We start from the raw sequence: 143,277 nt of genomic DNA, 5'->3' as shown, positions 1-143,277 counted from the left end.
ATGAACTCTACATGGCATGAGAATTTGCATGACACTTATTTATGATATTATGTGCGACGTATGTATGAATTTGTGAAGTGTTGACATGATTATTACGTGTATGCTCGGATTAGAGCTTATGAACTTTATAGTATGACATATGTTTTTTATTATGCCTTAAGCTTTTATGACGGTCCCTTAGAGTCAAAACTATGAACTAATGAACCTATGATATTGCTTTAGAGTTAAAAGAGTCAAGCCAAATAGGTTGGTTTCAAAAAAATGCACCACTCAAGCGGTACGCCAATTAGGACACCCATATTGCTTAATGCCCTAAGTCACTCTAGACCTCCCAATACATGGTACATCATGATCATATGTTTTCCGCATTTTAGTGAGATGCCTTTTCTAGATACCTTTCAGGATGTCATAACCCAAAATATGTCACGGGGACGTAGAGGAATCAAGAAGCAACCATGGGCCAAATCTAGATTTCAAATCGAAGACATAGGTATATGCTTAGGTTCATATTGTTTACCGACCATGTGACCTAGTAGGTTTTTTAGGGGAGTGTTTTAGGAATAGGACTAGTGTTATTTATTATGTATGGAGTGGAATCGCCTTAAACTCGTCCAAGGATAAGGGATTGTACAAGTGCATAAGCTAGAGCTAGGCACTAGACTGACCAAACCTTACAAACTCAAAACTCATGATCTAGGACCAGGGTCTTTAGAACATAAAAAATGTTATATCTTTGATAGGTTAAAAGTATAATACCCTATGGACACGATCAATAGCCTACAAGTAAACTACTTACTGAATTTCTAGTTTTTACATGTTTTTTAGGTAATGACTAGATGTTGTTCGAGGAGGGGAGGATCTAGAACATGTGTCATAGAGAAAAACCTAGGGCGAGAGCCTCCACTAGTTTTGTATCCGCTTAGTCTCAATTGTATTATATACTCCATTCCTTTTTTGTGCATTTAAACTTAAACACTATTTTGGATATTATAAATATATATGTATGTACTTACCGTTCTTAAATTTTTTTTATACTTTTATCTTAAAAATAAAAAATTTACCATATTTTTACACCTTTGAGTTAACCCACATCACGATCCGTCTTTCAAACAATTCAAAAATTAGGCTATGACATCTCCCATCATAGTAGCTACTCTCAAGGTAGTAACATATTTACTAGGTGTTAGGATTACAACAACACCTCGGACCCCTTCATTGAGGCTCATAATAAATCTCTTTGCCTTCTTGGCTTATGTATCTGTTAGGATCGCTCAACAACACACACTCGATCAAGATGAACACAAAGAACAGGAGAGATAAAATTCAAGGAAAAATATTGACTAAAGGTTTTATTGATGATTTCAAGTATGTACAACAAGAGAGAATACAGGGAAGGAAGAAAAGTTCATTTTGTAAGCGCGGCCTAATGGGGTATATATATGGTTTCAATTTTCTAAATAGCTTTCAAAGATTTAAACCTATGAGATATTATCTACCAAATATATTTCTATCAAATCTTTACCAAATATCTACCATATATATCTCTATCAGATCTTTACGAAATATCTTCTAAATATATCTCTACCAGATCTAGATATTAAGCTCCATATCCCAACAATCTTCCACTTGGAGACTGATCCAATCAACCAATAATTTCATTCTCAATCTACATCATACCAATTGAGGCTTTGCACAACTTCAACTTTCCAACATCAACACATTTTGTCAACATGTATGCTGGATTATTTGCACCATCTATCTTCTTCAAACACATATCACCTTCTTCCACTAACCTGCGAGTGAAATGATATTGTCTTTTGATGTGTTTTGTCTTTGAATGATAAACTAGGTTTCTCACCAATTGTATGGCACTTTGACTATCTGTATAGAGAATCTTCTCGTGCTGCTTTTTGCACAATTCTTCTAGGTAGTCTGTCATCCATATCATCTCCTTTCCAGCTTCAACTATTGCCACGTACTCAGTCTCAATAGATGAAAGAGCAACGCATTTCTGAAGCCTAGACATTCAACTCATTGTTGTTCTATCTATAGTGTAGATATATCTAGATGTGCTCTTGCTAGACTCTACATCTCCACTCAAATCAGCATCCACAAAACATTGCATAACTACTTTGTCATTGCCATAACAAAGTGAAGTATTGGATGTACCTCTCAAATATCTGAGAAGCCATTTCACAGCTTCCCAATGTTCTTTCCCTGGGTTTGCCATGTACTTGCTAACAACTCCCACGACATGTGTTATATCAGGTCTAGTGCATATCATAGCATACATCAAGCTCCAAACTGCAGAAGCTTACGGAACTGGTGCCATGTGCTCACGTTCCTCAACTGTCTTGGGAGATTGTCCCTTTGACAATTTAATATGACTGGTCAAAAGGTACTCTTGGGTTTAGTATCATTCATCCTAAATTGGACAACACCTTCTCAATGTACTACTCTTGAGATAGATTTAATGTGCCAACAGATCTATCTCGAGAAATCCTCATCCCAAGAATCTGTTTCACTACACCTAAATCTTTCATCTCAAATACTGAAGACATGCTTGCCTTCAGGTGGTTTATCTCTCTCATACTGGATCCAACAGTCAGTATATCATCCACGTACAGGAGTAGAAACACATAAGAATCAATTTATTTCTTAAGGTAACAACACATATCCTTTTCATTCCTATGGAAATCATTCTTGTACATAAAAGAGCCAAACTTCTTGTACCACTGTCTCGGTGCTTGTTTTAGTCCATACAAGCTCTTGTTGAGCTTACACACCATGTGCTCCTTGCCTGGAGCTGCAAACCCTTCTGGTTGTTGCATAAGATCTTCATATAAAAACGTTATTTTTACATCTATTTGCTTAAGGTGCAAATTCTCTGCTGCAACAATACTCAGCAGAATTCGGATAGTAGTTAATTTCACAATAGGAGAAAAGATCTCAGCATAATCAATGTCTTTCCTTTGTGAATATCCTTTAACTACTAATCGAGCCTTGTACCTCCTTTTGCCATCTGGTTTAGCCTTGATTCTGAACACCCATGTGTTCAACAGAGCTCTCTTTCTTGTAGGTAACTCAGTCAGCACCCACGTATTATTCTTTTCAAGTGAGCTCATCTCATCATCCATGGCTTGCTCCCACTTGGTTGAATCTTTCAGTTGTAGGGCCTCATCAAAGAACTCTAGTTCTTCTTCGTCAGTCAGCAACAAATAATGCAATGAAGGTGAATATCTATCTGGTTCTCTGATAGTTTTGGATGATCTCCTCAACACCTGCTCAGGTGTCACTTGTTCCACGTCTAGTTCTTTAGCAATGGTCTCAGGAGTTTCTTGAGCTTCTGTTGTAACATCACTGAGTGAGTTTGCCTGCGACTCAAGTTCAACTCCCACTTACTTCGTAGTCTCAGAGTTTATCTTCTCTTTGTCCTTGTACATGACTTTTTGATCAAAGGTTACGTCACAATGTCTTAGGATTTTTCTATTCTTGTCATTCTAAAACATATACCCGAACAAGTCTGAGTCATAGCCTATGAAGTAGCACTTCATAACCTTAGCATCAAGTTTGTCTCTTTTCTCTGGATTGACGTGAACCTACACAGTACAGCCAAAAGTTCAAGTGATAGTACTTGAATTCTTTTCCTGCCCATACTTCTTCTGGCACTTTGAACTCCAAGGCTACTGACGGCCCTCTATTGATCAAATAAGCTGCTATGCTCATAGGATCAACCCAGAATGTCTTTGGTAGGCCAAAATAAATCCTCATGCTTCTTGACAACTCATTTAATGTTCTGTTCATCCTTTCTGCAATGCCATCTTGTCTTGCCTTATTAGGAACTGTCCTCATTAATCTAATTTCCTCAGCTGCACAAAATGTTTTAAAATCTGACTTGTCGTACTCTCCTCCATTGTCAGACCTCAGACATTTAATCTCCAAGCAGATCTGATTTTCAACTTCACCTTTCCACTTCTTGAAGGTAGCAAACACGTCTAACTTGTGTTTCAGGAAATAAACCCCTACCTTCCTGCTGAAATCATCAATGAAGATGACGTAGAACTTTGATCTGCCAAGTGATGAAACTGGAGATGGTCCCTAAACGTCTGTATGGATCATTTCCAGTCGTACTTTCTTTGGTTCTCTGGCAACCTTTGTGAAGCTAACTCGTTTCTGTTTGCTCATAACGCAGCTCTCACAAAGACCCATATCAACAGATTTTAGGTCTTCTAAAACTCCTCTCGCAGCCAACATCTTCATTCCTTTGACGCTCATATGTCCAAGCCTATTATGTCAGGCTTGAATCGGAAGCACTCTCAGCAACAACAGTCATGTTTATATGCCCTACAGTGGTGTATAGGGTTCTAGATTTTATACCACGTGCTACCACCATAGCACCCTTCACAATCTTCCACGAACTCTTTCCAAACTCGGCTGCATAACCTGTGCTATCCAATTGACAAATAGAAATCAGGAATATATCTGACATCCTTTGATGTCCACTAATTCCCATTGGAGTTTGTATGCAAACATCTCCCTTTCCTTCAATCTCCAAGGTTTTGTTGTCGGCAAGATACACCTTTCCAAAATTTCATAATTTGAGATTTTGAAACAATTCCTGATTTGGAGATAAATGAAACGATGCACCTCAATCCAAAATCCATGATTCAAGCGGGTGGTCCACACTAAGAATTAGAGCATCCTTAGTATCTTCATATTTGTGATTCTTCTTTTCCTGCATCAAATACACCTTATTCATAGCCGACGGTTTCTCGTACATATTCGATAGCGCTTTCAACAGATCTGATGTTGTCTTCTCTTTGATGATATTGAACGTTACGTTTCTGGTCAACCGGATCAACCCTAAGGCCTGACGATCCTAGAGCTTCCACTACTCTGCAGCCATAGTATCCGACTTCACCCCCAACAGGGGTTCGTGAAGACCTTTCTGGTACAGACAATCTTCAATCTGCATCTTCCAGAAACTGAAATCGGATCCATCAAACTTTTTAATTCTAATCTTGGAAATTTTCATCTTCACAGATCGTGGTGAATTTCGCCGTGCTCTGATACCAGTTGTTAGAATCGCTCAACAACGCACACACTCGATCAAGATGAACACAAAGAACATGAGAGATAAAATTCAAGGAGGAATATTGGCTAAAGATTTTATTGATGACTTCAGGTATGTACAACAAGAGAGAATACAGAGAATGAAGAAAAGTTCATTTTGTAAGCACTACCTAATGGGATATATATATGGTTTCAATTTACTAAATAGCTTTGAAAGATTTAAACCTACGAGATATAATCTACCATATATATCTCTATCAAATCTTTACCAAATATCTACCATATATATCTCTATCAGATCTTTACGAAATATCTTCCATATATATCTCTACTAGATCTAGGCATCAGACTTCATATCCCAACAATATCAACAGATTCTTGAGCAAATCTCATCAACCTTGTGAACCTACAACTTGAATGAAGCACATGATACTTTTTCGTCCTCAATCCATTAATTGAAATATCGTCTACATCAATAATAGCCACAATACTGCAACTGTCCGATCTTCGAAGGTCCTATTAAAGACATGAGGATAGTATATCCTGAAATTTCATAAGTATCTCGCCCCTTATCACACTCAGGTTAAAAGCCGCATGCACCTAGTGGTTGTTAAATAAAAGTCATGTTCCTTATTTAGTTAGGTTGTTTTGACTCTTAAAACTTCTGAATTCACGCCAATGGAAGAGCGTAATTCTAGCTGCCATTTTTTGGCCAACTTGGGAGAAGTCTTCGCCCACTTTTCTATTTTTGTGTAATTAGTTTTTCTATTTTTGTAATTAGATTTGTTATTTAAACAATTCAACTGAAGAAAAACAAAACATCGAGTCTTCAGCAAATCTCAGCGAATCTCTCTCCCTCTCTCCTTTTACTTCCGCTATTTTTTCTTTCGAAGAAACCTTCGGCCAGTTTTTCGTCGACATTTTCCTCCAAATTGCTAGAGTCAACAGTGGTTCTGTGATGTCTCATCTTGGTTGGGGAGGAGAACAAACCACCATTTATAAGGGTGTGGAAACCTTCCCCTAGTAGACGCGTTTTAAAGCCTTGAGGGGAAGCCCGAAAGGGTAAAGCCCAAAGAGAACAATATCTGCTAGCGGTAAATCTAAGCCATTACAAATGGTATCAGAGCCAGACACCAGACGATGTGCCAGCCTTCTCGCTGTTCCCTGAAGGGGGGTAGACACGAGGCGGTGTGCCAGTAAGGACACTGGGCCCCAAAGGAGGGTGGATTTGGGGCGGTCCCACATCGATTGGAGGAAGGAAAGAGTGCCAGCGAGGATGCTGGGCCCCGAAGGGGGGTGAATTGTGATGTCCCATATTGGTTGGGGAGGAGAACAAACCACCATTTATAAGGGTGTGGAGACTTTCCCCTAGCAAACGCGTTATAAAGCCTTGAGGGGAAGTCCAAAAGGGAAAAGCTCAAAAAGGATAATATCTGCTAGTGGTGGATCTAGGCCGTTACAGGTTCACTGTCATAGTCTGCATCATTGCATGAAAAGTATCCTACATCATGGCAACTTTGGACCGGATTAGAACCTACCAGGGGCATTATGAGTGCCATTAGTGGTTCCTCAACCCGTGACTCACCAATGCTTCGCGAGCCAAACTTCTTCTACCTCTATTTCGTCCTTGGAAAGTGGTCATCCTCTTATACGTTTATGAGACAACATGATATATTATCCGTACACAAGAAACTAAGTCTATGATCCTTAGCATAGGATTCAATCATACATAACAATCACGATACATGCATAGTAAAACATAACATAACATAACAACATCATTTCTCCGACATAACTTTATAAGCAAAGGGTTTCATCGATTTTCTTAAAAGAAGAATTTGCATCTTTTTAATTTTGAATCCCTAGGGTTGACCATTCAAATGTGAGAGCAAGCCATGAAAGGACATAAATATTGGATTATTGGGAGTGGTAATAAAGTCGTAATGCATTTGAATTGTTGGTAAGTCCAAGAGATAAGTAGGAGATTTAATAACCCCACGTGTAGCCAAATAGGGTAGAGAGATGGGTCATTGTCTTTTGTAATAATAATGATTGTTGAAAGAAAAGGAACAACACACAGCAAAAATAAATAATGCAAGGAGAAAAGCCTCAATATTCGTGCATTGCGTGTGGAAAACCCTCCTTTTTTTATTCTATCTCAGACACCATACTTGCAATATAAGCCAAACCATTCATCAATTCTCCCTTTCTCTCACTTCAATTTCCAATGCCCTAATTCCCTTTATCAACCTACCCTTAACCCTTCCTTTTAGCCCTTTAAAAATGTCCTACAACTCAAGGGTAGGGTGAGAATAGTGAAATCCCCCACATTTGAAGGCATAGTGATACCCAAATCACTAATATTAGTATTAGTCAAGTTTGATTGATGGAACAAATGCTTGAAGATCGAATGGTTCAAGTGAAACTTAATTTATTATTACAAATTTACGATAGAGGTTAATTTAGATTTATGGTGTTTCTTTAATATATTTCGAGATTTATTTACATAGTAGATAATCATGGTCATAACGTATGAAAGTTACGAACTTTTCCCTTCGTCTCGGGTTGTCTCGTCATCCCTTCTACATCTTGGTCCGCAGCAGTACCTTGACCAACCCTAGTTCCAACAGAAGCAACCCTGACGGCCAGCAGAAATCAGTAGATTCATAATAACTCTGAGGATGTCTCATATAAAAGTTATGGATTTTCATTTTGAGACTATATAAAATCACGTATGCTATATTGTAAAATAAACTTGAAAAATGGAATAAAATGAGTTTTCTTCTAGCCAATGACTAAGTTTCTCTATAATTCGACGTAGTTTAAGTTGCACGACGAACGATTCCTTATCACTCACCCTACTCACCTTAAAAGGTAATTTCATCTTTTAGTTTTCTATTTTTGAAATTTAAATTTGTTTAACGTCTTTCTTAGTTTTCATTTTAAAAAAATATTTAAATTCTTTTCAAATTATTAAAATTTATTTTTTTAAATATAAAAAAAAAAAAACTAAAAATCAAACAATTACATAGGAATAGGAGATGTGGGTAATACTTTATGATAGTTTTGGGGATAATAAATTAAAAAAAAAAATTAAAAATCTCAAAATATATATATATATAAAGAGAGAGAGAGAGAAGAATCCCCCACATTTTAAGGCAAAGTAAAAGGATGACTTGGGGTTTAAGCAAGGTAAATGTGTGTGTGAGAGAGGTAATATTTTAGACTGTCAAAAAAATTCACCTGGATCAGAAACCATATCAACCATTTCATTTGTTTACGCCATCTTTCTCTCTGACATAATCTTCTATTTATGTCTCTGCCTTATCCTCTCTCTCCCTCTATTACATTACATCACTTATTATTATTACTTTTTCATTCATTTTTACTTGATTTTGAGTTTCTTTTAAATAACTTTCGATACTCGCTATTACAAGCTTGCACGATAGCAAATTCATCGTTCATTTTCGAATCAAGTTGGCAAAACGTAATCAAATAATGATAATATATGAAGAACGAGTGCTTACGACCCTAAACAAGACTCTATTCAATCGCCATCTTCATGTTCTCGCTAAACGTGTAAAGTAGCCTCACTTCAAGGGCCAAAGACTACATCCATACTTATAACTTACACTTAATACAAACTATTTATATACCAACAAATTTACCTTGATTATCGACTATAGTATTTAGGACTATCAACTTATCTAACATTAACCCAAAAGAATCACACAAACGACTCCTTACGTGTAAGAATTCGAATTCTTGTTAGTTTGTTTTCATCGAAACTATCGATGTAGATCAGAATGAGCGTGAGTCTAGTCGAGCCAATGAGCCATGCCTGCAAGCTTGTAGGAACCACGGTGCTAAGGTTGCACATGACTCGAATACTTATTTATTTCATAAACATTACAAATAATTTATGATTTTCAGATGAGGGTCTTCATAGAACATTATTTGTAAGCCATTTACATACATTCCAAATATAAATAATTCATCCTTTTTGTAATTTTTGAAACATACAAAATAAAATTACAATATTTAAACAAAATCCAGTATCTCCTCCATGATCTTGAAAGCCAAGCTTGTTGTTTACCCTGCATGGAGATTATGAACTAATTAAGATTAAAAAATAAATAAATAAAAGAGAAGAAGGTGAAGAAGAGATTTTGGTGATGGTTGTGTGTGTGTTGATAGAGCATAAGAGCGAGAGAGGCATGTTGGAGAAAGGGAGCACGTGCAGAGGGAAAGGGAAAGGGAAGGGCCTTGCACGTGCCCTGCTTCTCCAGCAGGAGTCTCTCGCCCAGGCGGCCGCCATTGATGAGGAAAGTGAAGGTTTTGGTGTGTAAGGTGAAGAAGAAGAAGAAGAAGAAGAAGGTGTTTAAATAGGGAATTTAGAGGGAGAGGGAGAGGGAGAGAGAGAAGAAAAGATTGAGTATGAAAATGGGTATTCTTTAAAGAATGCATACAGATAATGGCTTCTTTTCGTGTGACAACCAAATTTTTTTATGATCCTCCAGAAGCTATGTCTTTATTGTTGCTTATTATTAATGCATCCATCTTTTTCTTTTCTCATTGAAAACAGTGTTACCCAACAAAAAAGGGGCCTTTTTTCTATGTTTTTTCTCATTGGAATTTCATCATAGTGCCTCAAATTTTGACTTACATGATTATGAAACACAAAATCAGATCTTGAACAACATGATATCAACCCGTCTCGTCAATTTTATTCGTTAAAACTTAAATTAGTATCAAGTTCGAGTCTAGTTTAAGCTTTCTCCTAATAAGCTATATGCGAGCTAACATCTAGAGACGCTTTCTCTAGATAATTAAGCTATAGGGTAGATATTGATTCATCCCATAATTAGAGATGTTCATTTACCACGCGAGATTGGAATTCTGTAGACCTACTTTGAATGGGATGGAGAATCCTGATTTAAATAGAAAGTGAGGGAAGGAGCGCAAAAAGATTTCTTTGTTGGATGAAAGTCCCACGTGGGCTAATTTAAGGAATGATCATGGGTTTAGAATCAAAGAATACTCTCTCCATTGGAATGAGGTCTTTTGGGGAAGCCTAAAGCAAAGCCATGAGAGCTTATGCTCAAAATGGACAATATCATATCATTGTGGAGAGTCATGTTCATCTAACATGGTATCAGAGCTATGTCTGGCTCTAAACTTAGCCATGTCAATAGAATCCTCAAGTGTCGAACAAAGGACTCCAAAAGCAAAAGGAGTCGAGCCTCGATTAAGGGGAGACGCTCTTTGTTCGAGGGGAGGTGTTAGGATGAAAGTCTCACATTGGCTAATTTAGGGAATGATCATAAGTTTATAATCAAATAAATACTCTCTCCATTGGACGGAGGATTGAGGATTGAGCAACATGCATACATATATTATTTCTCTCCCCGATCCTTGTAAAGGTAAATGAATAAATTCATGGAGATGAGAAATAAAAAAGAGGGCAAAGGTGGGACGGAAAAGGTTTTCTTAGCCCCTCCTCGCCTCATAAACATCTATGTATGATACAAATTTAATGACGTAAATGATACTAAATATATGTTATGAATTTTTATATGATCAAGCACATTATATAAATTTTATTAATCTTTCCATAAATATATATAAATATATATATAGATGGAATTTTGAGCAAAGATTTTGTTGAAGGCAAAAGATTGTTGATGTTTTTGTTTCATTTTTCTGTTACTGTTAACGAACAAGCCCTCATCCAATCTTTTTCCCAGATTCTAGTATCAATGACGTACTCAAACCTAAATTATTGTCCTTCTTTCTCATTTTCCTCATCCATAACTATAAATAAATCAATCATAGGTTTATGAACTTAAAATAAGAAACCAACATCACCAAGACATCCATTCAATTACGTGACACTAATCGTAACATAATACAATTTTGGCACATGATGAACCCGACATTTCCTTACGCTATGGGCCCACAAACTAACACGGGTCCTTTCCTGTGCATACGTTGTCCTTACTCACATGCTTTCTAAAAAAATTTAGGAAATAACCCAACATAGAAGTTTTCCAAACAAAGCACGCCTAATTTCGGAGTTCCGATGTGTGAGATCATGTTGACTAGGAGAACAAAACATTATTTAGAAAAGTGAAAGTTTCTCCCTACCTTGAGGGGAAGGTCGAAGGGAAAGTCCAAAGATGACAATATCTTCTAACAGTGCACTTGGAATGTTACAAATGGTATTAGAGCCCAACACCGAACGATGTGCCAGCGAGAAGGCTAAGCCCTAAAGGGTGGTGGACACGAGACGATGTGCCAACAAGGACGAGTGCAAGCAAGGCCGCTGAGCCGCTTCGAAAGGGAGTGGAATATGAGATTCCACATCAGTTGGAGAAGATAACGAAACATTCTTTATAAAGGGTGTGGAACCCTAGAGGGTTTTTCCGTTCTTTATAAAGGGTGTGGAACCGTGGAGCGTAATTCCGAACGGAAAAACCCAAAGATGACGTTGATTACGTAGGAGAGAGGGGGAGAGAGAGATGAATAAAGTGTTGGTGCCGCCAAATGTGAGGGTTTGTTGTTTTGCTTAGAGAAGGCAGACAAGCAGCAGAGGCATCGTATCATGCATCCAGCTTTACCTTCTTTCAAATCAAAACCTATTTTGATTCTAAAATTTGAGTTTAAAGCAATAAGATTTGAGGTTTATTATTATTTGGAGAGGGGGTTGGTGGGAGCTGGACGATAGTGGGAAAGTGTTGGTGTTGGTGAGAGGGGACAGCAGGCACACAGAATTGCAGACCAGACCAAACACACTGCACCTTGCCCCTTGCGTGTTCTTCAAACAACCTTCTTTTTTTCCCTTTCTTTTTTCATTGCTTTGCTCTCCCATTATCCATTATCCTCACCTGTTTTTCCAACTTCCAAGGCCACAAAAGATCATATTTATGTTCATCAATTTTGTTGCCTAATCTCCTATGCATTTAATACTCACTTTCATGTATGTTTGAACTTGGTTCATCTTTAAGTTGATTTTATGACAAGAATTATAGATAAACTTGAAATAGAGATGTTCTTGTAGATTTTGTGAAAATCTTAGAGGCTATGTTTTAAATATTTGAATAGTTGTAATCGTTCGATTTATGTTTTAAAGAATATCGTTGTTATTACGTAAGAGAGAATTGAGTCTATAGGGTAGGATTTGTCAACAACATAGAAGTATGAATTATTTCAACTATTAATGAATGACAATGTCACGACTTAATTCTCGAGGCCTCCAGGGCACAATCATGATTCGTAAAAGTATGATGAAATTTTTTTTGTAAAATAAAAACGAGACATGTAAAATAGAGTTCGTACAAACATAGTTTTAGACATAAAATAAGGAACAAACTCAAAAACATTTAAAAGAAAAAAATGGAGGTATTGTGGTTGATTTATGGCTCTCGCTTCAAAGTCTACTCTCGTCCTTGAGGAGTTCCTAATTACCTGGAAAATATGGAAACACATGGAGTGAGTACAAAGACTCAGTAAGTAGCTGACTTTTAAGCTCTGTGACCTTAAGCTAGGGTGCGATAACTCCTTGAGTATCTCATACATATAGCTTAGTTTGGTTCATGACATGTAATCGACCTAGAAGGTACCCCTAAATGGTCTTAGAATCGTTCTGCATGACAGATCTACATGGTCACATAATTGGTGCAAAACATGATCATGACGTCGAGCTAGTAATACATGACGCATGACATTTCAACTAGGTGAGGAAAACATGAGACCTATCTGACATCTTTCCCATGAGACATGGTGCAGATCATCCCACCTAGAACAGGAATTAGAGGCCTCATAGCACAACATATTATGGGAGGTTATGGTCATTTAAGGTATAGTAGTAGCATGGTACCTTGAAAACTTAGTGTAGTAAATTTAAGGTGGGGAGGTGTAGGAGTAGTCTTGCATGGTCCTACGGTATGCTTTTAGTACATGGTTCATTAATAGTCCTAGGTTTACTTGAAATTTATGTCATACCCTATGCATGGCTTGTTGAGATTTCTAACTTAAAAGGCTCGTAAAATTATCCAATATATAAAAAATCTAAAGTTATTATTGTAATCTTGAACAATACGTGGTTGACATACAATAGAATCATGTTCAAGTAATAACATAAAGGGTCTATGGTATATGGTATATCCGGGTAACACTATTATTAATACAACCCACTTCGTAATTGTTACAATTACTTGATTCAAATCATTTATGTGGATACATGTAAGTGGGGTATCATATACAATGAGTTTGTATAAGACTGGATCACGAAATATTTAATCTCTCTTTATAAATCCATTAATTGAGAAGATTAATATTTTACAAATGATTATGTGTGACTCGATCTTAATCTTGAGTGAGTTACGAACTCTTACTCTAGGGTTTGTCATTTGATTTGTATGATTGAGAACGACTTTTGTAACAAATTCAATATGTCTACTATTTTGGGAAGTTGACAACATGGGAAGCTAGGAACATAATTTCACAGGATGGAACTCAATCCTTCCCGTATACGTTAATAGATGAGTAGATTCCTTAAATGCTGATTTCGGACTTGAGCAATGGAGTCTCACCTTCTCACTGGCCTCAGAGGAACTTAGGGCTCAACTGTATTTATAAACAACTCTTGAAAGATCTACTTGCTTGTAATAATTATATCAATAGACATAATGACAATTTTCCATAACATACATATAATACATACTCATTAAAAAAACGTCATTCTCAAGTCTTTAACATGCAATTTATAATCACCTAAGGTAAGGAATGCTTGCATGCTAGCTTATCCTAGCGATTCCTCTCAGTATTACTTTGCCTAAAGTCTGTGTAGTTACTTACTTGGATGACATGGGTTAAAAGATCCAAAGTTTCTGAAATTTCTCTAATAGGTCATAATTCAAGTAAAAATAGGGTTAATATCTATATCGGAGGAGCAAAAAACAGTCAAACGAAAGTCAAATAGGCCAAAAAGAGGAACTCACGTGCCTCATGTGGAGAGTGGAGATGGAGATACACATGTTTACACGTGCGCAACAAGTGTACTTGTGGGTCGCACAGAACTGGTTCAGGTCACTAGTCAGATTGTTTGAAGAGCATAACCCCTGACGAGTGGCCCACTCTTCTTGCAACACATGTCAATTCCTCGTCCAAATGCGCGACCCTCTCTTTGTGATGCGTGTCCCTCAGGTATTTGCTTCCAACACAATTTTCCAAAAACTGATGAATTTTCTTTGTTCATCCTATTTTCTTCACATTTTTATAACTTTGGAAATGAAAGTAGGCGATAAGGTAGGTAACTAGCGCTTACTTCTTATCCGGATTAGGTTGGTTGGTGTATACATAGGTATTTTTCTCGTAATTTATTATCAACTACAAACTAAAATAAACACGTCCAAAGATTGTCGAAAACTAAAAACTTACCGATCTTGCGTTTCTTGACAATCGTCGGAATGTCGACTTCCGATTTGAATCAACTCCATCTTCCTTCATGAATCTTGTGCAAAATCCCTCCAATATCAACATATTAAAAATCCATAACTTATTTCCAAGAAAAGCTCTCAAATTTAAAGAAACCCGAAATCAAGAATCTAAAACGCTTTCCTTCTATTCTTTCTCGATTATTGATAGATTTAAACAAATCAAAAGCCTAAATGATTCTCCCAAAGCTAACGAGCATTTATTGCGAAGAAAGTCGAGTGAAATTCTGACTCCAAACGGCCACTTGGGAGCTAATTTCCACTTGCTCTCTAAAAACCCTAGAGTCACCCACCTTTTCTCCCTCTTTTCCTTTTTCTTCCCTCTTTCTTTTTTTCTTCCTCATTTGAATTATGATTAAAGCCCTAATTTTTTACCTCATTTTGACTTTGACCGTTTTTCTTATTTTTTCTCTATTTTATTTTATATTTTTCTTTGAGTTACTAGGTTTTTTGTAATCCGTTTTTTCTTCTATATCATCTTCAAATTTGGCCTCTAAAACTTTCAATAAAATTTTTGAAGTTTGACTTTAAATAAAAAAATCAAACATTTTATACCTCGTTGGAACTTGAGTGTTACAAATTCTCCTCTCCTTAAAAATATTTGTCATTGAAAGTTACTTTGCCTGATTCTTATGGTAGGACATCCTCTTGTCTAATTTCCTTACCCAAGTTGCTATGTTGTCTCGACGGTAACTCTACTGAACCATGACTATGGACTTTTACACTCAACACACCCACTTGCGCATGGTGAAGTTGTAACAAACTACACAGTTCTCTTGGAAACATTTCCTCGGGTTCCCTGTCCATGAAAATGTTTCTAACTCTTGAAGTGCTCCTAGAGCTACCCTACTCCTTGCACGAGATGTTTTACCTTTCGGGATTAAAAGGTCACTACTAGGGCATTACTATCTATCACGACGTGCTCACAATCACATTGACTCCATAGGCTCTAATCCAACTGCGCATATCTATCTTTCTAGCATCGCATATTGCTTCCACATAAATTGAGGAAGCCTGAGCTACTTCAAGCCCTAGATCTTGTCCCTGAAACCAGTGATGAAGTGGTCCATCTTTATCAACGTTGTCTAACCAACTCTGGCACAAATCTTGCTAGTATGCTCGACACTAGGTTGTACTCTTGTATCGTTTTCTCACCTAGATCTCATATCCCATTAATTAGATTTTTGTTAGCATTTTAAGTTATAGGAAATAAGGTTAGAATCAATAAAATTTTAGTTGGCAGATCTATAAATCTGTTAGATCGTAGCCAAACAATCGATTAAAATTGGCCACTAATATTTGTTCACATAATTGAAAATGTTTACAGAATTGAAAATCTACTTACATAGTGAAAATAATTACACAGAGGGAGGAAGGAAGATTGAGGAAAGACTTGTTTAACAAGAATTTAAAATAAAACAGGAACTCCATTGAATTTTGACCCGTTGAAAATACCATTATATATATATATATATATATATATATATATATATATATATATATATATATATATATATATGACTTTTAATAATGACCAATGTAAATTAGAGAAATAATTTTATAGAGTTCAAACTTGAAACTGATGTCATGCACTCACATAGGTTGATTTGAATTTCAAATAACATAATCGAACTTTCATTAAGGATATATTCGTGACAACGACTTAAGCTAGCCAGGTAAGTGACCTACTATCGGCATGGTTATATTTGATATTGACACGTGCCCCGTGGTTCTGCACGTGTCATATATATTGATATGTGTGAATTGTTTGTGAATCGATATGCTTCTTATATGTTATGTATATGTTATAATATGTGAATTGCATGATAATAATTATGGTACGATGTGTTCAATGATATGTTTGACATAGGACACGAGTGTTGGGTTTTATGTCCTAAAACTCATAGTTTGTAAACAAAAACATATTCTATTTTCAGTAAAGTTATTATTGTTGTTTATTCAGTAAAGATTGTTATTGAATAAAATGAACTTTACGACCATTAATCTAAATCCAATAAACTAAGAACACTCTGGCTATAGTATGATTACTTGAACTACATGTAGAGACATAAGAGTGGATCAAGTTCAAGTATATAGTCAAAATGATCTATAGTATAAGGATAAGGCTGAGTACCTTATTCTAGGGACACTATGGATGCGGCCCACTTTTGTATATGATATAAACAATGTGATCACTAAAGTGTACATGTGGAGACATGTGAGTGGGGGCGTCCTATGCAATGAGTATTGCATAAGATCGGACCATGAAGAAAACCACTCTCACTTTATAATGTCGTTTACTGTTGAGACTGGTTTTCTTTTCATTCGATAACCTAGGTAACTTGATTTTAATCCTGAGCTAACAATGAACTCCTGTTTATTCGGAATTATCCCTAGATTTGCATGGGTGAGAGTGGCTCTAGTTCGCCGACTCAATAGGCCTCCCATTTCAGGGGTAAGACTGGGTGAATGGCTGGGGACGTGAGGTGCAAGATGAAATTCACTCCTACCCACTTTTAGGGATAGAAGAGAGGTAGTTCCCTTGAGCACTGACTCCAGGTCTTGAACAAGGGGCCCCACCCTCTCATTTGCCAGAGAGGGATTCGGTTTACTGGTTGGACCACAAACCAATTGTTCATTAGAGGATCAGTGAGATATAAGGAACAAGAAGTAACTTCAGGGGTAAAACGGTAAATTGACCCAGCTCTAGTTACGAACAACCAAGGATCGACTTACTAATCATGGTTATATCAAATGGACAGAAATATATCTATAGTGAGGGGAGTGCAACTACTAGGCTATAGTGGAGTGTCCTAGTAGTTAACGAATGTTGGTTAACAAGGTTAATGAGTTTAACAGGTTAATCTTAGATCGTTGGAGTCCATGATCTATAGGTCCATTAGGTCCCTCTACTAGCTCATATCGGACTAAACTATAGAACAGTGTGACGAGTGAACTCGAAGTGTTCGAATTCAAATTAGAGAATATGCGCTACATATATACGATATATTTAAACGCATTTTTGTTTTATTTACGAATTAAACAAAAAGAGAGAATATGAGATATTTAAATATATCTTAATCAATTATGGTTGGAATTTATTGGGATTGGCATTTGAATTGATATTAAATATTAATTAAATAGTTTAATTAATCATTTAATATTACTCTAATTTGAAATTGATCGTTCAAATTAATTGTTGAATAAAAAATGAAGAAAGTGAAAATGTTGACTTCGGAAAAATCCATATTAGTGGAATTTTGAGGTGTCAAAATTTGGTTTAACGAAACTTGCATGCTTGCCAAATAAACCCCACAAATTTGAGTGGAATTTTGAGTGTCAAAATTTGGTTAACTCAAACATGCATGCTTGCCACGTAATCCCAAACATTTGAGTGAAATTTTGAGTATCAAAATTGGGTGATCTCAAATTTGCATGAATATGCAAATATGACTCTTTAAATAGAGTGATAATAGTACATGGAAGGTCTTCTTCTCGGAGGAAAAAACCTCTCACTAACACTCTCTTGATATATACACAATCCCTCCCAAGTTTAGTCACTCACCGGATTCCACAATCCCGTTCTAAGGCTGCAGGATAGTGGAGAAGACACTAGTGGTGGTTCGAAACCAGTTTGGGAGGAAAAAGAAATTTGAACTACAAAAGGTTAGTATTCAAACTCATTAAGTTTAAATACTTATGAACATGCTAGTTATTTACTATCATTGATGTTCTAAAAGTGCCTAAGATCCAAATTGCTTCCGCATGTGTTATATTAACACCATCAACGAGAAGGATGCATAAAACGAAATGTAACAATAGGAATAAAATACATTCATGAAACGTTAAGGTTAGGTTGCATACCGAAGTGATATGGATAAGAGAGATTGATGAAAGAATACGGTTAGGTTACGGGTAGAAAGGGATAGGTTTGTGATAGATTGATAGAACGATAGCATTAGGATACGTTCTTGTGATGATATGACTAAGGCACGTTCACGTAACGATATGTCTTTGATAGGTATAAGAACATTAAGGCTATGATAAGTTAGGGAACGATATGACTACGAAGTGTTTACATTATGACTTGTTTATGATATGATACATTGTGATGCAATATGTCATGGTATGGTATGTATATGATGAAATGTTACGTTAAAAGCATAGAACGTTATGTTAGGTCTCTTAAATTGTGTGTATACAGCATGATACGAATGACATGAAATCACAATAAATGGCATGAAATATAACCCCGTTAGAATTATGTATGATATGAGAACTGAAGAATGAGAAACGATATGATATGAATGATGAACGATATCTGAAACGATATGAAAAATGATATGATATGTACATAATGCTAGCGGGGTTGTATTAAATGATAACGAATATGGAAAAATGTTGGGACCTCATGCATTATGTGTGCTCATGCATTGGGGGATACCCCTATTCCATCACGAGGGTACGGACACATACATCCATTAGACAGGCGAAGTATCGTTATGTTTTACATAATGCTATCGTGACGGTTACTAATTTTAATGGGTGTCCGGCAAAAGTTGAGCTACTAGAGAAGGCTCGCTCGACAAGAAAAGGGGCCAAGCAGTGTGCGAACTAACTGGTGAGTCATACTCGCATGTATGGGCTGTGTGTAGGGTAGTATATGGTACACATCCAAGCTGCCCAATTAGAATTGTGCCGTAGGAGAAATAGACTGATATGATAGGTCCCGTCATTGCATTCGCATGTTCTTGCATTTAACCCCCAATAGTGGGGTCACTTACTGAGTATTTCTTTAAATACTCAAGCCATGTGCTATTACATTTTTCAGGTTAAGGCAAGGCATTCCTGTACGGCTAACGACGGCATCGCAACTCGAGGTCATGGCACATGCATAGGATAGTGGTATTTAGTTTCTTAGACTTAGGCTAGAATAAGATGGTTTTAACTTAAACGCTTATTTATTTTATTTCGGGTCTTTTGTTGTATCGTTTTAAAGATGTTTTCGAAACACGTAAGTCCATGGCTGTGTTTTAAGATAAAGGATATGTTTTACGGAATTTAAATGAAGAGTTTAGCATTCAATGTTTAGGATATGTATATAGTAGCGACCTTAAATTAAGTATAAAAATTTGGGTCGTTACATTTAAGGCGCTCTCGTACTAAAATCTGCCATGCCTCTCAACAAGTACATGACATAGTGTACTTGATACCATATAGGTTAAATATTGCACGGCCAGTTCTATAGCCTCCAATCACGCTTCTGTTGCACCTCTAATCCTCTAACTCGATACCACGTGACTAGGAAAATCCACTACTAACAATCATAACTCATCCGTATGAGAACTTGGTGTACAACTTGTAAGCTCATAACACAATCAATACTCCCATCGGTGTCTCCTCTAAACTAACTCTATCTTGGTGTATACTGGTATATCGTCAAAGACTTTAATAATGATAATATCAAGAAAGTCTTACGAACACTCGATTAGTCTAGTCCTTAAACTCTACAAGATATTGATCAGGTAATAGGACATAATGAAAATCTCTTAATACTCATAACAGTTCATGAAAGCAAATAACTTGTAAGCTCATAGCATCATTACATCTCCCATCGGTGTCTCCTATGAACTAATTCTATCTTGGTGTACACAGGTATATCGGCAAAGAATCTAAATTACTCTAAATTTTAATCCACCCAAAATTGGTAACAATGAAACGTCATTCTTCTTTGATGTGGCATGAATTGAAATATCTTTTGATAATGTCAACAGTATTTTCTTCACATCTTCATTAGAGTATATTGTATGATTGATGTCTCTTGGTTCATATCACGCTATCTGGAACATATTTTATAAATGATTTAGAATGGACACGGAGGGTCCAATGCTTCAATAGAACCAAGATAGATAGATGTCTGGGATGTCCTGATGAGATGAATGATACGTGGCTCAGTTTCAATTGATATGTCTGAGCAAGCCAAGATGGACAAGCTATCTCGAGAAGTTGGACGACATCACGATGTATGGATCTTTTATTGGGAAACTAGATGATGATGATGTTGGATGTAACCCATGATCGAAATATGTCAAAACAAACAAAGGAAGAACAACTTGAGGGGAGAGAGCTTCTTAAAAGAGGAAGCAGCACTTATGCTTTTCAATTCTGTTTGTTATTGTGAAAAGAGCATACATTTAATGAGTATTTATAAAGAAAATATTTGATTAGTTTCCAAAACTTTCCGTCAAGTTAAAAACCAAAAAGAATCTTCATAAGCGCTAAACTTGGTCCACAATTTGTCAACTACTAACAATTCTCCAATAGTTGCTGTTAGCAATCGTATTTTCTACATCTACTAACAATTTCCCTTAGCAACTTATTTTCTACATCTACTAACAATTTCCCTAAATTTACTCCATACGTAAGTAACTTATTCTACTCAATAAAGTTTGTTAGCTCACAATCTCCCTCATAAACTTAACTTTGTTCGAGATTCTTCACTCCCAGTACCTCCCCCATCTCTACAAACTTAACCCTTCCTAGGGTCTTGGTTAGAATATTTGCACGTTACTCTCTAGTGCATATGAACTCTATAATAATTTGTCTCTTCTCGGCACACTCACGAATAAAGTGGAAGCGAGTGTCAACGTGTTTTCTACGTCCGTAAAATACCAGATTCTTCCTCAGTGCAATCGTAAATTTATTTTCGACATAGAGAGTTATCGGCTTTAGTTCAGTTCTAATCACTTCACTCAACAAATTTCTTAGCCACAATGCTTGGCACGATGTCGCAGTTGCTGCCATGAACTCGGTCTCACAGAAAGATAGTGCCACAGTTTGCTGCTTCTGAGATTGCCAAGAGATCAAATTTTCATTGAGATAAGACGTCATTCCTTCAATGCTTTTTATGTCGTCAATGCCTCTAGCTAAATCACTATCGGTAAAATCGACTAGTTCTTCAAGACCTCGCCCTCTTTGATACTTCAATCCGTAACTTGTTGTTCGATTCACATAGCGGATAATGTTGATATCTTTTGGCTGAGCAAATCGTCGTGGGAGGAAATGTTTGACGGAGGAGAAATTGCGTTGGAAGAAAAAACACAGAAAGCACAAGAAAATAACAGAAATAGGAAAAAAACGAAACTTGAGATTTGACTTTGCTGAAGAACAGAGTACAAATGTTTCTCATTTAATTAGACTATTTAAAACAAACTAAATTCTAAAAATGGCGGAAGTGGCCAACAAATCTTGAGCCTCAAGATTCCGACATGGCCAGCTAAAAATGTGCTCTTCCACTCTACCTGTGTGCCTCAATTCAGATTACCTAAAAACAAGATTCAACTCACTAATTTTAAAAAGAACGTGAATAACCTAAATAAAGAAAATAAATGTGTTTAATCGCTTGATAATGCATCATAGTAGGCTTTTCCATGTATGTCACCATTCCAACAACATATGTAAGGTCTGGACGAGTATGAGTCAAGTACCTCAGATCTCCAATGACGAGCCTATACTCAGTAGAATTCACAAATCTTCCTTCAACATCTCTCTAGAGCTAATAACTTTACTGCCATAGAATACTTGGTAGGGTTACACTCAATCATCTTAAATTGCTACAACAACTTCTTAGCATAGGCCGATTGCTTTAGCATAATGCAATCTTTCCTTTGTTATGCTTCAATATCGAAGTAGCACCTGAGTAAATTGAGATCAGTCATCTCAAATTCTTTCATCATTTGCTGCTTGAACTCTTTGACGCCTTCCACACTTGTACTAGTGACGATCAGGACATCAACGTACACACCAACTATGAGTGCTTCAACTCCATTGTTTGTTGTATACATTGCTTGTTCTTGCGAGCACTTCATGTATACATTGCTTATTTCAACTCCATTATTCTTGTCGGGGTATACACGGTCAACATATACACTAGCAGTTCTACTTCTACTCTTGCGTGTTTTACAAAGTTAGTAGAGATAAAGGAGTGGGTGACCCAGAATCAAACAAGACTCATGCATAGTGCCCAAGAATAGATAGCGTACCTGTGACCACCGTGCTGGAGTTTTTCGCCTCCTATCGAGTGCTAGAATATATTCAGCCCAATTATAGAGTCGACTTCAGGTAAGGTCGGTTGGTTGCTAGTGGGTCTATTAGTGCCACCTGTTATTCTTTCTTGGGTGCAATGCACGACAACGTGGCCTTCTTGGTAACAGTTTAAGCATACTTGCTTCTTAAACCTTCACTGTTCTGAGTGACGTCTCTCACAGCTCGTGCAACGTTGTCTATCACATGGTCTGCTCTATGGGTGAGCCAGTGGTTGCTTACGCTCTTGGTTCGAATTCGTCTTAGCCTGGTGTTGTGGTACCTTTGAGGAGGTAGGTGACGTCTACTCCCTCTTTCTCTTTTGGTCAACAATCGTATCTAGGTGGGCTTGTGTGTCTTCAGTCGGATACTCCCAATCTTCGAGTGTCTTGGCCTTGAATATCGGACCGCAAGCCCATAATAAAGCACTTTACCTTCTACTCCTCTGTCACGACTAGTCTTGAGGCGAAGCGGGAGAGGTGGTTGAAATCTCGTTCATACTCCTCCACTGACCCGTTTCCTTGCTCTATGCTTAGGAATTCACGCTGCTTCCTGTATCAAACCACTAGTTTGAAATATTTTCGAAGGAATGCTTCTCTAAATTGAGTCCAAATGATCTCATCTTCGTTTGCGGTAATCGCCCGGGAGACTGGTTGCCACCAAAGTTAAGCATTACTACGTAGCAGGTAAGTGGTGCAACTCAGTCCCTGTTCTTTCAGATACTTTATGCGTCGAAAAACCTCGTCAACAGAAGACAACCACAATTTAGCTACCACTAGATCCTTGGACATTTCATCAAATACTTCAGGGCCCCAACATTTGAAAGCGATGAAATACTTGTTTTCTTTTGTCGTGTCAGCGTTTCTCTAGTTGTGTTGGATCATCTGTTTGGTATTTTGCACTAAAGTCGGGACCAATTATGCCATTTGCCCAACTGTCTGTGCCAAAGATTGCATCACTCTCATCATTGAGGCCCTATTAGATACTCTCGGAGCATCATGGTTTGCTCCTAGTGGACCTGGTGGGGGAACTCCTACGGCTGGGTTTGGGTCTACACTTACTAATTCCTCCTGAGGTGAGGCTTCTAAAAGTGAGTCCTCTTGTACCCTTGCAGGCTCGCTTCAAGTATGTGTTCTCCCCCCACCCCCGCCATTTTCTTCACTGCGGTGTCAACATTTTCCTTGTTCAATTCCTACTATTCAATTAATCACTTCATAAAATTCTAATTTACAGTCGGGTTTATGTAGCATGCATTATCCATTATCTTTGACTTACAAATATATGTAAAATCACATATGATAATCAATCAAAATAACAATATTCAACAATTTTGACAATGCATAATCATATCGTCTATGGCCAAGCATACTTGGAAGTGACGAGGGTTTACCATTCAATCATGAGCAACCCAAAGCTTACAATGTAAGTAGTCTACAGAATCAAAAAACTGGGCTATGACACCAAATGTAACAGCCCGACTTTTCTTACAGCGGTCATGGCCGTTGCAAAGAAAAGTAATTTTACAGTTTTAAAATAAACGAAAAATATCCAAAAAGAGTAATTTATTAAAATCATGCGCTGCGTACCCTTTAAAGAAAGTTCTGAATACATGCAACCTAAATAAAATTATTCACACCATAAAAACTTAAAACCAAAATTAAATCAATTTGACTCTAATCCCCATAAACTAGGTGTCCTCTATCATATGCGACTGGATTTTGATCCTGATTGCGTTATGAACTCAAGCCTGTGAGACTCGTCCTTTAATTCGCATTGATGAGAATGGCTCTCCTAGGTGATTCGATATGTCTACCATTTTGGGGACTTAAACAAATAGGGAGTTGGGAACATAATATCATGAGATGGAATCCACACCTTTCCATATATGGAAAGTAGATCAGTTATTATCTTAAGCACTGATTTCGAGACTTGAACAATAAAGCTCCACCCTCTCATTGGCCGAAGAGGGACTTGATTTATGATTGGATCATAAACAAATTGTTCATTAGAGAATAAGTGGTACTTAAGGTGAAAGAGGTAACACGGACTTTTAACCCATCTGTAATTATGAACAACTCATGAATATTGACTTACTTATAATGATTATATCAATGGACATAACTTATCTTACAGTACACAAAAGTGCAACTCTAAGTCTACATGGACTGACTTATAGTTAATGAATAAAAATTGGTTAATTAAAGAGTTTAATTAATTAATTCTGTATCATTGGAGTTTATAATCTCTAGGTCCACAAGAGCTCTTGCTAGCTCATACAAACACTAAGAGGTTCAATTAATTGAAACGAAAAAAATTGAGGTGTTCAAATTAATATTTAATATATTATATATATTAAATATAAATGCAGAAAAATATATTAAAGAATCAAAAATAATATTTAATATATTAGATATATAAAAATGGAAAAATATATTTATTGCATTTGATATATTAAATATTAATTAATGCATATTAATACATTAAATAAAAATATATTTGAAATTTAAATGAGATTCAAATTAGTTAAATATAAATTAGGATATCTTATAACATTTAAATATGATTTGAATAAGATACTATAATTCAGATATATTATTTGAGTCCCTATAGATAGGACCTTAGGTTACTCAAGAGTAAATTGATCTCTCACACTTTTTGTGTAGAATGAAACTCTTTCTTCTAGAGAATTCTCTTCAAACTCTCCTCCTCCAATTTCTTTGTGATTTTATTTCAAAAGGCTCCGACAAGCCTTAGCCTTGTATTTGAGTCATAGCAACAAGATCTTGTGAAATGTGAAGATCTTCTCCAATACTTCATGGAATCTTGCAAGCTAGGGTTTCTACAAATGTAGAATTCTTGCTTTCGTATTTATTGCTTTATTTTAATTCTTAATAAAAATCAAACGATTCCCAATGCTTCCCCTATATGGATGAAGAGTTCATTCCCTTCAGATTGTTCATGATTAATTATCTTTCTTATCGGGACATCCCAAACATCCATCCATATAAGTTATCATCAGGGCAAGAGCTTTTCTGGATCCATGCCATGTCATTTACAGACTTCGTACAAGATAATGGATGCATATACCAACCTCCAATACATGGGCTCGAGCGCAATCGTGGCACACCCGTGTCGTCCGACATTGTCCTTGAAATACCCATTTCAAAGGAAGACATGTGTTTGTCATGCTTGCCCACATTTTATAAACATATGTGCCACAGGGTAGCTCACTTAGGCCACAAGACCCGAGGATGGTGGAGATAATAATGGGATATGGAGCCTGATGCATATTTATAGTAAAAGATCTGGAAAGATATATATAGTAGATATTTCGTAAAGATCTTATATATATATATATATATATATTAGATATTTCGTAAATATTTGGTAGAAATATATTTGGTAGATTATATTTGGTACGTAGTTAAATCTGTGATAGCTATATTTAGTAAACGGAAACTATATATATATACACTATTAGACAGTGTTTTCTTTGTTCTCTATATTCTCTCTCATGTACTTGAAATCATCAATAAAACCTTTAGCTCATATTCCTCCTTGAATAATTTCTCTCTCTTGTTTTTTGTGTTCATCTTAATCGAGTGTACGTTGTTGTGCAATCCTAACAACTAGTATCAGAGCGAGGCGAGATTCACCATGATCTCTGAAGATGGAAAGTTCAAATACTGGAATTGAAAATTGTGATAGATCCGATTTCGGTTTCTAGAAGATGCAAATTGAAGATTATCTATACCAGAAAGATCTTCACAAACCCTGTTGGGGGTGAAGCTAGAAACCGTGACCACGGAGCAGTGGAAGCTCAATAATCGTCAGGCCTTAGGGTTGCTCCGATTGACGCTGTCCAGAAATAAAGCATTCAACATCATCAAGGAGAAGACAACATCAGATCTGTGGAAGGTGCTATTGAATATGTACGAAAAATCGTCGGCTATCAACAAGGTGTATTGGCTGTGGAGATTGTTTAATCTAGAAATATCTTAAGGTGGATCTATTGCTGAACATATAAACAAATACAATATGATTGTAAGTCAACTAAGTTCGGTGGACATTAATTTCGAAGACGAAATTAAAGCATTGATTTTGATATCATCTTTACCCGAGTCGTGGGATACTATTGTTGTCACGATCAGCAGTTCCCGAGGATTTGAGAAACTGAAGTTTGATGAAATCTGAGATGTAGTTCTCAACGAAAGTATTCACAAACGAGAAATTGGAGATTTATCTGATGATGCTCTCAGTGTTGACCAAAGGAGAAGAAGTAAATCGAAATGCCCAAATAAAGGTCGATCAAAATGAAAGAACTGTACAAATTTTCCAAATAGACCAAACATATCGTGTGGAGTTGTAGAGAAAAAGGTCATTTTTGGACATAATGTACAAGACCAAAGAAGAAGCAGAATCACAAATCAGAAGATGATTCTACAAATTCCCCAAAAGACATTGAGGATGCTTTAATCCTCAGTATGGACAATCCAACTGAATCCTGGATTTTGGATTCAGGTGCATCTATTCATTCATCTCCAAATAAAGAGTTGTTTCAAAATTTCAAGGTGTATCTTGCCGACAACAAAGATTTGGAGACCGAAGAAAAAAGGGACTTTTGCATAAAAAACTCTGATAGAAAATCAATGAAAATTAAAGGATGTCAGATATATTCCTAATCTCAAGAAGAACCTGATCCCTATTGGTCGGCTGGATAGCATAGGTTATGCAACAGAGTTTGGGAAGAGTTCGTGGAGATTGTGAAGGGTGCTATGGTGATAGCATGTGGCACAAAATCTGGAACCCTATACACCATTGCAGGGTGTATGAACATAGCTACTGTTGCTGAGAATGCTTCAAATTCAAGTTTATGGCGTAATAGACTTGAACATATGAGCGTCAAATGAATGAAAATGCTGGCTACGAAATGAAATTTAGAAGGTCTGAAATCTGTTGATACGAGTCCTTGTGAGAACTGCGTTATGAGCAAATAGAAACAAGTTAGCTTCACAAGGACTGCCGGAGAATTGAAGAAAGTGTGGTCTAAAATGGTTCATACAAACGTTTGGGAACCATCTCCAATCCCAGCACTTGACAGATCAAAGTTTTACGTCACCTTCATCGATGATTTCAACAGAATATTATGGATTTATTTCTTGAAAGACAAGTCAGATGTGTTTGCCACATTCAAGAAGTAGAAAGTTAAAGTTGAAAATTAAACCAGTTTGAAGATTAAATGCCTGAGATCTGACAATGGAGGAGAGTACAACAAGTCAGAATTCAAAACATTTTGTGCAGCTAAGAGAATTCGATTAACGAGGACAGTTCCAGGTAAAGCAAGACAAAATGATGTTATTGAAAGGATGAACAAACATTGAATAAGCGAGCAAAGAGTATGAGGATTCATTTTGGATTGCAAAAGACATTATGGGTCAATGCTGTAAATACAGCAGATTACTTGATTAATAGAGGTTCATCTGTACCCTTGGAGTTCAAGTTGCCATAAGAAGTATGAACAAGAAAATAACTCAAGTACTCTCACTTAAGAACTTTTGGTTGCACTGCTTATGTCGTGTTGATCCAAAGAAGAGTTACAAGTTTAACACTGAGCCTGTAGAGTGCTACCTCATAGGCTATGATTCTGACATGTTCAGGTACAAATTTTAGGATGTTAATGTTAGGATCGCACAACAACGCACAAACTCGATCTAGATGAACACAAAGAATAGGATAGAGAAAATGCAAGGAGAATATTGGCTAAAAATTTTGTATTGGTGACTACAGATATGTACAGTAATAGAGAATACAGAGAATATATAAAGTACATTTCCAAAGCTTTGTCTTAGGGGATATATATATGGTTTAGCTTACTCTATATAGCTTTACCAGATTTAACCATCTACTATATATTTATCTACATATATAGCTTTACGAGATATAGCATTTTACTATACATAGCTATTTACAATGTATGACATTTTATTTTATATGTCATTTGCCAAATACAGCTTTACTATGTATAACCGTTGACTAACCTATAAATAAGCAGTACGCTCCATAACCTAAAAATTCTCCCACTTGAAGACTGATCTAGTCCACCAAGAATTTCATTCTCAAACGACTATGAGTATCTTCATGGCACCATGTAATGACCCAAAATTTTTTACTTAATTTAAGGTCGCTACTGTATACGTACCATAAACATTGAATGCGGAAGACTTCATTTAAATTCCATAAAACATAACCTTTAACTTAAAACACAGTCATGGACTTACGTGTTTCGAAAACATCTTTAAAACGACATAACAAAAGACCAAAATAAAATAAATAAGCGTTTAAGTTTAAAACATCCTATTCTATCCTAAGTCTAAGAAAATAAATACCACTATCCTATGCATGTGCTATGATCTCGAGTTGCAATGCTGTCGTCAGCCGTATAGGAATGCCTTGCCTTAACCTGAAAAATGTAGTAGCACATGGCTTGAGTATTTAAAGAAATACTCAGTAAGTGACCCTACTATTGGGGTTAAATGCAACAATCACATGCAATGAAATGATGGGACCTATCTTTCGTTTCGTTTCATTTTCCCTACGGTGTAATCCTAACAGGTAATCGTGGACATGTACCATATACTCTACACGCAGCCCATACGTGCGAGTATGGACTCACCAGCTAGTTCGCACACCGCTGGGCCACTGTCCCTAGCCGGTGGGCATGCTCTGGGAGCCCTTATACTGGGAATCGTTAAAACTAGAACCGTCACGGTAGCACTATGCAAAGCATAACGATCGTTGTCCTGCCATTGGATGTACGCGTCCGTACCCTCGTGATGGGATAGAGGTATCCCCCCAAATGCATGAGCACACAATATGCATGAGGTCCCACTAGTCCTACAGTTATCATTAATGAACATAATCCCCTGTCACGTTTTCATGCTTACATGTCATTCTCATTCTCATTTCTTTACATATCATACATATTCCTAACGGGGTTATGTTTCATGTAATTTACCGTAATTCATGTCATACAATTCATGCAGTTACATTCAAATATTCATACAAACAAGTCATAATCGTTCAAGGACCACACATCGTTACATGCATTACACATCACATTAGGCTAAAAGCATACATTCACGTTCACATAACTACGTACTTAAGCACAATAATCTAGCATACAATGCATCATATCATAAACAAGTCATAACGTAAACACTTATAGTCATATCGTTCTCTAACTTACCATAGTTCTATCAGCACCTATCCATAGCACTCCGGTATGTAACCTAACCTTAACGTTTCATGAATGTATTTTACTCCTATCGTTACATTTCGTTTTGTGCATCCTTCTCGCATCCTATCTCAAACATCTCCTAGAGCACATCGTACCATAATTATTATCATACAATCCACATATTATAACATAACATAACATATAGGAAGCATATCGATCCACAGACAATTCGCACATATCAATATATATGACACGTGCAGAACCACATGGTACGTGTCAACATCAAAAATAACCATGTCGATAGTAAGGTCACTTACCTGGCTCGCTTAAGTCATTGTCACAAATATATCTTTAATGAAAGTTCGATTCTGTCCTTTGAAATCCGAGTCAACCTATATGAGCTCATGACATCAATTTCAAGTTTCAACTCTATAAAATTATTTCCCTAATTTACATGGGTCATCTTAAAATTCTGATCTTTTCTGTTAGACAAAATTTCACTACCCTCTGATAAAATTTCTGATTTAGACAAAATTTAAAGGAGCTCACTGTCCTCTGATGTTTCCTTTTATTGTTAAATACCGTTTAACAAATCTTTCCTCAATCTCCCTCACTCTCTCTCTCTCTCATTTTTTTTCATTCTGTAAATAGGTTTTTCAAAATTGTGTAAACAGATATTACTGGCCAATTTTAAGTACACGCTACGATCTTTTAGTTTATAGATCTGCCACTTAAAATTTTATTGAATCTAACCTTATAACCTTATTTCGTATAACTAAAATGCTAACAAAAATCTAATAATTGTATATGGGATCTGATTATTACAGACCGTAAGATAGGAAAGAAGATTTGATCTAAATTAATTTCTTATAACCATAACTATAAAGGAAAAGGAAATCTGAGATAGGATTTTACCATAATAACTGACAAACTCTGACTCTGCAATATGTTGAAAGTCATTTTACTCCTCAAATCTGTCCATGGTTGTTTTTCTGTTTCTTTCTTTCTTTTTTTTTTTTTTTTTGCAGTTGGCGTAAGATGGGTCGAGGAGAGATAATTGTGGGAAGGGAAGAGAGGTTAGTGGGGAGAGAGGTGGGGAAAGATTTTTTTTTTTAATTTTAATTAATTTAATAATTTATTGTTATTATTATTATTTTAACTATTTTTTTTTATAATTTTTTTTTATTTGTTTATCTTTGCACAACCTCAATATTCCAACACATTTTTAATAATTTATTGTTATTATTATTATTTTAACTGGATGATCTTTTCAACACCGGTTTAGGTGTCGCTTGCTCTACTGTTGGTTCCTCTACAACAACCTCAGGAGTTTGTTGAGTATCTGCTACAAGATCACTAGGTGATTTTCTCCGCAACTCAACCTCAACTCCCACTTGCTTCGTTGTCTTGGAACCTTGCTCCACATCTGGTTCCTCAACAATAGTTTCAGGAGTTTCATGAGTATCTGCTACAACATCACTAGGTGAGTTTCCCTGCAACTCAAGCTCAACTCCCACTTGCTTTGTGGTCTTGGAACCTTGCTTCACATATGGTTCCTCAACAGTAATCTCAGGAATTTCATGAGTATCTGCTACAACATCACTTGGTGAGTTTCCCTGCAACTCAAGCTCAACTCCCACTTGCTTCGTGGTCTTTGAACCTTGCTCCACATCTGGTTCCTCAACAGTAGTCTTAGGAGTTTCATGAGTATCTGCTACAACATCACTAGATCAGTTTCCCTGCAACTCAAGCTCAACTCCCACTTGCTTCGTGGTCTTGGAACCATGCTCCACATCTGGTTCCTCAGCAGTAGTCTCAAGAGTTTCATGTATATCTGCTACAACATCACTAGGTGAGTTTCCCTGCAACTCAAGCTCAACTCTCACTTGCTTCGTAGTCTCGGAACCTTGCTCCACATCTGATTCCATTTCCAATAGCACTTTCTTCAATTTTCTAGCAAACCTTGTGAAACTAACTCATTTCTGCTTGCTCATAACGCAGTTCTCACAAGGACCCACATCAACAAATTTCAGACCTTCTAAAACTTCTTTCGCAGCCAGCATCTTCATTCCTTTCACGTCATATGTCCAAGTCTATTGTGCCATAGACTTGAATTTGAAGCACTCTCAGCAACAGCAGCTATGTTCATACACCCTGCAGTGGTGTATAAGGTTCCAGATTTTGTAACACGTGCTACCACTATAGCACCCTTCATAATCTTCCACGAACTCTTCCCTAACTCTATTGCATGACATGTGTTGTCCAACTAACCAATAGAGATCAGGTTCTTCTTGAGACCAGGAATATATCTGACATCCTTTAATGTCCACTGATCTCCTATCAGAGTTTTTATGCAGTCATCCTCTTTTTCTTTAATCTCCAAATCTTTGTTTTCGGCAAGATACACCTTCTGAAATATTCAGACTTGAAATTCTGGAACAACTCTTTATTTGGAGATGAATAAAAAGATGCACCTGAATCCAAAATCCAGGATTCAATCGAACTGTGCACGCTGAGAATTAGAGCATCCCCAATGTCTTCTCCTGAATTAATAGAATCATCATCACCTCAAAATCTGTGTTCTCCTTCCTCTTTAGTCTTGTACAATCTATCCGAAAGTGACCTTTTACTCCGCAACTCCAACACTTTACATTTGGTTTGTTTGGAGATTTTCCTCGGTTACTTGATTTTGATCGCCCATTGTTTGGGCCCTTTGATTTACCTCTTCCCCTTCGATCAACACTGAGAGCATTGCCCGATGAATCTCCGATTTCCCGTTTGCGAATACATTCGCTAAGAACTACATCTCAAATTTCATTGAACTTCAGTTTACTAGATCCTCGTGAACTGCTGATTGCGGCAACAACAATATCCCATGAATCAGGTAAAGATGATATCAAAATCAATGCTTTAATTTTATCCTCGAAATTAATTTCCACTGAACTCAGTTGACTTACAATCATATTGAATTCATTTATATGATCAACAACAGATCCACCTTCAGACATCTGTAGATTGAACAATCTCCGCATCAAATACACCTTGTTCATAGCCGACGGTTTTTCGTACATATTCGACAGCGCCTTCAACAGATCTGACGTTGTATTCTCCTTGATGATGTTGAATGTCACGTTTCTGGATAGCGTCAACCGGATCAACCCTAAGGCTTGTCGATCCTTGAGCTTCCACTGTTCCGTGGTCATGGTATCCGGCTTCACCCACAACAGGGGTTCGTGAAGATCTTTCTAGTACAGATAATCTTCAATCTGCATTTTTCAGAAACCGAAATCGGATCCATCAAATTTCTCAATTCCAATCTTTGAACTTTCCATCTTCACAAATCGTGGTGACTTCCCCATAACTCTGAAACCAGTTGTTAGGATCGCACAACAACGCACACACTCGATCTAGATGAACACAAAAAACAGGTACAAATAATCTTCAATCTGCATCTTTCAGAAACCGAAATCGGATCCATCGAACTTCTCAATTCCAATCTTTGAACTTTCCATCTTCACAAATCGTGGTGACTTCCCCTTAGCTCTGATACCAGTTGTTAGGATCGCACAACAACGCACACACTCGATCTAGATGAACACAAAAAACAGGATAGAGAAAATTCAACGAGAATATTGGCTAAAGGTTTTGTATTGATGACTACAGATGTGTACAGTAAGAGAGAATACAGAGAATATAGAAAGTACATTTTCAAAGCTCTACCTTGGGATATATATATGGTTTAGCTTACTATGTATAGCTTTACGAGATATAACCATATACTATACATAGCTATTTACTATTTATTTCATTTTACCAGATATAACCATCTACCATATATAGTTTTACCAGATATAGCTTTTTACTATACATAGCTATTTACTATTTATGACATTTTACTTTATATGTCATTTACCAAATATAGCTTTACTATGCATCACCGTTGACTAAGCTATAAATAAGCAGTAGGCTCTATAACCTAACAGTTAAGAATAAGAGAATCCTAAGACACTGTGACATGACTTTTGATGAAAATGTCTTGTAAAGGAGAAAGAGAAGAAATGTTCCAGGATAACGAAACAAGTGAGAGTTGAGGTTGAGTTGCAGAACAATTCACAGGATGATGTTGTTGCAGATACTCAAGAAACTTCTAAGACTGTTGTTAAGGAACTAGAGGTGGAGTAAGTGACATCAGAGCAGGTGTTGAGTGATCATCCAGAACTATCAAAGTACCAGATAGGTATGTACCTCCATTACGCTATTTGTTGCTGACTGATGGAGGGGAACTAGAGCCCTTTGATGAGACCCTACAGTTGGAGAATACAACTAAGTGGGAGCAAACCATGGATGATAGGATGTCTAGGCTTCAGAAATGCTTTGCTCTTTTATCTACTGAGGCCGAGTATGTGGCAATAGCTGAAGCTGGAAAGGAAATGATATGGATGAAAGACTATCTAGAAGAATTAGGCAATAAGCAGCGCGAGAAGATTCTTCATGTAGATAGTCAAAAGTGTCATGCAGTTGGTGAGGAACCCGATCTATCATTCAAAGACAAAACACAAAAGGCGATACCATTTCACTCGCAGGTTAGTGGAAGATGGTGACGTGTTTGGAGGAGATAGAGGGTGCAAAGAATCCAACAAACATGTTGACAAAATGTGTTGATGTTGCAACATTGAGGTTGTGCAAAGCCTCAATTGGTATGGTGCAATGAAGATTGAGAATGAAATTTTTGATTGACGGATCCATCTCCAAGTGGAGATTGTTGGAATATGGAGCCTGATGCCTATTCATAGTAAAAGATCTGGTACATATATATAATAGATATTTCGTAAAGATTTGGTAGAGATATATATAGTAGATATTTTGTAAAGATTTGGTAGAGATATATTTGGTAGGTGGTTAAATTTGTTAAAACTATATTGAGTAAACGGAAACTATATATATATATATATATATATATATATATATATATATATATATATATATATATATATATATATCCCATTAGGCAGCGCTCTCAAAATATACTTTCTTCATTCTCTATATTCTCTCTTGTGTGCATACTTGAAGTCATCAATAAAACCTTTAGCTAATATTCCTCCTTGAATTTTCTCTCTCCTGTTTTTTATGTTCATCTTGATCGAGTGTGTTGATTGTTGTTCAATCTGAATAGATATTACACCATGTCTCCCCCTATAATATGTTTTGAGGCATTTTTAATCATTTTGGAGTAACCTCATTTTGCGAGTGTTCGTGAATATCCGATCGAAAGAAAATTTGGTGAGCTTTCATATTTCATATGAGATTTAACTCCCGAGTCGCATTGCAAAAACTCATATTGAAACTCTGACTTCTAAGGTTATGGCTTGGGGCCTTACCTAGCCCTCTCCAAGCTTGTCTTCGATACTCGTGTCGCCTCGTTCTCTCCAAACTTACTTACGCCTAAGTTTGACTTTAATGCACACTCTTTTTAGTGTGTTGGATGATGCAATTTCCTCCTTGATCGCATCATGGCACTTGTCTGTCTCGTCCCTCATGTGGCCAGACGGGTGCTACTATAGGATCACTACCTTTTCTGTCCGTGTGTGTGTTGGATTTCGATAATCAGCCAGGGAAATCCTTTCTTTTCAGTGAGAGGAAATAGTCGACGGGAGGTTGTTGGAAGAAAAATAAAATGCGTAACATAACAAAGAGAGAGAATGGCTGAAATTTTGACTGCGCTCAAAATCAGGGTGTTTGATATTCTGAACAGATTTCCTATTTAAATATAAATTATCCTAAAAATGGCTTGAGAGTGGCCAATTAAATCTGTGCCACTCCCTACAAAATTGTCGTCTAAAACTTTGGTGATCCATTCGACGTGTTTGTCAAATGGTCAAACGGAGGTATTCTGAAATCGTGTGAATCTAAATAAGGAAAAACTGAAAAACTCAGGTTTTATCTAACAGTGTGGATGTCACAACCTACTTTCTTCATTGTGAGGTTGTAAATTCTCCCTCACTTAAACTAATCATCATCCTTGATGAGTTACTCGAGGGTACCATCCCATCATAGATTGTGACACTCTCACCTATATAATCTTGACATTGTCTCGATGATAATTTGAACATCAGACTGGCTGCTCCAGAATGAATACAAAATCTTACACACTACATATGGGTTATCACACTGATGGACCTCCTCTCGACCTTTGAGACTCGCAGCATAAGCATGGCAAAACAAAACTTACCTAATGGTTGTGGTCTATCCCACCAGGGACCTAACTCGCCAACTTCTCAAACTCGACTCAGGACTCCCCAGACAAATTATGGCAAAACTAACATTGTCATTCCTCACTTGAGCTAGGGAGAGTGCACCTCAAACGTGGCCACTTTGTCCTCAACCATCATATTCTCTAAGTCGCACATAGATCTATATAATGACATTCTCTTGTCATGGCCACAACCCTTTACAGTAGCAACATGGACTTGTGTATCACGACGATATTTTCTCATCATGGCCACAACCCTTTTCGGAAGCAAGGTCTAGAAGCTTGTAACACCGCTCCATGTTGGCATTACGCTTCAACCAAATTCTCAACTAACCACCTTTAAATTGCAAACTTTGCACTGATACTTTTCTAGTCTTACTACAGCTTCATGCACTATGTCGCTCATTTCGAGCCTGATGCTCTCTTTTTTTAGCGAATGTTGGTATTGTAAATTCTTGTGAAGCCATCCACTTTAGGCACGATGTGATGGCTCAAGGAACATATCTGTGCTCATTTCTTGGAGCACTTCTTGGGGGTGAGCAACCCATTCTCTTGGGCTCTCCACCGCTTAACTCAGCTATCTCATTTGCAGTGACATCATCCACCCATATGGACTTACATTGTGCACATTTTTCCACTTGACCAGCACATGTCTCATACGACCCCCAACTGCTTTGCTTACAACCATTGGCAATATTCCTATGATGTGAATGACTCTTTCGAAGACACCTACTTCATACACCTTCTAGATATCAGTTGCTACGTTTTAGATCTATCAAGCCATTGGCAAATGAACCTGGTTTGTGCTTCTTTGATGGGTAAGACTCCATCTCAGAGAGTTTGGCTTCAACCCAAAAAACTATTCATGATTCTTACCCACAATTATCCTACCTTATCTAACATTCGTAACACACTTGGACTGAAGTCTTTATTCAACCTTTGGGTTCATATTTCAAATTGTCTTGTCCAACTTAGATACACAAATTGTGGCTCTTATACCAACTGTCATGGTAGTACATCTTCAACCGTGCGGCATTATGATCTTGACACGTTCATGACAAGCCTTAAGGGGAATTCAAGCCCTATTTCCATTTTTTGCCCAACTTTATGACTTCATCGAACCTTAGGTCAGGTTCACCTTCGCCAACCAAATACAACATGTGTAGAATTTAAGTTTGTTTGGCCACACACACCGCCCATACGTGCATATTCAATCATCTGCGTCTCTAGCCGACTTGCCGCTACATTAAGCCAAGTCATCTGGCTCGACCTTACCTCTTCTCTAGGTCAAGGTCTCTCATGTGCAACGTCGCACCTCAATCACCATCTTGGTTCCCAACAACAAAACCCATGTATCATGATGTCATCCCATGTCTCGGGACACCTCAACCATCTTGGCTTCGGACTTGTCTATCGCGATCGATCCATGTGTCACTCATCTCATTGGAATATCCCGAACATCCATCCATCTGGGTTCTCATCGAGGCATGAACTCTCTCTTGTCCATGTCATGTCGTTCGACACTGCCCTTGAAAAACTCATTTCAAAGGAAGGCGCTCGAGATGCTCGTCTTGCAAAGCTCACCCATGCTGTGACATAGGGTATAGCTCGCTTAGACCATAAGGCCCAGAGGTGGATCATGTCTCCCCATATAGTACATTTTGAGACATTTCCAATTCATTTGGACTAGATGTCACTTTGGCGAGCAATTACATGGCCCCATGGAGCGTCCGCACAATCGACACCAAATTTGGTAACTTTTATATAGACAAAGAGCCACATGTTGAAACTCATATCCACCCTAATTTTGGGGCCCTACTCCACCCTCTCCCCGTTTGTCTTCAACATTCGTGTCACCTCATTCTCTCCAACCTTACTTATGTCTCAACTTGGCTTTAATGCAAACTCTTCTTAGTGCGTTGATGATGCAACATCCTCCTCAGTCTCATCATGGTACTTGTCTATCTCAGTCATCACATGGTATAGATGGACGCTACATGAGAGTTGTCACCTTTGTATAAACTTGCTTCATAGTGAGGAAACAAACCTTGAGCTGCCTACTCGGTAGGTCCCGATAAAGCTCATTCCAGTCACGTATCGACCAATGTTTGTGCTGCAGAATAGCCTCAACTAGGAGCAAGCCACTCAGGGCATCTCCCACAGCTTGATTGATCAATTTGCTGACTGCCAGTAATCTGAAGGCTGCCTTTTCCGATTCCGAACCTGAAACATACAATAAATTAACTCCTACACGCGAAAACTGTAATAACTTCACGAGAGGGCCATCTCTTTCCCACATAAATATTACCATTAGATACATTGGACAGCTCCAAATGAATGGGATATAACATTGAAATACAGTAATCTGAGAACAAGACAGTCCCATGACCATTTGCTTCAAAATAGATGCCAATTTCAAATTCAGCAGCTTTCTCATGCAAGTACTTTGAATACTACTTCCAGTCCCAACTCTTTAAGATACCGAGTCGAGGCTCCATTTGCATAAGCAGTTTGGACGACACCAAGGCGGGGCTGAAAATCAATTTTGGTGGCTTCACTCCTTGCTGCCAAAATCGTTAACTGTTCTTTGATGAATATGGCAAATAAAGATAATATTTTGTCCCCATCAACAAGATTGATCTTATTGGTAATTCCCGATGGCACGGTAAAATATACGAGTCGGTCAGCATCTCCATTGAAACTAGCACACCTTAAAGCTAGAAGCATCCAAGCATTCAATACTACCTCCGATTAAGAAAACATTTTATCATTCTCAATCATAAAAGATATATCAATAAAAAAATGGTTCCCCTAATTTAAAAGACTTGCTCCAACCAAAGCTTTAAAACGCTAACAACTCTAACAACTCTAAGCGCTAGCAGATATTATCTTCTTTGGACTTTTCCTTCTAAGCTTCCCCTCAAAGTTTTAAAACGCGTCTGGTACAAGAAGTTTCCACACCTTTATAAAGAATGTTTTATTCCCCTCTCCAACCGATGTGGGATCTCACAATCCATCCCTCAAAACAGGGCCTAACGTCCTCGCTGACACTCGTTCCCCTATCCAATCGACATGGGATCTCGCAGTCCACCTCCCTTTAGAGCCCAGCGTCCTCGCTAGCACTCGTTTCTCTCTCAAATCGTTGTGGGACTTCATAGTCAGGCCCCCAAGGAGGGTGGATTATGAGATCCCACGTTGGTTGGAGAGGAGAAATAAGCATTCCTTCTCAGGGGTGTGGAAACCTAGCGCATTTAAAAACTTTGAGAGAAAGCCGAAAGAGAGGATAATATCTGTTAGCAGTGAGTTTGGGCTTGGGCTGTTACAATGATCGTTGGTTTTTTGGCCTTTGATCTCACTTTAATTAATTTCAATTAATTAATTGATGTTTTGATGATAACAAACCTACTTTTTAATTATTAACTATTTTCAGTATTTTGAACTGTCCACAGTATAAGGTCGGGAATAACGATTTCAACGACCTTTCAATTACTCAAATCAGAGCTAAAACGAAGAAATTACAATCGAGACAATATACCCGACGTGATGATGTGTCAGCAAAATCAAAATGATGGACAAATCAAAATATATCAAAGTATGACATTTATAATTTTGGGAGAGTAACAAATGGTGGAGTTTTTTTTTTCTTATTATTATATTTTTAAATAAAGTTATTTTTACAAAATATAAATTTGAATCTAATCGTTACTCACATCGATTTTTATTATTACTATATTATATTATTATATTTTAAAATTTTGGTAGTTACTCGTATAATTTTTATTATTATATTATTATATTTATAATAAATTTTGAATTTCATTTGACGGTTACCACATAACTTTATATTATTATTATATTATATTACTATTATATTAAAATTTTGAAATAAATGAATTTAGAAAATTTTCTTATTTATTTACTTTTAATCTCCACCTTTCATTATTCCTAACACAATCCAATTGTCAATATTCAATCCTACATTTATTATTCTTAACACAATCCAATTGTCAATATTCAATCCTACATTTTGCCACTTTTCTCTTCTATATAAACTCATCTTCCCCACATTTTAAAACAAAAACTTACCTACATTCTCCAATCCTCATTTGTTCAAAGTCTCCATTGTTTGTTGCACTCTCCAAGCTTAAAGTTTATTTTTTTTCATCTTATTCTTGAGAGGGATTATTATTGTAGTGTGAGGAAATAGTTGTGAGTATCCCAAATTGTAAATCTACTCTTTGAGAGTATCCCAAATTGTAAATCTACTCTTTGAGAAAGTTGTGGTGTGTTATTATCAAACTCAAATACTTGTATCGGTTTGATCCTGCGCCGTGGAAAGGATTGAGTTTGCTCTTGAACTCGTAAAAAGAGCGGTGTAGCGGTTTGGCTCAGATCCGTGGAAAGAGTCGAGAAAGTTTTTTATTCACATTCCCAAGAGGCGCTTGGGAAGTGGAGTATGTCGAGTTTGACCGAACCACTATAAAACTACGGTGTCATTTTCTCTAACTCTTTCCTATTTAATTTCAAAATTATTATTGTGATTTATTGCATGTTCTACTCGATTATTGTTTTGACTTGAATTACTTTTGTTAGAGTAATTATCATCTTCTACTTATTTGTAAAAAGTTTCATCATTAGAATAAAACCCTATTCACCCCTCCTCTAGGATTGTCATATGGATCTAACATACGGATCCAACAATAATGTATAACACAACACAATGCTAAAGAGCAAGATGTCAATTATGTGGAGTGTGAATGACATTACATAACATGTAATACACTATATGGTATGGTGGGGGAAAGGGTATTGTTGCGGAGAAATGAAAGAACTGATGATGAGAGCGCGATTTATATGATCTGAAGCTTCAATCTAACAGGAAAGAATACATATGGGGTGTTAAAAAAAAGTTATAAATTATTTAAATTAATTAGGGTTCAAATAAATAAAAAAATTTAAATGTGACAAATCACATCTCATACTTTCAAGGTGGTTTAAGGAATTGTTGTCACGATGGAACCTCTTTAGTTTTATTATGATCCTGGTGGTGTGATAAGCAGAAGGAATAACTACACGATCGGATAGTGAGTGACCTCGTGGGAATCGGCCTCAAGGGTCATGGCTAACCCTCATGCGGGTTGGAGGGTCGCCCACGTGGTCCTTGGTTGACCAATGCTCCTAGTGGTCGACCTCTCAAGCTCAATTGACTTTCTTTAGATTTACTTCATATCTTTTGAAATTTTACTCTTTGTGGGCTTTTGGTTTGATCGGTAATTTCACTCATGATAGCTACCTCAACTCTCGAACCTGACGTTGTAGGATATGCATAGTTTAGAGTCGATAGCACGACTTTCATAGTTGATCTATATCTCGACCATTTGACCAAGTCGGTTGTAGACCTCTTCTTAAGGATTGGTCACAATCACCCTTCTTTTGAGAATCGGTTTTGAGTTGACATCTTTTTGGTGGTAAACCTTTGGTAATTCATATGATTTTTCCTCATCTTAGGTGGATTGACATCCCTTCGTGGGTGAGTTGATCAAATCTAAGACTCCTACGAGGAAGGAGGACTGAAAGCAACCTATCCTAGCCTAAGGGCCTAGGAAACCCTTCTTTGAGTTTTGCCTGTTTTTTATCGTCTCGACTTTCGAAATTGGCTTGACACCAACCAAGAGGGGAGAACAGGGTCTTATCGTCTAGCCGTTGGAAGGTTTGGGATCGTCAGGGAGCCGTACATCTCGAAAATCTTTGAGAAAGGAGGCATCCTGGTAGGAAGGCTGACCACTACATGTTTTTGGCATAACTTACATTATAATAATCATACCATAGCACACGTCAAATATTTATAAAACATGACATGTCTAGGAGCCATAGAGCACACGTCATTCATACATCAGATTTAGAGTCCACTTAGGAACGAGTTTTATTCCTCCATCTTCAATCTTTGGATTCTCACCGTTATCCTCTATATCATTTATGCATGCATGCATCATTAATACATTTAAAAAAATTAGAATAAAATATGGATGTAAACATATATGTATACCATATGTCATTTATGCATACATCATTATTAATCCATCTAATATAAGAAATTGGTTAATTGTATTGAAGGAGTAAAATGCGTTGACTTTAAAATAATCGATCATTTAAAATATTAAAGCGAGTAAATTTCAAATGTGACATTTTACTTTTTTTTCCAATACGAAAGCAACCTTGTAATATAATATAAATAATTGATTAAGTAATAATAACAATAATAATTTAAATTTATTATCTAATTATAAATTAATAATAATCGCCGCATTATAATTTATGGAAAATAAATAAAATAAAATAAAGCATTTTCAATGTGTGGGCGTTGAACAAATCAAGAGGTCAACTATGTACAACATGTTCCGTTTGAATAAAGTCAAATGCACCTTCTTTTAAAATACAAGCTCAATATTATTACTTGTGTAAAAATGTATAATTAACCTTAGTGTTGGATTAATTTAGCCCGAACAAGTTGAACGGGGTGAATCAACTCCACGTTATCTCAGACATGCAAGATAAGTATGACGTGTTTTTGTGTCATATTCTCTCTAATGATTAAGTTAGTATTGTGTACCTTTAATGTAGGACGAGTGCCTTTATTTATAGGTTTCCTTTCCAACAGTAGTGTCAGGATCGTATGTTTACCCGTTTAGGATCTTATTGAAAAATAATTTCTGCCTCACTTAATAAGTGACACCCCTCGAATTTATTCAAAATAATGTAACAACTTAAACTCACCGCTAACAAATATTATTCTCTTCCAAACTTTCTTAAAAGATTTTAAAACACTCTACTAACAGAGATGTCTTCCACGTACCTAAACTTAACCTCTACCATTTATTTATTTATTTACCCAAAATAAAGGTAAAAGTTAATGGATAAAAATAATATATATATATATATATCAGTTCCACAATTTCCACCTAGGACTACAAAATAAAATTAATAATCTAATTTTTAAATAAAAAAATACTTACGTTAGAGACTCGAACAACTTAAATAGAGTTCAGAACCCAACTCTCTACTTTTGTTGGGTTGTCGGGTTGTCTTATTTTTTTTCAGATTTAAAATTTTTATTTATTTTATATTAATTTAAAAAGTAAGTTCGATTGTAACACTATATTTGGGTTGGTCGGTGGTCCAAGTAGTCAGAGTTGAACTTTTTATAATTTATTCCCAAAAGATTATTAAGGGGCAGAACATTGAATGTAACGAATACATACCCATAAAATATTTTGTTGGTTGGCATTTTAAAACAACATTATTTAATAGCTTTTCAAAAAAGAAAAAAAAAGGACTATTTTATTTATTTATTTTTTTTTTTAATTTTTTTTGTATACGTTGAGCTACGAGGTTTTCGTCCCCCCGCCCACCGCCCACAGAATTTGGGGCGTTCCACAATTTCGCCTCTTCTTCCTTTCTCCTATAAATTTCCCGATGTGAAAACTGCCATTTCTCCATATCCGTAAGCTCTGCTGCATTTTCTCTCCCTTTTCCTTTGCCGATCTCTGTTCCTGTTATCCATGGCGGAATCCAAGGGCAAACTCGAATCTCTTAGGGAGTGGGTTTCTGAGCACAAGCTTCGTACCGTCGGTAAATCTACGTTTTCAATCCTCCGTCTATTGTATTTTCCTGATTTCCGATTGCTTGTTATGTTTCGATTTTGTGTTCTGATTGCATGTTGTTTTTGTTTGGGGTGAAGGTTCTCTGTGGCTTAGCGGGATTGCGGGTTCTATTGCCTACAATTGGTCTCAACCTAATATGAAGACCAGCGTGAAGATCATCCATGCTAGGTGCGTTTCTGGCCTTTTGTGTTTTTTTTTTTTTTCTTAATCCTGGATTTTGGCTTTTGCTCTAGTGCTGCCTATTTATGAAGTTTTTATTCTGGAATAAATCGGCGGATTAACGTTATTGGATGAAAGTCTGTAAAAACCATCCCTCTTTTAGGGATTTGGCTGGAGTTTTGAGATCTTGAGGATGTTCTAGAGTTAATTCTGATAAAACAGAGATTATTTTCCCCTAAATTTGTTTGAAGCGATGTTTTGGGATGGCTTGGAAAGCTTAATTTTGTTGTGTTCTTGATTATTAAGTCCATGAATTTTTTAGTAGAACAACTTTAATCTCTCTTATATAAAAGCAAAAGAACAAACGGAGCTGCATGATCATGTTTTTCCTTAAATTTTCGTTCTAGACTCTGAAAACTGTCCTATGATTGAGTGCTTCGTTTTCCTGATGAACGCCAAAACATTCTTAGCTTCTGTGCTCTTGTGACCTTCCTGTTAGGAATCGACTCTCTACAATGGCATGATATTGTCCACTATGAGCACAAGCTTTGCTTTGGGCTTCCCCAAAAGGCCTCATACCAATGGACATGTATTCCTTACTTATAAACCCATGATCATTCCCTAAACTAGCCAATGTACAGTTCATAGCCTCGAATTGGAATGGCCTACCCAAGATTTCTTGGTAAATTGTTACCATTCTACGTATACCATCATCTTAGATTAGAGGGCATTTTTTTAAGGATTCATTGTCCCTTAGGCTGTTCTGTGGTCATCTTTGAACATTTATTTTCATCATATTTGGGTATATGATCATATGTTACTAATCAACTTTGGTCTATTCAGTCTTTTAAATGTCATGTCTAATTATCTATCCATCTATATACTTCCTTTCTTTCTTTGTTTGTGTTCAATAATTCTGACATCTTGCTCAAGGGTTATACTACGCTTATGTTGATGTTTCATTATCTATATATAATCTCTGATTAAAATTTGCACGGAATTTAGTGGAAGTTTGACAATTACTATCGAGATATTGAACATAGATGATAAAAAATTGAAAGCGGATAAAAGTTCATCAAAATGAGAAACTTGACAGATGTTTGAGGACCAAAATCGGATCTAAACCAAATGTTTTATGTTTTACCTTCGATACTTTTTCTCGGTCGCATTCAAAAAGGCTTATATATAGGGTGAATGTTCTTGTGTATGAGGTCTGATGTTGCTGTGTTGGGTTGTTGAAAATGGCTATCAGGTTGCACGCACAGGCTTTGACCCTGGCTGCTCTAGCAGGCGCTGCCGTGGTGGAATATTATGAACACAAATCAGGAGCAAAGGCAGAGAGATATGCCAAATTCCTTCCAATTGATAACTACTCAAGGAAGGACTAAGTTTTGTTTTGTGTGTTTGTGTACGTACACAGGAGGGAAGGGGTAATAAACTAGTTTCATTCTCATTCTGAGGCTTAGAAATCAATGTTACTTGTCCATTCTTTGTAGTATGCAAATATGATTAATATAAGCAATTTGTTTGTGAACCTTCTTGGAGGTGAATGAATGAATGAATGAATGAATGGTGTTTGTATTATGAACCAAATGTTGGTGGGTTTGTGAGAAGCTCTGCCCTGTTTGATCTTTCCCTTCCATCAGGACCTAATATGGTGATTTTGTAAGCCCCAAAGCAAGAATGAATAATCTCTTTTACCTCTCTCCATATATATATATATATATATATATATATATATATATATATGAATAATTTACGTTTAGAACTAATTATGTTAGCTCATTCATTAATATATCATAATTTTAAAACATGATTCATTTATTGAAATCAAATCCACTGTAATTAATAATTATATATAATGATTTTTAAAAATTCGTTTTTATTATTTAATTAATGATTTATCATGATTATATAAAATTTATAAATATTATCCATTTAAAATAATTTTGGTATTTGATTTTTGAAATATAACCCATAGTTCTTCAATTTTATTATTTTATTGATTATTACAATTAAAAGTATATAATTTTATAATTTTGTTAAACAAAATTATTAAGATTGATTGCTAAATAAGCTCGAAACCCTACCATTTAAGATATATTATTCAATAATATACTTATTAATGAATAAAAATTTAATTAGCTAAAATTATTTTAATAATTTGACGTAATAAAAATGAAGTAGTGTAAAAAGATTGTTGAATATCCACTGTAAAAAATTATTTCAATCAACAAAGGTTGTCACTTACAATAAATCGAACAAGAAGAGCGTTGAACAAAAGTTTTTCACTCACGTTGACTACTTTTTTGCTTTCGATGTGAGCGTATACCCTAATTTCGGCCTAAATATTCTTCTCCTTCCATTATCGAACTAAATTTGGAAACTCTAATATTTTCTCCTTTCACTTTCCGTCATCGATTTACAACGACCTACTACGAACACTGTGTCCAATTTCTCCACTAATCGAACCATTGTTCTTGAAAATACAAGTCCTATTGTTATGCTAAATGGGCTCTAAAGTTATATGAGAAAATATTGATGTCATATCTCCCTTGATACAATGTGCGTATGGATTGAGTTGGAAAAATCTTTTAAATGAATCTGAAAATTTAAATTGGTTGGATGGGTGACTCGAGCAACTTGAATATAATCCACAACCCAGTAACACATGTTATATTAGGTTGGGTTGTCGAATGGTTTTTTTTATTAAAAAAAATCATATTTATCTATTAACAACTTAAAATATACTTAATATTTTTATAAGTAGGGTTGCGCTGAGTTGAATTGTAACCCTATTTTCGAGTTGATTGGATTGACCCGACCAAAAAATGATAACACTCAAATCGAACTGAACTTTTTGATTTTTTAAAAATTTAATCCAAATCGAATGGAGAAAAATTTAATCCAATTTAATATTCATAATTTGAACGGAATAATTTGAGTTGATCGAATTATCCAGACTAGTCGACATTTAACTCCTCGAGCTAGCTAGCCAAGTGGGGTGTAGTGTGTGGGTTAAGAGAACAAACCCATTGGAAGTCCATGTCCATCGGCGGCCCAATCTGGTTACTATATATGATAAACCTAGCTCGTCTAGGGCTTCACTTGGCGGCCGTTGGTATCTGTGTTCTCAAATTCTCTGCAGCACCCGGTAATTCTCTCTTCCTCTCTGTTATGTTGCTACCAATGATCTTAATCTAGTCGTTTTTAGGCATCAATACATTGGATTTTCTTCTGATTGCAGAGATTTTTAACTAAATCGAAAATGAGTCGAGGAGGTGCAGCCGGTCCCAAGGGGAAGAAGAAGGGAGTAACCTTCACAATCGACTGTTCGAAGCCGGTGGAAGATAAGATTATGGACATTGCTTCTCTGGAAAAGTTTCTTTTGGAGAGGATTAAAGTCGGAGGCAAGGCTGGAGCTCTTGGCGATGCCGTCTCTGTTACTCGTGAGAAGAGTAAAATTACCGTCACTTCTGACAGTAATTTCTCCAAGAGGTATACGTTTTTTTTTTTTTTTTCCTTTCATTTGAATCATTAGTTTGTTATGAATCAATGTTGAGACCAGTTTTATTTCAGAAGTTGTATTTTGGATGTAGTTTTGTACATAAAGGAGTGGCTAGGTTGAATATTTCTTACTTGATAGTGTTTTGAATGTTACAAATATGTGCTATTGTTCTAAAGCTATATTTTAGATTTGTTATAGTGAGGGGGAACTTAGGCTTGTTATGTTTGATATTTGTTTGTATGATGAACATGATTGAATGTACTTTACTCCAATGGAGAATTCTGAGATTCGACACGAGGGCAGAATAATTGATTCTAAAATAAGGGTTGTTTCGTTTGAATTTTGTTCTTATAAAGTTATTGATTGAATGTGTATTGAAAATCCATTTGTAGAATTCTGAGAGTCAGACATTTTGAATACCATTACAGCATTTTGAGGCCTCTGATTATATATATAGTTTCTTAACGGGTTTTGGTTCTTCTATTTTTGAAGTTTGGGATATAGAATAGGCTGTTCATATTGGAAAGTTGATTGGCAGTTTCCTTGTGTAACTATTTAGAGTGTAACCTAAACATGGTGAACTTGTTATGTTTACTTGATGTGCTGGTTGCGTTGGTTTGTTTGTGAATCTGTAGAAATAGAACACTGTGCTGTTTGATGTGCTAATTATTTGTTCTTTTGAATCTATTATTCCTGTAAATTTGCTCATTTTTTGTCGAAGTATTCATGTGGGCACATAGTTCTAGTGATTTGTGATTTGTGATTGGTTTTGTTATTTAGCTTATTCCCTCCCTTGTTCCTTTCCCCAACGTAGCAATGTGGTCTTCCAATAAGTTCATTTTATCATATTATTGAGGTGGTTCTTGGAGTTGATTGATGTCAATTGACTTATGTATTTGCGTCTAGGTTTCTGCATTTAATTGTGTCTTCATTCCTACACTTGAAGATATAGGAATAGGAACCGAGAGGGATAGAATAGATCACAAATCGCTCGGCCTATTTACTCATTGGTGATGTGTTGCTAAGCAATATCTTAGGCAGTTGTAGAAACTCAATATCTAAATTGCATTAGTCTCTCCGTTTGTTCTTCTGACACGTAGCAATTTGGCCTCGAGAACTCTGGTGTGTATAAAACAAAAATGCTTGTATATGTAAGGAACATGAACTATGACTGATTTTATCTTATATCTGTCTGTTGTAGATATTTGAAGTACTTGACCAAGAAGTACCTGAAGAAACACAATGTGCGAGATTGGCTACGAGTGATCGCTGCGAACAAAGATAGGAACGTTTACGAACTCAGGTACTTCAACATTGCCGAGAATGAGGGAGAGGAAGAGGATTAAATTTATGAATTTGACATTGCATTTAAGGAACAAATTATGTCGCAGCAATCTCTCACTGTTTTTGTTACTACTGTTGCTTGTGTGATCCTTTATTTTTTTCATTCGAACTAATGCAGTTTAGCAATTTTGTTTTCTTCGACAGTCTTAGATTGCTGTTGTTTTTGTGTCATATTTGAGAAACACCAACAATTTTTCACTCACAACCAGCAATGTTTCACTTATCTTAATACATATTTTTTAGATATGATTAATTATATACTAGTAAAACTTGATATTTCTTTTGAGTGTAACATTTTGCATAAGAATGTAAGTTAATAGATTAGTGTTCATTATAATATTGGTCATATATTTAATTACATAATCAATTATCTTATACTAACATAAAATCATCAACGCCAGAGGAGGAACTTAAATAGAAGTGTGAAAATATGCCGAAAAAAAAGAGAAACGTCTCACCATAATGAACATTTGTGAAATAGGTGTGAAACTAAGCTATCCAACACAATGCAACCATCTAGTTGTGCGCAGCATGTCGCAATCCACTACGAGGACAGTAGGTTGTGATCCCCACACATGGACAATCAAAGGTGGCAACCCTCATGTAGCGTCCATCGGACAGTCAAAGGTGGCAACTCTCATGTAGCGTCCATCTAAACCATCTGATGATTGAGATAGAGAAGTACCAACACAATGCAATCATCTAGTTACGCGTAGAATTTCGCAATCCACGATGCGATTGTGCTCTCGAGTAGTGACAACCTCACTATGAAGACAATAGGTTGTGACCCCCGCATGCGGAGAGACAAAGGTGGCAACCCTCATGTAGCGTCCATCTAAACTATGTGATGATTGAGATAGAGAAGTACCAACACAATGCAACCATCTAGCTACGCGCAGAATGTCGCAATCCACGATGCGATTGTGCTCTCAAGTAGTGACAACCTCACTAGAAGACAGTAGGAATTGTAATTTACAGTTCTTGTTCATTTTGCTATTGTTTGTGGCAATAACACTATCAATTCAATTACTGTAGTAGGCCAGATTGTAAGACTGTGGGAGCATGCATGTTCTTTGTGGCTTCCGTATGTGTGAGATTCCATATCGATTGAGGAGGAGAACGAAACATTTTTTACAAGGGTGTGGAAACCTCTCTCTAATAGAGACACGTTTTAAAATACTTGAGGGGAAGCCCGAAAGGGAAAGCCCAAAGAGGACAATGTCTGTTAGCGGTGGATTTGGGCCGTTACAAATGGTATCAACGCCAGACATTGGGCGATCTGCCAGCGAGGAGGTTGAGCCCCGAAGGGGCCGGACACGAGGTGGTGTGCCAGCAAGGACGTTGTGCCCTGAAAGGGGTGGATTCAGGTCCCACATCGATTGGAAAAGGGAAACGAGTGCCAGCGAGGAGGTTGAGCCCGGGGTTGACACAAGGCGGTGTGCCAACAAGGACGCTGGGCCTCGAAAGGGGTGGATTAGGGGGTCCTACATCGATTGGGGAGGGGAACGAGTGCCAGCGAGGAGGTTGAGCCCCGAAGGGGGTGGACACGAGGCGGTGTGCTAGCAAGGATGCTGAGCCCCCAAAAGGGGTGGATTGGAGAGTCCCACATCGATTGGAGAAGGGAACGAGTGCCAGCGAGGACGTTGGGCCTCGAAGGGGGGTGGATTGTAAGATCCCACATCGGTTGGGGAAGAGAACGAAACATTCTTTATAAGGGTGCGGAAACCTCACCCTAACAAACACGTTTTAAAAATCTTGAGAGTAAGTCGTTGATAGAACAGCGGTTGAAACAACTAATGCAGAAACTGAGGTTGTAAAGCCACCTGGGTTACAAGAAGCAATCAATGTGGAAACAGGTAACGACAACTCTGAAATCTATATTTGCTTAGCTAATAAGTTGTATGTTTCATATTTTTCAGTAAGATCTATTTCTTATACTTCATTTCAGCTCAACTAGATTGATTGTTTCCCTTAGATATGCGATCCTTTTCTCGGTTCAGATTACGACAACTGATATCCCTCTGATCTCTATATTCTCGTAATCTTTCATTTTCTGTTGCAGCAAAATATCCTCAAGGACGTTGTTTCGTAAGGCCATCAGGAACCGAGGACGTTATTCGTGTCTATGCAGAGGCATCCACACAGGAAGCAGCAGATAATCTTACAAACTTGGTACCAAAACTAGTGGACCAATTCCTTGGGGTTGGCAGCTCGAAACAAGCAGATAAGGAACGACCAAGGTACACATAATGGTTCGACATAAACTTAAATCTTTATACACCTGACTCGATAACATTAGCTTCTCGTTCTCGTTTTTATTTATACTTAACAACCTCAAGCTTAACATAATGTTGCCGGTAGTGATTCTTTAACATTGGTCTGAAATTGAGAAAATTATATGTATCTGCATGATTTTGTTCTTGGGAGCTGTTTAGAAAAGTTTTTGGGATGATTTATACTTCAATCATCTTCTTCTTGTTCGTCCTCAAGGAGGGAGGTGGTTCGTCGTCTCCCTCGTGTTCATGATGACCATAAGACTTATCATGTTATCAAACTGCATTGATATCAGTAGCACTCTGTAAGGTTGCCTTGGCTTTGGCTTTAGACTCATGAAGATAATTATGATAAACATAGGAAACAAATCCCCAAAGAGCCAAAACCAAAGCCATGGCCTTCATCCCATTCATTTTGTCATGGAAAAACATCACTGCTAGAATTGGCACAACAGGCAAAGCCAATGTGCTAATCACATTAGAGAATAACGAAGACACCTCAAAAATCAACCCCAACAAACCAATGGAGGAGACCTGCCAAGCCACTGCAGTCCAAACCAAAGTCATCACATAAGAAACTCTCCCTTCTCCATATCCCCTCATCTCATCTCCCAAACCTCTCCATTCACCACTTCCGAAAAGACCGACCACACAACCGCAGCTTGCCACGAATGAAGGATATATCTGCATATCCAACACCGTGGCAAACGTTTCTCCCTTGAAAACCTTCTCAAAACACACCTGGAGAAGACAAAGATACAAAGAATAAGCCGCAGATGCACCGAGTGTGCAAATGAACCCGATTATGTACTTCCCTTTACTTGAATGAGTCGTGGGATCGGCCTCGGAGTTGAGAGCTAGAAGGGAAGCGGAGACAGTGAGGAGGACGAGAGAGTTGAGTATATAAGGAGAGAGCTTTTGAGCATTGAGGAAGAAGCTGAAAAGTGCATTGAAAGCCAATTGGGTTGCACAAAGAAGTGAGTAAGTAGAGACAGGAAGATAGAGAAGGCCATAAGAATACATCAAATTGTCTCCTGTCAAAAGAACACCAAAAGCAAAGCAAATGAAGGCAAATGTGAGGAAATTTGGCTGTTTGGGGGAAGATTTGGTGGGTTGGGTGAAAAAACAAAGGAGGGGAAGGAGAATTGGGAAGCCAGCAGATTGAACCAATGTAGCCATCCATTTGCTATTCCCTCCTTTATCATAATAGAGTCTTCCCAAGAGAGTTGCAGCCGATTGGCCACACACGAGAAAAAGGGCATAGAACCCGATGCGAATCCACCGCGTGTATCCTTCTAGCTTTCGGGTTTTGTTTGAATTCTGGTCTCTATGGTTACCTGATCAAAATCCACGAGCTCAAAATATCATTACGTTTCTATCTTCGTCCTATAAAAACTGAAAAATATTGTACCTGTAGTGTGAAGTTCAACTTCTTCGGTCACCTCCATGAGGATTTTGAGGCTTTAGGACGAACAAAGGAATCGGATTTTCCTTGGAAAAGTGAAGGAGAACGGAAATTTATGAACTTGGGAACCGACAACAACTTCTTGGAAGAGGATTGGTTTGACTGAAATTGCAGACATGAAACCAAAAGTCAAACTTTGAAGTGCTTTTATTGGCTGTGGGATAGAAAGTCAACTAGACAAGTCTGAAACTTTGAAAGATCTTTTTGAGTTGGCCAAGTTTTTGAAACTCTCATGAAATGATCCTATTTGATTTATATCACTAGGAGTTGTCTATTGTCTGTTCCAATGAATACCTTTCTATGACTTCCTTTCGTGTTAAGCAGTATTTATTATTTTATTATTATTATTTGAAACTCTCGTTAACGATCCTAATGTCAACTTACTTCAAACTGGTGTGCTAGAAGATGTGACTAATTGTCAATTCTCCGTACCTAGGTTATATGGTATCAATGTCGTTATTGTTCCTTATTACTTGTTGGTTTATAACATTGTTGTCTCAAATTGATTTCCAAACGTTTTTTAAAACTTTCTCTGACCCCGCTTTTTAAAGTCGTTTTTCAAGAGTGAGGCTAATGATTTAAGCATAGGTCATTTGAACTAATAGCGACCCAAGTTTTAGTTTGCTAACTTACTCTAGAGGGTCTAGAGGGAGAGTAAGTGTTCCACAGTCACACTACAAGTCTTAAAAGAGTGCAATTATGACACATACTAGGTGCCTCGAGTTAAAATGGTCAAGGGTCAAGTATGTGTCATCGAGGATTTTAGGTAAAGATGTCAAGGGCGCGAACGCACAATTTGAAGCCTCAAGTAGGTCAAGAACCAAACGTTGAGCACCATATAGAATATTTAAACCCTAGAAAAAAAAATGGTTAGGTCGATGTATCTGGAATGAACCAGTTGCTGAATGTGAGTGCATGTCGGCGATCATGATATATGGATTACTTTCATGTTATGTATGCCTAGCTCGTTGTGAAAAGCATAATTATTATAAAAGCATGTGGTACGTGATAATACTAATGAAGAATCCGTTATATTTAAAGTGAAAGGTGTAATTATGAATATGTGATACTTAAAATGAAAGGTATAATTACAAGAGTAAAATAAAAATTTGACTTAGTTGTAATTTCTAATAACTCGTAAATGATTACAGTGATTAATGAACACAACGTGTTTTACCATGCATAAGAGTACTAGAATGACCTAAATAGTTGATGAATGAAAATTGATTAATTAAAAAGTTTAATTAATTAATTATTTATTTATCATTGGTGCTTAAAATTGATATGTTAACAAGAATGACATTCATGGAAACGCTAAAAAATTAATTTAGTTAAAAAGAAAAAAAATTGTAAGGGTTGACATTAATCATTAATATTTAATATATTAAATATGAATTAAAAAATGTATTTAATTTGAAGGGTTAATATTAAATATTAATATAAAAGTGAAAAATTATATTTAGTGTATTGATACATTAAAATATTAAAAAAGGTAATGTATATTATATATGTTAAATAAAAATTATATATTGAAATTTGAATGAGATGATATTTTAAGTTATTTAAATATAGTTTAGATAAAATATTATATTTTAATATATTAGATATTAAAATATATTATTGTGAACTTGACGTTTGGATTGAGCCAAATAACATCTTAGGATTGAGCCAAATAACATCTCATACTAAGTGGAGAATTCTCTATATAGGCTCCACTCTTTCGTCGTTTTATAGATTCCCGTCAGTCTTGACCTTATTTTTAAATCAAACCCGTCATTGCTTTTCCATATTTCTTTAATGTGCATTTGTTTAAATCTAAACAAAATTAAAGTAAATTCGAATGTTTTCAGAGTAGACCCAACTTTAATTATTAACAACTCGTGAATGATTGACTTGCTGAAATGATTATAACTATATAAGATGTATCCACATACAATATCCATCTCCACACTAAAAAATGAAAATTTTTCACTAGAGATTTCTCGAAGTCTCCCACAAGCTTTGACCTTATTATGTGTATTTGATCTCGTTGTGTTTGAGTCATCATAACTAGAATTTATTTTTTTTGGGGTAGAAATATAGGAGATTCAACCTTAAACGACTGGAAAGATTAAAATTCCGTCCATTTAATTATTAATTTTTTTTGTTTCATTTAGATAATTAAAAGAATTGTAAGATGAATGCAACATTTGGGGAACTTATATCATTAATTTATTAATAATAAATTAAAATAAAAGTCATGATAATTATTTTTAATTAAACAAATATTTAACTTTTAAAGTATTTAAAAAGTTTAAAAATAAAAATGGAACATACATCTATTTTTCGTGCAATCGTTATTAATTATTTACTTTTTATACGATTTTAATAAGTAAACACGTGGCGACGTTTTGAACAGATAGGCATGTTCTAGACGGAAGGGTAAAAGAGTAAAGAAGCCCTAAAATGAAAGCATGGTGCTGAAAGCAGAGGATTGTAGCCCATACTTCATGTTGCATTATAAAAGGAAAACCTGGCTTTGGCATCGCACTTTAGATCTTTCCAGAACTCCATAAATCTTCGAGGATCTGCTTCTCCATTTTCTTTCTAGCCCTAAAATCACCAGGTATAGATTTCTCTCTTCTAATTTTCATTTTCTTTTCGAATTGTTGATTTTGATTCTTGATTCTTGATTGAAGAAAGAACAAGAAAGAAAGCAAAAAGATCTCGTAATTTCGCGTGTTGATTTTCTTTTTCATTTCGATTTTATGTTAATTTTGATAGCCATGGTGATGATTGATGACTATGGTTATGGCTCAATAGGTTATTCTCCTCCATCCTTCTTTTAATCTATGCGATGTTGTTTCATTTTATGATGCAATTTTTATTAACATTTATTCTTATCCTTTTCAAGATTTTGTTTTTATTGTACACGAGAAACGAGACAATGAGCAGCAGAAATAGCCGCACCATCTATGTTGGTAACCTTCCTGGAGATATTCGTTTGAGAGAAGTAGAAGATCTGTTCTACAAGGTTTGATTTCCTCAAATAATTATCTTTATATAATCCTACTTGTTTGGGTGAATTTTTTTTTTTTTTTTTAATGTTTTGCTCAGCTTTTCCCGACTAATTCTAGTTTGATTGCAGTATGGACCCATTGTCGACATTGATTTGAAGATTCCCCCACGCCCACCGGGCTATGCTTTTGTGGAGGTGAGGTTAAATCTTGACGCTTTTGGAACCCCGTCTCTCTGGCAGGAACATTTTTCATCGGAGTCCCTTCAAATTGGTGTCTTATCGTTTTGGGTGTTTAACGAATTTAAATAGCTGTACTGAGCTGTCGGTGATCCTTAATGGAAAACCTTTATTGCCTTCTTATTTTTTCAGTTTGAAGATGTTCGTGATGCTGAAGATGCAATTTATGGCCGAGATGGATACAAGTTTGATGGATGTCGTTTACGGGTAATTTGCAACACACACCTGCTGAAATTATTCTCCAATGATGTCTTATCCACGTATCGAAATATGATGTTGCGATGCTTGTTTTGTAGGTGGAATTCGCGCATGGTGGAAGGGGACATTCTTCTTCAATAGATCATTATAGTCGTAGTGGGAGTAGCCGTGGTGGTGTTTCTCGGCGAACTGACTATCGTGGTATGTATTTTATTTACTTTTACTTTCAAAATGTGATGATACTGTTGTCATGATATTTTGTTTGTACAGTTTTGGTCACTGGATTACCTCCTTCTGCTTCATGGCAAGACCTGAAGGTAAGCACAATTTTTCTATTTCAGGAAATAACCTACTATTATGCTAAGTTCTCCATTTCTTTGTTCGATCATATCCACCTTGTTAAATAGAAGCAAAATACATGGCTTCACTCTCTTCTACTAATTGGTAGTTTGTTTTTTGAATTTAGGATCACATGCGTCGTGCTGGTGATGTCTGCTTTTCTGAAGTTTTCCGTGATCGTGGTGGTATGTCATGTTGACTTACTTGTCCTCCTATTCTCTCTAACATATGGCCCTGTGCAAGTTTCATTTGAACTCGCGGTATTATTATTATTTTTCTTTTGCTGGAATGGAATGCACGTTTAACCTTTAGAAATCCTCATGGGTTGATAATAGTATTCCAATAGCAACCTTCATTTTTTCCTTCTCAAGAAAAGATCATTCTTATTTCTAAACACCTTCCAGTCTTGATTAAGATGAGGTCAGTACGGGGTGTCCTGATTGGTTCTATCTCAAAAAAAAAAAAAAAAAAAAAAAAAAAAAAAAAAAAAAAAAAAGAAAAGAAAAGAAAAGAATAGAGAAAAGAAAAAAGCAATAAAGGAAAAAGAAAAAAAGGAAGTGAAATCTAGAATAACCACTCCATGACTAGTTTAGTTGTAAGGTCGATTGATCTGAATTCCACGACTCTCTGAAGTACATGGGGCCACAACTAAAAGCTCTTTTTTTTCATACAGTTACTCAAATCTCGTGGTCAAATCTGGATTCTCTTGAAACTGCTTTAGTATTTTGGCCATTCCATCAAGTTACTGATATCCAATTTTTATTTTTACCTCCTGCTATTGAGATGGTCAAAATAGAAATTGGACAACAATGACTTGATGGATGGCGTAACATTTATTTTTACTTCCTGCTATTGAGATGGTAGATCCTTTTTTCATTATTTATTTATTTTTATCAGTTATATTTAATGAGGTCTATAATTGTGTTTTGTTAAAAAAAAAAAGTCTTCAACACTTCATAAGGGATTTGTTTCTTGAAATATGTGCAGGGATGGCAGGAATAGTAGATTATACAAACTATGATGACATGAAATATGCTGTAAGTTGCTTTTTAGACGGTTTTACTTGTAATGTCTTTTCTGGAAGATTTGCTTCATGTTTAATGGTGTCAGTCTTTGTTTTATATTCTGCGTTTGTGTGGTAATATATGTTATTTATGTTTGTCATTTGTAATCTGGCTTATTTCTGCAGATACGGAAACTTGATGATTCTGAATTTCGAAATGCCTTTTCTCGTGCGTATGTACGGGTATGTGGATTGGATGCTTATTTATTGTGCTAAATTCTGTTTTGTTACTAATAATTTGTGTAACAATACGCACAGGTGAAGGAGTATGACTCTAGGCGTAGCTATTCCAGAAGTCCTTCCCGTGATTCTAGACGAAGTGATTATTCTAGAAGTCCTAGTCGTAGTCCTTATGGGGAAAGAGGTCGGAGCCGGAGTCGAAGTAGAAGTCAATCTCGAAGCCTTAGACGTAGTCATAGCCATAGTCATAGTGGCAGGAGCACAAGGTATGTTTTGGTTTGCTTGCAAAGTAAAGATTAAAATGATGAATCATGAAAAATTAAAATGGCACAATATTTTGTTTTGTAGTCTTTCTCCAAGGCTGAAGCACTCTCGTCGGTCGCCGTCAATTTCTGAACAATCCCAGTCAAAGTCTCTTTCAAGGTTTGCGGAATTCCCTTATCCTTATGATTTAATCTTCCTTTCCTAAGAACAGTATCTGAATTCACTGTTGCTTTGGTGCTGCTATTCTTTTATAAAATGGATGTCTAGTCTAGGCTTGTGTTTTCCCAGTGCTGGTTCCCATATCTCTTTAATCTGGACAGCTTTATATGTTGACATCTCTACAAATATGTTAAAGTTGTGCTTGCTTACTGCCTGTTAAGGGCATTTGTTGTTTCTTGTTGGAAAATGTGTGGTGGCACTTTCTGTTTTTTATTTTTTTCTTGAAATGTTCTCACAATCAGAAATAATAAGTGTTCTTAAGTCACTTAAGTCAGCTCTTCTTGAGTAAATAAGTGGGAAAAGGAAATAAGAAATGGAAGGAACACATAAAAGCAAAGATAGGTGGCAACCAATGGGGTTCAGGAGAATCTGCTTGTAGACATTGTTTTGATGATGCAAGGATTCTTGAATTTCATACACTTCATTTGCAATTTTCCTGATTTATGGTCGCTATTTTTAACCCAAAACCTTTTTCCTCTTTTTTTTTTTTTTTGTTTTTTAAAGAAATGTTTTTACTTTTCCTTTGGGTATGCTCGGGGTTAACAAAACAGAAGCTTATTGGTTTGGGCAGTCATCATTGTTTGTTTATGTTTTTTGCTAGATATGGGCTTTTGCGGAATAATTGAGACTTGTTAGGGGCTTGAGGGATGTGGTGCTCAATGTGCTTCTTTCAACTCTTTGGTTGTTGAGGTAATACAGTTTTGTTGATGAGCACCCAGACACATCCTCAATGATAATGATTCTTTCCCTTCCCTTATATGCATGTTTTCCCAGTTACTGCCAACACAATGGAAAAGCTCGTTGAGTTGCAATACTATTGTGTGCTCCGTTGAGAATTAGTTCTCTGTACATCGATTCTACATTAGTGTATGGGTTATAGTTTGAATCTTCTTCCCTCTCACTGTTTTGCTGCCTGTGTTTATTTGCTTTCATTCTTACTTAGAATCAACTCTTGATGGGCTGGGATGAAAGAATTGAGCTTGGAAACCAGTCTTCTATGTATTTATTGTTGTTGAGCTTGGAAACAAATTCTCTTTGGATACTCTTATGATTCTTTTGGTTATTGATTCCAGGTCAAGGTCGAGATCCAGATCAGGATCACCAGTTTCCTCTGTAAGCAGCCTTCCCCTTTCCTGGATTTCCTTGTGTGTATGGATAAGGTTTCACTTCTGGTTCTCATTATTTCATTTATTGCTGCAGCATCGTGACAGGAAAATTCAGAATCGGAGCAGATCTCGTTCCAAGTCCAGAAGCCTGTCCCGATCTCTTTCACCTGATGTAATATCCTGATTCAGAACATGCATATTTCTCTAAACTCAGATAGCATCTGTTCCCGAAGTTTTGTATTCATGATTTGATTTTTGACTTGAACAGGGGAGATCTGATCGAAGCCGAAGTCGAAGCCAATCTGTTGATTCCAGGGATCGATATTCAGAATAGATCATATTGTTATTGAGATGGGATTGTAAAGCGTAGAAGAGAGATTGGCGTTGGGTATATTTGGAGGGCTGGATTTAATGTGTGTTATGGGTGACTAGTATTTCAGTGTATTTTGACCCTACCCATGTTTCAGTGTATTTTGTACGTTGGTACTTGCTTGGTTATATTTCACTTCAGAATTACCAAATGAATTTCTCGGGTCAAAATTTTAATAAACAATTTACTTTCTTATCGTCCTTTTTTAAGTTTAGGAAGAAGTCCCAATTTCTTCCTCAAATGAATGGATCATCTTTGGGACCTTCCAATGAACGGTCCATACTTCATGGCCCTATTACGCTAATAAGATCAATGCATCAGCTGCATTGCATGGACAGTCTTAGATACATTCATTCAATTGATCTGGGTTCTAGGGCTGAAAAAGCTCGTTGATTTATTATATTAATCGCTCTTTTGGTCTCTCTTTGCTTATTGCTTCCTCCAAACTAATATTGTTAGTCTCCACCCCACAATGCTAGTAGGCTTCCAGATGTGGGTTTTTGTTAGTGATTCTCGTAGGTACTGGTTTATCACATGAGTTTGAATTTCAAACTCATATTTTTATACGTGGAAAGAAGAATAAATATCTTCATATACCTGTTTTTTTGTTTTTGTTATTTTTTTATTGATATTATCAATATCATGATTGGTGTTATTTATAAGTTATGTAACTTACCAAATATTGGGCAGGTCTGTTTAAATTCATGACAATCTTGAATCAAATCAATATCAATAGAAGAACGGGACATGAAATTAATTAAATGATAGGATCCGAATCTTTCAGATATATATATATATATATTATGAACACTCTCATGAAGTCAAAAACCAAAAGCTGACCTGTCCTGTTCTGCTCATACATTACTGAAACCACCACGTTTCATTGTTTACAAATAAACACTGAATATTTTCAACTATCACTGCAAGAATACAATTTACCAAATTCACTAATCTGGCCCTCCCGAGCTACCCCAAGTTACTCCAACATCCTTATGAATTGGATGGGACATGGACACGAACACGAACACAAACAGGAAAAGGATGTTACCCACAAATCTTAGTTTTCCCATCCGATTCATAACGTTATTCTATAACCTCCAGGGTAGACAATCTCAAGGAAGCCAAGTCCATCACCACACTAACCATATCGGTAACTCGTAGCGAGCTTGTTTTTTTTCTTATCGGCTGCTCTCACAGCATATAGAGTCTAGCGGCACATCAAAGACTCGGCCATTACATATCATCCCAATCATTAAATAAATTTCAGTTTCAAGTCATCATAGTGATAGTTTTAGCCTCACCGGGAATCGGTAAGTAAATGATGGTTGGTCTACGACCAATTTTGCGACGATGCCCTCTCGGGACCATGCCTTTGACGAAAGCTGCTGGACCTGATGCTTGGATCAGAAACACTGGCGGCGCCCTGATGAATCTCTCCCCAACCTGGATCTCTTTCCATCTGGTTCAAACCGAAAGAAGGCAAGTGATCTCTGTCCCATGGGTGAAAACGATTTGGCACAGTGTTTTCCAGTTGGAAATTACGACCCGATGATGCGGATGAGTAGAAATAGAAGCCATTGGGTTGATCAGATGATGAGGCCATGGGTGCTTGTGACAGCCCTCTGTGACTACTTGATCTTCTGGCACCAGAAATTGCAGGTGCGCGAATGCTTCCTGTAGTGCTAGGTTGTTGATAATATGCTTGGAGAGCTTGAACTCGGTCACGAGCACGTGCATTGCTGCCAGGATATGGAGGAATCATTGAGGAAGCAACCGAACTCCCAACCCTTGCACTGGAACTGTAAATCAAAAGAAGATATTGTTCAAATTAAAGGGCTTCTCTCTGTTTGAGAAAAGAGAAAAGGGCTGTTTCTCATGATGCTTGAGATAACCAAATATAAGTAAAAGGCTGTATTATGTCTTATAGAAGATTTAGGTCCTACTACAACAGGCAAACAATTAAGTGGTACACACGGCTATAAACCAGTGTCGGAGTTAAGGAAACTGCCTCCACAACAAGACAGCCTGTAACAGTGGACTTAGGCTGCTACAAATGGTATCAGAGCCAGACACCGGGCAATATGTCAGCGAGGAGACTGAAACCCGAAGGGAGGTGTACACGAGACGGTGTGATAGCAAGAACGCTAGGCCCCGAAGGAGGGTAGATTGTGAGATCCCACATTGGTTGGGAAGGAGAACGAAGTACTCTTTATAAGGGTGTGGAAACCTCACCCTAGCAGACACGTTTTAAGAACCTTGAGAAAACGTCCAAAAGGGAAAGTTCAAAGAGGACAATATCTGCTAGCGGTGGGCCTGTGTAGCACATAGGCAATGCTGCATTGTATTTCTGTAACGTTAAGACTAAGAAGTTCAACTGGTTATATCCAATTATGTTAAGACATACCTATGACCAACAAGGAAAGGATGCATTCCGGATCTTGGTAGTTCAGTACCGACTCTAGTAGCAGATCTTTGGGCAACGGATGCAACTGTCGGCTGATCAGCACCAGCAACACGATTGTTTGTTGTGGAAAAGGGCAGTGAATGATGCTCCCAATTTTGATAATGAAGATCCACTGCAGGAAATGCATAGGAAGATGGTACTTCACTGGGTACTGATGGGGGGCCATTCCAGTGACCACTGAAATTCGAAGCTTCAGAAGCACTTGAACTCGACGAAGAGGGATGAATAGGTCCAAAGTAAGCAATATATGGGCAAGGATGAGTTGCAGAAGATACTGCGGTATGTTCGGCGAAAACTGCATGTTGTCCCAAAAGGTCATGATCTGCATCACAACATTATCAACCCGGTCAAATTTGGTTGCTTCCTCAAACTGCAGCTAAAAAATGGATCAACAATTTCTGTGGGGGAGAGAAATCTTACAGGCAGTTGACGAAAAGTCGCCATCCCTGAAAAAGTTAAACATGAGAACGATTCAAGACATCAGGATGGAAGATTCTGTATTTACACAATAATTGCAACAAAGATCTGTCTAAATTTCTGTTTGGCTAGCAGCATAGAACAGCCCATACATATATAGAATCTGAAAATTTATAAAATTATTCATATGAATCTCATCATTCTCAGAAGCTGTCGTTGTTGATGAGAACGAGACCACTATTGAAAGGGAACGGATCGTCTTCCCTAACGCGTTGTAAAGTAGGCAAAGAAAATTTCATTATTCAATGAAAATTTTCAAGTGGTGCATAGCAAGACAACCAAATAGGCCATTAGAAATGGCATAAGTGCACCTACCAATAAAGAGCTACTAAAGAAGGAAGACCGGCAAGTGATTCCCTCTCGTTCCAGTAACGTTCTTTCAAGTAAAGTCATTTTTACTACTTATTCTACAACAATCCAAGAAGCAGCTTTATGACTCAGGGAAACAGTTGATTTTTGAGGCATTCATTCTCCCTTCTTGGTTGGTATTGCAAAGTTCACCCTTTCTTGGCCCCTCTTTATAAGAATGGCTGAAGAAGAGCAGAAGCTCCAGAATGTCCGTCCTAGACTCCTGAATTCATTCTCATCTTGATCAGCCACGGAACTTCTGAAATCTAAAGAGTGCAAGGAGGCTAAAATTTTGACGGTCAACCGAGCATAACATGCTAGTATTACATGGTTACTGTACTTTTTACCCGAACACGTCACTTGCAAGAATTCTGGGGGAGTCATCCTCAAATGATTAGACCAAGAAACTCTACCATACATTGTGCAACCTTTTATTGTTCTTGCAAAGCCTATTCATAGGTTCATACAGTATTGTATGAGATGGGTAATACCTTTTGTATTTCTATAAGAACATCTATGGCACCCCAACCACAATGAAGATCCCCAATATCAACTATGGATAAACAAAGAGAGATTGAACAAATAAAAGAAAGGCAACTCAAAAAAATAAAAAAGAAATCCTTCCTTTCTTCAAATCGAAGGTAGATCAGGCAACCTTGTTAATTATACCCAATTAATCAAAATGAAAATTTCCAAATCAACACATTTGTTTGAGGGCCTTCATGGCAAGCTCTCTCTTTGTAGGCTTTACGTGGTGCTGGTGATCTCTCTAAAGCTATCTTCCAAGCTTCAACTGGAAAGAAAGACATGAAGAAGGAAAGGTATTTGAATGGATTATTATTCTTAAAGGCAGAGGTCTTGACACTAATGATTAAGTCCAAAGTACGAATCGTTTCCCTCCAACCGAAGCATACTCGATTATAATTTGTAAGAGAGGAGATCAGCTTTATTAAAGTTTCCCTTGCTCCATGTTCAATGAAAACTGCTTCAAACCTTCAATATGAATCTCTCCCCAACTCAGTGCACCATAGAAATCACTCTTGGTTCCATTGCTCCTTGTTAAAAAAGTAAGCCAATGTCTTATAATCAAATGCCATTAGAGCCACATTTTGGAACATTTTGATGAAGAGATTTTGAGATTGAATGGAAACATGGGATGCTATTGTTTGGGGTACTTCCTTATTGAGCTCTCCAACTAGAGAATTTAGTGGTTACTCTCCATCTATTTTTTCTTCCAATTGGTATGCCTGTTCTGTATTTCCTTGGAAATTTTTCCTTCATTCTCATCAATGAAATTATATTAGAAGAAGAAGAAACGTAATGCTGAGATGGTAGTTCTGAACAGAATTTATCGGGGAACAATAAAGACATCACCCACATCAAAGGCAGAAAAATAGCAATTCAGTGTCCATCCACATACTTACATTTAATTCTATTAACTAAAATCATGTGACGATTCAAGCTCTAAGATTTCTCGATGAGATTTGTTACTTTCCTTGAATCTTTTATTGAAAAGGATGTATTTAAGTTTTCAAAACTCAAGTTGATATCTCAGCATTTAGAAGGAAACAACATATTCTCTCCCACCTTACACTGCAAAAAAATGCCTTTAGTTTCCAAATCCAAGCTGTAAAGTTTTAGATAGGAATCAGTTACCAACTAATAAGTATCAACGCATCATATATAACCAATTTAGAGAACAGGAACAGAACCAAGAAAGAAGACATCAACATAAAAACCGGAGCGTCAATTATCCTTATATCATTAATGAACAAATCAAAACTTACTCAAATGAAGGAGGAAGTCGAGCTAAGTTGCCAAAAGGACACCATTGAACTCCAAAGGCCTGCAACAAATCAAATTCCAGCTAAAATTTGGTGGAAAGAACTTAATACAATGAGTAAACAAGCAGGTCATTGACCCATTTAGAATATGAACTCATGCAAGATAAATCTATAAACACGATTTATAACACCCAAGTATTTAAACGTGAATGCACATGGAATTTAGGCATGTCGTTTCTGAGCATCAGCCTCAAGCACATTTCAAATCAATTCACACAATGAACTATTTTAAATGATAAAACTTGCTGTCACCAAAGATACAGAACTACCTAAGAAGGCCACAAAAACATCGGTCAACCTAACAAATGTCAGACCATAAAAGATAAAAATTACAACAGAAGTAATTAAAAATAAACGAAAAATAATCAGTGATTAAAAAAGGAGCCACAATTTTTGGTAATAATTATTGAGAGGGAACTAGTTCGTTCGCCTTTTAAACAGCGAGGACTTCAAATGATTCCAAGTATCAACCATCTCCCTATGGGACACCGCTTTTGACTATGCAGATTAAAATCTAGAACAGTTGAAGAACATTTCCCAAAGTGAAAGGAAAAGTTTGCATCACAATTATCAGTTCCCGGTTAATTTAACTTCTTGTTCTTGTTCACATGGTGCCCTGATGATTGAAAATTTCCATGGATACCCACAACGTAACGTACATGAGTGAATCAATGAAAGACAATCGCTTACCATTTCTGAGTAGCTTAGATCATAGAGATCCTCTTCGTGGGTCCAATCATCCATACTAAAATCTGGAAACGACCTACAGCCATTAGCATAAAGCCATTGACCTTTTTCAATCTTCCGACAATTGGGGCATTGCATTGCCCCTTTAATGTTGAATGCCGAACCAATGCAATCTAAGAAAACAAAAGAAGTACAATAAAAGAATCAACCAAAAAAGAAAATATGTATCTAATCTAAACCATTTCCTTTTCTGACAAAAACAATTGAAACAACAAAAACACAAACTTAAGAGTTGTAATTTCAGCAAAAGAAAAGAAGAAACAGATCTAAAATCACAAGGACCCTAAATCCATATTACGCCCAAAATACACAAGTTTCAACAAGAGGGAACAAAAAAGAGGGCAATTCATTAAAAAAACTCACCAAGATGAAATTGATGGCCACATTGAAGCTTAGCCCAAGATCTATCTCCAGAATCGTCAACAACATCGAGACAGATCGAACACGGGACAGAACCAAAGGACTTTCCACAACCGGCACCACATCCTCCGTCGCCATAATCGCCATCTTCCGCCACCGCTTCGTCATCGTTACCCAACCCCATGTAAGAACCAAAAATCTAAAACCCCTAAGCCACCAATCGAAGAACAAAAAGAAAAAAAAAAAAAAAAAAAAAAGAACAACAAAAGAAACCAAACAAATCGTTGAACAAAAATACAAATCGAGATTCTAGTGAAGGAGGGGAATTCGTAAAAGAATCGAAGTGGAAAAGGGGAAAAAGAAGAGGTGTTCCTTAAATCAAAAGACAGGGGTGAACGAACAGACGAGAGAGAATTTCTGAAAGAACAGAGATGTAAGGAGAAAGAAGAAGATGTTTTTTCTTTTTTTTTTTTTTCGATTTTTTTGTTGGTTCAGACAAAATATACATAAAAAAAAATAAAAAAAAAATAAAAAAAAAAATAAAAAAAAAAAAAGAAGGATTTGGCCACTGTTATTTTATCTCAAATTTGAATAGTTGGATTTATTCTTTTTTTTTTCTTTTTAATTAATTTTGGTAATTACAAATTTATTAAATAAAAAAAATGAAAATTTAGACAAATTTAAAAATTTCAAGATTTATTATAAACTTTTCAATATTCAAAAATATGAATTACAAAATTAACCTTCTATAACTAATCAACTCAAGGAATGCTCGGGTACCAAATGACAAGAAATCAACCCAATTGGAAAGCTCTGATATCAAATGATATGAAATCACTACAAGTGCCTAGTTGATTGAATATCTGAAGACAAAAACTGATACGAACCACGACCAAGGAATTTCCATACCTCAAGGTTCAATTACAAGGACGAGAGCCAAGAAGCTACAACAAACCTTATACAGTTATATTCAAGCTATGGTGAGCTCATCAAAGGAAATTCTAGAAGACGTTGGAGACCTTCTTTATATGTTATGCAAAGTTGAACTTCAAGAAAGAGATGAATTAAATGCACTTTTAAGTTGTATTTAATGAACTACGTTGAATTTATGAAACTAGTCCAAGGATGACTAATAAGCACATTTTATTAATTGCATTATTTAATTATAGTTTACATATTTAAGATAGTTTTAAATATAGGAGTTAAGGATATATGGTAACTATATTCCACCATTAACTAACGATTTTAATATGGAGGTTATAGGTATTTCTCATTTACTAGCCCATTTAATTTGGGGGTTAGACATCAAATTTTGGAATTAAGAATATATTCTATTTTAGCTTTGTTGAGAGCTAAACTTTCTTTGCACATTCTTGTGTTTAGAACTTGCATGCTAGAGTCATTCAAGTGGTATTGATCAAACCTCTTGTGGAGTGATTCGAATCACGAGTTTAGAAACGAGTTTTCTTTACTTTGATCTTGATCATCAAGGTAATCCGTTCCATACTTTCCCTTGGGTTGATTTCCATATCAAAAAATACTTGTTTGAGATTCAAATCACTCTATAAGCAAGATCGATTGTGTCAAGCTTGAATGATTCTGCATGTAATCTAGCCTATTAGAATTGGCTAAAGAAAATCACAAAGGTTCCTTTTACTACATGTTTCAAGTCTCTAATAGCATATGGCTTTACATAGCGTTAAAATTAAAATCTTTAACCTTCCATTTAGCACAATAGTAACTTTTATACTTTACGACCATAATTAGCTACTATGTAAATAAGTCTTAAATTTATTAAAGAAACATGGTAACTCTAAATTATTATCTATCATAAATTTGTAACCATTGTATCTTGAAGGCTTTATTGCATAAATGAAACTTGATTCTTGATTGAGATGTGTTAAAGAACGAGAAACATAAGTGAGATTAAAAGTAGGATCTTCATTAATGTTCCGAGAAAATATACTCGGAGACAACTTCTAAAAATAACTAGAAAATATACTTCCAACCAACTCTACGAACAAAGTACCAACCAACTCTACAAACAAGAGAAAAAAAAAAAAAAAATTAATGGACTTCTAGCCAATTGTATTTTGGTCGAAACATAATATGGTTTGATGATTCTAGCTTGTACGTTTTTCCGAACTATATGACAATCTATTTCAATATGCTTCGTACCTTCGTGAAAAATTGGATTGACTGATATATGCAATGCTACTGGATTATCACAATACAACAATGCTGGTTCAGACAGTGGAACTTTCAAGTCTTAAAGAATGTATCTTAGTCAAGTTAACTCTAAACAAGAATTTGTCATAGCTTGATACTCGACTTCTGATGATATGGACACATTGGTTTGCTTTCCAGACTTACAAGAAATAATTGAATTTTCCAAAAATATGCCGAACCCAGAAATAGACTGTCTGATAGTTCGACAACCATCCCAATCAGAATTGCAATATGCTTGTAATCTCAAGTCTTTGATGTATCTCCGAACTCGAAAAGCTGTCTCTTCTTGGTTCATGCATAAATTGAATAAGCATATGAACTGAATACACTATGTTAGGCCGGGTAACAGTTAAATATATTAATCTGCCAGTTAACCATTGGTATTTGCTTGAATCATTCAACTTCTCTCCTTTATGTTAAAGAAACCTTCCGATTTTGCTACATAGGAAATTTTTCTAGACGTGTTTTTGTAAGACCTATGTTTTGAAGAATGTCTAAAACATATTTTCTTTGAGACATAAAAATTTCTTTTTTTAAATCGAGAAACTTCAATGCCTAGGAAATATTTCAAATTCTCTAAATCTTTGATAAGGAATTTCTCGAGTAAATAAGTCTTGAGATGTTGAATTTCTTTAAGATGATTGTCTATCAACAGAATATCATCAACATAGATGAGAACAGCAGTGAAAGAGTGATCAGCTTTTGACAGAGTGTAGCCTGCATTTTGTATAGTAATAGAGAATATGGAGAACCAATTGCGAGAAGACTGTTTTAACCTATAAAGAGACTTATGTAGCCGACATACTGTATTCTCCCCTTGTTGGCGAAGACATGTAGACTTCATCGTTTAGATTACCATGGAGAAAAACATTTTGAACATCCAACTGATGAGTGAACCATTTTCGAACAGCAACAATAGTGAGTAAGCAACAAAGTGTAGTAAGTTTCGTTGTAGAAGAAAATGTCTCTTTATGTAATCAATACTTTCAACCTGAGTGTATCCCTTTGCTACCAGCCGAGTTTTATAACATTCAACAGAACCATTAGAGTTGTATTTAATCTTGTACACCCAACGATAGCCAATAGCTTTATGGCCAGGTGGTAGAGGAACGAGATGCCAAGTATGATTATGTTCCAAAGCTGTAATTTCAGCATTCATAGCCTGCTGTTATACTGGGTTGCCAACTACCTCATTATAGGTTTTAAGTTCTGTTTGGACTGTAATAAGAGCTAGAAAAGTACGTTGAGTAGGAGAAAAATGAGAGAATTAAAGGTAGATGAAGGGGATACTAGTGATGAGACTTGAGCTAGAGGTTAAATGATTGGTTGCCGAAGACATATCATAATCATTAAGCCAAGCTGAAGGCTGTTTGGTACGAGTAGAAGGGTGTCTTATCAGATAACAATGGTGATGATGTTCTATTTATAAGATAGACAATAGTTAAAATGCATTCTCCCAAAAAAATTAAGTGGAACGTCTGACTGAAAGAGAAGAGACCTAGCTACATTTAGGATATGACGATGCTTATATTCTACGACTCCATTTTGTTGTGGAGTATAGACGTGAAATTTAATGCCACGAGAAGTAAAAAATGGTTGTAAAAATAGGAACTGAGTCTCATTGTCTATGAATTTACTTTTCACTGTCAAATTCTATGTTTGGTATGGAGGGATATTTTTGTCATTTCACCCTAAACTTAACACCGAAGATAAAAAGTTTCGAGTTTTGGTTTATCAGATCTGATAAAATTATATAAAATTAGATCCTATAATTTAAGTACGTTGTTCTATGGATAATTTTTCACAACTTTTTTGAAGGAATATTGAGGCAAAACGCACTAGAAGATGGAATTCCAACGAGCCTCAAGAACGATTAGTTTCTAGTTTCGTTGGAAAATGGGTAGAAAACTCTTCAACTTTGATGAAGAAACCAAGCTGAATCGAGTTACTTACAAGTTGCACTATCATGAATCCCGACTCTAGTAGGTTCCTATCTCCTTACCACTCTCGAGAAGAAGATTTAGGTTCATATCCAATTTATTCCGAACATCTCATTTTTCCGCGGATTCCGCCCGAATCAACATCAATGCTAAACCTGATACTACCTTTATCTTGGTCGGCCAAACAAAAGATGGCAACAAAAAAACGGTGCAACACTTAAGATCAAAGAAAGTTTTCAAGGAATTATATGCATATAACGGTCTTAAATTTTTATAATTATATCGCTATAATATTTCAAATTACTTAGATCGTTGTGAAGGTGGTAAAATCTCGATTTGTATATACGAGAAATAGCATACAATTATAGTACCTCCGTACGTAATCGTCGTGTACGTATTATTACTTATCGCTTAAGTTATAATTCATATTTGACTTATTGTTAGGTTTGGTTTATATTTATTTTTCTCTGTAATTTAATAGAAAAAAGTTCATATACATATGAAGTAATTTAGTGGAAGATTTGTGTATCTATTTGTCGATTTGTTAATTTTGTACATTTGACTTAATTTACTATATTTAGTTTTTGTCTTGTTGGTAGAGTAAAAGTATTGTTTATGAATATAGGTACGTACACGTGTGGTATCGTGATATTGACACGCTCATGATAAGTCTTAAGGAGAACTTAAGTCCCGTTTCTATTTTTTTGTTTAGCTTTGTAGCTTTATCGAACCTTAGATGAGGTTTTTCTTTGCCAACCGAACACAACTCATGCAGAATCTAAGTTTATTTGGCAACACATGTCACTCTGCATGTTCAATTGTCTGCGACTTTAGCTGACTCGCGTCATCTCAAGATCAAGTCCACTCTAGGTCAAGGTCTCTCATATGCAATGTTGCATCTCGTCCCGTCATCATCTTGCCATCTAGGTTTTCAACAACATGGCCCACGTATCGTGATGACATTCCAATCTCGAGATGTTATTGACCCTTATTGCTCGTTCAAACACGATTATCAAGAACCGACCTCATAAGTCAACGATATCGTCAGGACATCTCAACATCCATCCGTCTGAGTTCTATTGAGGCATGAATCCTCTTATGATCATTTTGAGTCATTTATAGATACTGTATTGAATTGCGCGTACATATATTAACCTCGACACATGGGTTGGGGCGTAATGTAGGCATTGCCCATGTCGCCTGATATTGTTCTTGAAAATTTTATTTTCAAAGAAAGACGCCCATAAGATAGCTCAATTGGGCCACAAGGCCGATAGGTGGTATAGAGCTAACAACATATCTCTCCCTATAGTACATTTTTATAATGACCCGGAATTTTCTACTTAATTTAAGGTCGCTACTGTATATGTGCATCAACATTGAATGCGGAAGACTTTATTTAAATTCCATAAAGCATAACCTTTATCTTAAAACACAACCATGGACTTACGTGTTTCGAAAACATCTTTAAAACCACACAACAAAAGACTAAATAAAATAAATAAGCGTTTAAGTTAAAAACATCATATTCTAGCCTAAGTCTAAGAAAATAAATACCACTATCCTATGCATGTGCCCGGGTCTCGAGTTGCGATGCCGTCGTCAGCCGTACAGGAATGCCTTGCCTTAACCTGAAAAATGTAGTAGCATATGGCTTGAGTATTTAAAGAAATACTCAGTAAGTGAGCTCAACTATTGGAGTTAAATGCAAGAACATACGTGCGGGTATGAGCTCACCAGTCAGTTCGCACACTGCTGGGTCACCTTACTTGTCGGGCGAGCATACACTGGGACGCTCCCTAGGCCGGACACCCGTTATAACTAGTAACCGTCACGACAACACTATGCAAAACATAACGATCATTTTCCTATCATTGGATATACGCGTCCGTACCCTCGTGATGGAATAGGGGAATCCCCCTAAATGCATGAGCACACATAATGCATGAGGTCCCCAACATTTCTACTTTTATCATTAATGAATATAACATCGCTATCATCTTTCATACTTAACATGTCATTTCTCATTTTTCAGTCTACGTATCATACATAATCCTAACGGGGTTACATTTCATTTCATTTATCGTGATATCATGTCATTCATAACATGTTGTATACATACAATTTAGAAAACATAACATAACGCTCCATGCTTTTAACATGTCGTTTCATAACATGCAATTCATACAACAATTACCTCAATGATCACATAAAACAATCTAAAAATAACGTATCACATCACAATATATCACTTCGTGGTCATATCGTTCCCTAATTTATCATAGCCTTAACGTTCTTATACCTATCACAGTTATATCGTTACGTGAACGTACCTTAGTCATATCATCACATGAACGTATCTTGACGCTATCGTTCTATCAATCTATCACAAACCTATCCCTTTCTACCCATATCCTAACCATATTGTTTCATTAATCTCCCCTGTCCATGGCACTCCGGTATGTAACCTAACCTTAATGTTTCATGAACGTATCTTACTCCTATCGTTACATTTCGTTTTGTGCATCCTTCTCGTATCCTATCTCAAACATATCCTTGAACACATTGTACCATAATTATTATCATACAATTCACATATTATAACATAACATAAACATAATATAAGCATACCGATTCACAAATAATTCACACATATAAGTATATATGACACGTGCAGAACCACAGGCACGTGTCAACATCAAATACTACAAAATTATTTCTCTAATTTACTTGGGTCATTGTTAAAAGTGTTGAAATGTTATATATATATATATATATATATATATATATATATATATATATATATATATATATATATATATATATATATATATCCACATCCACGAAGTTCCTTCCCTAAGATATTTCCTATTTTATTTTTGAATTATGTTCAACAAATCTTTCTTCAATCTCCCTTCCCCTCCTTATAATTATTGTCATTGTGTAAATAGATTTTCAATCCTGTAAACAGATGTTACTGACCAATTTTAATCAATTGTTTGGCTACCATATTTATAGATCTGCCAACTAAAATTTTATTGATTTTAATCTTATTTCAAAAATCTAATTAATTGGATATGAGATCTGATTAAAATATGAAAGAAGATTTGATCCTAAATTAATTTCTTATAACGATAACTACTATAAAGAAAAAAGAAATCTGAGATAGAATTTTACAGTAATAACAACCAAGTCCAAGTAAATCTGCCTCATATCTTCGGTTAAAAAGTTATTTTACTTTTTCTCAAATCTTACCTTTCACATTTTTGTTTGTTTTTTTGGGCGAACCGTGATATTGTGGGTGGTGAGGAAAGAGTATGGGGTTAGAGGTTAGTAGAGAGAAGTGGGTAAATTTTATTTTATTTATTTTATTTTTATTTTTAAATAATCCTTTTTTAGTTATTTATTTATGAATTATTATTATTATTATTTTGACCTATATATATTTTTTTATAATTATTTTATTTATTATTATTATTATTATTATTATTATTATTATTATTATTTTTGGCTATTACAACTTTGAAGCATTTTTTTATTCGGCAAAAGTAGATTTGATTTCGCAGCGATCTTACAGCCTCGTGGAATGTTTATCGAGTGACCCTATTAACACCAAATTTTGTGAGCTTTCATCTTTCGTATAGATAGACTTAACTCTAGAGTCGCATGTCGAAACTCATACTAGAACCTCGACTTTTGAGTTGAAGGCCCAATCTCTAATTGATCTTTCTTCAAGCCTATCTTTGACACTTTTGTCTATCTTTTGTTTTTGTCTTCCTTAAGCCTCAATTGGGCTTCATTGCACACTTCTCTTGGTGCGTTGGACAATGCACTGTCCTCCTTGGTTACATCATAGCACGTGTCTATCTTGACCCTCATGTGATGATGCCACTTGAGGGTCGTCACCTTATCTGTTTATATGTGAAGATCACAATCTATACTCTTTTTTTAGTATAGTTATGACACCCGTCACACACTTTTATGCCGGCCATCGGAATCTTACATGGGCAACCACACACACTTACACCTTGGCAATAACTTGTATATATACATATACAGTTAAAAAGCTACAAATTTATTCTCTTAACCTAAAAAGTGATTTAATATGTTTTTAAATTTTTAATTTTGTGTTTACCATTTTTTAAATTAATAGATTTATAAGATAAAGAAATTAAATTTTGTGTCGTGAAAATCTATCCGTCAAAATTTTAAATATATATTAGACATAAAATTAGAAGTCGAAGAACATATAAACGTTAAAAATTTATAGAACTATTATATAAAAATATAAAAATTAATAAATCTATTAGACATTTTTAAGATATATATATAAAATAAGGGTGTGGAAACCTTCCTGTAGCAGATGTGTTTTAAAGCCTTGAGGGGAAGCTCGACAGGGAAAGCCGAAAGAGGACAATATCTGCAAGCGGTGGATATGAGACGTTATATATATATAAATAAAGGATAAGGTCAAATCATATGCTTGGTCAAGAGTAGAGACAAGTCGGCTAACACTGCAACAAGTGAACATGTACACACGAGTGGTGTATGGTTAAACAAGCATAGTTTCTGCATGTTCGGTCGATAAAGAAGAACCTCACATAAAGTTCAATGAAGGCGCAAAGCGGCTCGAAAAATTATTACGAAACTTGAATTCTCTTCAAACTTGTGATGTATGTATGCATGTATGTGTGTGTATATAACAAAGGTAAAGATAACTTGGTCTGGAGCAGAGACAAGTTAGCTAGTATTGCACTAAGTGAACATGATTAAACAAACTTAGTTTCCACATAAGCTGTGTTCGGTTTGCAATAAAGAATCTCGCATGAGGTCGACAATGTGGTTTGAGTTTCACCTGTTACGAGCGTGTCAAGATCATTGGGTCGTATGATTAAAAAATGCAGATACATAATTAAAAATAGATTTTTGGGAGTAAGGAATTCGAACCATTTAAAAAAAAAAAAAAAATTAAATTAAATTTCCTTTATTTTAAGAAGTAGAGAGAGAAAGAGAGAGAGAGAGAGAGAGAGAGAGAGAGAGAGTTGTTATTTGTGCCGCCAATAGCAACGGTCATAGAAATTTGCCTGAAATTCACTTCACGTCCATAACTAACTAATTGACCCGAAAAGCATCCATGTTTCTTTGTTTTGCCCTACAATGGCGGCCATCTTTCCTCCAAATTTGGGGCTCACAACCTCCCTCCAGATCTCTCTCTTCTTCCTCCTCCTCCCTATCTTTCCCTTCTTAATTCTACCTCCCTCTCCCTCTCTTGACCTAATGGACGCCATCTTCACCTCCCGTCCACCTTGAATTCCACCTCTTTTTTCTTCTCTAAGGCTTTTCTAGGGCATTCCATATCTCTCATCTTTCCAACTCTTTAACAGCTCGGGATTGGGTGCCCTAGAACTGTCTGCTCTTCGTTGTCGTCTGGGGAGCTTATGATCATCATCTAATCCTGGTAATGCCTTGTTTTTATCCCTCCTTTTTTGTGCTTTCTGGTTTCTTTGTGCCTCTGTTTTGTATGGATTTGTAATGTAGTCGAACGCCTCACTGAAAATTGTGGAAATCAAGCAAATGGTTTGTTAATGTTAACGGAAAAAAGAAATTTGCGATTGCTAACTTTGCATAATGGATCAAGGAAGGTAAATCCATTTTTCTCAAGTAGAGCAAGTTTTGTTTCATTGTTCGAGATCTCGATTTACTTTCCTAAGAACCTCATCCTCCAAATGCTAACTTGCAGCCATTCAATTCGTCATTCAACTGTAGAACGTGCAAATTGTCACTTCATGAATCATCATTAGTGTGAAAAGATTGAAACTAACACTAGTGTCTTTTATCCGAAAGTAGCAATTGGTGCATGTATGCTATCTTGGACTAATTGCTTTCTCCATTGGTAGCTCTACCATATATGAGGAGGAACCTGTCACAGTGATCAAATGGGGGCTAAATTTTCAAAGCCGAGTCAGGCGAAGGACTCGGCAAAGGTGGAAAACCTTAGTCTGCAACACCATCTCATCAATTATCTATCAAAAAGCTTTTACATCCGTAACTTGGTATCCAAGCAAAGGAGGCGCATGCTTGTCGCCGGCTATGATCTTGACATGTCATACATCACAGATCATGTTCTGGCAATGTCATTCCCTGCCGAACGTATGCGTGCAATGTATCGTAACCCCCTATGGCAGGTAAAGTCCGTATTGGACATGAGGCATCAAGGACACTACAAGGTATCATTCTGACTGCTTAATTATAAATCATTCAATCTATCATATCTTTTACTAAACTTGTAGAAGTTATTACTTCTATACAAAACCCTTTTTCATGGAAACTGATTATAACCAGAAGTTTTATGTTAAAATTGCAGTATGTAATGTAAACATGTCCTAATGGTAATGGAATTTTGAGATAGCATGAATTTAGAAACGATTCATGATAATATTTTTTTGTTATAGCGGTCTTTATGATTGCTATACTTTTAAGAGCTTATCACTTCCTGTTATGTGCCCTGGAAAACCTCCATGACTCGTATGCATCTTGATATTTCTGTTGGGACAATGCAGATCTATAATCTTTGCATTGAAGAATCATATGATCCATCACATTTTCATGGGCGTGTGGAGTCATTTCCTTTCGATGATAATCATGTTCCACCTCTACAGATGATCAAACTTTTCTGTGAAAATGTCTCTTCATGGCTATCATCCCACCCAAAGAATATTGCAGTTATACATTGCATGGTAATTGAGACCTCCTAGACAAGTCTAAAATGGTTGTTCTAGTAGATTTTCCCCAACCCTTTCAATTTCTTCATTTCCTCCTACCTGTTCAATGCTATAAATTGCATGGTAATTTAGTATATCTAGTATGATTATAATATATTGTCAGTTGAAATAATTTCAAGGAAGATTTTGCTTTTATGCATACAAGATAATGTATCTGATAGCTTTGCTCAATCCAAACAAATTGAGCTATTATCATGAGACAAGCCTACCCTCTCAGTTTCTGGTTGAGTGGTTGTTTTATTGCTGCTATTTTTGTTTTGATTTTTTCCACGGATAAAAAATGGTTACTGTTTACAGGGTTAATTTATTTTGCATCTAAATAGATTTACGTTGGTTCCTAGTTTTAGTAAGAGTCATCAGATATAATTCCTTTAGTACTTGGTGTATCATTGAAAGCCATCACACAGCTACCAAACTATTGATTTAAAGCCAGGGGAAGAGCATGACTGTTGTTTGAAAGAAAAACTCTGGAACAAGAAATATAAGAAAAACATTTTCATGTCTTTATCTTACTTATTTTTTTGCTCACTTCATTTTTAGTTTCAAACTACCTGTAACTACGTTTCAGGCTGGAAAAGGTCGAACTGGATTGATGGTATGTGCCTACTTGGTTTACTGTGGCATGTCACCAGAGGATGCACTTCAGCTGTATGCTCAGAGGCGGACAACCAATAATGAAGGAGTAAGTCATGTTAGGTACTAGAATTTAATGGTTGTGTGGCATCGTAAGATGGTTAGATTTAGTAGTATAAAACTTTGATTTGAAAATTCAGTTCTCTTTTGTTATTAATAATGGACTACTATCTAAATTTAGCAATCATAGGTTGTGAGAGCGGTAAAACATTGACCTTGCCATGTGCTAGATTACTATTTAACTCGAATAATGAAGTATTTTAACCATAAGTTTGATTTTATTACATTCTTACTATCTTTTCAGTTATTTTCACGATATTAACACATGGATTCTTGATATGAACTAGAACTAGAATAAATCTCATCATTTAATATGATCTTAACAAGAATAGGAAGATGGAGTTTCCATGTCTTAAATCTAATGAAGAGGGATAAAGACTATAACCTATCATATGAAATGAAGAAAAGACAAGGCAAGTAGTTCAAGGTATACTGTGAAGATTAAAAGTTTGGTTAAGGGAGATAAATCAGCCCAGCTCAATGAAACAGTTTGTTTTGTATTTTGTCACCATATCTTTTCTAATGTATATATGTGTAAGTTTAATATAAAAATCTTAAAGTGTGGTGCTTGGTTATTCACATTGATATTTTCTTCTAATTTTAACAGGTATCAATTCCAAGCCAACGACGGTATGTGGGATACTGGGCAAAGTGTCTTTCCTTTCCCAAGGGAGTTTATAATGGACCACCTGAGGTGAAGTTGCCCGAACCGTGTAGGAGAGAGTTGCAGAGAATTCGTCTTTATGACACAGTTAACACTGAATCAATTTTCTTTGTTGTCTCAGAATTGCAGGAGGTAATTTCTATTTCAATTACTTCTCACACTATCCTTCATATGTTGATAATCTCATTGCTTTCATTGCGAACCTTAATTTACTAACTAATGAAAGGAACAAAACACTATATCATCTTCTTTTTGCTTACATCAAGACTTCATGCGTTAATGTTTGTAGATTCCTTCTCAGCTGTACCGTCCATCTATGGAACTTACCAGGAATCGTTGCAGACAATTCAAGAAAGGTTATGAGAGATATGACAGTCCTCGTTACTTTTTATCTTTTGTTGAAGGCAAAAACGAAGAGAATGAACCAGAACTCGAACCCCATCTTGTTGTTCAAATGGACACCGAGTGTTCTGCACTGTACCACAAAACCTGCCTTGACTACAATTTTGAGAAGCCTCTACCAGTAAGTCACAAGAAGGCTGCTCTTTCTACCATTACTTTTAACAATCATTTGAACATCCTTTATTTCTGATGCACACAATGTACAGATTACTTGGAAAAAACTAATTTTTTACATCAAATTTGCTACATTTCTTTTGGCAACAATTCAGTAGGCCTTGCTTTGGGAACACGTTGATTGAGTTCTACAAGACTCATAGAAGATTCAAAAGTGCTCTTAGCTAGCTAACATTAAATTCTACAGTGTTTTATTTTGTTCACTTAAAATGCGCTTCAAAGTACCTTTGTCTGTCCTTTCTTTTGTTAAGTTATGTAATTTGACTGTAACAGCTAACTGGAGATGTGCGCATCATATTCTACGCAAAGATGTTCGGAGGGCGTCTCTTCTATGCTTGCTTCAACACAGCTTTCATTAAAAACAGCTTGCTACAGGTACTTCTTTGACTCTGATTTTCGACTGCTTCTAAATCCTTGCTCTGCTCTTGAAAATTATGATGTCATACAACATGGGAGCAACTCTTTGTCTTGAAGGCTTGAACTTGCACTAAATACTGTGATAGAATTCTCACATTTAAGGTCACATTTAGTTCTTATGGCTTGTGTTGGCTTCAATTAGCCCTATGGTTGAGATGATTTTGTCAAATCTCTTAAAATGTACCTAAAGTGACCAAATATATGTAGTTTTCTCATGTGACAAAGAAAGAATTATATATTTATAGGGTGAAGAGAGACAATAAGCTAACATCCAAAGAAAATGGGGCGGGTAAGAGAACCATCAACATTTAGTCAATTATGGAAGTTTTGATAGATTTAACTAAACAACTCATAAAACTAAAAGAACCAAACTGAAACCAAACACAAATTATAGGATTAGGCAAAGTGAGACTCTTCTGATTCACCCTTTGATTGATGCATATAACAGCTGAGGTTGCCGGATTTGGACAAAGTTGGGAAAAAGGGAAGGTCAATTTGTGGTCCTTCCTTCTGCTTGGAGTTGGTATTTGGTCCTGCAAATGCAAGACACTCATTTTTTACTTCATCGGATGATGAAAAGTGATGATATGTCTTAAAATCTCAATGTTCTTCATCCAGACAGATCGGAAGTGAAATGCTAGTGATGATATGTCTTAAAATCTCAATGTTCTTCATCCAGACAGATCGGAAGTGAACAGTTTGAAATCACATTATCTCCTGTAATCAATCATCTTCTCAGTGAGCGAACAAAGATCTTCTCAGTGAGCGAACAATTCTCTTAAAATCATCTTTGTATCCATTGGACTTTTCTATTGGTGGAAGGCATTAGGAGGAATGAGCACGAAGTTTTGTATGTTTAGACTATGAAATTTTGCAGGAAAGGAAAAGTTCAATGAAAAAAATCAGTTTTGTATATACTTCTAAGGTGACCATGATTCAACTTTTATGAACCTACTCTTGTGCCTATTCCAAGTGTGTTTCAACATTTTTCCATTAAGTTCCTTCAATGGGGGAATAACTGAACAATTCGTTCTTTTAAATGTTCGAATTAACATTTTCATATGCAGCAAAATTTGGTTTCTTTTTTTTCAATTAATTAAAAACGCTGGTAAGAAATTGAAAGAATAACATAACATTTTCCCATTAAATTCCTTCAATCAATGGGGGAATAACAGAACATTTAATTGTTCGAGTTAACATTTTCATATGCACCAAAATTTCATTACAAATTTTAGTTTCTTTTTTTTCAATGGTAAGAAATTGAAAGAATAACGGAACATTTTTCCATTAAGTTCCTTCAATGGGGGAATAACATAACAGTTAATTGTTCGTTCTTTTAAATGTTCGAGTTAACATTTTCATATGCATCAAAATTTCATTACAAAATTTGGTTTCTTTTTTTTCAATTAATTAAAAACGCCCGTAAGAAATTGAAAGAATATCTCAAACATGTCATTAAATCTGTTGGATTCAAAATCCATTTTAAGTTTCATAATTGGAAATGCTGGACACTTTTTAAGTTTCATAGTATAGTTAAAAGTTCTGTGGTGAGAATGAAACCTTCTAATATTTTATATACTAAATTATGTTCAACATTGATAGTGTCGGATAATCTATTTACGAATTAAACTATGGAGTGTGACACTCTAAACCAAAAATGATGTATAGAATAATAATTCAAACTAAATTGAGATTAGAATACGATAATTTATTATGTTAGAAGGCAAAATTTATGCAATATTTTCAACTCTGAGATTTATTTCATGTTTCATGTTTACCTTAAACTTTATCTCATTTATAACACCATTTATGTAAATTAATGTGGCAACCAATGTGTAAAAATTGATTTTGTAGTTAATGAAGCATACAGATATTACTTTCACCAATAGACTTTCTTTTTACCTATGTTTATCAAAAACATTTTTGTTCGGGTAAGAATTCAAATGTTTTCTTTTCTTTTTTTTTTTTTATAGGAAAAAGAATGAAACAGACATCGAGTTTTCTTGATTTGGTATCTACTTTTTACCCATGTTTTACAAAACTTGGATAAATTTTGAGAAGTGAAGTTATTTTTTGTTTTTAGAATTTAGTAAAAAAGTTACAAAGGTTTTGAAAGAAAGTCAAAATACACGATGAGAAAAGCAAACACATATTTCAAGAACTCAAAAAAAAAAAAAAAAATCAAAAGCTTATGTAATTGTAATTACATATGATCAAAATTTTAGTTTATACTATGGAGAAAAAAAATTACATAAATACGAGTCACATTGAGACTTTCCTTTCACAGTGAATTGAGAGGTCGTGGTAATTTTACCTTTTAGCGTCATTATTAGATATAGCTAACGCATCCCCTTTGCTAATAGAACTAACAAAACCATCTTCACTCTGCAATGCACAAAATAATTTTTTAATAAACTCATCGAGTGGAACAAGATAACAATAATAAATTGTTGCAGACTTTTTCTTGAAGTTACCACTCGACCAACTTATGATCTATTTTCATACCTCCTAGACGTAGAAGTAGAGTATTGGAATATAAAACTCTATAAACAATGATTAAGGACACTTATGCATTTCTCATTAAACAATACTACCAGCACATACACGACACGAAGTTGATAGAACAAGTATCAAAATAATTTCTTGTGAGTTTATAGTGGTTGATTTTGACAACATACTAGTTTAATTAGATCCCAAGGAGGAACAGCTAGAACATGTGCATGGCGCAATCCTAGTAGGAATCTAAATAAGTCAACTCAAGTAGAGAACATATAAATAGAAGTTAATGCATTTGCTCAACGACATGGGGGGTGTCAATCTAACGGGGACAACCTGCAAGAATTTGTTCCATCCATCTCCTCTTAGAAACACTCTAACATGACTTAAGCAGGTTTGTTGACTAGGCTCAGTTTTTGTGGGATTTTAGAAACTCTTTTGTGATGTGTTTGGCTTTTAGTTTGACATTCATGGAAGTTGCAGGAAGATAATCAAGGAGTTCCTTCTCCATCTCTCTCTTTTTTTTTTTTTTTTTGTAGAGAAGGGAGAGTCTTGTGAAATGTAAGAGCCCAGGCCCACCCACCGCTAACAAATATTGTACTCTTTGGGTTTTCCCTTTCGGGCTTCCCCTCAAGGTTTTTAAAACACATCTACTAAGAAGAGGTTTCCACACCCTTACAAAGAATACTTCACTCTCCTCTCCAACCAATGTGGGATCTCACATGAAAAGTGAGAGTTTGTCCGTAGGTGGGGCAAGAGAAATAGTAGAAATTTTAGATATTGTTCACTAGGCGGCTAAATATATGAAATTGTTGAGCAATAAGCCAAGTTAAGAAAGGCTGTAACAGGAAGAATACTACAAAGGCAAACCATTAGAAAGAAAAGGAATGCAGCAGGTCCCACTAAGAGAAAATAAACAAAGCCAACTAAAGTGATCCCAAAGAAGGTGAAGGTTCAAGAACTACGTTTGCCTCCATTGTGCCGCGCACTGCTTCAGTAAAATCTCCTACTTATTCTTTGTGTAGCTGCAGCACTTTCCTTTAGAAACAAAGTGGAGCTTTTTCCCTTAGTCTTGTTTCTATTTCGTAATTCTCTTAACCAAAAAGTAAAAATAAATAAACAAATGAAGATGGCAAGACTGCAGAGGGATATCCAAAATAGCCACCTTCGATAATGATGTGAAGTTTCAATTCCATTTTTGGAGGACATGGAAAGTTAAAAATGTGGATTCAGTTGTAGTACAAGCCACCAACAGACAGATGCAGACTGAAAACGCTTATTACAGTCTAGAGAATATGATAAGATACTTTTGTGGATCTAAGCCTTTGCTTTGAAACGAGATTCATGCCATTGGAGTTGATAATTCTTTTAATCAAATGTAGAACAAGACTGAGTATATCTTGTTTTTAGATTCAACATGTCAAACTTTCATGCAAAACAATTGATTTAATCACACTTTGCCTCAATCCATAGACGTTAGCTAAAAGGCAACAGACAATTGATTTATGGTATGTCTTTCATTCTGGTGTAGTCATTATTTTTCTTGTAATTTTGCGAGTGTATGACTCCCCGCCACTTTTGATATCTACGTCTACCAAAGGAAATTTCTTCAAAATGTACTATAGGAGGATATGACTAGCTGCCGAATCTTCCTACCCCATTTATATGCTATTAATGTTATTATGGTCCCTTATTGCTTGCTAGCTTATAACATTTGCTCTCTAAAATTGCTTCAAAAAGTTTTTCAAAACCTTCTCTAACCCCGTTTCTAAAATCATTTGCTCTCTAAGTCATAGGCTTTTTGTGCCACCCGCTACCCTAGTTTTAGTTGGCTGACTTTCTCAAAGGTGAAAGTAAGTGTTACACAATCGCTTTGTGAGTCCCAAAAGAGTGCGATTGTGACAATTGGAACAGAACTACGTCAATTCCTTTAGTGAAATTAGTAAACATTTCGACAACTAAGCAGTTGGGCAAGTCTCATGTCAACTAATTGGTCGAGATCAAAGAGCAGATGTTCTATCTACAGGAAGTCCCTGACAATAATTGGTTTTTGGATTCTCATCTAGATGAGATTTCCACCAAAACCGACAAAATTAACGCAGTAGCTGGCCGCCTAGATGAGATGCCCATGTTCAAGGTTGAGACCTTAAAAGACAAAATCACACAGTTGATTGCTTCGGGCATGGGGATAGGTCGATAGGCTCTGTTATCCACATGGACAAGCGTGTCAAAGGTTTAGAAAACTAGGGGGGTACAATCCAGTTTAACAAACTAAAGGTTCTAGAGCCTAAATCCTTCAGTGGGATTCAAGATGCAATCCAGTTTAACAAACTAAAGGTTCTAGAGACTAAGTCCTTCAGTGGGATTCAAGATGCCAAGAATCTAGCATGATCTTGAATAGTACTTTTAAACCATAAATACTACGGCAGAGGAAGCAAATGTTACGTTAGCAATAACGCATCTTCCTCTGTTACGTTAGCAATAATGCATCTAGCTGATGTGGTGGAGATCCAGGTATGTGAATATTCCAGACCGTTGATGACAGCATACACTTGGGAGAGATAAAAGTAAAAACTTGATTCACAATTCTTCCCTGAGAATGTCAAGACATTAATAAGACGAAAATTTAGGGAATTGAAATACATTGGAAATATCCGAGACTACGTCAAGCAGTTTTCTAAGTTAATGGAAGATAACTATGATTTGTGCGAAAAAAAACAAAATTTTGCCTAAGGACTGGTGATAGACTTGGAACTAGAGGAGGAGACTATAAACCCTTTCAACAAAGAGGTCGAAATTAAGCTGAGACTGCACAACCAAAATAATTACAATTGGGCCCTCGTCCTTCTCCATACATAAGGGGGCCCATCGAGTATCCAAGTGCTCAAATTGAGCGGCCCTCCAAGTCTTCCAAGCAACATTTAAAACGACTTCAAAAGTCAAATCTAAAACGGCAAAATTTGAAGTACCATCAATCGGAATCATCGACAACCCCCACATGGGGCCCCTGAAGTTCTTATCTGTTCTTCGGAGAAAATTGGAGGGAGATGAAAGAGTTAGTGGACGGGGTCTTATGTATGTTGAGACCTGAGTTAACCATGGATCAACCAAGAGCACTATGGTCGACTCTAAAACCATTCACAACTTCGTGACAGAGACCGAAGCAAAGTTCTTGAACATACTCTGGCACAGTGATACAAGGAAGACGAAGGTCGTCAATTTGGTAACCCTACCCAATTTGGGAATTGCAAAGAGAATTACAATCAAGATGGCGACTTGGAATGTACATGATGATTTTGTGATTGTCAAGATGTACGATTTCAGCATCATGTTAAGGAAGGAGTTCCTATTCAAACACAAAGACATTCCCATACCCCTAGCAAAATGCTTAGTGATGGGATCCAACCCCACCATCTTTTAAACTAGTGTCAAACATTCAAAAAGGGGTGAAGATGATATCAACGCAACAATTGAAATGAGGCCCCACCCACGACGAACCCACTAGTAGACTAGTTCTTATAAAGATCCAAGGGCTGCTAGAAAAACACCAAGATGTAATTCTAGAAAGGCTAACACTAAAGTTTTATCGCCACGTAGAGGGTTAGATCATGAAACTGAGTTACTATCGGAGGCGAGACTGCATGCCAAAAATACATACCGTAGGGCTCCACCCAAATTAGCAAACTTTGAAAATAGCTAGACAACTTGTTGAATGTCAAGTTTATTAGGCCCGCAAAGGCTCATGTCATTGACCATCCATATGCTGGAAAGAGTCTCCAAGACTACAATTTCACCAAAGCGTAAAGATGAACCTCTAAAGTAGCTCATGATTACTTAGAGAAAACATCTAGGCGGCGGATGAAGAAATGGGTGGATCTGAAACACAAGCCACTGGAATTCCAAGTCAGAGACAAAAGTTTTGATCAAGTTAAAACCAAAACAGTTTCGATCTAGAAGCAACAAGGATCAGTGACTAGTGCGAAAATAGGAAGAACTAGTCGAAGTCATTAGAAGGTCAGAAAGGCATCATACAAGACTCAATTTCCTTCATGGATAAAGATTCACTCAGTTATCCAGGTAAGTAACTTGAAACTCTACCATTCTGATTTAGAGAACAACGACCACAACGAGGTGACACGACCTCCCCTCGCAATGAAGAATAATGTCAAAAAAAAGTAGAAGAGATCCTAGCTAAGAGAATAGGACGAATAGGCAAGCCAAAAAGAGATGTGCACAAGTTCCTTGTATAGTGAAGGGACTCCTTTATGCAATAGAGAATGCATTGAAGACCTAAAGTCAGTTGCTATTCACATTGATGAGTTTGAGTAGATTCAGTTAACAAGGACATCATCCAATTAAGTGGGAGAGGATGTCCCGGTCATGCATGTCTAAGACATATTACCCATGGTTGCATGCCCATTCCAGATCCTTTTACCTTGCTTTTATTATATGTCTTTCATTCTAATGTAGTAATTTATTTTTCTTGTAATTTTGTGAGTGTATTGCTCTTCGCCACTTTTGATATCTCCACTTGCCAAATGCAATTTACCTCCAAATGTAATTTACCTCAAAATGTAGTGGATACAACTAGTCGTCAAATCTTCCTACCCAGGTTACATGCTATCAATGTTATTGATGTTGTGGCTTATTGCTTGCTAGCTTATCAAATCTGCATTCAAAACGTTTTCCAAAACTTTCTCTAACACCATTTTTCAAGAATGTGGCGGAGGTTAAATCATAGGCCTATTGTGCCACCGGCAACCTAAGTTTCAGTTGGTTGGCTGACTTGAGGACAAGAGTAAGTGTCGCACAGTCGCTTCGTGAGTCGCAAAGAGTGCGATTGTGACACCAAGCTCCTTCCCATAAATCTCTAGCCAATCATTGAACATCATATTCCTTTACAGCCATATATATTCCACACAAAAAAACATATTAATTGGTAGTTCCCTTAATGAAAGTACAACTTAACATATCTCTGGTCAACTTGACATTTATTGCAGATGATCTATATGTCTTCTACCCACTATAAACCTTTCTGTGGTTGTTTAAACGGGAGATGAATTTAATCATAGTTAAGGGTGACTGGGGTTCATAGGATGCTATCATTGTGCTTTAATATTTTATACTGTTTCAGTGTACATTGTAGTCCTTAGTAACTAACTGGTTAGCCTGGCCTGGAAGTTATTAGAGACCTAGTCTAGTCATAGGTAGAGTTAATGGCAACTGACAACCTTGCACTACCAGCCTAACTCTCGAAGGAACCCGCTGTTACAAGCTTTAAGCTATTTATTCCATCCAATCAAGTTCCCAAGGTAGATCAGAATTAAGTCAGATTTATTAAGAATTTGACATCTTTGAGCACATTAAAAGAACACATCCAAAGTATAATTATGTGCAATTTGGATATCACAACCTTCTTTGTTAGACCATGAGCTGACATTATTTCATAAAACTTGCGCATGAGCATTTCTTCTTCCACCTGCAAATATTAGAATTGCAATTACAAGCACTAGTAATAGAACCAACAACCTTCCAGTAGTAACCCAAAATTTTCTCTCAAAAAGCAAAGTTTCATCTCAAGAGCAAATATAACAGACTAATACAACAAAACAACATTAAGTTGATTTTGAATTTTTAACTGCATTAATATCTTTTGAAAGTAGACTGAAATATTGTTTGGCAACCTCCCTCCCAGTCTTTCTCTATTGATAGTAAGTTATCATAAAAAAAAAAAAAAATCCAAATCGATGAAATCCTGTAGGACTAAAAAATCTAAAATAGCATTGTACTCGTAGTTACTTCAAAGGACTATATTCTGCAATCAGAACATAAGCCAGAGCCCTAGAGGCTTAAGAACTTAAAATGAAAGCCAAATAAAATAAAATAAAAAATCTCTAACTGAATCAGATATCCACGGATGCCAATCAGGTTAATACATAAAGACAGGCGTATAGAATCATATATGTACTAATATGTCAGATTTTTTTCTAACTCCTTCTAAAAGGTAAAAACTTAGAAAGGTGGACAATACAGCTCAAAACAATATGAAATCGATAATGCAAGTTCATCAAACAAATCAGAAAATCAAGAGCAAAAGAAAAGAAACCTGAAGTTTATGTAATTCATGGGACATTAATCTATAAGCATCCATAAGAAGCTCATCCTGCTTGTCCAAATGCCTGCACAACAAATTTAGAAGTTAATGATCAGTATCCCTATCCAAAGATACTAAAGGAATTTCAATACTGAATTCGTTGAAAAGAACTTACTTCAAAGTCTCTCCCGTGTGTTTGGGATCCATTCCTAGAGCTTTAGACTTCAACACGTTCTAAAACTAAGATTTCCATTTTTAAAAAAAGTACCCTAAATCAGTGATATTATAAATGTTTGGAGAAAACTTAATGGGGCTTATATATTTAGATTGGTTGGATTGGATAAGTTTCAAGAAATATGATCCAGCAAGAAAACATCAAGCAATTTGAGGTAACAGATTCCCGTTCGAGACATCCCCAATTAAAAACTGAATTCTTCAAAATATATACATCTTCAACAATAATTTTACTGATACAAAAGAACCCTAGAAATAAAGGAAAACACAAGTACTCGAAATTACTTTCAAAACCAAAATTGCTGTCCTACATTCAGATAGATGAGAACAAGGAATAGAGTATTAACAATTGCTTCTAATTACAATTAAGAAGTCGTTATTTCATTCACATAATCAATCAATTAACTGACGGAAATTGGAATAAATAAGGAAATTGCATGAAAGGGCGAGATAGGCTACACTCAATTATCTCCTCTATCAATTGCTTAATGGTTAAGTGAAAGAGAATGAGTAGGCGGAAGCACAAAGCGTTAAGAACAAAAATAAACTCAGTACTGTCGCCTCTCAACAGGTTTGCTTCTCAAATCTCGGCGACGGCGACGGCGACGGAGACGGTGACGGCAAGAATGAGAGCAACGACAGAGGAGCAAAGAAAGGGAGAGGTGAGATCACAGGTGGGGTGAGAGGAGGATGGGCCCTCAGTTTCCGTCTTCAATTTCCTTAAATTCTCTATTTATTTTTATTAAATTATTCTAAATTTGAGAAATAATTGTTTTTTTTTCTATATACCATTTCTATTTTTTTAATATAATTCCTATAAAATAAAATAATATAATTTTTAAAAATTCAAATTTCGTAATTTTTTTATTTATTAACTATATGATACATACATCAAAACTAGCTTGAGATAAGACGAGAATTAGGGCAGAGTAAGGATGTAGCCGAGAATGTAATCTTCGTTTGTGGACCCGAAAAAATTTATTTATATTCTCTCTCTTATTCCTTATTTAAATAGAAAATTCATATTCCGTTCGAGACAAGTCCTTAGTCCAGTTTAATATTATTAGGACATCTCTATGGTTCAGCTCGAAAACATATGTTGTCACGACGAAGTATGCAGTTTGAACTTGTAAAGTAAAACATAAAGGGTTATAAGTCTTGAATGAACACTATGCATGATATTGGTTTACATAACAAAGATTTTTAAAAAAGATGTCATCCTAAGGCGGTGAAGTGTGAATGTTACAACGTTTATACATGAAGATGAGGCCAATAAGGGTTATGGAAGCAACATATTGGCCTTAGAAAGATTTATAGATGATGCCCGAGAGAGCTAGACGTTCAACCCAGATTTGGGTTTGAGATCTTGTAACGTATGGTAACCAATCAGGACATACCCATACCCAGCCTTTGATGACCATTACTCTAAAAGCCAAACAAGTCTCCATGCAGATCATGTAGCAGGCTCAGACATATCAATTCACTTAGGCTATGGCAACCACTAAAAGAATTATGCACCCTATGAGCAGACCATTACCAATTAGAAGTTTCAGTTACTATGGGAATCATGGCTACAATGGTTCTAGATAGAGTTTACAGAGACTACATTCATGTATAAGGGCTTCTAGGTGCACAACAGGCGCATTATGCTACTTATGAGACATGGAATGAAGGACATTTCTAGTGGAGGATCGTTCAATAGACGATAGATTTATTATGAACCTCAAATGAGAGATCCAAACTTAGTAGCAGCACATGGTTATCAAGATTATATGACCGTGCTTAGAGTCGTCCATAGGATTCGATATGCATGCTCACTAAGTTAAGGCTATGGAATCGACATAGGCAACTAGTGAAGCTTTGAAATGAGGACAACAATAAAAAGCTTGAGCTAAGGCCGACATTACCATCGTCCGAAGAAAGGATGGACCCCGACGTCGTAATGATACCTACCCTCATTTAGGTCACCTGGTTTATAGTATGATTGGAACCAAGTTTCACACACACATATGCGTATGGATTATTAGTGAAGCATGCACAAATAGTGATAGAACCTAGAAACCATGATTGAAGTATCTATCTTGGTGGTAGCAATACTAGCGGCTAGAAATAGGTTAAGACTAGCAACAACGTAGTCAGGTTGCAGGAGATGTAAGGAATTTTGAAGTCATCATGTGCCTAATATGGTTGATTTGAACCAAGGCATCAATCATGCAAGATAAAATTCAAGGAAGATGTGAAGAAAATGTTGTTCAAATTATCACAATATGTTGTAGTTCATATCACATTAAAGAAGAATCAGGCTTCATTTATTCTTGAATGGTTACAAATTTTGGGTGGATGATAATCTGGAGCTATGGTGTTTCTTGACGTATTTTAAGCTTTTATTTACTTACATTTACATAGTGACTAATTATGATCATAAAATATGAAACTTTGTGCTTTCTTTCAGCTAATGGTTAAGTTTATTTGCAATTCTATGTAGTTTAGATTGTATGTTTAGAATCATTCAAGTCTGACATGATTAAACTTTGCTTGTGAAGTGATTCTAATTTCAAAGAAGTGTTCTTGTCTTGAGATATTTGATCAACAAGATAATTTGAATCTTACTTTTACTTGGGTAACATCAAATCAATTCGTGAACTAGGGGTTTGCATATCCAGACGCGTATGAGAGTTCTTAGATTCAACTGGCTAGAGTTTTCTTATCAATGGTTTCTGAATCTTGATCAGAATCCTAGGCATTGAGCATTATACTTACATGTAAAGGAAACATCTTAGAGCTTAAAGAAAAGCTAGCCACCACATTAATACCTATAGAGTTCTCTAGGATCCCGTATAGAAACTCTAGGGTTGAGGTTCTTAGATGTTACAGTGATGATATGTCACGTCTAACCATGAGAAATTGTGGGAGCTAGCCTAGGTGAACACCATGAGACTCATTAAAGAATTAATGACTCCCAAGAAGCCTGAAAAAAACTCAAATGAGTAACAGTTATCACGTGTTACGACATGATATAGGCCTGATTTGGCCACATGCGAGGAACTATGGGCTAACTTTAGTGAAACAACAAGGACAACCAAGACCATGATAAGGTCAAGTTACCCTTCGTTGAGGATTAAAGAGAAGGACATATCAAAGGTTTGCACATAGAAGTCATTATGGATGAGATTACCATTATGTCATTCGGTCTTACTAATGCTCCTACAATGTTTATGGAACTGATGAATCGAGTGTTCAAGAATTTTCTCAATTTCTTCGTCATTGTCTTCATTGACGACATAATAATGTACTCCAAGATGGAGGAGGATCATGAGGATCATTTAAGGAGAGTCTTATTAGTGTTTCTGTGAATGTTTGATTAATCCACCCCACCTAAATGGTGTGAAAGTTATCTTATTTATAATCAAATAAATGACAAGGATATGAAAATAGTAATAAATGGAAATAACAATACAGGGAAAGATACCTATGGTAATAAGGCCAATATTATATATTTGTCTTATAATAAAACATCAAATATAATATATATGTAAACTATAATTTATTACTAAATATCCTTAACACCCCACCGCAAGCTGAGCGTCGGATTTGAACGAACGTGAAGCTTGGATCTAAAAAATTCAAAGAGGTTGAGAAACACTTTTCGTGAAGATGTCAACAACCTGGTTCAGAGGAGGCGTAGAGAAACACTTTCTTGGCCATCGAAAATTGCAGAGGGATCGCCGCTCAGCGGCGATGCTGCCTTGGCTTCGGCGAGAATATGTCTAACCCAACTTAGCGACGATGATGCCTTGGCTCTGGTGAGAATATGTCTAACCCCAAGAAGTAGAAGGGGAAACCTAGAGCAAGGGACAAAGACAATGTTGAAGCCGGAAGAGTCGCCACATTGGGCGAAGGAGCCAATTTTGGCGAGAAGGGCGGCGACAACTTGGTTGGCGAAGAGGCCAGTGCGGCACCCAGATTCCAAAGGTAAATCTCTGCATAAGATCGATGGGCTTATCGAGATTCTGTATATTTCCGAAGAAAGCGCTGATGAAGATCCTAAGATTAGGGTTTCTGTGAAGGATGAACGGAAAATTGGGAAGAAAATGAAAGAGACTATGTTTGGAAAAGGTGAGATTGTATGTACAGAGTATGGCTAAGGGTGATTTGGAGGTCAAAAGAGCGGAGCCGAAGAGTAATCAATCGGCTCTACCTGCGGTAGCTATAGAGACTGTGCCTGGAGCATCAAAGCCAGCAGGGGTGGTGGAGAAGAAGATGAGCAGGGGATTCATAAGCCATTGAAAATAAAGGATCGGGGTTGCTAAACCGAAAGGGCTCTGATACCATGTGAATGTTTGATTAATCTACCACACCTTGAAAGTTATCTTATTTATAATAAATAAATTACAATGATATGGAAATAGTAATAAATAGAAATAACAATAAATGGAAAGATACCTATGGTAATAAGGCAAATATTATATATTTGCCTTATAATAAAACATCAAATATAATATATACGTAAACTATAATTTATTACTAAATATCTTAACAGTTTCATACCAGCTATATATCAAGTTCTCAAAGTTTGAGTTTTGACTTCAAGAGGTGGCTTTTTGAGGACATGCTGTATTGATTACAGCGATTATAGTAGACTCTACTAAGATAGAGGCAGTCTTGATATGTTTAAAATCAACCTCAATCACTAGAGCGAGAAGTTTTCTGAGTTTGGCAGACTACTATAAGAGATTTGTTCAAAACTTCTCCAGAATTCAACAACGTTGCCATCTCTTTCTAATGGACAACGTGTGAGCAAAGTTAAGAGCTTGTGGACAAGTTAGTGATTGCACATAACTCACAATGGCAGATGGATCAAGTAATCTCATAATGAACAACAATACCTATAAAAAAAAAGCTCGGGTTGCATGTTGATATAGAAAGGCAAAGTGATTTCCTATGGCTCCCAACAACGTAAGAAATATGAATGCAACTATCCTGCCCTTGATCAAGAGTTGGCAGCTATGGTGTTCACATTTAAGATATGACAATATTACTTGTATGGAAAGAAGATACATGTATTCACCAACTATAAGAGTCTCGAGTATTTGTTTACATAGAAAGAGTTGAACATGAGACAAATGAGGTGGTTGGAGTTAGTGAAGAACTATGATAATGCGATCCTCTGTCACCCAGGTAAAGTTAATGTTATGGCCGTTGCAGAATGAGATTCATATAGCTAGGATTGAGATCATGGTTAAGAGTGTCACTACACAACTAGCTTAGTTAATAGTCCAACTCACACTTTGAAAGTGTACCACCGATGCTCCGATATGTACCTTAGCAAGATCTAGCAATAATAGGAGATTGATAGGCCCGAGAGGTTTAAAGTCTAATCAAATGATGGTTTGTTGTAGCAAGATCCTTTACGTGTACCACAAGATGAAGATATTTTGAAGAAGATCATGACTCAAGTCCATGATATATCTTGTAGTTTCATCTGTGAAGTACGAAGATGTATCAAGAATTGAAAACTTGCTACTTGTAACCAGGAAAGGACATATGTAAGACAAATAAAAAAAACACAAAAGCCTACACTCGAGACCAAAGAGAAGGAAAGGAGATTGGGTCGAAGTCCAATCCATCTTCTCAACCTCAACAATGAGATAAGGCTCGGCCTCAGCAAGAGGTTAAGGTCATGTTCAACCTTCTAATAAGGCATGCACCATACTTCCCTAACTGATGGTATCGACGTTTGGTTCGATTCAGTTCACTTTTAACCTAATTCATATAGAAAACGTGAAATACTATAATGGTTTTTCATATAAGTTCAACCTAGGTACGGTAACCTATTTTTATACCTAAAAACTAGATACACCCAAATTTTTCTAGGTAACTTAAGCATCAAAGCTAGTGTGATGTTTAGCTTCTTCTTATGTTGACGACATTCTTCCCTCTTCATACAAATTGACTGTCGTTGTCCGACCGAGTACAAAGTAACAACCAAATTTATAATGGCTCCAATTACTTTGATGCTCATCTTTGTTGTTCGTAGATTCAAACTCATACTTATATCATCATTAGCAGTTCCAAGTCTTGAAACATTGACAGCTCCGACTTTGTACAAATAAATTCAAATGTTCAGCAGTAACAATGGACTAGGAGACACGTTTATAACATCGATATAGGTTGATAATATTGAAGCAATTTAACTATTAGAACGGTTCATTAGTATCGATGTATAGTACTACTCATTTCTTGATGTTAGAAAGCTAAGATGAACTATAATCAGTATTGCATCTATTTACATATATAGCTCTGCGCATATAACCTGTTGAGATCACCTTTGAACTTCATATTTAGTTGCTAAAGAAAATGTTGTTCATAATAAGTTTCAGAATTTGTTTATGTTCATTGTTAGAGAAACTCAACCTTACTAGCCAGCAGAAGAAGCCTGATAAGTTACAGATCTTTATTTTCAAATATTACAACCTATGAGGTCAGACAGCCTAGGCATTAAATACTGCCCAAACAAAATAATCTTAATTGTCTTTACATTGTATCAAATTTAAATATCTTCAGAAAATATTTCATTCCCAAACGAATAACATAACAACCTATTTAACTTACTTATCAATTTTAATCAATCAACATTTCTCCGCTTGTGGGTTGGATCGTCGCCTTGCTGCTCTGCATCGCAACCCCTCCGTCCGGTTGCCTCTTCAATTTTTTTGACATGATGAACTCTTTGATCCTTGCTTTCAGTTCTTCGTTTGGTATTAGCATGTCCGAAGTCAGATGAGACCGGTTGAACGGGTCGGTCTGCAAATCGTGTAGAGTTTAGCAGGGGAAATCGAACACTTTGTTCTGATAGATAAATGTACTTGGAAGGGAAAAGCAAATCTTACGCTATCGCTAAGGAGATGTCTTTGAATGACGGGTCTGTCGACCGTGATCCTTGAAGAAGGTAAGATCACAGGATCCTTCATTAAAGTATACTGCATAACCGGTTTAAGACACAAACATAATATCAGTTTGATCATTTGAAGCTTCAAATATGTCTGAGCAAAACCATTCCATTCTGAAGGCACAACTCAAAAACTTCTTATGCGCAGTGATCATGCATAATGAAATCAATAACTCAGCTACCTAAAGAGCAACTGAAACCCATCGATTTAAGCGTACTATAAGTGGAGCGAAACGTACTTGGATCGGGTCAAGGAATTCATCCGGTATATCTCCTAGAGTAGCCTCAGCATCCATGGCCTCTGAAGCTGCATCCTTTGCCTTGTTACCAAGAGCAATAAATTCCTGTATTATCCTACCATCTTCTCCAATTCGTCTAAGTACAACTGCTGCAGCATTGAACAACTGGAGAACGCTCCAAAATTCAGGCAGAGAAAGATGCCAAGAACATATCCTCAATGATAAAATGCATTTCTTTAACAAAAATAACTGTTGATAAATGCATTCGAGTTTTACTTATACTGGTAGTTTTTTTTTTTTTTTTTAGTTCGATGGAATTATCTTCTCGAGGGTCTTATCATAAGGTTAGATAAATAAATAACCTGCTCGTTATACGATCTTCCGTCCTTCGAAATGGCAGCTGGGAAAATATTCTCCTTATCACCTCTCGCCAGATGAACATATATGTGAACAATCTTTACAACCAAAAAAAAAAAATAACAGAAGTCAATATCTAACTAAAATGTGTTTCTAAGTCAGCTAAATACATAAGCTCCTAGCAGGGAAGCACATCACATCATTTCATTACAGCAGAGATAGCATAGAAAACAAAAGGGATCAAGAGAGTGAATATGGAGAATGTAGATGCATGACCTATATTCCCACTATGGTGAAACATTAGAATAGCCAATCTTAGCAGTGATAATAAATTCAATATTAATTGAATTACTTTTTCCCCACATGAAATAAATTAATCCAATCATGTGACTACTTCCACAAGTTACATACATAAGTTACTTTGTTTCCTAGAAAAAGAAAGTACATATACAAATTACAAGGCAGAACATTCAAATCTATTCAAGCTAATGTCACATTAGAAGATGGAATTATCTCTACCTATTATTAAAAAAAGAGAAAAAGTAGTCTATTATAGTAGAAATTAGAATCTAACTTGTACATACCTGCTTAAGCAACTCTTTTGGACGGAATTCGTACTTTTCAGGGTCTTTCAGACTAAGAGATCTTCGCTGAGGACCAACAAGTTGCAGGAGGAAATAATTAAGCATGCTGGCTACCCGTTCGACCTGTAAGTAAAAATTGGAATGGAAAGTTACCAAATGAGATAAAATTAAGCGGAAAATGTAACGAGATCGTATTGAAAGTATGCATTGTGATGAAAACAAAAGGTTTCTAGTTTCATTAGGGAAAAAAATGGAAAAAAGTAATCTTTGTGCACAACAGTGGGAGAGTACCATCTCTGGAAGTAGGAAAGGAGCTGTGATTTGCTCTGTTGTAAATGCGAGCATACTCACATCCTCATTTGCTAATTTCATGTCAATCCGGATGATCTGAGAATATCAAATAATGTCAGATTAACCATATACTCAAAACTCAAGATCAATATCAAGGCTTTGAGAGTGATTAACAACAGTTCATGATTCATAGTAGGGTTATCAAACCAACATTTTCTTGGGAGTGAAATAGCCTAGTTCTCTCCTGCCTCTCTTGAGCAGATCGTTGCTCCCATTCTGCAGTATTTGACATTTCAGCTTCAAGCTCTTTAAGTTCGAGAATCTTATTAAGGCTTTCATCAAGAAGATATATGCTATCATTGATTAGGAAGTTCAAGAAATTCAAGTAAACACCCTTCTCCTCTTCCTTGGCAATCTGGAATGGTAATTAAGAGAAATAACATGTAAAAGATAAAGCCATAATCCCGGTCAACAAAAAAAATCACATGGATGAATGGGAATAAAATTTTACCATTCTCCAAGCATTACGATGACTAGGAACCTGCCAAAGGTATTCGAGAAGTTCGGCAATATTATGACGGATGTTGAACTTGTCATAAAACTGCACCAGAGTAAAGAAGACCAGTCAATAACTGCCATTGGGAGTTGCCATCTCTTCAAAATTGGAACAGGGGTAACAATGACTCAAAATGTCATTTGAGAGGACAAAAATAGATATCATCGCCTTAAAATAACATGCAACATGTTTCTTAGACTAATTATAAGATCATATACAAGAGGGGGACAGTTAATTTCTGCCCTATCCGAATGTCTTTTGTTTTTGTTTTCTCATCATCTCCATTCTGATATCCTGTAGGATCCGCTTTGAACTTAATAAAAGCATAAATCATCAAAGCATCCATAGAATAGTTATTGCAATGTTAGTGGGTATACTAAAACACATGAAAAAAGGAGCTGAACTCTCTCCATATATCAAATAATCGTCTACGCTTCCTATATTTAAGCTAGAACTTCAACCATGCTGTACCTGTGTATGTGAACCAGTGAACTCAATGTCCACATAAAGCTTTAAGAGATTCCTAACAAGATACTCGAGTGATAGTTGGTGGCCTTCAAATAATGTTGCTGTTACAGATGAACCACTGCATGAAAACAAGGACCAAAGGCTTTTAACTTCAGAATCAGTAATGGAAAAAATATCAAATGATCAATCTGTACATATCAAATATAAAAAATCACCTTCTACGAGGAATCCAGCAGTTGAGAACTTCAACCATCTTTGCTCTTAAGTAAGGATTTCTAATATATTCCGGACTTGCCATAAACATAATGATGAAGTTCATAAAATCATCCTGTCAAAACAAGATATAAAAAATGTTCATACAACATCATTGGCATTTAAATATGTAAAAGAATTGATTAGGGTCGGTTAGAGCTACCAAATTGATACCGTCCAAAGCTTTTGGAATTCGGGAAGCAAATATAAGCAATTCCATTGCATCTTCCACAAAATGCTCTGGCATGGATGCAAATTCCATCGGGCAACTTGATGGAAGAGGCATTTTAAATCCACCAATCAAACCAACTAACCATACGACCATTAATCGATAGAAAGTAAGAGCTTGCTGGATTAGACTCCCGTCCTATAAGGAGAACAAAAATAACCATCAGTTTATGTAACAGTTAGCTGAAAACATATGGTTCAATTGATGTAGCCAAAAATCAACCACAATGAAGTTCATGAAGGATAAAATCACCATTCTTATGTGAAAATGAAGGATAAAACCATAGCTCTTGAGTTTCTAATTCTAATCAAGATCAAGGGTGATCTCAACTGGCATCAAAAGTTTTACAGCACGAATAAAGATCACATCTTTTGGTGTCAATACTATCTTCAAAATTACAATAAAGACAGTGGAGGGCATTGCAGATACGTACATACAATGAGAGCCTCCAGTAGATAGGGAAGGTTAAAGGATATGGATCAAATACATGAAGAATGTGATAAAACCTCCTATTAAACGTGTATATTGGAGGAGCATGAGGAAGGGGAGTGGGGAATTATGTGCCGTAGATAGTTACTTCTTACATCATCAGTTCAATTCACTAATGGCAATCATACTCGTTAGATCAAAAACAATTATAGATGAAGATCTCAAAAACTAAAAAATCATAAATCATAAAAAATGGTATACATTGCCCAGCCAAGTTTTTGTTTTTTTAGACAATTAATGACTAGTTATGAGACTTCTTGTAATTGGATGAGATTATTTTTTGGGGGGATATTGGTTTCTATAATCTTTTTTTTTTAATATATATAAGAAATGAATAATTTATTGACATGAAGCGAATCATAAAAAGGGTGAGGCAGAAATATACCCTCAGTATTTGAGCTTCAAAACAAAGCTTTTCCTGTGAGTACAACTCTATTTCCTTCTCAAGGCGAGCTACATCCATTTCAAGCTGTGGAGCAGGCCCTTGTCCTTGCATGGCTTTGAGTGTGGCCAATGTATCTTCACACCTAGATATATCCTGAACAAAATTTTACTTAATTTCAAAAGGTCCAGAAAACAGGATTAATGAAAGCAATGTATAGAATTAACATAAATTCTAAACCAAAAAAACCATAAAACTATATGGGGCATTTCGTTTCTTTTATCCACAAACAAACACATAATTTATAGTTACCTGTACTAAATGCTTGAAGTCCGAAAATGCTTTTAACAAGCCCAAATTCAGCACCCTTGCAGTCATAAAGAAGCACTCACATATGAAAGGGTACCTAGTCTTCTCACTATTCGATCTTGCCTTTGTAGTAGAAGATTCAATTGTAGCATTACTGCCAGAACTAGAAGCTTCTTGGGATTGCAGCAAGCGACTTTCACTGTCACTGAACTGCCCGGAGTTATCAGTTTTCAACTGAGTACCATTATTAATCCAGTCTGTAACTTCTTCAGACGATGCATGTAGAGCAGTTAATCCTCTGACAATTACGTGACCACGTTTAGGAACAGTTTTAATAGGTCAATAATCAACAAGTACTCAAGAAAATTATCAGCAACAAGAACAGCAAGCAAACAAAATCTTCTCACCTTAACTCCAAGCGGTTACCATAACATACATATTTCGGATCAATTTTATCCCTTTTGGTCAAGTTTGCATCTAGAAATGGCTCACAAAGACGTAGCATGATGGCACTGAGATTAACAAACATGCCTGAACTTGCACAGGAGAGAGGATCAACCTACAATAAGAAAGTACATAACATAGTTGTTAAAGTGGAAAAAAGCAACTCGACCGATAGGGAGAGGAACTTCTAACTATGATGAATGCGCCACTAACTATGGATATGATGCCGGAAATAGACCGATTTTATATCACCCCTTCAATTTGAATTAGCAAAGGATATAACATTCATCAACGTTTCTCTACAGTTACCAAAATAAACGACCTTCGAAATTGAAACTGAATCAGTGTTTTGAAATCAAAATATTGAAAATGGATAAAAGCTGATAACAATCAAACACATGCTGTACAATTGACACCACTAGAATCATATGCAAGTACCTGTATATGAGCCCTTGATGAGTTTCTATTTATCACCTCTGCAAGATACTCAAGAACATTTTCACGTGTCTCTGTGTTCTTAAGAAGAGAGAGAAGAACTTCCGCAAGACCATCATATAAGTTATTCATGACTGTTTTAATTGTAGTGAATGAAGAGAGTAAATCAGATGGTCTACGAGTTGATGCTTCTGAAAAGCATTGCTGCCTGAAGTTCCAACAAGACATTCACCAGTCAGAACAAAACCACAGTGTACATAGGAAATAACAAAACCTCAAAACACATTAATTAACACTCACCCAACATCAGGTTGGCTCTTAAAAATGGCATGGTCGGGCAGAGCACTGACATGGAAGAAAGGCCCCAAAATACTTGTCCTCTCAATGACACGGCCATTGGAATATTTACCAGGGGGAATCCACCATGGGTGATTAACCAAAGATTTAGCCCCAATGGGAAAACTAACAAGAAACCTAAGTGCCCTTAAGGGCTGCTGGAAGTTCCCAAGAGCCGAAACTTTAAGGACGGTACCCCTCAAATCCTCGTACAACCCCCTCAATATGGGGTCTAATGTATCAAAATCCGAATCCCGGAAAAACTCCTCCATGAAACCCGGAGGGCACTGATAGGCTCCACCAACACTGGTACTAGCCCCAAATCCATCCATGGAGCTACCAACTTCAGAGAAAATCAAAGGAAGCAAAGGCGAAGTAGTGGAGTTAGTACCCAAATCCCCACCCGAAAACAATTCAGGATTCCCCAAATGAATCCTACAATAGGAAACCGTCAACTTCTTGGCTTGTTTGAGCGCCATCTCAATCTCAGACCGTAAATTCCTATCCTTCATGGAGGCAATTTTCTTAGTCTCGTCGTGAGCCCGACGGTAGCAGCCGATTAGGTACTGAAAAATAGGTTCGGCAGAGGGGAAATTACCGGATAAACGATCAATTATGATACGCTCCATTACATCCCTCGAAATCCTCAATTCCTTGCCTTCGCTAAGGAGCTCGGCGGCGGTTTGCTCGAGATAGACGGTGCGAGAATCGGAATCGGAAGGAGGGGTGAGAGAGACAAGGAAAACTTTACGAAGGATAATGTCTTCCACCTCCTCAGGAGACCTTTGGGATTTGGAGGTCGCCATTAGAGTCGAAAATTGGGAAGAAGAAGAAGGAGAAGAAGGCGATCAAAGGACTCAACTTTGTAGGCACAAAGGGTATGAGTATATATTTTGCCTAAGGACCAAGAAACGATGATCCCTCTTTCAAATCTCACAGATTAATCTCACTTCCCATTAATCTATTATCAATATCTTTCTCTTTTTTTTCCTTTTTTATTTTATTTCCTTTATTAGAACTAACTATTTAATTTTCCTTTTACTTTTCACCTTTTTACTCCTTTTACCTTTTTATTGGTAAGACTCGAAATAGAGTTACAATCCAACTCAATCTTATTTTAACATTATTATGAAAATTAAAAACACGACTTTTAAATATTTGATATTTGAATTTTTTAAAATTTTAATTATTAATATTACGTGTATTATAGAAATCTTAAATTTAGGGTTTTAAATGGATTTCCCCAACTAAAATTAAGATAATATAAAATTTAAAATATTTTTTAAATTTGATGAAAATTTTTAATTCGGTAATCCATGTAAATGACGTGGAATTTGTCATTTTATTTTACCAAAAAAAAAAAAAACAATTTTTTTATCCTTGAATTTTCACAGAAGTGGAAGTGTCTCGCCTTCTAGTTAATTTAGTCGTGGTAATTTTAATTATGTAATAATTTTACTTTTAAATATATTAATTTAATTTTTATATTTTTTAAATTTTCTAATAATATAGCCTCTATTAAAAAAATTATTATTGAGATTTAATAAGATTTTTTATTTATGTAAATTGATAAAACCAAATGCATTTATAAATTACAAATACTATGAATCAATAATTAATTTTGATTAAGTTTTCACACTATGAACTTAAACGTTACGAATTTTAAGGATAAGGAGGAACATATTAGCAACGAATAAGATATTGATGCGTTAAATAAATGTTAAAGGTGGAGATAGTTCAATGTGTTAGGTGTCACGATCGTACTTCTTCAACTGTGTCGTCGTGATATTGACACGTTCATGACAGGTTTTAAGGGGGAATTTAAGCCCCATTCACATTTTTCACCCAATTTTGTGACTTCTTTGGACCTTTGGTGAGGTTTGTCTTTGCCAACCCAACACAACTTATGCATAATTTAAACTTGTTTAGCCACACAGGCCGTTCGTGCCTATATATTCAATCATCTGCAGCTCTAGCCGACTAACTTCTACCATAGACTAAGTCATTCGGATTGACCTTGCTGGTACTCTAGGCCAAGGTCTCTCGTAAGCAACGTCGCATCTTCTCATCATCTCGGTTTCCAACAACACGACTCATGCATCGTGATGTCATCCCATGTCTCGAGATAACTCGACCATATTGACTTGCTCAGACACATCCATTGGAAACTGACCCATGTGTTGATCATCTCATCGAGACATCCCCGACATCCATCCCTCTGGGTTTCTCATCGAGCATTGAACTCTCTCGTGTTCATGCTAAATCATTTACGACATCTGTTCCAAATAGCGAATGCATAATCTAACCTCCGACACATGGGCTGGAGAGCAATACCGGCACACTTGTGTTGTCCGATATTAGGAAAATGTCTGAGATGCTCGTCCCATGATGCTCGCTCATGTTGTGACGCACGTATGCGCCACAAGGTAGCTTGCTTAGGCCATAACTGGCTCATGAGTTATGGAGAGCTAACACCATGTCTCCCCCTATATTACATTTTTAAGGCATTTCCAATTCTTTTTTAGTCGACGTCATTTTGGCGAGCCGACATACGACCCTATGTATCGTCCATCGAGTATCTGATTGACACCAATTATGGTGAGCTTTCATCTTTCATATAGACGTATTTAACTCCAAAAATCTATGATGAAACTCATTTCGAGACATCGAATTCTTAGGTTATGGCCTGGGGCCCTACCTAGTCCTCTTCGAGCTTATTTTCGACACTCGTGTCGCCTCGTTCTCTCGAACCTTGCATATGTCTTGCCTTAGCTTGAATACACACTCTTGGTTTGTTGGATGATAATTCTCCCTAGTCGCATCATGGTGTCACAATCGCAGTTTTCTTGGCAGCAAAGTGATTGTGCGACACTCACTCCTAAGACTGAGTGAGTCAAGCCAATTTGGATTCGCGTCGCCTACAGCCGGGCAACGTATGCTCAAGTCTCTGACCCTGTTTGAGAAAAATGTTTTTGAAAATGGGGGCAAAGAGATTTTCGAAAGAAAGTTCAAAGCAAGATTGGAATAAGATTTTGAAAGCAATGTTATAGGTTACAAGCAAGAGAGCCAACACAACGGTTTAAATAGCATATAACTCTGGGTAGGAAGAACTGACAATTAGTCGCATCCCTCTATAATACATTTTTAGGCGATTTAGGTTTGGCAGGCCTAGACGTGATTTAGCCGAACAATCGTACAAAATTTGGGTAGGAAAAGTTGACTAGTCAAATCCCCCTATAGTACATTTTGAGGCGATTCAGGTCAGGCAAGCCTTGATATGATTTCGCCAAACAGTAATATAATAGAAAATACAATAGTAAGGCAATACAACATGAAATCAAATAAAGGATTTAGTTTGACATCGGCATGCGGCTATGGGTAACACGCCCTGGATGAGCATGACCATGACATCCTCCCCCACCTAATTGGTTAACGTCCACGTCAACTAGCTATTTTTTAACTCAGTGATGTGGATTGCGTCGGAGTCCAGGTCTTCGGCACGTTACCAACTTGTTTCTACTAAGCTAGAAAAAGAAAATACATGATTAGAATTCAAGATGCGCAATTCAGACAAATAAACTTTATAAGATATATAAAATTATGAAAATTCTCCTAAAACGAGATTTTGAGATGAATGTTGTTTCTAATGCTTTCCGTTGTGTTAAAAAAGAAGATGAACTATTGTGATGCGTACTCCAGGTGATTGATGGATGTTATCTCCATATTGAGTTTACAAGAATGTTTAGATTATGAAAATCATGCTCTAGGTGATCAATAAGATAATCTACCTAACCAAGTTAAGATTAGGGCACTAAAGTTAGAGCGACTTTGCATTGACCTAGGTCAATACGTTTCCAATAGACCAGGCACCCTAAGATTGTGAGTGACGGTCAGAGGTTTAGACCTGTGTGAATATAATACCCTGTTAGAAAAAAAAATCGAGAACTTGGAATTGAGAAGGTTGGGGAGGCGATTTAAGAGGTGTGGGAACTCGCAAGATTTTTGGATTAAGTCGCCAGAGAACTTTGAGTGTAATATATGTTCGTTGGAGAGTAAGCAGTGTAAATCCATTGGAATTCAGCGCAAGTTAGGACGTGATTCAAAGGAGGACCCAGAGGTTGGAGAGGAAGAAATCGAGAGCGTCGGTCACGGTAACGTTTTGGAGTTTCTCCAAAAACTTCCTTAACTCATATCTCTCTTGAAACACGACCAAATATCATAATTCTTATCCCTATAGGTTCTATTTGACAAGATCTATAAGATTTGTGAAGAGGTCAAACATAAACGAGGTTAGTATTGACACGGTTTGGTTGAGAAAGAAGAAGCTCAGAGAAAAGGGTGATGTCACCGCAATAGTCAAAGGTCAATTTTTTTCGGTTGTTTTCACCAATTTTATTATCTTGATTTAATTTATGGTATATTTGAGGAATTTGACGAAATTTAGAATTTTTTGAAGACGCGAACCCGAACAAAAAATGTCATGCATTCGAAGTAAATGACATCTCGAAACTTCTGATTTAGCTATGTTCGTAGTATGTATAAAAGCATGATATAAGAATATGTAAGAAATGTGAGCTTAAATTGAGTTAATTGATGTACGAAAAAGCATGTTAAACTACATTTTCAAAGAACATCTATTGGACTATGAATGAAACTGAAAGCATACCTTTAGTAAGATAAATAACATGTTATAGGAACACATATTATCCAGATTTGAGCATGAAAGGAGTTGATGTACTGTATGTAAGAGCATGTTAAATATTATGATGCATGTTTTTTTTGAGAAAAGGCACGAGTTGAGCTTCGATTAGATCGAAATTGAAACCATGACTAGGTATCCATGTGTTAGGTCGTCTTTTATATATGTATGCGATTTTAAGACATTTAGAGGTTCACCAACTAGTCTTTAATCGTAATCCTAACTCGATTGCCAAGGGTCCAGATAACTATACAACTGGCTTATGATGATATATGATTTGTACTCTATGGGGATTACTAGGAAGCTTGCCAGTTAGCTTTCTTTTAGTGAACCTATCACGAGCGGCAGGGATCTACCTTAGAGTTGGTCAAACTTGAGAATTGCGATTATTGTTCATGCATTAGAGTTTAGCAGTTATATGGTGACGATTAAGGGTTCGCCAACTAGCCCTTAATCATAAATTTGACTCGATTGTCAGAGGTCCGGACAATTATAGAACTGAATGATGATATTGATGTATGATTTGTACTTTGCGGGGATTATTAGGAAGTTTGCAAGTTAGCTTTCCTTTAGTGAACCTGTCACGAGCAGCATGGGTTCACAATTGTACCTTAGAGTTGGTTGAGCTTTAGCATGCACAAACCCTATGAGACTAATACCAAGGTCGCACCTCGAGGACCTAGAGCTATGATGATGAAAGAGACTAGCATAAACAACTAACTAGGAGTCCCAGAGAACTTAAGAATATTTCGAGGATTGGAGGTCTAAATAGGACCAAAAGCCAAGAAAATAGAATGAGTAAACTTATGATGTAGCCTAGGAAGAACATGTACTTGGGAACGAACCCTCAAATGAGAATAAAACACGAAAAGAATAAACTAAGATCAATAAAACTTAATAACGAACTATGAATTACAGACAAGTTGCTTATCGAGTATATTTTACATATTCAACCCTGCTAAGTTTCATGTAGCGGTCGAGACGGAGGTGCATGTGGGCTAGCTTTAGGGAGTCTCATCACATCTGTGTCTAGATTTCCTTTTGTACTTATTTTTAAATCTTGTATTTCATGTATTTTAAACACATTGATCTTGTAGTAATTGAATTTCAAAGTGCATGCACATGTTTAAGTGTTTTAAATTCTATACATTTTATTAATTTTCACGTCAATGAGTAACGGTTCGTGCTCGACTTCCTCTAAAAGTGGGTCTTTATAGTACAGCTAGAGAATGAATTAGCTCAATGAGTTAATAGTTAACGTCCTGTAGTGAGAGACAAAATTTAAACCACAAATACCCTCCTTAATAATCTAATAGACTTCCATGGCATATAAGGATGACCAACGTAGCTCTCCAGACTATTTAGCATTATGATTAGTATCAATAAAGTCTCCACTACCCTTTCTACTTCGGTACCTATACTGTCGAGTTAGGTATAGACTGGTTAGGGTAGTGTGTCAAGACGACTAGGTGCCTTAACCTTTTAAAAATGACTAGGGATCTCCTCAATAGAGCCTTTGTGCTATAAATTTGTTCTTAAGAGGGGAGCGTGAGATCACGTAGGTTAACTCAGTAGCTACCCAGCACACGAGGAGTCACACCCCCCAAACCTAGGTGACTTTATGGACTTTATGGTCCCATTAAAACTTTATGAGGTAGCTCCTCGACCCAGGACGTCGGTTATGCACTATGTTGGCAAAACAAGCTATCTAAGTCAAAGAACAGAAAGGTTGGACCACCTATACAGACCCTTATGGGTAAGTTTCAGACCAAAGAACAACTTGGTACTACGATACCTCATCAGTTGCTCAAATAGCAATAGAGATTAAACTTGAACTACTTAGAGACTAGAGAAAATTGTGTGGTTACCTACTAGGTTGAAGATGTGATGAGAACCTACAAGTAGGTTATTTAGTATTTTTTATACTCACCATTTTTCTATATTTTCTTTTTAGGTAAACCAAACTAGTCGAGGTTGAGAGTGCTCGGGAACTGCACTGTCACAAAGGGGTGTCAATCTAGAGTAACGGTTCTATCAGTTTACTTTCGGTTATCATTTGTATTCATTTTATATCTCGCTCTCGTTCTTCATTTGTAAATAACTAGAACATCATCTGTTTTTTTATTTTGGATTCTGACCATGGTGTTCTAAAACTTCCATTCACATGATTTTATCTTATTTTCATTTATTTAATGTTGTCTTGTTTTTTTAGTCACGGTTTGAGATTTAAATTTTCAAAAATTGGGTTGCGACACGTCAACTTGAGGGATCTACATCGCGAGACGATCTTTGAGCATCAACTTAGAGGAACTATGTAACGACCGTAAAAAAAAATAGTAATAGTAATAAATAAAATATGAATAAAGCAATTTTTAGAGAGAACTCTTTGAACTTGATTTGAAAGTGGGCTATTCAATGATTTGCCCCACTCCACTACTTCTTCCCTTCGATTCTATACTTTTCTTCAAGAATTATAGGAACGTTCTTAATATGGTAGAATACCTCCGTGTATGTTGTTACAAACTTCAAGAGACAAGTCAAGTCAATCTCGGAAATAGGATAGAACATTGGCTAAGGTCAACCAAGTAAGTGACCTTACTGACGGTTTGGTTAAAATTTGATGTTGTGTGATGACACGTGCTCCATAGATTCTGCGTGTCATATACTGGACGTGGGTGAAATATATGAAATGATATGATTGTGATATGATATGTGAATGATATGATAACTTTTATGATACAATGCGTTTGATGATCTATTTGAGATATGATATGAGAAGGATAAGATATATTTTATGAAACGATATGACTATGATATGTTAAGATATACTTTATGATATGAGATGTGGATCGTACAAGATGTGAATGATATGATATATGTTATGATATGATGTGTCTTTTGATATAATCGAGGTATGATACGTGAAGATAAGATATATGTTATGAGTGATATGATTATGATACGTTATGTAAATGTTATGACGTATGTTATGATATGCTATGTAAATGATATGATATAGGTGTTATGATACGATGCTTTTGACGATATATTTAAGATGTGATATGTGAATGATATGATATGTTATGATATGATACGTTTGATGATACGACGCATACGGTGATATGCTTTATGACATGATACGTGTGTGGTATGACATGATATGATATGTGTGACATGTTAAGATATATGGTATGAATGACATGCAATAAGACGTTTTTGACATGAGATACAACCCCAATACACTCATGGAAGATATGATAAAAATGTTATGATATCGGGGTTGTAGTACATGATAATAAAAATAGAAAAATATTGGGACCTCATGCATTATTGTGTGTTCATGCATCATGAGATACCTCCTTCTTTTTTTACGATAGTACGAACGCGTACACTACGAGGCAGGAAAACGATCATTATGTTCACCATAATGCTGCCATGATGGTCGCTATTCCTAATGGGTGTCTGACATCAACAACTACCAGAGAATGCTCTCTCAACCAGAAAGGGGCCATGGAGGTGTGCGAGCTGACTGGTGGGTCCATGCTCGCACATGTGGACTGTGTAGAAAATTAAGTACACATCCAATTGCCCGCTTAGGATAGCCGTCGTAGGAAAATAGAACCCAATAGTGGGGTCAGTTACTGAGTATTTTTTAAAATACTCAACCCACATGCTACTTTTATTTCAGGTAAAGGCAAGACATTCGTGTAGGTTGACGAATGCATCGCAACTCGAGATCATGACACATGCATAGAATATTTGTATTTATTTTCTTAGACTTGGGCTAGAACATGATGTTTTAAGCTTAAAGGTTCATTTATTTCACTTGTTGTGTCGTTTTAAAGATGTTTTCGAACACGTAAGTCCACGACAGTGTTTTAAGATAAATTTAAACGCTAATTTCCGCAAAAAAAAAAAAAAAAAAAAAAAGTTATGATAATGGTAGCGACTCTTGGTAAGTAGAAATCTAGGTTCGTTACAAACCGACCATTGGAGGACGATTGACGCGTTGTGAGCTGCTAGCCTATTGAGGATGTGAATTTAAGTCATATTAAAAAAGATCTTATAGAGATTCGAGATTCGAGATTCGCTAGAACACGTGGAAGATTCACTAGAATATAAATAAATAATGATCATCACAACTTTCTCCATTTACTTCAACCTAAGTTTGCACAACCCTATTTCAGTCTTATTCTAATATAATTCAAAGTCGAACCCAAGTTGGTTTCTAAAGCATTTAACAACCATAACATTTCATTATAACGAGAAGTATTTGTTCAAATCAAAGCTAGCATCATAGGCGAATGAAGACATAAGATACCTTTACATGAGCGGGCGTCATAGGCGAATAGGGGCATGCATAGGGACCTAGCGTAGTAGAGGGTGCACGCACGTTGCCATTAGGCGCATGCTTGGAAGCTTATTGGTCACCTAGTCAACTCTCAAATGCTCGATATTTTTATAGCCGATCATGATCACATCACGACTTGAATCAAAACCTAGCTCTACTTAAATTGTTTATATGATGCTATGATTAATAGTTTGTATGTATGCAATCGAGTTGGTTGAGTTGGTGATCTAAGCAATCAAAATAGAGTTCACACTCCAACCCAACTCTATATATTTGGAGTTGGGTTGTCAGGTTATCTATAATATATTTTACATTAAAAATTAAAAATTCTTGAGTTGGGTTGTAGTGCTATTTCCGGGTTGATTGGATTGGTCTGGTTGACCCGACCCCAAAAATGTCAACTTGTGAACTGACCCAAATTTTCGGTTTTCTAAAATTTCAATTCAACCCGATGAAAATTACTTGTAAACAAATATTTAATAAATTAAAATTAATTTAAGGCTTGTTTTTATACCTTTTGACATAAATTTGATCTAATCAAAATTTATTTGAGAATAATTTTAAATATAAATAAAATAATTTTTATAATTTCAAAATCACCCCATATTTACCATATTTATTTATTTTAACTATTACTAGCGGTTCTTTTTTTCTTAAACGTCAGCCATTTCTCGCTCCCATTACTACTGCACCCGGCCCCGCCGTGTCGCCGCATGCTGCACTCTCAGCCGTCGCAGTCTCAGCCCCCCTTCGAACTCGACGCCGCTCCCTCCCTCTCGCACACTCTCAAAATCAGGTAATCCCCTGTGTCTGGATGGATATCTTTTTTTACTGTATTCCTACAATCCTTATAATGCGTTTGTTTGTTTGTTTTTTTTTCTTTTCTTAATGCTTTTGAGATACTTTAAACCAGATGGTTAAAGACTCAGCCTAGTCCTACTCAGGGCGGGTTTCTGTGAAAATTTTGCTTGTTCAGGTTGGAAACTTAGGCAACACGAAAAATTGGGTGGCGAGTTTGGAATGATTTTGAAGAGTGTGGTTTTAAGTGAAAGAAGCAAGGATTGAGTACTATTCCTTCGAGCACTTTAAGCACATTTTAGTGTTTTTAGGATTTTCAAGTGATCACTGTAAATTTTGGAGAGTATTTTTAATTGACTAATAGCCCAAATACGTTTTCCCCCATTTTTAGATGTTAAATTTTTGCAGGTATTACTAGAATTTCGGATATATTTATATGGTCTGTGGCTGTGGTATCTGTTTAGTCCGTGTATTATCTTTTGCAGCTCAAATTTACTTGTATACATAATAATTGATTGGCTACGAATACCCCTAAACTTCGTACTTTGTTTAAAAATACCCTTGAACTTTCAAAAGGTCCAATAATACCCATAAAATTTCAAAAAAAGTTAAAAAATACCGAAAAAACCGTTAGTTTCGGATGGAAACGGTTAATATTTTGTTTGGAAAATATCCTTAAGCTTTCATAGGTTTAAAAAAAGACAACGGGATGGTACTATATTGGTAAGTTTTGGTAATTTAGATTTAATTTTTGGGTGTAGAGTACGTTAATCATATATATAATTAATGTTTGATCCTTTGCATGTTGACATGCATTAGACGTTTGTAGTAGTGGATTTGGGTTATGTAAGTGAAAGATATCGTTAAAAATAGATATGAATAGAAAGAAAAAATTGAAACCAAGAGGATTATTGGCCTAACTTACAATCAGGCTTCATTCTACTCTTCCAACCATTCACAACTATCTTTACCATTTTTTCTTGTCTAATAAACATAGACATCTTGGATAATCATGTATTTTCATTCTCAGGCATCTCGGATTTTGAGCATCAGATATTCCTTTTAAGTTAAGATGGACAAGATGAAGATAGAAGAGGTTCAATCAACCTCTAAGAAGCAACGGGTAGCCACTCACACTCACATTAAAGGACTTGGTCTTGAGGTATCTCGCTCTAACTTTACATGGAATAGGAAATAATCATTGTTATTTGGCTTTAAAATTACTTTTAAACGAATCGAAAATTATTATTTTTTCCCTCCATGTTTTGGCTTGTGTGTGATATACTACATTTACTTTCTGTGAAATTTTATATGAAATTTCCTCTCTCATTTTGTCTTTTATGTAAAAACTGAATTTCTATATGAAATTTTCTTTCTCGTTTTGTCTTTTATGTAGAAACTTCCTTTTGTCATTTCCTTCTGTTGTTTGTCTCTTTTGGAGCTTTAGAGCTTTGTTATTGCACCCCTTCTCTTTGCTTCAAATCTATCTTCTTTTGAGACCCTTTGCTAGAGAAGGTGCGAAAGTGACTTGCTAATTGGAAGAGAAGGGTTTTTATCTGAGGGGTAGACTAACTCTCACTCGTTCAGTGTTAAGTGACATCCTTATTATTTACTTTCCCTCTTTAGAGCTCCTCGTTTAGGGGACGAAGGAAGGAGTGCGCATTTTTTGATCGGGGAAATCAATGAATCTTGGTAGGCTAGAACCGGGAATTTTAGGACATGCTATTGAGCCTTGTTGGCTAAATGGCTATGGTGGTTTCCCTTGAGTCTTAACACCTTTTGGCATAGAATAATTGTGAGTAATTATGGTCCTTATTCTTTTGAGTGGTTGTTGGGTAGGGTCAATGGCACGTACATAGATCCTTGAAAAGACATCTCCAATGAGCTCCCTACCTTTTCTATTCTGGTCCAGCACTTGGTGGGGGATGGGAAGGAAATGTACTTCTGGGAGGATAAGTGGGTGGAGGATATACCCCTTTGCTTAATGTTTCCTCTTTTATACCATTTGTCTTCTATGAAAAATCATTTTGTTGCTAACATTCTAGATCCTTCTAGGAGCTCTCCTTGTTTAGCTTTTGTCGTCTTTTATCTGATAAGGAAACGATGAACATCATGACTCTCTGTACTCTCATATCTTTGATTAGGAGTTTTCTTAGACTAGGTGGAGGAATTTTTGTTTTTTCTTGTAATTCATTCGTTTAGTGCTTATTGAACCCCTCCCTAGTCGGTGAGTCGTTTTTTTCTCAAAGAAGGTACAATTCTTTGTTTGACTGGTAATCCACGAAAGAGATAGCACTTTAGAGATCGGCTTTTGAGAAAGTTGTCTAATTTGATTGGGCCGTTTTGTTCCATTCTTTTTCGGAAGGTGGAGGAAGGCCTTGATCATATTCTTTGGAGCTATAATTTTGTTTGGATTGCTTGAAATTCCTTTTTTGGATGCTTGATTAATTTCCTTCATAAAAAAGAAAAAGGAATTTCATGGGGTAGAAAGGTTTTGAGTTTACACTTCTGATTTTTTCGCCAGGGCCTTTATGTATCTCTCAGTAGTCTTTACTCAGAACCATATTTGTGTTAAAAGAAATATAGTTTTACTTACATCTATACATTTTTCTTTTTTATTAACTTTTCTTTTATTTAGCAAACATGGAATGAATTTTTATAATAATATGCACAGGAACATATCATATTATGATCATTTGTCTGTTTATCTTTCCTGCTATAAAGTAAAAAAGAAATATTTATCCACTTAGTAAAAAAAGTGACATCCATAGGTATCCATTTTAGGCATCAGGAAAGGCATTGCCACTAGCTTCAGGTTTTGTGGGTCAATCAGAAGCAAGAGAAGCAGGAGGGCTAGTTATTGATATGATACGACAGAGGAAAATGGCTGGCCGAGCACTTCTTCTAGCTGGACCTCCTGGTACTGGAAAGACTGCGCTTGCACTTGGAATATCACAGGAGCTAGGAAGCAAGGTCCTTCTGATTCCCCTCCTCACCCCACTCCTAGAAAGACCCCAAGGATTACTTTTTTGTTGGCCTTGACTTAGAAAATCTGCTTATTACTTTAGTATCATGGACAGGTTCCCTTTTGTCCAATGGTTGGGTCTGAAGTATACTCATCCGAAGTGAAGAAAACCGAGGTTTTGATGGAAAATTTCAGACGATCTATTGGTCTACGTATCAAGGAGAAGAAAGAGGTCTATGAGGGAGAGGTAAGTGCCTAGTGCCTCAAGCATATGAATATTTAAATGTTGTTGTTGCCAACTATTATAAACACTTGATGTGAGGTATCTTTTTTCAGGTGACTGAACTTTCGCCAGAAGAAACAGAGAGCATGACTGGTGGCTATGGTAAAAGCATAAGCCATGTTATCATTGGTTTAAAAACTATTAAAGGAACAAAGCAATTAAAATTGGATCCGACCATCTATGATGCCTTGATTAAAGAGAAGGTGACATTTGCTAATTATATCGTTTCGGGGGGGGGGGGGGGGGGGTATGGATGTTTTTACTAAGTACTGGAAGTGTTGTACCTTTGTACCAATGACCATTCGGGTTATAATGAAGCATCTTTATGCAAAGTAATCTTCAGGTAGCTGTTGGTGATGTTATATATATAGAAGCAAATAGTGGAGCTGTGAAAAGGGTGGGTAGAAGTGATGCTTTTGCTACAGAGTTTGATCTTGAAGCTGAAGAATATGTTCCACTTCCTAAAGGGGAAGTTCACAAGAGGAAAGAAATAGTCCAGGTGAGAAATTTAACTCTACTGTATTGCATTTCCTCAATATCGTAATATTTACAGTCGTAAATCTTTAGTTTGCTAGCTTGCTTAAGAGAAAAACTACATAAAGTATGTGTTTTCTTTGATATAATTCTGGCATTCTTGTTTCAAGTTTATATAATTATTTTTATCATATTTATGAAACTATTAAGTTGTAGGATGCACGTTTAATGTAACACGTAGGATATCGGTATTTTTCTTTAATCAAAACTTTGTCCAGTATTGGTTGACTGGAAACTGCTTCCTGTTGTTTATTTATTTTGTTATGATTTTGCAAAAGTCTTAATTGTTCTTTTTTTTTTTCGTTGGGTATATATCCACCTTAATTTACTATGCTATTGCAAGGAGCTTTGCACTAGCATTCTTTGCTCCATTAAGAACTCTGGCCTAGCATGTTTCACACAAGTGATGGAATATGCATGTAACAACCCAATCCCACCGCTAGCAAATATTGTCCTCTTTGGGCTTTTCCTTTCGAGCTTCCCCTCAAGGTTTTCAAAACGTGTCTGCTAGGGAGAGACTTTCACACCCTTATATAGAATGCTTCGTTCTCCTCCCCAACCGATATGGGATCTCACAATCCACCTCCCTCCGGGGCCCAGCGTCCTCGTTAGCACTCGTTCCCTTCTTCAATCGATGTGGGACCTCCCAATCCACCCTCCTTCGGGGCCCAGCGTCCTTGCTGGCACACCGCCTCGTGTCCACTCTCCTTCGGGCCTCAGCCTCCTTGCAAGCACATCGTCCGACGTCTGGCTCTGTACCATTTGTAACAACCCAAGTCCACTGCTAGCAAATATTGTCTTCTTTGGGCTTTCCCTTTGGGGCTTCCCTCAAGGTTTTTAAAACGCGTACGTTAGGGAGAGGTTTCCACATCCTTATAAAGAATGCTTCATTCTCCTCCCCAACCGATGTGGGATCTCACAATGCATCCATGTGTATGCGTGTTTTTAATAGCAAAATCAAGTTTTGAATCTTTCTGGCTTAACATTCTTAAATTTGGAGATCTGTAGACTATTAATTTGTTAAGATTCTGGTAACAATTATAAGTATACTATAGAACTATATTGCAATATCAAGAAAATATTTACAATTTCAATAACCGTTTGAGAGGGCTATGTCCAAAGTCCCTCCCGGATAAATACTCAAAATCATTTCCCCTTCTAAGATCCATAACTCCCGTACCAAGTCACCCATAACTATTTACACTATGCCCCAAGTAATATCTTACTAATATTCCCAACATATCCCTTACTAATACTCTCACAAAGACCCAAAATCATTCCCCCCTTCTACGATTTTTAACTCCCTTATTTAAAACCAAGTCACATTAACTAATTACCACTATGCCCTTATTGATATCCTACTAATAATCTCAACATATGGCATACTATTGCTCTCTCATAATTTTGTATTAATTTTATTGCATTTTCCTTTTCTACCTGACAGGATGTGACTCTACATGATCTAGATGCTGCCAATGCTCGGCCTCAAGGTGGACAAGATATACTATCTCTAATGGGTCAGATGATGAAGCCAAGGAAGACGGAAATCACAGACAAGTTGCGGCAAGAAGTAAATAAGGTAGCTCTTTGTGTTCGAAAGTTTTTTTTTTTGAGTTACATTCTTGGTGATATCCTGAATCATGGACTGTATTATTATACTTTCAATGGGACGTGAGTTCTTAATTTCTTTCATTTATTTTTATATTCTCGACGAGAAAATACTTCCAGTACTGTTCCAAAGTTTCATGAGATTTTTCAATAACACTGGAGGGTTTATTCTATTTTCAGTAGTATGAAATTTTTAAACACAAGGTATAGAAGTATAATTCTTGGTGGAGTTTATTTTATCGACAGGTGGTTAACCGATATATTGACGAAGGTATAGCAGAACTTGTCCCGGGAGTTCTATTCGTTGATGAGGTTATTTCTTCTCTTTAAGCTCTCTCAACATTCTCTGTACTCAAACTTATAGCTTGTTTATGAGGTAAGTAAAGTTTCCAGGTGCATATGCTGGATATGGAGTGCTTTTCGTACTTAAATCGAGCTTTAGAGAGCTCACTCTCCCCGATAGTGATCTTTGCTACAAACAGAGGAATCTGCAATGTACGGTACGAAGTCTTTGCCCTTAGTTGAACCTGTCTTTCAAGTTGCACATTCTTGCACCTTTTGCATGCTTGAGATGTATTTTTTAGAAAAAACGAGCTTCCATTGAGAAAAAAAAAAAGAAAAAAAAAAAAAAGAAAGAATACAATGACATCGTTAAAATCAAGCCCACGAAAGTAACCCGATGAAAGAAAAGGGTTCCAATCCAGTAATATGAGACCAAACATATAATTACAAGACCAATTACATGCCTTTGTTGCTTGAATGTTATGACAAGTCTTCTCCAAAAAGAAGAGATTATTGTATCGATTACAAGTGAATCATTTATGGAGGGGATGAGCATTGTAATGATGGATGGAGCTCACAAAGGAGACCTTTGATTAACTTTATGGAAACTTCTGAAGGTAGACCAATGTTTCTAGAAGAAATGGATTGAAGTCGATCATGAAAATGTGATTGAAGTGATAACAGATAATTTTCTTAATTGCAAAGTTGCAGGGCTAATTATCGAAATGCAACGTTGGACGATTGTATAGCCACCACATGTAGTGCATGCCCTGAATCTTGCCTCGAAGAAGAACATATTTGCTACTAAGAATGTTGAAAACAATCAACTTTTATATGGGGTGTAGATTTATTATTCTTGTGTGAAATTTACATATTCTAAAACAAGCCTATCCCCGATGTGTCCGTTTTCTAATTTTTGTACAAATCGACGTATCACCTTGTCTTGTCATGTCCGCATTCATGTTTTGTCTCCATATTCATGCTTCTTAGACTACATCCTTTGGACAGTAAAATAAACGTTATTTGTTCAGAGGGACTGATATGAATAGCCCTCATGGAATACCTGTCGACTTGTTAGACCGGTTGGTGATCATCTGAACACAAACGTATGGCCCTGCTGAGATGATTCAGGTCGACTTGCATTCTTTTGTGGAAATTTAAATCTTAATACTTTCTGTGAAGGTGCCAAACTGCTGATTATGCTATCATTGTTACTTTGTCAAGATATTGGCCATTCGGGCACAGGTGGAAGAATTGGTTGTTGATGAAGAAAGTTTAGCTTTCCTTGGGGAGATTGGCCAGAGAACATCTTTAAGGTACCATAATGTTAGATTTGTGTTTGGAGTGTTTTTTAAATAAGTAATTTTCATATACAATTGGTCAATGCTATCAATAACCTTTCTGGTCGATAATGAATGCTAGTTATTGTTGAACGATTCATGAACTTACTTGGCTGAAGTGTTTTGTTTGTTACGTAGACACGCGGTTCAGTTGCTATCGCCTGCTAGCGTCGTGGCGAAAATGAATGGTCGTGATAGCATATGCAAGGTATTTACTTGAATGTGGCATTTTATTGGAGCTTCATTTATAGGCTCTATGTTTTGATTGCTTTTCATTCACAGGGAGATCTCAAAGAAGTTTGTGCACTCTATCTGGACGCCAAGTCTTCGGCAAGGCTTCTTCAAGAACACCAAGAAAAGTACATTTCTTGATTTGTTTCGATGTGGGACTCCATTTTTAACCATTTTCCACCCATACATTGATTTTTATCTCAGAAACATTCTTTTGTTATAAGATTGGTATAATTATTATTCTATAATATAATTAACAAAAGAAAATTTGAGTTTAAAAATAAAGTACTATATTCAATTTTCATTTATTACTTATATATTTAACTGAAAAATAAATTTGTATGAATGCATGTCCAATCGAGTGAGAATTAACCGTGAAATAATTATAGAGCTTTATGTTAATTTTATGTTATGAAACTTCTAGTTACCCGGACGAAAAAGAGTGTGACTGAGCTGTTGATGCTTATCTAATAAAGTGTCTTGGTAAGGTTTTCTTTTTCCAATGAATTTTAAAAGGTATCACAAGCATTTTTTACTTATTTTCAAACCCTCTTTGCCTTGTTTTTAAGTATCGTCTCCCACCGCTACTCGACTCGAGTCATTATATTTGGCATTTTATGAACCATCTTCATGCTAATTGTTGAGAAACTTTATTGTAAGCCAGATACTGAAAGACATAGGAAAAGAATGTACACGAATTTGGTGATTGACTCTCGATATAGGGCAACACCTATAAAAGATAAAGATAAAAAATTAAAAAAAAAAAAAAAAAAGTGGAGGATTCTGTGCCTAAGTGTAAATAACGATAACATACAAACAATTATACGTCGTGAATACGAGTAGAAACATATCATCAATACATTTACGTCTCATTTCAGATAACTCGCATCATATTTTTCGATTACCAAACACTTCATTCTTACGAAACTTTCACTAAAAACCATTCAGGATTTATTGTAACCCCGTTCTTTCTCTCTTTGTATGAGAAAGGTAGACATCTTTGAGCATTAGAAAAGAAAAACTGATACTGATGAACAACTAAGTTAAAGTTTCTCCAAGTCAATTATAGAATCACAGTAACATTAAATAGCCATGTGAATTGAATCCTGAAGCTTACCACAGAAAGAAGAACGCTGGTAAGAATGCTTCAGATGGGGAAATCGTTCTTCTGCTTCCAAATTTTCTGATCCCCATTTCATCCCAGGCCTACCTGTTTTGATCAACTTTGAAGGGGGCTTCTGGGTGTTTCTGCTCCTCATACTCATTTGCTAGACACCTCAAGAGACCACACTTGTCATTCTACAGCAACACCTCCGAACCCGAGCTCGTGCTACTACTCTTCCTCTTCGCATACTCGTGGGCAACGCTGATTGCGTTCTTGTTATGCCGTAGTGAGAACTCCGCCAGTAGAATTTGCCTTTCTATTGATGTGAGATCTCCATGGCAGCCCTGAAAAGTTTGATAAAGAACATACCATCAATTCAATACTAGAAACTGTATATGTCCATTTTCACATCCTTCGTGTCGGACCCACTGGAAGACTCGGTGCGACATATTTCCAGACAACACCCCTGGTAACGCCCCAACTAGTTGAACTACCACTTAGGCGTAAACGAATTCAAAACATCAAACATGACTTTAGAGTTACCAATCGAGATGTTCGATCGCAAACAGCATGGTGCATGAGGATGCCAGCAGCAACTGATACGTTGAAGGAATCTACCATCCCATTCATGGGAATACTGCAATGCAAATCTGATAGCTCCAGGGCTTCATCACTTATTCCCCTGAGACCAAAGAAAACTAAACCTCAGATACTAACATAAACGGTAAAGATCATAACTAGCTACAAGTCTAATTTCTCCTGGTTCGGACAATATTCACAACTCGAAACTCACTAATCGAAGGATGAGCGGACTAGAATTGCAGGAAAACAAAAATGTAGGCCAGTTTATTAAACATGGACTAAGTTATGATTTATCTCCCAACTAGCAGAGATTTAAAAGTGTACAAAAACTTGATCAAACTCAGTATTATTGAAGCAAAGAAGATAATTACCTACTTTCATTCCCAACCACAATTGCAGTTGGACACGACCAATCCATATCATAAACAGAAACCTAAAACAGGACAATCACAACTCAGCTGTCAGGATAAGCTCAAAAAGGTTGAAACATAATAAAATTGGCACAAGACAATCGATATAAGAACAGAATTGATTTCAATGTAAAGCTACTTCATGGGACATTGTGGAAGGGAGAAAGTTTGCAAAATCAATCAATACCGCATTCGATCCTAGATGCGTCGATACTATTCTGTAACCCCGAGATTTCAGAATTCTAAAACATTCTGGGGTTGAGTTCCAAAGTTCAATGTCCAACCATTTCTCTGCTCCCATGCTAACATGACGATTCTCTCTGTACCTGCATTGGAATTGCAATAATCTCAGAAGAAGAAACCTGGAATGAAAGATTATGACTCATGAACAAATGCACTGTCACCCATATCTAACAATTACCATGGAAAATCAAATGCATTTTCATCAATTTAACCTCCTAATCATATAAAACCAGATATGCAAATTGACTAATTGATTGAATTCAAGTGCTCCATTGAACAAAAAAGTTAAAGCACACTATGTACACTAATGAAATTCCGCCGGCACAATGGACAAGAAGCAGCTGCCGATATTCCAGAACCAAACAATTTTCCACTGGGAAAATCAAGGGGAAAAGGCAAATGTATTCGAAAACAATTTCACCTCAATCATTCTTGCACCTTTTGGAAGCGTCGCAAGAGACCACATGAACCGACTGAAATCCAAGTGCATCGGCAGATCGAAACGCCGCCGAGACGTTGCCGAAATCACTCAAACCCTCTACCACCAAACAAACTGAATAGCTCCTGTGTCGCACGACGTTCTTGAACCGCTCTTTCCTCGAGTCCAATATGAGAGGATCCAAGGCGTCCAAAACCTCACCACTATTCAACCAAGAACTTTCACAGCTAAACTTATCCAGGTACGGAAACCATCGCCCTTGACGCGGATATTCATCTCCATCTAAATTAATCGGCCTCCGCTCCATCTTCATCAACCTGGCAACGTCATCGGAGTGTGTGAGAAGGTTCTCCACCGTGTCTTGTGCATGAATCTCCGGCGGTTCTAGGTCACTTCCTACAGAGTCTGTTACTTCTACTGAAGAAGCAGCGGCCGAAGTCGAGGAAAAACATCTTGTAGAAACTGCCTTAGGGTTGTTTCTTGAGGCTGTAAAGCAATCAAAACAGAAGGAAAGTCAAGAACAGATTTAAGAAAGAAATGCAAAAAAAAAATCGTATGGCCTCCGATAGCGAGAAAGAGAGGGAGTGAGAGAAGAGTACAATGGTTTGAGACGGCGGTGAAGAATGGAGAGTAGGAAGAAAGCGGTGGTGAGGAGAAGGAAACAGAAGGGAGAATTCGTTGAGTTGTTCGGGAACTGCAGCTTCCAAGTAGAAACAGTGAAGGTCGGACTGCGATTCTGCAGGACGCCATGGCTGCGCGTTGAAGAGCTTCGATGGTTCAGACAGCGGTAGAAGAAAAGATAGACACCCTTCTCCTCATCCACAAATGCAGTGCCGGCGTCCCCTCGAAGTTATAGGTAAAAATCAAATGAGCTCCAATTGATAAGCACATTTGGGACTATAAATCTAAATTCAATTTAATCACCTAGGTCGGAGTTCTGTGTCACAATCCACGGAGCCTCGAGAAAGTCATCGAGGATGGTGACAACTTTAAGTGGGGGAGAATGTCACAACTATATTACGAAAAGGGTAGGTTATGACCCTCACGTCGAGACAAGCATAACGATGACCCTCAAGTGGCGTCCATCCAGCAACATGAGGGCCTAGAAGAGTGTCATGATGCACCAAAGAAGACGGTGAGCTTTGAAGCTAAGAAGACATATAAGTAAGATTGTGGCAACAAGTAGACAAGAGTATAAGGATGGAAGCCTACCAAATTTGGTGTCAATCGGACATCGAATGAACTCTCCATGACACCATATGATCGTTCCCCAGAAAATCATATTTACATCTACCATATGGGAAATGCTTAGAAATATACCTTAGTGGGAGGTATGGTATCAACTCTCCACCACTCCTCGGCCATGTGTCACACTAAGCGAGTTACCATGTGGCACATACGAGTGTTTCAGGCGACTTCCTTTGAAATGGGTCTTTCAAGGACAGTACCGGGCAGCATAGGTGTGTCGGTATTGCGCCATAGCCCAAGTGTTGGAGGTTGGATTATGCACCTGCTATCTAATATGAAATCCGTAAATGACATGACATAGGCACGAGAGAGCTAATGCCTTGATAGAACCTGAATGGATGGATGTTCGGAATGTCTAGATGTTATAAACGACAAGTGGGCTTGTTCTCGATGGCATGACTGAGTGAACTGCGATGGCCGGTGACACCTTGTGATTTGGGATGACGTAAAGACATATGGATGATGCCAATTATAAACTAAGATGATGTTGGATGTGACGTTGCACACGAGAGACCTTACCCTCGAGCAAAGGCAAAGTCGTGCCAAATGACTTGAACTTTCAATCCCACTTATGTTTCTCGTTCTTAACATGGTATCAAAACTATCATTCTTAACAATATAGCATGTAACAACTATGAATGGGGATCAGTATAGGATAGGAGGAAGTTTACAATTAAAACGAGGAACAATTGGGTGTATGCACAGGTTGAGTTGGGTTGGGTTTGGAAAAACATTTTAGATTAACTTAATTTTTTTTTTATAATTATTAAGAAAATGATGTTTATTCCCGTCATTTATCATATTTAATAATTAAAATCTCATAAAATTCAAATATCAAACGGTTAAATAACAATTAAATCAAAAAACATTAAATTGTAAAAAAATAATTAATTATTATTTTTCATTTCACTTTAATTAGCATTAATTACTAATAATTGATTAGTGAAAATAATTAAATAATTAATGCTAGTTAATTAAAAAAAAATCGTATTATTGGTTAAACAATTACCATAAAATAATTAATTTTCACTAATTTTCTTATTTCACTTAACTAGCATTTTTTACTTATGAATATATGGTTTAACCAATTTAGGAATTTATTGATGGAAATTGATTTAAACAATTAATTACATATAATTATATTAGATAATCATTTAATAACCAATAATACGAATTTGATTAATTTGATCAATAATTTAGTTAAAAATAATAATTAAATAATTAATGCTAGTTAAGTGAAAATCAAGACATAAAACTAAAAACACGTGAGTGAGAGATTAAAACTATAATGTCTCATGCCTAGGATTCAGATTATGAATCAAAATCACACTTGATGACCTCGACATTCCCCTGAATTCACTAGGATATGTTCACGTTACTTAACTATTTCACAGACTAACATGAGTTCTTTCAGCTTACTTTATCCTCACTCACGTGCATCCTAAGAAAATTTCCAAAAAAGACCACTAGTTTCCACTTGATTCGTTCCAAAACCACATCATATTGGGGAACACACTCTGACACAATTTATAACACCTTATGTCCATGATTCAGATTAGGATTTAGAATTTGGATTTGGAACTTGATGGCCCCTACAGCTCCAACGACAAGGTCACGTTACTTCCTCTTCACTTCGAAGAGTGAAGACTATTTCCACTGACCAACATGAGTCATTTCAACATACTTTGTCCTCGCTCACATGCATCATAGGGAATTTTTTGAAAAAGACCACCAGCTTCCATCTAAGTTTGTCCCCAAATCACATCTTATTGGGAGAGGTACCGCTCTGATACCATTTGTAACGCCCCATATCTACGGTTCGAATTAAAATTCAGAATCCAAATTCGACACCTGATAGCCCTTACATCCCCAACAACAGGGTCACGTTTCTTACTTCTCATTTCTAAGAGTGAAGACTATCTCTCCAGACAAACACGAGCCATTTCAGCATGTTTTTCCCTCACTCACATTCATCTTAAAAAAAAATTCCTAAAATGACTACTAATCCGCTTTGGTTCGTCCTCGAGTCATATCTTATTTAGAGAGGTACCGCTTTAATACCATTTGTAATGCCCGTTGTCTATGATACAGATTAGGATGCCCCCTACATCCCCAACAATAGGATCTCGTCACTTACTCCTCCCTTCTAAGAGTGAAGACTATCCCCCACAAACTAACGTAATTTATTTCAACATACTTTGACCTCACACACATGCATTCTAAGAAAATAAGTACATTTAGCTCTGGAGTTTTTATGATTGAGATATCGAAAAGGAAGATGCATCTTATTAGTATATCTAGTAGTTTTTAATTCTTTTAAAGCTTTTTTAGCCATCATATCTTCAAATGTCGGGACTATTGTTATCGACTTATGTTTCCCAACTAATACATCACTTTTATTAGATAAAAAAGAAACAAACGCTCAAACTCTACAACTTAACATTCTTCGAAATCACATCAAAATATATCCCATTCTCTTCGAGTCTTTTCTGCAGATCAGTTGGTCCAAACACAATACCAGGAGTAAGAACTCCTCCTTTCGGAAGAACGTCGCGTTTGCTTAGAACAATCAAAGCACATTGAACCAGGATAATCGGGGTAGCAACATATCCAACCTCAGGTCCCATCACTCTCGTTACAATTTTCATATCTACTTCTCCACTCCCTTCACCATTCTTGTTCCTATAACCATGACCAACAAACCACATCTTGAACGACGCGCTATCGACCTCGTCTTCCGAAGGACCCTTCTTCTCGAAACAACCGAGACTGAAAACCGAAGGGAATGTCAAGAGAAGCCACCTACCGAACGAGCTTTTAGCCAACTTCCCCATGATCATACCAACTGCAATGATTTGGAGAATGCCAATCAATGACTTCGACCCAATTTTTATGCTGAAACGAGCTGGCTTCACCGACGACCAAAACGTCGTCCTCTGTTCGATCTCTTCGACACGCTCGTTAACACCAGGAAGACCATGAGGGGTTTCAGCTAGAGAAGAGAGTGTTCTACGAACAACAGGGGAATCGGCTGAAGGTAATCTTACAGCCCAAAGGCCTGTCTCTTCGTTGTGTTCCACAAATTGTCCTTTTGGAGGACAAGGGCCCGGAATCTGACACAACAAAAATCATTATAGAACAGATCGAAGTTTTGATTAATGTTTTGTAGAAATTTCCTGACCTTTGGCCGAGGTCTTCTAGCCCTCGAACGCCGCAATTGCACTAATTGGTCGGCATTAGCAACACCCAAAACAGCCGACTCAAATGTCCCAAAATTCGCAACAATTTTGTTCTTGGATTCCAAGCTCAAATACGCCTCGATCCGGTTCGGCGCCGATTCCCCAACCCACTGCTTGGAATTGAACATAAACCCCAATTCAGCCGGAACAGAATCGAACCCACAAGCCGAAATCACCAAACAACCATTCTCCACCGCCCTCTCATGATAATTAGCTTCCATTTTCTCCATGAACTCCGGCTCCCCACAGATGTCCAAATAATCGCACCCTGTCTCCACACACGCCGCCACCACAGGCTCGCCGTAGCGGCGGAAGGGTCCGACGCAGTTGAGAATGAGCTTGGTTTGGGTGCAGAGGCGGTGGATGGATTGTGGGTCGGTGATGTCGGCGATTAGAAGCGGAATGGGCGGCGGGGAGTGGAGGTTGGCTGCCCATTTGAGGGTTTCCGACAGTTTTGTCGGATTCCGACCGGCGAGAGCGAAGGATTTGAGAGGGGAAGAAGGAGAAGGGTTGAGGAATTGGAGAGCCTGTCGGACGACGTGCTTGCCGGTGAAACCAGAGGCGCCTAGGATTATGAAATCGTAGAGTGAACTCTCCATTGTTTAAGCTTCCAATCTCACAAATTCGGTTGATTTGCTGTTAATAAATACAAGTAAATCAACTGCTTACAAGCTCACAAATTAAGTTCATTAAATGTGAGCACTAATTCTAGATCTAATACGTGTAACAAATCCCGATTTCTGGAAGAGATGCATTTATTAGATAAAAGGTCGATGCGGTCTTTGCCTGTTGTTCTGATGATTCATGATAACTCGATGGATCGCTCGACCATTGTGCCAGTGACGCATCATTCAAATTTCTGCCCTATCAACTTTCGATGGTAGGATAGTGGACTTTCGATCTCACTTCTGTTTCTCGTTATTGTTATGAATTATGCATCAAGTAGGTGCTTATAGCGAGCCTCCCTAGACAATAATTTCATATTTACGTATTCTATTAACTCTCATTATTTTTCATTAATTATAATATTCCATTTAGGTAGATTTTGTGACCACTATTTTACCAACCGATAGAGAATTATATTTTAAGTTATATTTGCTCCTTACTTTTTTTTTTCTTTTTTCTTGTGTTATAATTTTCATCCATCTTTAATTTTTAATTTTTCGTTTCAATTTGGTGAGGTGAAGTTGCCACATCTGCTAATTTAGGAAATGATCATGAGTTTATAAGTGAGGAATACTAACTCCATCGGTATGTGGTCTTTTGGGGAAGCCCAAAGCAAAGCCATGAGAGCGATCCCTAACAGGTGAGGTGCATGAAGTTGCTTCATCCGAATTGTTATCATAATTATTAATCATTGATTTTGTAAGAATTTACTGGATGGCAGCTTTCAACTTCATTGGAAAAGGGAGGGGAAAGAAAGCGAAGTTTAGCGAGATTTCTATCGGCTGACCGCTACATAAACCAGTGGCGGAGAAAGCTTAAGGAGCTCCACTTCATTCATTGTTAAGCGAAGGTCTTAGATCTCCGAGTGTAACACCTGAGTCCCGATGAGAAATTAAATACCTGATTTTTCCTTTTAAAGTCGAATTCCTGAGATTTTATTTAGGTCATTATAGGTCAAATTTCAAGAGAAGGTAGAAAAGAAAAATACTTAGAAAATTCCACAAATACAAGAAAAATATTAAAAATTTGAGAGAATTCGGTCAAAGTCAACCCGAGGGGCAAAATGGTCATTATGCTCCTTTGCTAGTGTGGATGAACACTAATTTGAAAATTAGTGAAGAGATAAGAAAAAGAAAAAAAAAAAAGAGAAAGTCAAATTTAGGGTTGAAATCGTTGGGGGTACTTCAATCCGACCACAAGGAGGCGTTTTTCAGCCATAGACCCTTCACGAAAGTTTTTCAAAACTATGAGGAGAACTATTTTGGGCTTTTGAGTCACTCAAGTTTATCAAGAACCAAGGAAGAACAGAAGGTATGGATTTCGAGTTCTTGGTCTCGATTTTCTCTCAAATCCACGAGTTTTACTTGGATTTAGGTTATGAGTTTTTAGTATGTTGTTTCTTAAAGTATCTTACACAAGTTTTGTGAAAAGAAGATAGAGTTGAATTGATTCAGAAGTCGACGTTATGATGTGTATAAGGAACGGTAAGGTTTACCGTTTTTTGCCAACTTTAGACGTGCTTATTTCCTTTTATGGTTGATTATAAATTACAAGAAAAATATATTTGTAAATATGGATTACAGTTATATGAATTTGGTGAAGAAACCAAGTTGAGGCGCGTGAAGAGGTAGCGACCTACACCGACATATGAATAATCAATAGAAACTTGAAAGAAGTGTATACGGCTAGAATTGAAGACGAGAATGCGAGGATGAGTGTGGCCACGTGTCAACTTTAGATAAAGCATCTAAAAAATAGTTGAAATTGCATGGAGCAATTCTCGAAGTTGCATTTGATCGAGACTACCCACTGTCACAATCATGCTTGTCCAAGGCGTGTTACTTAGGGGCACGTGTCGGATCACCCGTTCATGCTTCTTTAAAGCGTGTTATCCATGACCGCATGCACGTTCCAAACCCCTTTTACTTCTTTTTTATGTGTAGGTAGATCATTACTATTCTTGTCATATAAATACGGAGGTGTATGATCATTTAAAATCATGCCTACACCTGTCAGAGATAAAATGCTCTAAAATATACAATAGGGGATGTGACTGGTTATCAATTCTTACTATCTGGGTTATGTGTATCAAAGTTGTGGGATGTGACGAGAAATAATAAATAATAAGTACAATAGCGCAATATCCACTTTTGGTGGGTGGCTTATTGTTGCTCCGACTTTTACTTACGTAGAGAGCTTTTTCTTCGGTCTTTTAGCGTGATACCTCCTATTTGCTTAGTCATGGCTTCTTGGCTAGCTAGCAAATTTTCAAACTCTACAAGTGATGGCTGAACGGGTCATTATTGTATAACAATAACAAAACTTCTATATTCTGGTTGCAATCCATGGATGATGATCCTCTTCATATGAGTTTCTTTGATGACAGACTCGGATCTAGTTCAGTAATCTCTTGACAAATCAACTTGACCCTCTAGAAGTATTGAACAATCGTCATGTAGACGTTGTGAGATTAATGACAACTCATTCTCTAAAAATTGTAGCCTCGTATCGTTCTTCTTTGAAAAATGTGTCACAAACATGTCTCTTGCTTCTTTCAGAGTCTTGTTGTCCCAAATGTGCTCCAACATATCTTCTTCAGTTGTGGTCTTCAAGGTAAATTTTGTCTTGCCTCATTTGATTCTCCATTTCTGAAAGGTGTCATTAGTATCTTCTTCCAGTGGAGCAATTTTGCTTTCCGCCCATGACCTCCCAAAGGTCTTGACTTGTAGATAAGACATCATGTAGGTAGTTCATGTGTTATAGTTGTTATTGTTGAGTTTATTGATTCCTCCGATGACTTGGAGATCATCCATCATATTAACGGTACCTTAGTAATACCAAACGAGATTTTACGAAAATGAACTTACAGAGTCACGAACTAGTCACGTCAAGAAGAAACTCACTTCTAATGTAGAAGATCAAGCAGAGCTACTGATGTCTTTTGACTGAGCAATTCGCCTGGTGAGAGAAAATCCTTGACGGAGGAAAAACAGCCCAAGAAAATTATTGGAAGAAGAAAATAACAGAAAAACACAAGAGAGACACGATATGTATTGAGATTATGCTAAAGACCATTTGTTTATAAGATTGTCATATTTAAATAACAATTCTAAGCTAAAAATGGGAATGAGTGGCAACTCAATTAACTCACTTCAATTAGACATGCACATTCCACTCAACTTAATTTTGTGGAACTTAAAAATAGTGATTTATCTAACAATCTCTTCGTAAAGCCTTGTAGTATACTACCTTATTGTTTAAACTCCGATCTTCAAGCGGAGTTCTTCAAATTTCACCCGCGCCAGAGATTTGGTAAACATGTCTCCAAGTTGTTACTTTGTTCGGATGAGGTCAATCTTGATGTACTCCCAATCTACACATTCCCAGATGCAGTGGAATCTGATTTCTATGAGCTTGCTCCGGTCGTGCAAAACTGGATTCTTGATCAGGGAGATCGTAGCTTTGTTGTCCACGTATAACATTGGTGGTCGCCTTCTCTTCCGATGAGTTCTTCTATCAGCTGCGCAAGCTAAACCCCTGTGTGGCCGCTGTCGAAGGGACGATGTACTCTGCTTCGCAAGAAGACAGAGCAACTACCTTATGTTTGGTTGATTGCCAACAAATCGCGCTGCTTGAGAGGAAGTAAATCATCCCACTAGTACTCTCATGATCATCAACATCACCGGCCTAGCCGACCAGCTCAAGCTTCTTCTTTCCTTTAAAAGACCCTCTCTCTTGTATTTTTCTGATATTTTCTTCTTCCAACAATTTTCAATTTTCTTCACTTATTTTTCGGTCTTTCCTTTCACCGCGACATCAGCTACAACCATAAATTATTTCTTCCATGTTTGGGTAGAAGTCTTTTCCAAGCATAAAAAAATGATGAGAGGTTTTGTGCTTTTTAAAACCCATGTTTTTTTTTTTTTTTTTAATTATTTATTTATTTGAGTTTTCTTTCATTTTTTTTTTTTATTATTATTTAAGTTTATTTTTGTTTCTTTTGTAGTTCTTCTTATAAATCTAATTATCAATATTAGCCATTTTAAATAAACCCAAAATTTCAATGAAAATTAAATAAAAATAGCCATTTTAAATAAACCCAAAATTTCAATGAAAATTAAATAAACAAATGTAATTAGTAGTAAGAATAAACTAAAAAATATTCTTTATTTATATAAAATATTTTTTATTTATATAAAATTCTAGTAATGTTAATTGATCGACAAAGTTGTCAGAAGTAGTTAATTATAAAATATCAGTAATTTATTGACATATTATATTTAATTCATCCGACAAAAAAATTAAAATTTATTATTATTTAATTACAAATTAAATAAGTTTAAGAATATGAATTAAATAGGTTAACAATGTGGCCGAATCGCTATTTAAATCCTCCACGCGAAAATAAACAAATAAATTCAGTTTAATCATTGGGCCAAAACAATTATATTACTGTATATTGTAGGAGTGCGCCAGGCCCAAGCAGTAGTGCTACACCTGGGCGACGCTTGAGAGCCCGGGTAGCAAGCTACCTTAGTGGGCCCTCCCCCTTTAAAAATTAATTTAATATCATGTGGGCCGATGGCCCACGTATCAGATATTAAACTGATAAGAACAGATACTACACTTGATCTTAGCCAAAAGGCCGAGAAAGGTATGATTTAATGAGCTATCTCAACGCCCTTTTATACTCTCTCTTCCTCTCGCTTGTTTAGCCTTGGCCGATGTGGGACAAACTCATTTTCTTTTTCTTTTAGTTTTTATTTATTTAAATTTTATAATAATTTAGTGCAATATTTTGTAATTTAAAAAATTTGTTAAATTTATTCATACCCTAAACATTTCTTTCAAAATAAGATGTTTATTAATCTCTAATCATTTTATCCGTCTAAATTTAAAATAAATTTATTATTAATTTTAAAATAAACATTTCTACTTACCATATAATTATATTTAGTTTATTATATATTTTCTAATCATTCTTTAAAATAATTTTTTATTAAATATTTACAAAGTAATTTTCTAAAATATATATTTAAATATTTACAAATATGTAACGATCGAAAAATAAATAAAATAATAATAATAAAAAAAAAAAACTCTTAGTCGCCAGAAATTCGTGAGTCACTCGGAATCACGTTCCCCGACCACCACAACGCGCCAAAATCCTCAGCAACTTCCCTCCCACTTTCAACAATCCTCCATCCAATTCCCAGAGTACCCGCGACAAGGAAACAGAAGAGAAAGAGAAATATTCAAGACTCTAGCGAGATCCGAAAACGAAAACCACGGCCTTAAACCACCAAATCCGACGTCAAAACGCTCGAATTCATGTCATCTTGGCTCAACCCAAGAATCCTGTTTACACGGACTCTTGCAGAATTTTTGTCAAATAATATAATTGAATATCTAATATATTATGATATAATATCTTATTCAAATCATATTTAAATGTTATAAGATATCCTAATGTATATTTAACTATTTTGAATCTCATTGTTCAAGTGCTTAAGAAAACAACTCAAGTACTTTCCTTATATGAAAATCAACGGCCTGTTTGTTCAAGTCATCAGGATGGTAGGCATATTATGATTAGTCTTATACAAACTCATTATATAGGATACACTCACTCACATGTCAATACATGAACGATTTGGATCAAATCATTTCTAATGATTACAAAGTGGATCATATCATTAGTGTTATCAGGATAAGGCACCCAACTTTATCCATATACTATAGACCCTTTTAGGTTATTACTTTGTTAGGATCGCACAACAACGCACACACTCGATCTAGATGAACACAGAGAACAGGATAGAGAAAATGCGAAGAGAATATTGGCTAAAGGATTTGTATTGATGACTCCAAGTATATACAGTAAGAGAGAATACTGAGACTACATAAAGTACATTTCAAACCTCTGCCTCACGAGATATATACATGGTTTAGCTCACTATATATAACTTTACCAGATATAATCATTTACCCTATATTTATCTTTTACCAGATATAGCTTTTTACTATACATAGTTATTTACTATTTATGACAATTTACTTTTACTTTGTATGTCATTCACCAAATATAACTATGTATAACCGTTCACTAAGCTATAAATAAGTAGCAGGCTCCATAACCTAACAATTCTCTCACTTTGAGACTGATCTAGTCAACCAAAAATTTTATTTTCAAACGACCATGAGCATCTTCATGGCACCATACTAATTGAGGCTTTGCACAACCTCAATATTCCAACATCAACACATTTTGTCAACATGTTTGCAGGATTCTTTGCACCCTCTATCTTCTCAAAACACATCATCATCTTCCACTAACGTGCAAGTGAAATGGTATCGTCTTCCGTGTTTTATCTTTAAATGATAGACCGGGTTTCTCACCAACTATATGACACTCTGACTATCTCTAAAGAATCTTTTTGTGTTGCTTCTTGCCCAATTCTTCAAGATAGTCAGTCATCCATATCGTCTCTTTCCTGCTTCAGCTATTGTCATGTACTCCGCCTCAGTACAACGCATTTTTGAAGCCAAGACATCCCATCATCCATGGCTTGCTCCCACTTGGTTATATCCTCCAACTATAGGGCCTCATCAAAGGGCTCTGATTACCTTTCATCAACAACAGATAGTGTAATGAAGGTACATATATATCTGGTACTCTGATAGTACTGGATGATCTTCTCAACACCAGTCCAGGTGTCACTTGCTCTACCGCTGGTTCCTCTGCAACAATCTCAGGAGTTTTTGAGTATTTGCTACAACATCACTAGGTGATTTTTTTTCACAACTCAACCTCAACTCCCACTTGCTTCGTGGTCTTGGAACCTTGCTTCACATCTGGTTCCTCAGCAGTAGTCTCTGGAGTTTCATGAGTATCTGCTACAACATCACTAGGTGAGTTTCCCTGCAACTCAAGCTCAGCTCCCACTTGTTTCATTGTCTTGGAACCTTGCTCCATATCTGGTTTCTCAGCAATAGTCTCAGAAGTTTCATAAATATCTGCTACAACATCACTAGGTCAGTTTCCCTGCAACTCAAGCTCAACTCCCACTTGCTTCATTGTCTTGGAACATTTCTCCACATCTGGTTTCTCAACAGTAGTCTTAGGAGTTTCATGAGTATCTGCTACAACATCACTAGGTGAGTTTCCCTACAACTCAAGCTCAACTCCCACTTACTTCATGGTCTTGGAACCTTGCTTCACATCTGGTTCCTCAGCAGTAGTATCAAAAGTTTCATAAGTATCAGCTACAGCATCACTAGGTGAGTTTCCCTGCAACTCAAGTTCAACTCCCACTTGCTTCGTGGTTTTGGAACCTTGCTCCAAATCTGTATGGATCATTTTTGCCCGCACTTTCTTCAATTCGCTAGCAGCCCTTGTGAAGCTAACTCGTTTCTGCTTGCTCATAACGTAGTTCTCACAATGATTCACATCAACAGATTTCAGACCTTCTAAAACTTCTTTCGCAGCCAACATCTTTATTCCTTTCACGCTCATATGTCCAAGTCTATTGTGCCATAGACTTGAATTTGAAGCACTCTCAGTAACAGCAGCCATGTTCATACACCCTATAGTGGTGTATAAAGTTCCAGATTTTATGCTATGTGCTACCACCATAGCACCCTTCATAATCTTCCAAGAACTCTTCCCTAACTCCGTTGCATAATCTATGATGTCCAACCGACTAATAGAGATTAGGTTCTTCTTGAGACTAGAAATATATTTGGCATCCTTTAATGTGCACTGATTTCCTGCCAGAGATTTTATGCAGACATCCCTTTTTCCTTTAATCTTCAAATCTTTGTTGTCGGCAAGATACATCTTCTCGAAATTTTTGGACTTGAAATTCCGGAACAACTCTTTATTTGAAGACGAATGAAAAGATGCACCTGAATCCAAAATTCAGGATTCAATCGAACTATCCACGCTGAGGATTAGAGCATTCCCAATGTCTTCTGCTGAATTTATAGAATCATCATCTCCAGATTTGTGATTCTGCTTCCTCTTTGGTCTTGTACAATCTGTTTGAAAGTGACCTTTTACTCCACAATTCCAACACGTTATGTTCTTTGATTTTGATCGCCCTTTGTTTGGGCCCTTCGATTTACTTCTTCCCTGTTGGTCAACACTGAGAGCACTACCAGATGAATTTCTAATTTCTCGTTTGCGAATACTTTCGCTGAGAACTACATCTCGAGTTTCATCAAACTTCAGTTTATCAGATCCTCGGGAACTGCTGCGGCAACAACAGTATCCCACGACTCGAGTAAAGATGACATCAAAATCAATGCTTTAATTTCATCCTCAAAATTAATTTTCACCGAACGCAGTTGACTTATGATCATATTGAATTCATTTATATGATCAACAACAGATCTACCTTCAGACATTTGTAGATTGAACAATCTTCGCATCAAATACACCTTGTGATATGAACCAAGAGACATCAATCATACAATATGCTTCAATGAAGATGTGAAGAAAATATTGTTGAAATTATCAAAAGATATTTCAATTCATGCCACATTTTAGAAGAATGAAGTTTCATGTTATAAATTTTGGGTGGATTACAATTTAGAGTAATTTAGAGTTATTGTATTTCATTAATGTATTTTAAGACTTTTTATTTACTTTAGTTACAATTACATAATGGTTAATTATGGCCATTAAGTGGGAATGTTACAACTCTTGGAATGCCTTTAATAGTTTCATTTTGAGGCTATATAAAACCATGTATGTTGTATTTGTAAGAGACTTGGAAAATATAGTAAAAGAAGCATTTGTGCTCTTCTTTAGCCAATGGCTAAGTTTCTTTGTAATTCTATGTAGTTTAGGTTGCATGTAGAATCATTCAAGCTTGACATGATCAATCTTGTTTGTGGAGTGATTCGAATCTCAAACAAGTGTTCTTGCGTTGAGATATTTGATCAACCAGAATTATTCAAGCTAGACATGATCGATCTTGCTTGTAGAGTGATTTGAATCTCAAACAATGTTTTTGCCTTGAGATATTCGATCAACAAGGTAATCTAAATCTTACTCCCCTTGTAGTGATTTCCACATATCACCTTGTTCATAGCCGATAGTTTTCATATATATTCGACATCGCCTTCAACAGATCTGACGTTGTCTTCTCCTTGATGATGTTGAACGTCACGTTTCTGGATAGCGTCAACCGGATCAACCCTAAGCCTTGTGCCTTAAGCTTCCACTGCTCCGTGGTCATGGTATCCGGCATCACCCCCAATAGGGGTTTATGAAGACCTTTCTGATATAGATAATCTTCAATCTGCATTTTTCAGAAACCGAAATCGGATCCATCGAACTTCTCAATTTCAATCTTTAAGCTTTCCATCTTCACAAATCGTGGTGAATTTTGCCTAGCTCTGATACCAGTCGTGGTGAATTAATTACCTTAAATTTTCATACCATGGATAATATTAAATGGTAAATAAAATTATAAAAATTATTATTAAAAATTAAATAATTAATTACGAGGCTTTAGGGCATAATTAAATACCAACAACAGCGCCCTACCAAGTGGTAGTAGTATAGGTACCATCGAGTCAAGCTTAGGGCGGATAGTGTAGCGCATTAAGGCAACTAGATGTTTGCCCTGTATAGTAGAATCCATCCTAAGAGGGGATGTGGGACCACATAGGTAGACACAACAGACGACAAGTACTCGAGGGTCTCTTCCCCCAGACTAGAGTGGCTATATGGTCTTGTGGGAGAGTTCGTCAGCTAACCTCCCATAATGTTTTGGCTAACAAACATCATGGTGTCCCACCACATTATTATGAGGTCGTGCCTTAACCTAGGACACTAGGCATCGACTACATAAACAAAACAATCATCTATGTCAAAGAACAAAAATGTTGAAAAATTTGTAAAGACCCTTAACCTAGGACACTAGGCATTGACTACATAACGCAAAACAATCATCTATGTCAAAGAACAAAAAAGTTGAAAATTTTGTAAAGACCCCTAGGGTTTAATCCAGATCAAAGATTTGCTCGAAATTTTGAGGTCTTCGAGATTCTTAGATAGTAGTAGAGACTAGGTTGAAAATTCCTACCACCTAAAGTACAACCCGTGGAAACCTACTAGGTTAAGGATGTGATAAGAGCCTACAAGTAGGTTGCTTACCGAATATTTTTATACTCATTCTTTTTCCTTCGTTTCCAGATATTCGCAGGTTATCGATCAACGTGTAGAGTGTTCAAGAGTTGCACTGTCACAAAGGAGGTCATTTCAGAGTGTCAATTCGTCTTTATATTTGAGTCTTTTACATTTCGTTTTGTAATTACTTCTCAAACTCATTTTCTCCTTTGTAATAAATTTGAACCGCCACTGTATTAAAATTGAATTTATTTTGTATTTAATCGTATTGTTGTTGTTTGTCTTTATTTGATTTAAAGTTTATTGCATTTTTATGTTTTATTTTAATTACTTTTAGTCTCTTTTTTTTTTAGTCATGGTCCGAGTTTCGATATCCCAAACATTGGGTCGTGACAAGTAAGTTGTAAATATGGTAAGTAGATTCATGACAAGCCCAAAAAAGTTATTTCGAAGTAAGTAGATTCATGAAAAGGACAAATAAATCGATGGGAAGTAAATATGGTAAGTAGATTCATGACAAGGACAAAGAAATCAATGGGAAGTAGGTCAAAAAAGTTATTGGTTACATATATGGCATGGAATTTATTGCAAATAAAATATTCTCGAATCCATATTGACTTGATATCATGATAGTGATTAGGGTTGTGATTTTGATGTTCGTAAAACTACATTAGATTATGATTTTAGTATTGGTTCATATGCTTTTTCACGGAGTTCAAAGAAACAATATATCTACAGCTGGATATCAAGCTTTATGGCTCAAATGGACGTTGAAAAGGTTAAAGTGTATTCAAAGAACGTGAAACGGTTTTATTTTGTGATAATGGTTCTACTACCAAATAATTAAGTTTGCAAAACTCAAGATCAAGTAGCAGATAATATAAGCTCTTATTTATCTTAAATTGTATAAGTAAAAGAACAATTTTATTCTCATCTATTGAGTTTATTTTACTGGGAGTACCTAAAGCATATTGTAAATGATCTCTGAAAGAACATGATTACCACTTCTGCAACGGAGCATGCTTTGAAATAACATCAAAACATATCCCATTCTCTTCGAGTCTTTTCTGAAGATCAGTAGGTCCAAACACAATACCAGGAGTAAGAACTCCTCCTTTCGGAAGAATCTCGCGTTTTCTTAAAACAATCAAAGCACATTGAAGAAGGATTATCGGAGTAGCTACATATCCAGATTCAGGTCCCATCACTCTCGTTACAATTTTCATATCCAGTTCTCGATTCTCTCTGCCATTATTATTACTAAAACCATGACCAACAAACCACATCTTAAACGACGCACTATCGACCTCGTCTTCAGAAGGACCGTTCTTCCTAAACCAACCGAGACTAAAAATCGAAGGGAACGTCAAAAGAAGCCATGTCCCGAATGAACTTCTACTCAACAAACCTATGATCATTCCAACCGCAATCATTTGGAGAATGCAAATCAATGACTTATGGCCAATTTTTACGCCGAAATGAGCTGGCTTCATAGACGACCAAAACGTCGTCCTCTGTTCGATCTCTTCGACGCGCTCGTTAACACCGGGAAGACCATGAGGGTTTTCAGCTAGAGAAGAGAGTGTTCTACGAACAACAGTGGAATCAGCTGAAGGTAATCTTACAGCCCAAAGGCTTGTCTCTTTGTTGTGTTCCACAGTTGGTCCTTTAGGAGGAGGACAACCCGGAATCTGACACAACAAAATTCACAATAAAAATTTAATAATATTCCATAAATTTCAAATATTTTTAAAATTGTGGAATTTTCCTCACCGTTGGCCGAGGTCTTCTAGGCCTCGACCGCCGCAATTGCACTAACCGGTCGGCATTAGCGACACCCAATATAGCCGACTCAAATGTCCCAAAATTCCCAACAATTTTGTTCTTGGATTCCAAGCTCAAATACGCCTCGACCCGGTTCGGCGCCGATTCCCCAACCCATTGCTTGGAATTGAAAATAAAACCCAATTCAGCCGGAACCGAATCGAACCCACAAGCCGAAATCACCAAACAACCATTATCAACCGCTCTCTCATGATAATTAGCTTCCATTTTCTCCATGAACTCCGGCTCCCCACAAATGTCCAAATAATCGCACCCTGTCTCTACACACGCCGCCACCACAGGCTCGCCGTAGCGGCGGAAGGGTCCGGCGCAGTTGAGGATGAGCTTGGTTTGGGTGCAGAGGCGGTGGATGGATTGTGGGTCGGAAATATCGGCGGTTAGAAGCGGAATTGACGGCGGGGAGTTGGGATGGGCTGCCCATTTGAGAGTTTCCGACAGTTTTGTCGGATTCCGACCGGCTAGAGCGAAGGATTTGAGAGGGGAAGAAGGAGATGGGTTGAGGAATTTGAGGGCTTGTCGGACCACGTACTTGCCGGTGAAACCAGAGGCGCCTAGGATTATGAAATCGTAAAGGGGAGCCTCCATTGTTGAAGCTTCTAATTTGACAGATTCCGGTGGGTTCTTAAATTCCGGTGGGAATGTAGAGTAAAGTGTACGTTAAGAATTAAATGCTATTTACTAATCTACTTTGCTACCTAGTTGATTCCTACCTTAAAAAGTTCGGGATTTCAAGGTTGATTGAGTCGGTTTGTAATTGTTGGAGGAAGGTCCCACATCCGTTAATTTAGGGAATGATCATGTATTTATAATCCAGAAATACTATCTACATTGTTACAAGACCTTTTGGAGAAGCTCAAAGCAAAGTCATAAGAGTTCATGCTCAAAGTGGACATTATCATACCATAGTGAAGACTTGTGTTCGTCTAACAGTAATATTGTTATTGGTTTCATAGTTATTGTCAAAATTTGTAGAAGATAATTGAAGTATCTTAATCAACAAAACTGTAACGACCCTATATATATTTCTACCCTATATACATAATGTAGCTTCTTATGCAGAAATAATCAATTAAAAGAAATTCTTAAAACAATATTAAAAGAAATATTAAATAAGTTAAAAGTATAATCACTTTAAATAAAAGTCTAAGAAATTTAAATATATAGACTTACAATATTAAAGAAATATTAAATAAGTTAAAGTAAATATTAAATATAATCACGTTATATACTAACATAAAGTCTAAGAAATTTAAATAGATTTACCTAATGCATGTGCCATGATATTTACTTGTGATGTTGTCGTCAACTGTGTAGGGATGCCTTGCCTTTACTTAAAATATAGATATTTACTTGTGATGTTGTCGTCAACTGTATAGGGTGCCTTGAGTTTTTAAAAAATACTGACCCAACTATTCGGATTAGAAAATGCAAAAACATGCGACATAAATGAGACTTATTATATTAAAGTTGTATTCCCTTAGGTGACCTATCATACATCGTGTTATATCATGTCATACACATATTATATCCTTCAACATACCATATCATTCCACGTATCATGTAACGACCCGAAATTTTCTACTTAATTTAAGATCACTATTGTATACATGCCATAAACATTGAATGCGGAAGACTTCATTTCAATTCCATAAAACATAACATTTACCTTAAAACACAGCCATGGACTTACGTGTTTCGAAAACATCTTTAAAATGACAAAACAAAAGACCCGAAATAAAATAAATAAGCGTTTAAGTTAAAAACATCATATTCTAGCCTAAGTCTAAGAAAATAAATACCACTGTCTTAGATCAGGCTTTTATCATACCAAGTGTATCGCCATGGGGAGCCACAGTGCTTTTTGTCAAGAAGAAAGATGGGACCTTGAGATTGTGCATTAACTATAGGGAATTGAATAAAGTAACAATAAAAACAAATACCCGTTGCCTCGCATGGATGATATATTCGATCAATTGCAAGGTGCTTCAGTATTTTCAAAAATTGAACTGCGATCGGGGGGATACTATTAGTTGAGGATAAAGGAGATCGATATCCCCAAGACGGCTTTCAAGAGCTGATATGGTCATTATGAGTTTACCGTGATGTCGTTTGGATTGACGAACGCCCCAGCAGCATTGGATATGATAAATAGGGTGTTTAAGGATTTCTTGGATACATTTTTCATAGTATTCATTGACGACATATTAATATACTTCAAGACCGAGGAGGAGCGCGGAGCGCACTTGCATCAAGTGCTGGCAAGGTTAAGGGCACATCGACTTTATGCCAAGTTTTCTAAATGTGAATTCTGGTTGCAAGAAGTGACCTTCTTGGGGCATGTTGTGTCAGGAAAGGGTATATAAGTAGATCCAACCAAAATCGAGGCAATTATAGATTGGCCCCGACCTACCTCGGCAACCGAAGTGAGGAGCTTCTTAGGCTTAGCTGGATACTATAGAAGATTTATCTAGGATTTCTCCAAAATAGCCACCAGCCTCACACAACTAACAAGGAAAGGGAATGTGTTCTTGTGGGATAGTGCATGTGAGCAAACTTTCGGTGAACTCAAGCACCGACTAGTTACAGCGCCGGTACTTAGAGTACTAGATACTCAGGCAACTTTTTGGTCTATAGTGACGCATCAGGGAAGGGCCTAGGTTGTGTCCTGATACAAAATGGCAAGGTCATAGCCCACGCTTCGAGACAGTTAAAGGACTACGAGAGAAACTACCCGACGCATGACCAAGAGTTAGCTGTCATAGTATTTGCTCTGAAGATATGGCGACACTATTTGTATGGCGAGCGTATAAAGATTTTCACCGATCACAAGAGCTTGAAATACTTATTCACTCAAAAGGAACTCAACATTGAAATAATGTATCACCTAGGAAATGCTAATGTCGTAGCTAACGCTCTAAGCAGGAAAACAGCTCACTCTTCAACATTAGTCACAAGAGACTGTAGGTTGCAAAAGGATATGGAATCAGCTGAAATAGAAGTGGTGTCAAGAGGTGTAGTGGGAAGATTGAGTCAGCTTAGAGTCCAACCGAATTTAAGATAGCGAATCATAAATGCTCAGAGCCACGACCCTCACTTATACTCAATTTGTCAACAGGATGAGGCAGTGAGGGAAGTCGGATTCACCCTATCTTCTGATGGAGAGCTACTGTGGCAAGGACGGTTATGTGTTCCCGCAGATAGATAGATCAAGGAGGACCTCTTGATTGAAGCCCATGAATCTCTATATTCAGTACACCCGGGTAGCACCAAGATGTATCACGACTTGAAGAGGTGCTATAGGTGGCCAGGGATGAAGCGAGATGTTACCCTTAGAGTTAATAAGTATCTAACGTGCCAACAGATGAAGGCCCCTAGACAAAAATCCTCAGGCCTATTACAACCGACATCCCACAGTGGAAGTGGGAGGATATAGTTATGGACTTTATATCAGGGTTTCCCAAAACCTCGAAGGGATACACAGTTATCTGGGTGATTATAGATAGGTTGACGAAATCCCCCACTTCATTCCGGGAAGGCTACCTATACGGTAGATAAGTGAGCAAAGTTGTATTTGGAACAAATTGTTAGACTGCATGGAATTCTAGTCTCCATTGTGTCAGACACGGATGCACGTTTTACCTCTCACTTTTGGAAAAGTTTGCAAAAAACAATGGGGACCCAACTCAGATTGAGTACAACGTTCCACCCCCAAACTGACGGCCAAACAGAGAGGCTGAATTAGGTCCTAGAAGACATGTTGTGAGCATGCGTGGTTGATTTCGCCTGCAGTTGGGACGAATACCTCCACCTTATGGAATTTGCATACAATAACAGTTACCAGGCGACCATACAGATGACACCTTTTGAGGCCCTGTACGGGCGAAGATGTCGGTCCCCAATTTTCTGGGAGGAAGTGGGGAAGCGACAATTGTTAGGGCAAGAGTTAGTGCAACTAACGAATTCGGCAGTGCAAAAAATCAAAGTATGAATTCAGATTGTTCAGAGCCGACAAAAGAGTTATGCACACACATATCGTAAGGGCTTAGAGTTCGCCGTTGAGATCATGTCTTCCTAAAAGTTGCGCCCATGACAGGGGTGATGAGTTTTGGGAAGAAGGGCAAGTTGAGTCCAAGATTTATCGGTCCTTTCGACCTCCTGGAGAGAGTCGGGCGTGTAGCGTATAGACTAACCTTGCCACCTCCTCTAGCCGCCATACACAACTTGTTACACGTGTCTATGTTGCGTAAGACCCGAGATCCTTCCTATGTGATAAAGTATGCAAACCTTCCCCTGCAAAGGGACTTAAGTTACAAGGAGGAGCCCATCAGGATTTTACTTAGAAACAGAAGCTTAGAAACAAGGAGATTTTACTCGTCAAAGTGGTGTGGAAAAACCATCGCGTCGAAGAAGCAACCTGGGAGTTAGAGAGCGAGATGAGGGCCAAGTACCCTATTTTGTTCTGGTATTAGGAACTTTCGGGGATGAAAATTTGTAAGGGGAGAAAATTGTAATAACTCGTACAACTGGCATTAAACGAGGAAAAACCAGCTGTACCCACATTTTGGGTTAAAAAATAATAATAATAATAAATAAATAAATAAATAAAAGCATAAATTAGGTCTGCCACCTCCCCAAAACTTCTTAACTTTGGGCAAGAGACTAATAAATGAGATGGAAGGGGTTGAACCAAGATATTTGAAATCAAAGGGAAAAAGAAACGTTGACAAGTGTCGAACAAGCTGAAGAAATGAAGGAAAATCGAGGGGAGGAAGGAGCTGATCGGTGGATTTTAACTGACCGTTTGACCAAATCGACCCACTGTACCAAACTGCCCTATCAAAACAGCACCGACCCATCGATCAACCCTACCCGCCTAGTGACCCGAAAGTCAACACCGGCACGACCCAACCCATCTAGCTGACTCTGACCCACTACCCAAACGAGACCCAAAGGTAAACAAGACCCAAGGTTCAAAAACCCAATTCTCGCAGATTTGCATAGTTTCACTCGAATTGTACCCAACTTCTATAGTTTTTATATATTTTCTTAATGTAGGACCTAATTGAAGATCTTTGAAGAAATTAAAAATTTGTTGAAGACCCAGAACAAGCTCAGGAAGCCTACAAGAACTAAGTAACTACATGGAGCAAGTTTCTAAGAAATGCTTGTAGGAGTCGGTTTGGAGTATGGGCAAACGATCTAGTATTATACTTAGGTTCGTTAACATTAGTTTCATGTGTGTTGTACTTCGATATCGTGAATGATTATACCTTGACTGTAATACCCTAAAAATAAATAAAAATAATTATAAAAATAGTTAAAATAATAATATTAATTAATTAATTAATTAATTAATTAAAATTAAAATTAAAATTAAAAAAAAAAAAAAAAAAAAAAAAAAAAATCTTTCCCCACTCCTCCCCACTAACCTCTCATCTCTTCCCACAATTATCTCTCCTCATCACATCCTTACACCAACGGCAAAAAAAAAAAAAAAAAAAAAAAAAAAAAAAAAAAAAAAAAAAAAAAAAAACTCAGATACTCCTCCCCACTAACCTCTCAATCGTCAGATTTGAGAAGTAGAAGGGCTTTTAACATATTGACGATTTAGAGATTTTTGTCATTTATTACAGTAAAATCCTATCTCAGATTTCATTTTCTTTTATAGTTATGGTTATAAGAAATTAATTTAGGATCAAATCTTCTTTCATATTTTAACAGGTCCTGTACTAATCAGATCCCATATCCAATTGATTAGATTTTTGTTCATTTTAAGTTATACGAAATAAGGTTGTTAGATTAAAAAAAATATTTAGTTGGCAGATCTATAAACTAGAGATTCCCAGCCAAACAATCAACTTACAATTGGATTTACAATTGGCTAGTAATATCCGTTTACAGAATTGAAAAACCTATTTACAGAATGAAAATAATGAGAGAGAGAGGGAGGAAGATTGAGGAAAGCTTTGTTCAACAGGATTTAACAATAAAACATGAAATATCATAGGGTAGTGAGCTGCTTTAAATTTTGTCTAACACGAAATATCAGAATTTTACGAT

The 143,277-nt window shown here is 36.6% G+C and overlaps 12 protein-coding genes, 1 long non-coding RNA gene and 1 other non-coding gene across 19 annotated transcripts; 6 read left to right on the top strand and 8 right to left on the bottom strand.

Annotated features, from left to right (window-relative positions):
• Nucleotides 1–43,520: 43,520 nt before the first annotated feature.
• LOC111792905 (uncharacterized) lies at nt 43,521–45,552 on the top strand. The gene is made up of 3 exons (XM_023674532.2): nt 43,521–43,768; nt 43,878–43,968; nt 45,212–45,552. The coding sequence occupies exons 1-3, from the start codon at nt 43,699–43,701 to the stop codon at nt 45,345–45,347; spliced, it is 297 nt and encodes a 98-aa protein (XP_023530300.1). The 5' UTR covers nt 43,521–43,698; the 3' UTR covers nt 45,348–45,552.
• Nucleotides 45,553–46,958: 1,406 nt separating this feature from the next.
• On the top strand, nt 46,959–48,947 carry LOC111792902 (Ribosomal L22e protein family). Its single transcript, XM_023674525.2, has 3 exons — nt 46,959–47,113; nt 47,207–47,457; nt 48,669–48,947. The coding sequence occupies exons 2-3, from the start codon at nt 47,228–47,230 to the stop codon at nt 48,811–48,813; spliced, it is 375 nt and encodes a 124-aa protein (XP_023530293.1). The 5' UTR covers nt 46,959–47,113; nt 47,207–47,227; the 3' UTR covers nt 48,814–48,947.
• A 238-nt stretch (nt 48,948–49,185) lies between these two features.
• Nucleotides 49,186–51,237, top strand: LOC111792702 (uncharacterized). Its single transcript, XR_015420714.1, has 2 exons — nt 49,186–50,667; nt 50,874–51,237. It is a non-coding gene; the product is annotated as an uncharacterized LOC111792702 (long non-coding RNA).
• On the bottom strand, nt 50,596–52,666 carry LOC111792888 (putative purine permease 11). Its single transcript, XM_087123319.1, has 2 exons — nt 52,496–52,666; nt 50,596–52,421 (listed from the first exon to the last, which is right to left on the bottom strand). The coding sequence occupies exons 1-2, from the start codon at nt 52,530–52,532 to the stop codon at nt 51,361–51,363; spliced, it is 1,098 nt and encodes a 365-aa protein (XP_086979445.1). The 5' UTR covers nt 52,533–52,666; the 3' UTR covers nt 50,596–51,360.
• Nucleotides 52,667–55,012: 2,346 nt separating this feature from the next.
• Nucleotides 55,013–59,678, top strand: LOC111792879 (serine/arginine-rich splicing factor SR30). Of its 3 annotated transcripts, none has more exons than XR_002814856.2 (15): nt 55,036–55,154; nt 55,313–55,351; nt 55,443–55,562; nt 55,677–55,742; nt 55,917–55,991; nt 56,081–56,183; nt 56,253–56,299; nt 56,449–56,506; nt 57,309–57,358; nt 57,511–57,567; nt 57,643–57,830; nt 57,913–57,987; nt 58,649–58,737; nt 59,121–59,160; nt 59,248–59,325. XR_002814856.2 is itself a non-coding variant. In XM_023674492.2 (15 exons), the coding sequence occupies exons 3-15, from the start codon at nt 55,476–55,478 to the stop codon at nt 59,485–59,487; spliced, it is 990 nt and encodes a 329-aa protein (XP_023530260.2). In that variant the 5' UTR covers nt 55,036–55,154; nt 55,313–55,351; nt 55,443–55,475; the 3' UTR covers nt 59,488–59,678. The 3 variants fall into 3 exon arrangements, 2 of the variants coding, with proteins under 2 accessions (XP_023530261.2, XP_023530260.2); XM_023674492.2 differs by lacking the exon at nt 58,649–58,737 and adding an exon at nt 59,422–59,678; XM_023674493.2 differs by lacking the exons at nt 55,313–55,351; nt 58,649–58,737 and adding an exon at nt 59,422–59,678 and having other exon boundaries at nt 55,013–55,154.
• A 666-nt stretch (nt 59,679–60,344) lies between these two features.
• On the bottom strand, nt 60,345–66,245 carry LOC111792873 (E3 ubiquitin-protein ligase RFI2). Its single transcript, XM_023674484.2, has 6 exons — nt 65,767–66,245; nt 65,347–65,516; nt 64,600–64,658; nt 62,408–62,433; nt 61,928–62,309; nt 60,345–61,322 (listed from the first exon to the last, which is right to left on the bottom strand). Exons 1-6 carry the CDS (start codon nt 65,945–65,947, stop codon nt 60,854–60,856), a joined length of 1,287 nt encoding a protein of 428 aa, XP_023530252.2. The 5' UTR covers nt 65,948–66,245; the 3' UTR covers nt 60,345–60,853.
• Nucleotides 66,246–75,043: 8,798 nt separating this feature from the next.
• On the top strand, nt 75,044–80,030 carry LOC111792875 (phosphatidylinositol 3,4,5-trisphosphate 3-phosphatase and protein-tyrosine-phosphatase PTEN1). The gene is made up of 8 exons (XM_023674488.2): nt 75,044–75,390; nt 75,830–76,159; nt 76,493–76,669; nt 77,283–77,396; nt 78,015–78,203; nt 78,361–78,594; nt 78,921–79,022; nt 79,513–80,030. The coding sequence occupies exons 2-8, from the start codon at nt 75,869–75,871 to the stop codon at nt 79,645–79,647; spliced, it is 1,242 nt and encodes a 413-aa protein (XP_023530256.1). The 5' UTR covers nt 75,044–75,390; nt 75,830–75,868; the 3' UTR covers nt 79,648–80,030.
• Nucleotides 80,031–81,233: 1,203 nt separating this feature from the next.
• On the bottom strand, nt 81,234–88,601 carry LOC147792977 (uncharacterized). 4 transcript variants are annotated; one of them, XM_087122902.1, is made up of 5 exons: nt 88,444–88,599; nt 87,830–87,894; nt 87,667–87,739; nt 86,974–87,039; nt 81,234–81,449 (listed from the first exon to the last, which is right to left on the bottom strand). In XM_087122902.1, the coding sequence occupies exons 2-5, from the start codon at nt 87,859–87,861 to the stop codon at nt 81,375–81,377; spliced, it is 246 nt and encodes an 81-aa protein (XP_086979028.1). In that variant the 5' UTR covers nt 87,862–87,894; nt 88,444–88,599; the 3' UTR covers nt 81,234–81,374. The 4 variants fall into 4 exon arrangements, with proteins under 4 accessions (XP_086979028.1, XP_086979027.1, XP_086979025.1 ...); XM_087122901.1 differs by lacking the exon at nt 81,234–81,449 and having other exon boundaries at nt 86,874–87,039; nt 88,348–88,601; XM_087122899.1 differs by lacking the exon at nt 81,234–81,449 and having other exon boundaries at nt 86,874–87,039.
• Nucleotides 88,602–94,320: 5,719 nt separating this feature from the next.
• Nucleotides 94,321–101,100, bottom strand: LOC111792851 (putative ubiquitin conjugation factor E4). The gene is made up of 16 exons (XM_023674452.2): nt 100,173–101,100; nt 99,876–100,080; nt 99,401–99,552; nt 98,997–99,291; nt 98,688–98,840; nt 97,748–97,951; nt 97,548–97,660; nt 97,336–97,450; nt 96,820–96,909; nt 96,520–96,723; nt 96,309–96,404; nt 96,018–96,140; nt 95,439–95,531; nt 95,077–95,241; nt 94,779–94,868; nt 94,321–94,692 (listed from the first exon to the last, which is right to left on the bottom strand). Exons 1-16 carry the CDS (start codon nt 101,012–101,014, stop codon nt 94,510–94,512), a joined length of 3,123 nt encoding a protein of 1,040 aa, XP_023530220.2. The 5' UTR covers nt 101,015–101,100; the 3' UTR covers nt 94,321–94,509.
• Nucleotides 101,101–110,163: 9,063 nt separating this feature from the next.
• LOC111792866 (ruvB-like protein 1) lies at nt 110,164–117,607 on the top strand. Its single transcript, XM_023674474.2, is given in 13 exon segments — nt 110,164–110,323; nt 111,087–111,218; nt 112,841–113,029; nt 113,137–113,268; nt 113,358–113,507; nt 113,648–113,803; nt 115,283–115,417; nt 115,693–115,758; nt 115,840–115,946; nt 116,760–116,859; nt 116,953–117,044; nt 117,207–117,276; nt 117,351–117,607. Coding segments are annotated over 12 exon segments (1,377 nt in total). The 5' UTR covers nt 110,164–110,323; nt 111,087–111,128; the 3' UTR covers nt 117,441–117,607.
• Nucleotides 117,608–118,147: 540 nt separating this feature from the next.
• On the bottom strand, nt 118,148–120,953 carry LOC111792877 (tRNA/rRNA methyltransferase (SpoU) family protein). The gene is made up of 6 exons (XM_023674490.2): nt 120,678–120,953; nt 120,078–120,564; nt 119,584–119,722; nt 119,358–119,419; nt 118,948–119,086; nt 118,148–118,748 (listed from the first exon to the last, which is right to left on the bottom strand). Exons 1-6 carry the CDS (start codon nt 120,826–120,828, stop codon nt 118,599–118,601), a joined length of 1,128 nt encoding a protein of 375 aa, XP_023530258.1. The 5' UTR covers nt 120,829–120,953; the 3' UTR covers nt 118,148–118,598.
• Nucleotides 120,954–123,616: 2,663 nt separating this feature from the next.
• On the bottom strand, nt 123,617–125,214 carry LOC111792871 (putative mitochondrial saccharopine dehydrogenase-like oxidoreductase At5g39410). The gene is made up of 2 exons (XM_087123116.1): nt 124,508–125,214; nt 123,617–124,439 (listed from the first exon to the last, which is right to left on the bottom strand). The coding sequence occupies exons 1-2, from the start codon at nt 125,162–125,164 to the stop codon at nt 123,756–123,758; spliced, it is 1,341 nt and encodes a 446-aa protein (XP_086979242.1). The 5' UTR covers nt 125,165–125,214; the 3' UTR covers nt 123,617–123,755.
• A 4,479-nt stretch (nt 125,215–129,693) lies between these two features.
• On the bottom strand, nt 129,694–129,889 carry LOC111794146 (U2 spliceosomal RNA). The gene has a single exon (XR_002815039.2). It is a non-coding gene; the product is annotated as a U2 spliceosomal RNA (small nuclear RNA).
• A 6,363-nt stretch (nt 129,890–136,252) lies between these two features.
• Nucleotides 136,253–137,875, bottom strand: LOC111792867 (putative mitochondrial saccharopine dehydrogenase-like oxidoreductase At5g39410). The gene is made up of 2 exons (XM_023674477.2): nt 137,146–137,875; nt 136,253–137,063 (listed from the first exon to the last, which is right to left on the bottom strand). The coding sequence occupies exons 1-2, from the start codon at nt 137,800–137,802 to the stop codon at nt 136,371–136,373; spliced, it is 1,350 nt and encodes a 449-aa protein (XP_023530245.2). The 5' UTR covers nt 137,803–137,875; the 3' UTR covers nt 136,253–136,370.
• Between the last annotated feature and the right edge of the window lie 5,402 nt (nt 137,876–143,277).

This window comes from Cucurbita pepo, chromosome 4 (assembly GCF_057944985.1).
Source record: "Cucurbita pepo subsp. pepo isolate OVF chromosome 4, ASM5794498v1, whole genome shotgun sequence".
NCBI classification, from domain to species: Eukaryota; Viridiplantae; Streptophyta; class Magnoliopsida; order Cucurbitales; family Cucurbitaceae; genus Cucurbita; species Cucurbita pepo.
This window is presented reverse-complemented; position numbering and strand designations above follow the sequence as displayed.

Coding starts and splice junctions, on each gene's coding strand:
- LOC111792905 (XM_023674532.2), top strand. CDS start 43,699: ATGGCGGAATCCAAGGGCAAACTCGAATCTCTTAGGGAGTGGGTTTCT. Junction 43,769..43,877: donor GCACAAGCTTCGTACCGTCG/GTAAATCTACGT, acceptor TTTGGGGTGAAG/GTTCTCTGTGGCTTAGCGGG. Junction 43,969..45,211: donor GTGAAGATCATCCATGCTAG/GTGCGTTTCTGG, acceptor AATGGCTATCAG/GTTGCACGCACAGGCTTTGA.
- LOC111792902 (XM_023674525.2), top strand. CDS start 47,228: ATGAGTCGAGGAGGTGCAGCCGGTCCCAAGGGGAAGAAGAAGGGAGTA. Junction 47,458..48,668: donor GACAGTAATTTCTCCAAGAG/GTATACGTTTTT, acceptor TGTCTGTTGTAG/ATATTTGAAGTACTTGACCA.
- LOC111792888 (XM_087123319.1), bottom strand. CDS start 52,532: ATGGAGGTGACCGAAGAAGTTGAACTTCACACTACAG. Junction 52,422..52,495: donor AGTTGAACTTCACACTACAG/GTACAATATTTT, acceptor GATTTTGATCAG/GTAACCATAGAGACCAGAAT.
- LOC111792879 (XM_023674493.2), top strand. CDS start 55,476: ATGAGCAGCAGAAATAGCCGCACCATCTATGTTGGTAACCTTCCTGGA. Junction 57,359..57,510: donor ATGATGACATGAAATATGCT/GTAAGTTGCTTT, acceptor TTATTTCTGCAG/ATACGGAAACTTGATGATTC. Junction 57,831..57,912: donor CATAGTGGCAGGAGCACAAG/GTATGTTTTGGT, acceptor TTTGTTTTGTAG/TCTTTCTCCAAGGCTGAAGC.
- LOC111792873 (XM_023674484.2), bottom strand. CDS start 65,947: ATGGGGTTGGGTAACGATGACGAAGCGGTGGCGGAAGATGGCGATTAT. Junction 62,434..64,599: donor CGACTTCCTCCTTCATTTGA/GTAAGTTTTGAT, acceptor TAACTTTTTCAG/GGATGGCGACTTTTCGTCAA. Junction 62,310..62,407: donor CGACTTTTCGTCAACTGCCT/GTAAGATTTCTC, acceptor GTTGTGATGCAG/ATCATGACCTTTTGGGACAA.
- LOC111792875 (XM_023674488.2), top strand. CDS start 75,869: ATGGGGGCTAAATTTTCAAAGCCGAGTCAGGCGAAGGACTCGGCAAAG. Junction 76,670..77,282: donor TTGCAGTTATACATTGCATG/GTAATTGAGACC, acceptor ACTACGTTTCAG/GCTGGAAAAGGTCGAACTGG. Junction 78,204..78,360: donor TTGTCTCAGAATTGCAGGAG/GTAATTTCTATT, acceptor TAATGTTTGTAG/ATTCCTTCTCAGCTGTACCG.
- LOC147792977 (XM_087122901.1), bottom strand. CDS start 87,861: ATGGATCCCAAACACACGGGAGAGACTTTGAA. Junction 87,740..87,829: donor CACACGGGAGAGACTTTGAA/GTAAGTTCTTTT, acceptor TTTGTTGTGCAG/GCATTTGGACAAGCAGGATG. Junction 87,040..87,666: donor ATGAATTACATAAACTTCAG/GTTTCTTTTCTT, acceptor TAATATTTGCAG/GTGGAAGAAGAAATGCTCAT.
- LOC111792851 (XM_023674452.2), bottom strand. CDS start 101,014: ATGGCGACCTCCAAATCCCAAAGGTCTCCTGAGGAGGTGGAAGACATT. Junction 97,451..97,547: donor TGCTGGATTCCTCGTAGAAG/GTGATTTTTTAT, acceptor GTTTTCATGCAG/TGGTTCATCTGTAACAGCAA. Junction 95,242..95,438: donor GAAGATCGTATAACGAGCAG/GTTATTTATTTA, acceptor AGCGTTCTCCAG/TTGTTCAATGCTGCAGCAGT.
- LOC111792877 (XM_023674490.2), bottom strand. CDS start 120,828: ATGGCGTCCTGCAGAATCGCAGTCCGACCTTCACTGTTTCTACTTGGA. Junction 120,565..120,677: donor CACCGCCGTCTCAAACCATT/GTACTCTTCTCT, acceptor ATTGCTTTACAG/CCTCAAGAAACAACCCTAAG. Junction 118,749..118,947: donor GCGATCGAACATCTCGATTG/GTAACTCTAAAG, acceptor CAAACTTTTCAG/GGCTGCCATGGAGATCTCAC.
- LOC111792871 (XM_087123116.1), bottom strand. CDS start 125,164: ATGGAGAGTTCACTCTACGATTTCATAATCCTAGGCGCCTCTGGTTTC. Junction 124,440..124,507: donor CTAGAAGACCTCGGCCAAAG/GTCAGGAAATTT, acceptor TTGTTGTGTCAG/ATTCCGGGCCCTTGTCCTCC.
- LOC111792867 (XM_023674477.2), bottom strand. CDS start 137,802: ATGGAGGCTCCCCTTTACGATTTCATAATCCTAGGCGCCTCTGGTTTC. Junction 137,064..137,145: donor CTAGAAGACCTCGGCCAACG/GTGAGGAAAATT, acceptor TTGTTGTGTCAG/ATTCCGGGTTGTCCTCCTCC.